This window comes from Drosophila suzukii, chromosome 3 (genome assembly GCF_043229965.1).
Source record: "Drosophila suzukii chromosome 3, CBGP_Dsuzu_IsoJpt1.0, whole genome shotgun sequence".
NCBI lineage: Eukaryota > Metazoa > Arthropoda > Insecta > Diptera > Drosophilidae > Drosophila > Drosophila suzukii.
The window spans coordinates 6,938,510-7,057,878 of NC_092082.1; the positions used below are offsets into that span (position 1 = coordinate 6,938,510).

The following is a 119,369-nucleotide window of genomic DNA, read 5'->3' on the forward strand; positions in this document are numbered from 1 at the left end:
TTCCAGAACTTTTAAGTGGCGGCTGCTTAGAAAAGTTCTGATTTGGATGACGTTTTAGCTGGTTTTGAAAATGGACCTTAATGTTAAATATGGTATGTTTGGTATATACTAAACGAACTATATCTTTAAGTTATAATGCGGTTGCTAAGCCATCCGATAACGTAAGAACTAGTAGCGATTTTGTGTTCTGGAAAATTGTTGAAAAAATGTAATAATGCTATTATTGCTTGGATAAAATTTTAAAAAACAACCAATGATAGTGTTATTACTCCAAACGAAAAACAGAATGATCAAGCTGCTTAAAGTTCTCTGTCATCACAATAAAAAATCTCGTCAGGCAGGATGGAGCCCCTGGGTGAAATGAAGTCACTGGTGGGAGCGTTGAGCATGATGCAAACTCTGGAGAGCCTTTTCCTGAATGCGGATCAGATGCAGGACTCGAATGACAACCTGGAGGAGCGGGTCCGCAGACTGGAGGTCCTCAAGTGGCAGATGAAGTGGTTCAACACCGAGCGTCTGCGCATCCTGCAGCAGTTGCGTCAGACATTGTTCCATCAGATATCAGTGGAGCAGCGAAATGCATTGGCTATGAGGCAAGGAATCGTGGAGCTGCATCAGGGATTAAGCAGACTCAACAATAGGATTAACACGATGTCCGAGGACTGCAACTGCCCCATATGCCTTTGTCCTTGGACCTCGCAGGGCAGTCATCGCGTGGTTTCGCTGCGATGCGGTCACCTTTTCGGGAGCAACTGTATAAGAAGGGCTATCCGAAGATCCCATAGGTGCCCCATCTGCAGGCGCAGGGCCCGATACTCCGATGTGCGCCGCATCTTCAGCCGACGTTTCTTTCCTTAGCTTTGGAAAAGTTAATGTTCTAGTTCATTTGGTTTCTATTATTTTATTCTTACTAAATTTAAAATTTAACGATTTTATTTTATCCAATAACTGCATTAAGGTTCCAGGATGAATAGTACACATAACAAGATGCATATACCATTGGTCAAGTTATTGTCAATCCACCTTTGACCAACCTTATTAGATGTTCTGCAAATTTGTGAAGCAAATGTTTGTCGTTTTATATTTTTTAGTAAACAAAAGCTTCAAAAGTATCTTTCCAAATGTTATATTGCTCCTTTAAGCATGGTTATAAAAAGGGTTATACAAACAATTTTTGGTTTTACCATTCAATACACTGCAACCGCAAATAACCTTATTAATTAAAAAGATGTTCAAAGGTAATTTGGTTGATTTCCAATAACTGCTGCGAACCGTTTCCCAATCGAATTAAAAACACTGTTTACATTTTTCAGTCTTTAACAATAAAATAAAGTTTTATTTTTGCATTTTCCGTTTGTGTTTGCCATTGGATGCTTCCATTATGTTTGTTTTATACACTTATAATTGTTCGCTTGCCGCTGGGCACTCGCTATGTTACACCGACTATCGATAATTGCTATAATTAATATGCATTTCCATCAGCTTAAATGCTACACAAATCTGGCTTGGACAATAATTTCACGTATTACTAGTGCCAATTTAAATCGAGAACTCAATTAAATGCGCTGAAAACAAATGCTCAACAGTTGGCCAAACTTCGCAGTGTGCCGCTTATTTCTTTCGGTGATTTTTGTGTGTGTGTCTACAAATATTTAAATGGCAGTTTCAACTCTTATTTAGTGGGGGTGAGGGAAAAATTTCCATAAAGTGGCAACAAAATTTGCGTGTTTTGTTTGTTTGTTTGTTTGTTCACTTAAGTGCTATGACTACAACGTCATTTAAAAATTGAATTAAAAATTATTCCATTACGCATTTAGAATTAATTAGTTCAACAAATATACAATTACAGTTAGAATTACAGTTACAGTTATAGTTATAATTATAATAATCGTATTTGCATTAAGTTTAGCACATGGAGGACATTTATTGCTACATAATACATTTATATAGTTTATGGTTTCCTTTTTTGTTTATACATAGATGAAGCATAGATGTGAGCACCGAACTGCAGTTGATTTGGGTATGGATTGCATACTCTATATGCATAATTACTGTGTATAAGTGAAAAATATTTCGTTCTGTGTGACTAAAGAATCAAATTTGAAGCCTGGCTAAGGTCTACTGCAGAACAGCCGATGCTCACATCCCTTAAATGCCTAACATTCATATCGTAATCATAATATCTATACGTTTGTTAATTGTAGGGCACATTTAAAGCTTTCAAAAAATCAAAACCTAACTTAAAAACGTTCGTCAATATATGAAGGATCGTAGGTGCTAGATGTTCGTATACCACGAAAGCAATTAAATCCTATAGAATACAACTCGACTTAGAGCTAGAGTCTCAACTTATACGCGTACTTTTGGTTCAACAAGCTTGCTTCCGTATCAACAAATATATAATTCAAATTCAAACAATAGCCTAGGGTCAACTTTTTATTTTCTCTTTTTTTCTCGGGATGAACTTTATACAAAGCCACTAAGAACTACGACTGCTTTATGGGGTTTCTTCATTCTTTTTGGGATTTGGGGACTGCCTATGTGCTAAACTCTAAGTAACTCTCGTTGGCCGCCTCCGGATCGGGGGTGAGGGGCGTGGACTTGGCCCCGCCCGCCGGACCCGTCTCATACTAGACGTACGCCTGCGCCCTGGTCCGAGGCTCCTTGCCCTGCAACCGCTCCACAAAGTTCCGCCAGCTGACCATCGTCTTGCTGGAGTACAGCCACACGCTGGAGGTCACCCCCACCAGCATTGAGCAGAGGTACTTGACCATAAATATCTGAAAGATCGGTCGGGCCTCCGGAGATCCCGGCGCCCTGGCCGCCGGACAAGGAATCGAGAAGGGCTTGCAGATGTCCCGGTGCCATTGGATCATCCACTCGTCAAAGTTGTAGTACTCGTAGAACAGGCAACCCAGTAAACCCACAGCGGGCAGTATGAAGAGCCCTGAGAAGAAACCGATTCGTAGCATCAAGCGCTCCAGCTTGTCTGTCCGCTTGCCGTCCGTCTTCATCACCGTCCGGATCCGGAAGAGCGATATAAATCCGGCCAACAGGAAGAGTGCTCCTATGGAGAGATATATGCAGAGGGGCAGGATCAGGAAGGCTCCCAGAGAGTGCGTGTCCAGCTGACCCACGAAACAAACGCCAGAAAGGATGTCGCCTGAAAATGAAAAAAGGAAATAGAACACTTTATTAGAATATAATAAGAGGAAACTAAAAGGTTATATTAAGTTGTAGGGGGACTCAAGGAAAAAATATATAAACTATATTTACTTATTATATTGTCATTAATATTATTATAACGTTGTATTATCAACAGAAGAATCAAAAAACTTCAAAAAATATTAAGAGATCCCAAAAAAGAGGTGGCAAATTCCCCACCAAACCACCATCATTTAAACTTTCTTTTTAGTTTATTTTCAGGTGAGCCCATCGACCTTTGAATCTTAAACAACATTTAATGTCAACAATTGCGAGGCGTATGCGTTGAAAATAACTGTTGATTGTGGACTGGGGGAAAGGGAAGAGCAGGAGATAAACAATGTTTAATTTTACCATTTCATGTACCTCTTTCGGGGTAAATATTTACCCAACGATAACCCCAAACGGCAGCGTCTATGGTCACCCCTTCCCACCATTTTAGTTCAAAGTCAATGCGCCGCTTGTTTAAACATTTTACGAGCGGTTAGGCTGCACCACCAACTCCACCAACTTCACCCGATCTCCCCCGCTCATTAGCGTTATTTATAAACATGTTACAATATACCCAGCTCACACCTGCCACGCCCCACCTCCCGATCACCCATACTCCTCATAATATACCCATCATTCATTCGGTGTGCCATATTTCCGCTCATAAATTATCGATTAGCCCCTCGTTGAAGCTTCTGCCTTTTCGCCTTTTTTCTTTTCCTTATAGGTGACATGTTAATTTCGGTTTTTTTCTGTGGAAACTTGTCGCGATTTTCCAAGCTGCTGCCCCAGGGAAATTTTCCACGCTTCGTTGGGTTGCAAATACTTTCAATTAATGCGATTCATTTCACTTTTGTTTTAGTTTTTTTATGAGTTGAGACTTGCACGTACGTATCCCAATAAGATTTTTAAAAGTTTTTTAAGAGAGAAGGATATATGCAAAATAAATAGTTGAATTTTAGTATCTTTAATGACTGAACAGTTTTAGTTATTTTTTGATAAAACTAAGACAAACTTTATATTTGTTTGCATCGTTAAGACTTTAAAATTTATTGAAATTTGTTTATTTTCCTTAATGTTTATTTTCCGTTAGAAGGAATCGTTTTCCAAGCCCCGAACATAATAATCCCGATTTAATGGGCCCGCCTATAACATAAATCCTTAACCCACCGATGGACTGACATTTATAGCTATTGAATTCGCATTCTCAACGCCAGATGGCGCCTTTACAAATCGCCAGCCTTTGAAGTTATCTACGAGTGGAAGCTTGAAATATAACTTTATACCATAAAAGTCATGTCATGCTGACAAGCCATGAGCCCGTACTTGCTAGAAAGAGAGGAAATAGCTGGAAAGAAAGAGAAGATTGGACTTGGGCAAATTAAGCGAGTAAAGAACCGGGAAAACGCCGATAAACGAATACAATAAATAACAGCAGGCAGTCTGCAACATCCTCCAAGGAAAAGAATTCACAGAGAAGAATTCTTTCTTTTCAACTGAAAATTTTAGGCGTATAAAAGAAACGAGCTATACCCACGTACACAGCTATTGAATATAAATCACAATTCTTGGTCTGGATATGATTCGCGATCTATATCCCGAATCGGACCCCGATACAGAATGCCACCTGCCGTTGGCCTCTTTCGTTTTCCACCAACTCAATCGCAGTTCCAGTTTCCCTTCCGATATGGATCTTAATTTATATCTGAGCCTGAGAATGGTTTGCGATCCGAATGAAACGAAATCAAATGAAATGCACTAACCAGGGAAACCGGACTTTCGGTCCCCGATCGAGTATTGATAAATGAAGAGCAGGGCCTGTGCAGAGAACCAGTTCTATTCGTGTCCTTATTGCTGAAAGTCGCACAGTGAGAAAATTATACAGAACTCGGTACTTAATATGGTACTTTTAGAGATGAAAATTAATTATATGTTTGGTATTTGCATTATAATAGTTATAAAAACATTACTCCTTTAATTAAGTGGTTATTCTTATGATAACATGTTCCAATAACAAAGATTTTTTCTCTCTGCATCGTTGAAAACCAGTTTTGTATTTTTTCACTTATTTCAGCTTCATTTTGGAAAATTGCAAGCGGCACAAGTTGCTGTGACAATTTCTGAGGTTCTGCAGTTGAGAGGCTGCCAGGAACTGAGAGATGCAGCAGCAACATCAGCCACAGCACAGCAGCAACATCCCAGCAGCAACAGCAACATCAGCAGCAGCAGCAGCAACAATGCATGTCAATTGTTTTGTATGGCATGAGGAATGCATGTTGCACTGAGAGAAACGAGTTCCTCGAGGGAAATGACGGGGAGTGAGGTGACTTTTTCAGCTGTCAGCCAGTCAGTCAGTGCCCCGGCTCCTTCGCCTCCATTTCCCTCTCTTGATGAAGTGCAGACAGCAGAATTCCATTTTTAGCCAATGCCACATTGCATTTGATTATGAAGAAGAAGCTGCATTTGTTTCCTTTGTTCTGCTTGGTAATACCATTTGGAATCGGGCCCATTGTCCAATCGCAAAGGTGTTAATCTGCTGGGCAAATAAAGGAATGCAGGCACTAACTCAAAGTTGCTCAGACAAACGAAACAAACCCCCCGCTTTGTTCGAGTAGGAGGTTAACCCCTTCTGTACTTGAAGAACTTCTCTGAAAAGGGGCTAAAAGAAATTCCCTATTTAAGTAAAAGGTTAAGTTAAGGAATTTTGTAAAAGCAACCACTGTAGAATTATATATTTTTAAATATTTTTTTCCTCTTTTTTTACTCCAGGTCAGTAGTGGGTTAAGCAAGGGGTTTGGGAAAGGAGGGGGATTGCTTTCAATCAGAGAGTGACTCTTTGTCGCTTGATTTTCTTGTATAGGTGACAATTCCACACATTTTTAGTGTTTGCTTTGGTGGGTTTACTTTGGAATTTAACAAATTCTGGGGACTGTTAAGTAAATGTTGATAAAGAAAGAATATAGGTACAAATAAAGCACTTTTAACTTAGCTAGAAATATAGAGAAATAATAAGTTTGCCCATGTTGATTGATTAGTTATCAAAGAATACGTTTCAGATCTTAAATGGAATATTTTTTAAATTTGTCAATTATTTTCAGGAAGGATTTAAAGCACCTGTATCTAAATCCATTAATTAATTAATTAATACCGTAATACCTTATCAGCAATGTCATTTAAGCTTAAGTCTTAATAATACAACTGCGATAACAGAGAACGAACAAGTCCCCACATATTAGGTTACGAATTATAAGGACCCTGTGCATATTCCCATCAGCTGCCCTCTTTCAGCTTTTTAGTTTCCGCTGTGAAGTCAATCTCATATGACATTTCACCTGCTCGCCAGTTCCTGTCGACGGGGAACCCCCTGGAACCCCTGTGCTTTTGTGGGGCAATATCTCTGCCTCATATCTATGTAAAACCCTTGTACACATGCTGATGATGAAACTGTCAACTGTCATTTAAAATTTTAATCGCATGTTCTTCGGCCCGTCCCTCTGGGCCCCTTTGTGTGTCTTTTTTTCACTCACTGCCGGCGATTATTGTCGCCAGCAAAAGACAGCAAAAACAACGAGAGTTGAAGATTTTTAATTACTCTGGCACCACAGCCCCTGTGGCCCCTTTGGCCCCCTTTGGACCCCGTTGCACCGACTGACAGTTGCTTATCGCGAAGCTTTATAAAAATAATATAGGGGACGGACGGAGCAGGCGTCATTGGGCTCTTTGCTTTCATTGCTTTTGCTCGGCTGCTCCATTTAGATAAATGACACATAAATTAAGCAATTTTCCTTTTATGCTACCCGCTACTCAGTGGCCAACTGCAAGGGCATGTCGGAAAACCCTAAAGGGAAACAATTTAGAAGTAGAATAATATCACATCTCATTCTGACATTTTTCACCATATTCTGAGGCTTACTTAACTAGAATTTCAATATTTGCCATTAAAATAGTTTAAGAATTGTAGATCCATTAATATAACAATTTTTATATTTTATTATATAATATAAGTGTTTTAATAGTATTACTATGTATTTTAAATGGAGAAACACTTTTTTGTTTTCTAACTAGATTAATTAATATTGAACCCTTGTATTTAATTCCAAATCTATGAGTTAATAGGTTCTTAAAAAATGTGTATTTCCTAAAAGAAATGTTTTGCTGTGTATATTATGAGTCAAAACAGTGTTATCTTTTTTAAGGTTTATAAAAAACGTTCTGGAAAAAAGGGAATATATTCTCAAAGAAATATTTTGCTGGGTACTTTCTGAATCACTACAGCGTTATCTTTTTTAACGTTTTTCTTTCGCATTTTGCTTTTCCCTTTGTTCATGAAATAATAATTATAAAACAATTGTCGAGCTGCTGATGTCGATTCAGCTCACTATCCCTATATATTTATATATATATCCCTTTCTTCAAACCCCTCAACCTCGTTATGATCGTTCGTTGGCAGTTTGTTCATTGTGAGCATTGACCCATCGGCAGAGGGGGTTCCAGGGGCTTAGAAAGGGGGGACAAAGCTGGGGCACATCTGTTTTAGTAACGAGAATTCTATCTCAATAAAAGTTTATTTGCTCTCTTAATGCGTTTTTTTTTTCTATCATTTTATGGACAATGCTTCTCAAGTGTTAGATAAACATTTTGACAACAGAGTCATAAAGTTTCCATGGGTAATAATGGCTGTGGGCGGGTGCCCATTGGGGAGTAAAAGAAAAGCTGTCAATTATGCAATTTGTATTCTTACTATGGCATTTAATTTAATAACTTTTATGGGGAAATTCAGATTCAGTAGTTGATTAATAAAGGCTGAAGTAAAGATAATATTAAATGTTAAATATTTATAAAAGTAATTTAAGTGTATATAATTTATATCTTAAATTTTTTTATACTTTTTCTTCACTTTCTTCACGTAATCGACATTAAGATCATATCGCCATGGACACATGCAAATTGCTCAATTACCTCTTGAGACATTTTAAGGCCTAAGAATAATCCCTTGCCAAAATTAAAGTTCAACAGCCTGTTGCACAAGTGCTAAAAAACCAAAGAAGACATAAAAAAGATACGTAACTAAGGCGCAGAAAAACGAAAAAGTAAGTAAAACCTGCGACACGCGACATTAAAAACGTGGCAGGCAATAAAAATTGAGGTCAACAGCAACGGCAGCTAATGAATAACAAAGAAAACGCTAACCGGGGAAAAACAAAAAAAAAGGCAGCAACTGGAACAAGGAGGAAAAAGAGTTGCCGTGTCGCATAATTTCGCATTGAAAATGTCAACAGCAAAACGTTGTTGTTGCTGGAAAAACAAGGCAGTGCGGAAAAGGGGAGCCACTCTTATCAAGATGCGCAATTAAATATGGAAATGTGCAACGGAGACGCGAAACACACAAAATGGAAAATGCAGGAAAATGCAGAGCAAAAAAAACTGCATCAACATAAAATCCGCACACGCGACAAGTGTCATTAGCAACCCACTGCCCCTAAAAAAAGGAAAAACATTATTTTTTTTTCAACAATTTAATGTCATTTTGGTTGGACATTTTATTTAGTAAAAGTTCATGAGGCAACCGCAGAGGTGGTGGTGCAAAAAAAATGCACAGAAAAAAAGAGAGTAAAAATTACAATTTTTGGTTTGAATTTATATTTGTTTAGTTTTAAATTTACGAACTATTTTAATTTAGATAATTTTTATGTATTTATTTTCTGTGTAAAAGGAAGGTCTCATTTGAGTTACATTAAGTGTCGTTTGTTGCTGTTTCACATTTATAGTTGCTGCAAATATTTGAAAATTAAACACCGAGGAGGGGGGACTGGTTGGACAAATGTTTGTCCCAAAATTCGTTGAGAATTTATATAACGTGTCGACATCGGCGACACCAACAACAACAACAACAACAGCGACAATTAGGAGCAACAACAGCTGGCGGCAACAACATTGGCCAAGGTTCAATTCGGTTCACACACTCAGACAAGGCAAACAATTTCAATTTGCATGTAGAGGAAGCCCCCAACATGAATACAAACTCACACACTGACACCAGTGGATGTCGAAAGTTCAAAGTTGTAAGCAAGTATGCTCGAAGTGGGGGTGGGAATTACTGTGGGACCTCCCTAAGTCGAAACTATGGCTTTCTGGAATTTTATTGACTATCCCAAACCTAAATTATGTTACATGCTTCTCTCATAAAATTATTCGTTCATTGTTCTAATCGTAATGAAATATTTGATTCAAAAGGCAAAGATGTATATTTTTATGAAGTCAAAGAAAATAAATGAAATTTATATTTACATTGTTATTATAAAAATATTTACATATAATATATACTGTTCGAGGGATTGGGGTATGGAATTCCCACTGTGGGTGTAAAGTGTTCTGAAGTGGACTAAGTTGTGCGCTGGTTTGTGTGGCATGCAACATATGGAATGTTGCTGATTATTGAATGAACATGTTTTGTTAGTTGAGTTTAGGATGGGGAATGCAGTGGTTCAAGTGGCGCAGAGACTTATAATTGCATACAGAACTGCTTTAGCTTTGGCTTCCCTTCAATCTGTCATCATTCGTTTCTTTATATTTTTAGCTTATACTAAAAAAAGGCACTTCACCTTTCGTTGTCCTCGGTTTTTGCATTCATCATGTTGCACTTAAGAGCAATGGGAAAAAAATCATATGAGTTTTCCCTTTTGTAGGGGCACTCTCCCTATTCCTGTGCTATATGAGTATCTTACTCAGCTTCAATGCCAAAAAGCCTGCTCAAGCATGCATAAACTTCCAGTGACAGCGGAGAAGTAAATGCAATGCACGGAGAAAACTAATAACAAGTACTATGGATAATAAAACTTATTACTATAAAAATGTACCTATATGTAAAATAAATGTTAATAAAACATTTAAAAAAAAATGTAAATTTGAAGTCTTTCTATGAAGGAAAATCGTTTAATAAACTTTTGTTTTAATATTCAACAATTTACCATACCTTTCACTTTTAGAATTAATCATCGGACCTCATGTCGTATGATTAATGTATTTTATTACTCATTTGAACTGCCTATGTGTAATGTTTTAATGTCCAAATCATAATAAAGCTTACTTTTTTATGAAACATATTTCCTCAATAAAACAATGCATGATCTAATTTAAATAAACGAACGTATGACCATTTTATGGCTTACATGGCGTATACTTTATTTCAGTTTTGTGTGCAAATCCCACACCTCTACCTTTCTCTTTCCCACTGACAGCGCTTTTCACCGCCATGGGCACACTGACACAAAATCTCACACACACTTGCCATATCATCTCATTCGTTTTATGTTTTCGCATTCCTTTAGTTCGCTTTCCTTTTTTCCCAGAATATTTAAATGAAAACGAGCTGGTTGGAAAGAGAGAGAGGAAGGATAGGGCTTAGAAAGAGACAGATAGCGCTAACCGCAGGCAGTGAGCTTGGGGCATATGCTTGACATTAAGTGTGGCGCCCTCTGCCGGCAGGCATTCGCATCCTCATAATGCGCTGAAGGTGGCAAAGTAATTAGTGAGCAGTCGAAAGAACTCTACTTGCCTCCCCATCCAGCTTAGCCCCTCTCTGTCTCTTTCTTCACTAATTGTTGACGTGGTCATGCACTCGGCATACACTCAAAAAAAATGTACATCATTTTAATTATTATAAAAAATATTACAAACAAAATGTTCCCTGCATATGTAATTTTCTGAAGAGGTATTATAGTTTTATATGTTTTAACTCATAATTAAACTGAGGAAACTATTTTTTAATAAAAGAAAAATTCGATTTTAAAAGGAAATGGTTTCCTTTCTCTGTACATTTTTAAGGGGTTAAGCGCAGCTTTTCATTCCCTTTTCAGGGTGTCTCTTCTGGAACCCCCTTTCTCCATTTTCCTGTCGCACGTGCTGCGGAAATGAGTTTTGTGTATTTCACTTTCCATTTTCCGCGACCCCCCCCCTCGTCTTCTTCTTCTACCCGATTCTACCTGAGCAATAAAAAAGGATTAAAATTTATGAAATTGCTTCGGTTTTTGGTATTTGTGGTCGGTCGAGAGGGGAAATGGAATTGGAACGTGCTTGTGGGTTAACTTTGGGTTAAGCCCAAGATGTGTGATCCATAAATAAGGGAATGGCTACCGGGAGAAGTGGAAGTCATTTGACATAAATCGTGATATATGGCGCATTTGTTATCAAGAGAAGTGCATGAAGAAGGTAGCGAAAGGAAATATTCTATTTATTCTTTTAGCTGAAACACCACAGTGAAGTAATGTTCAGTTAAAAAATGCTTTATTAATTGAAAAGCTCAGTTATTAAAATAAATTAAAATAGAGTTACTGGTGTATAGCTAAAAGGTGAAGCAAATAAAGAATAAAGAATCCAATTTATAATTGGAAAGCTCCTGGGACCGGAAACTGTTATCAGCCTCCTTTATTTGCAGATTGCTCCCTGGAATAACTCCTTAATATCCATTTAATTCCTTTTCCTTACCTCCTGCAACCAGATTTATTTTCTTTACTTTGCTTGGCATTTTAATTTTTAGCTTTCCATTTCCCCGGACAAGAAAATGGGGCAAAATAAATCTCCTCGCTCGTTTTCTTATTACTGGCCCACGTTCGCGTGCGGTTCCTGCGGCTGACCCATAAAACCCTTTTTCCACATCGCATCCTTAACCCTTTCGTGCCGACTGTCGCGTGCTGGCTGTGAGCTTCAGCTCAATTATCCAGCGACACGACCACGCATAAAAAATCAGGCAGCGCAAAAAGCAGCAGAAAAATGTTCATTAGGGGAAATTCCATTTAACGAAATTGTTTTGGGCTCGAGTTCCCTCAGCTGGAGGTACAAACACTTAACTCTCTCATTCAACTTGAGTGCTGAAAATGTTGAATGTGATTTTTTAGGTGTTGTCTTAGAGACGAGATTGTAACGATTATGGGTCGGTTGAGAGGAGTGATTCGAGGTACAAAAGAGACGGAAGAAAATGTTTGCAGATGAGATGGTCTTCGTTAACTTGGGTATACGAAATTTGGGAAAGTGAAAATATTTGAAGCTATCTCAATTTTGGGATTTATTATAATTATCAAGGTTATATAGATCTTAACTTTTGCTGTGTACCTAACCTTTTATCATCCATACCAATTTGTTTTAATATTTTTAAATTGACCATTAATTAGTAAAAAACTTTGCACTTCTAATCTTAATCTGCTTTTCTCATAAATCGCAAAGGGCTACAAAGAATGATGGTAGCAAGTTTAGGACCCCAAAGCAGACAACATATCTCTTGAGAAAAGCTTTATGTTAGCCACAGCAGTCAACACCAGCGGTGTCGAGACCCACGAGGAACCAAGCCATCTAGGTAAGCGGTGTCTTCCGCTTTTCACGACCCACTCTCTCCGGGAAACTGCTGGGAAACTTTTGCGGGAGTTTTCCCCAAGAGTTTTGCTTACATTTGCCGCCACATCCTGAGCTGGCCTTAGAACAAAAGGCGCCGAAATTACCGAAGTACGGCAAGGAAAGCGCAACCCAGGGCAGGCCCAAAGAAAAATATCAAGTATTATATAATATGTATTAACACTGGCAGAGGAGACGCATATGGAAAATAAATTAGAAAAGTTCCAGTTTGCTCTTGCCACTCGCAAAAGAGCAGACAAAAGTTTCGCCCATTCCACAGCAAATCTCTATAGGAAATTTATTAATATTTTATCAGGCTCCGAGGAACAAGAGCTCTTGTATACATTCAATTAAAAGTTGCTTGGGCAACATTTGTTTACCATTTAGTGTCCAAAAAACGAAGGGAAAATCAAAGTTTATGAAGGCGTCAGATGCGTAAACACAAATAGAAATAAATTCCAAAAAGAAAGGTCAAAGTACAAGCCACCAATTTGTTTCTTACTTTCGAAGTGTACAAAAAAAGTTCTATGGCTTTTGCATTTGTAATGAAATGGAGCAAAAAAAGAAAAGGTTTTGGTTATCAATTGCAGGAAATTTGTTTTGGCCGGAAGCCCGAAACTCTGATTGATAGCAAACAAATATTGGGTTATCCATTGTGGGCGATTTTTTCTTCTGGTTGTTTTCCTCGCATTATTTGAAATTAATCCTTTTTCCTGGATCCTAAAATTAAGGAATGTCTAATGAAGCAAATAATGATAAATTGTGTTGCTTAGGGTAGATATTTTTAAAACAATTTATATTTGGATGAACTCTCTTAAATTCATTAAATAAATATATCACTGTTCGATTGAGAATTAAACAAGCCATTCACAATTTTGCTTCCCCTTTTCAATTATTCGACAATTTGCAGCTTGATCTATTGCCCACTTATAACTTGTTCCCACTAACTAGTTCTCGCACTCTCTTGCTTAATTTATAAAGCGTTCTCACTCTTGAGTCTTGAGGGATGCGCAGCACAAATTATTAAGAAACATTCTAGCAAACTGCAGACAAAGTTGGCAACAAAAGGCAGCCCGCTTAATTATACACACCATTAATAACTAAAACCAATTTGTATGCTCTGCAAGGGCAACATGGTAAAAGGGGAGGGAAGTGGGGGTGGTGCACCTACGACTGCAACTCAGGAACAACCCAATGCACCCACCATCCACCCACACACATGAAATGCATGCCATATAGACCATAAATCAACGCACAAAGGGAACAATAACAAAGGGCGGGGAAACACGCAGCGACACATAAAGAAGAAGCACCAAAGGAGAAGCAGTGCAGGATAATGGGAAGAAGAAGCCAACGCAATTTGTACTGCGGGACTTCCCCAGGACCTCAATGGATGGTAACGGGAAGAAGAACAAGCAGTGTATTACACTGAGAGAATCGGGACATCGCACCTGTTGCAAATATCATTCATTAGATCCAAGGTAAATCATTAATATTGCTTTTATAGCTACATGAAACTAATAATACCTCTTATATAATATATAATAATTCCTTTATTTGAATTCCTTATTCTTTTTTTACAGAGAAAAACATTACAATAAAGATATAAAACTGAGCAACGAAGTAGGTTTTATTCAGAAAGAATTTTTAACTGAAATAGTTCTTTAAAAATACCAGAATTATTTTTAATATGCATGTGTGAACGGGCCTTCAGAAAATGATGTTGAACATTTTTAAGATCAAATCAAGAAGTGGGTAAGAAGTTTCAGCGCTTATATACATTTAAGTATGATATCAATGATATTCATTTTTTAATAATTTTTATCATGCAATCCAATTTTTGAAAATCGATGTGTAATAGTTAAGGGCATATATATTTTTTTTAAATTTTTATCATGCATTCCAATTTTTGGAAATCGTTTTCCTGTTTTATTTCAGTGTAATAGTTAAGAGCAGCACCATCAGTAAGCACAATAACTGCCGAACAACAATAACCGAGCGAAAAAGCCGTGTTGCAAATAAGCAATATTGATGAGTGCGACGCCCGCCAGGGGGCGCCAAGACAATGCCAAGGCGATTGTGGGGCAAAAACCAAGCGAAAGGCAAACAAAAGTCGGGACCAAAAAAGGCAACGAAATGCAAAATGTGCAACTAACGAGAAACTGCCACACGCACACACAAAAGCACTAAGACAAAGGTAAACAAAGTTCTTATGGAGAATGGTGGGGAACCTCTCCGTCTTCTAAGCTGCTTTTGTAGTAACTATAAACCGCCCCTCAGGGCAAAAGTTTCTCCTTCTTGACCGCCCACAGCCTCCGAAAAATCTCCTTGTTAGTTTAGGTTTTCCTCTTTTTTATAGTATTTTTGGGTCTTCCGCTTCTTGTTTCTCATTGTGGGCATCATTATAGGGTAGCAATCCGAAAATGGACAGTACAAAAAGGGGGAAATTCCGGAAAACGAAAGGGAAATGTGAGGAAAATCGCTCTAGTCGGGCAGCTGAGCTCATTAAGTTGAAGTGAAGCCGGGCTTAAGCGCAGCTAGCTCCCTCTCTCTTTTGCAAGCAGCATTCCGTCTCTTTCGCACTTGGGCACCCTCAAATGTTTTGAGGATTTCCTTTTCGCCTTCACGCTTTTGTGAGTTGTTCCTGTAACGTGTAATTAACATCTGAAGTGTTTGTTGTTCTGCTTTGTCTGAATGGTGGAAAGTGTTGGGGGGCAAGGGGGATGTGCCAAGAGGAAATTGTTGCCATTTGAAGGAGTTTTGAGTGCCGGGACGCTTTTCCTTTGACTGCCTTTCAAGGGGCTCCATGTTTGCAGTTCGCCACTTCAGGTTGAATATATTAGTTTTCCAAACTAAAGTTTTAACACAAAGTCTTCAAAGTTTATGGTAATTTCTTACTACGCTCAAATTAAAAATATAAACTTGGAAGTTGTTAAAAAGTACTGTAAGAATATATTAATATTATGATTATAATAAAAAAAATTTGTTTAAAATATTCTTAAAAATGATTTAAGATAAAGTAATATCAGTATTAAGGTAGTTTAATTTGTATTATTATATTTATAAAAAAATCTGTTTCCCAGAATATTTAAATTTTCTCTCTGCCTCTATATACTTTTTGAACTTTAACCCTCGGGCCAACTGCATTTAATTTATTTCGTTCTCTTCAATGGACTATCAAAACGCACTTAACACAATTGCCAGACACAAAAGTTCAAAGCTGTAAAACTAACTGAGGAACTTAGTGCCCCTTCCCTCTCACGTTTCCAACTTTTCCCCAGCATTTTTCATCTAGCTATTACCAACAGGTGTTTTTCCTCTCCCATTTCGTCGATAGTTTTGACACAAAAGTTTTTGGCTCATTTGCGTAAAAGTTAATAAGGGGTGAAAAGTCAGGATTGTAAGAACCTTGTAAGCTGCATAGTTTATTTTAAGGAGTAGAACTATCTTACAGAGAGAAAAGGTCCATCTTTCAAGGTTTTTAGCTATTTTTTTCCTTTTGTCAAATGATCCCAAAGATTATACAGTTTATAAATGATGTATTTTACACATTTTTACAATAAGATATGCAATAATTTCTTTGCGATAATAATATTTTCTCTCTGTGTTCTCAAGTTGATTATGCAATTTGTCTCGCTGTCAAAAGACGACTTCAGCCCGCATTGATGAGAGAGATAGTCGCTATATCACCGTCCTCTTGCGGCTTTTGCCCCACTCACAACCTCTTATGTTTGCTTCCCGATTGGCAACTGATTAATAATCGAAATGTCAACGCTGTCCCTCCGTTTGTCTGTCAGTTATAAAGTCACTTGACAGTTTAATCAATTTGTGTGTTTCGACTTTTGCAGCTGAAATCTCCATGCGGGTAGAAAATTAACTTAAGTGGCAGACAGAAAGGGGCGGCTGAAAAGGAGGATAAATAGAAAATTTATATAAAATGTTGACCAAACAAACAGTTTTGAAAAGTTTACCAAGCAAACAATAGAAATTGTCGGGCATTGTTAGTATGGCGAGATGAGCAAATCGCACAAAGGCATTCGACATAAGGAAGAGCATAACAGCTGTGCAGGGTCTGGAGATATATCCAACATAAGCTCCGTTCCCGAAAACCCCCTCTATTAGCTTTGTTTTTCCAACAAACAAACGACGTCGAGTGACGGCGGGTGGCAAGGAAAATAAACAAAAATTATGACAAACCAAAGCTAAGCGAAGGAGGGAAAAAATAATAAAATGCTCAAGAAAATAGCAAACCGCAGTTGAAAGCCTGGTATTTCTATTTGTGAGTGCACAGAAAATAATATTATTTTTAAGAATTTATTTTTAAGAATTAATCTTATAAGCGATTTAACATTAAGATAGCATCTTAAATAATATAATTTTAGTAAGCCAATGAAACTAAGGACCTATTAAAAGGTATAATATAATATCAAATAATGAATATAATTATTTTTTTCTGTGTCTGTGGAGTGGGTGGCCAACGACTAATAAACAGGCCGAATCAGGGGATACAAAAAAAATGGAAGGGGAAAAGTCAGCCCTCTGCATGCATTAGACATAAAAATTCCAAGACATAAAGCCAACTAACATGTAACCAGGTTAAGACCGAGGGTGACAAGGGAGCTGAGCTTTAAACACATAAATATGAAGACTTAATGTCTGCTGGGGGCAGGGTCTTAATAGGGGGAAATCGGGGGAGTAACTCTGTGTTGGCGTATGTGCCAACCGATAGCTTGTGATTTTATGCTTTCGGAATTAAAGCCGTTTACAGAGTGTTCCACAAACGTGCAAAACTGTCATAACAAGCTGTTAAAGTTAATGGTATAAAAAGTGCTTATATGGCTTTCCTTTGCTTTATACCGAACATTTTTAAGTCAACTAAATACTTTTATTAATTAATATACAAAAAACAAGGTCAACATTTTTTTAGCATAATACGAGTAGGTTATTTAAATTATGTATATGCAATTTGGTATTTCTTTATTTAAGTTGGATAGTGTACTTCTTGGATCGGATATTTAAAAGAATATCAGACTGAAATTGACATATTTTACACCAACTTATTATTCACATCGGTTTCCGTAATGTTGCATTTAACTGTCATAGACAGCTTTTCCCCAGAGGTAGTATCTGTCCGTCCAGATCAGCAAACCTCCCAAAACTCCGACCAAAGCCAAACAATTTTCCCATAGCCTGCTGTTATACACACTGTTATACATGGCCCATCAGCGTCCAGTGCAGATGCTACTTGAGTTACCAGCCTCCGAACCCTCCTCTCATCTTACCAGCTGATGACGTTGTCCTTGCATGCAAATTTCTTGGACTGCTGCTGTTTCCACAGTCCTGCCTTCGAGCCCTCTTCCCCAATGAAGTCGTAATGCCTTCTATGGGAGAAGTTATGACCCCTACCTGACTGCTGACAAACACACATTTATGGCTGAGCAGATGAGGTCAAAATATTAGCAAGGCCGATTTTTAACTATTTTTTATGCTCAACTACTATTAAAATATATAATCTGTAAGAATGTCTTATACACATTATATCGCAATCATCTTATAACAAATTATGTTGCTTTAAACAAGATATATTTGAGTATTTTTTTCTTAGAAATCGATTAAAAAGTATAAATTAGCAAAACACATCTGAAAGATTGACTAAGATTAAATGGATCTAACCATGTTAACATCTTTTGCAATGGCTAACAAATGCTTGTAGACTCACCTAATTTATTTTTATGCTAAATGATTTAAAGATATGTAACTCTGAGCAAATAAGTTAGGATTCGTGTTGTAGATTGCAGATATGTAAAACGTAATAAATAGTATACTATTTTATCTCCGAATGTAGTCACGTTAGTTTCATAGGAATATCTATGTTGGAATAGAACACTATAGAGCCGGGTTTTTTTTTTAATTAAACCAATATTTATTTTTAATATATTTGATAGACCATTTATAAGAATGCCTATAGATTTCATAAGATTATAGCCCAACTCTTCAGGAACATTATTTAGTGAGTGTGGTGCTACTATTTTGACCAGAGCTGTTTTCCTATTTGCCGAGGCACATCGTTGCATTCGTGAGACGCCCCCTCATCAATGGCCCGAACTCACCGAAAAATGTTACGTTTTGGCAGGCGGAAGTTGCCTGTTCGGGGGTTATGAGAGGGGTCTTCGAAGGGGGTTTTCCCGGGGAGGGGACAAACAGGACTGGAGTGCACACATGTAAAATGGCCAGCCCTGACTAAACATTCACATCAGACCCGGAGTCGCAGACAGAGTCAGACACATATGGCCAAAACAGCATGGGGAAAAAAGCACAGACAATAGATACAAGAGCGGGCTGGAAAGGGGGCGGGCATTGGATGGGAAAAGTCGGGTAACTCAGGGGGTATTACGGGGGTATAACTCAGTGAACAGCCGTTGACCATTGCCTGACATTTGAGCCATGTTGTCAACGTTCGTTCGTTTGTTGTAGCAGAAGTTGTTTGCTGTTGCTGCTTGCATCCATTATGGCTGTTTGCTGCTAACCCTCTGTGCCCCCAAAACCCCTTCATAGCCCCTTCTTAGCCCCCCCTCAACCCGCTCATGGCCGCCTTGGTTAGTTCGCTTTTTGCCAGTTTTGACTCGTTTCATTGGAAATTTTGTTGGGGCTTGTGTTTGAAGTTGCTGAGGCCCTCTCTTTCTCACCCCCGAAACTATATCCACGTATTACCTTTTCTTCGTGCTTCTATGCTATAATACCTCCTCATCATGACCACAATTTAGCATATGCTCGGCTCACTTAGTGGCCTGTAATGAGCTGCTACTCCTACTTGGGCTCATAACTTAGCAAGTAGTGCCCTCTCTTTCTGTGGCTCAAGTGCCATCTCTCTCTACTGCCGAGAAGTACATCAAATATGAGCAAAAATAGCAACAGCAGCTGGCTTGTTTGTTTTATCTTTCCACAAAATTAGTTACAGACGACAACGACGACGACGACGACATCACAAAACACTGTCCACTTCGAATGTTGTCCGTCATCTTCAAACAGCTGTCACCGAGTGCCTCTCTTTCTAGCCCCCATGTCTTTCACTCTTTCTGGCTGATTGGTGCTCTATATGGTTATGGCCTAATAGCCAACCTAATAAGTGCCCAAACATACTGGCCCTGGCCATGTTTTGGCCATTTCCCATGTGCCTCATTGGCAAATTATCAACTTGACCACACACAAAAGTGGAGAAAGGAAGATTATTGCGGCCTGCCAGTGACATCCATGTCGTTCTGTTCGACTGATACTGATACTGATGGAACGGAAATGAACCACTAGATTGCTTAGCTACCCTCGGCGGTCTTTAATTTTTTAATTAATTGCTTGTCACGTTCGTCCAGCCAAAAGAGAAATGGAGCGCGAAATGAAATGGAATGCGGCACCACAGAGAAAAAATATTTAATGATTTTCTAGAGCTTAGAAAATTGTAAGTATATAAAAAGGAAGGAATAATTAAATTTTTCGTCAAATTTTAAAAAAGCACATAAAGCAGTTCAATGATTAAAAGAGAAATTACCGCTTTCGACTTTAAGCAAGATGTTCTGAAGAATTCGCGGCGACAAAATTGTTCGAGAGACAATTTCAAGCTCATTCTAAAGCTTTTAAAATATTCAACACATTAGATTTTTATCTGAAGACTATTAAATTTACAAACGATTTTTCTTTGACTGTTTAAACTCGCTTTTTGTTGTGTCTGCATCAGCGAAAGGCGGTGGAAAAATAATTGTGGCCTCATCGCTGCACGTTGCTTAAAATAATAGTAATAAGTGGCGGCTAGTCTGCGGCTCTACCGCCCCTACTCCCCCAATTTTTTCCCCCAGCGACTGGGTCTCGAATGGAAACTAATAAAAAGTGCCCCAGCCAGACGACACTTCTGTTCGCAGAAAGGGGAAGTGGTAAAGGGAAGTTGAAGGCTGAGATATCCCATAACAATGGCAGCAGATTCGCTGGCCAGGAAGCCTCTGCAGTGGCAATAATTGTCATCATCATCATCTTCATCTTCTGGTCAGCGGCAAGTGGGCGGCTCTTTTCCAGATCCCCGGGCCACGCTTCAGATCCAACTGCAAGACGACAATCAAAGTCCATGACAGAACCGCAGAAAATAAAAGAAAAGAAAAGCAAAGTAAACTGAAAGCAAGTTAACCAGCGACATTTTTGAGATGCCGCAACGAAGGCAAAAGGCCCCAAGAACAAGCAACTAAATGGCAAATCGCTGGGACTTGCAGTTGGCTAAGAAGAACCCGGAGAGGCGCAAAAAGAATGACCAAACATGGGTAAAAGTGCCGGCCAGGGGCTGAGGCATCGGCATTGGGGGCTCGGTGTTCGTGTTAAGTGGAATGCGATTGACAATAGTTGTAAAACAACTTGGATAGCAGTTTGTCTTACTATTTGGATAACAGTGTTGCATGAAAGGTTGTAAAACCTCATACGTAATCGGTAATTAATAACTTGTTAGATAAACTAACTAATTAAAAAAGTGATCTAAGATTATATATATGACTTTACATTTTTATATAGATTAATGATTTATAATACAATGTGAAAATGCTTCATTAACTTAGTCCCCTTTTCAGAAGTAACCTTTTTTACTACGCCCTTGTTTAAGCTCCCCACTGGACTGCGCCCACAGTTTTCCAGTTGTCCAGTCCTCAGCGGTGTATTGTGGGCAATCAAAGCATTTGCAGAGCCCCAACTCCACGCGGATCCCAACCCGTCCCAATCCCATCCGATTCCCAATCCCATCCCGATTCCGATCCCAATTGCAAGTGTCGCTGGCCGAGGAGTCGAATGAAGCAACTGAAGCGACGAGATGACAACGGGCGATGCTGGAGGAGCTCAAGATGGATTCTGGGGAGTTGGGGCAGAAATAATGAGCTGTGTAACCCTTTTGGTCCAGAGAATGGGGGAAAAGGGCTCAGAAGCTAAGAGGCGGCAAAAGGAAAATTAATTAAGGCAAGGGGCCGAGCGATTGAGGCGTCGCACTCGACGCTGTCCACACTGACACGGAAAAAAATAGGGTCACACTACACCATTTGTTTTAATTTACATTACAGACTAATGCAGAAAACAAATAAGATTTTTTATGAAATAAAATTTTGCAATTAACTTTTTAGAAAGTAAAAAAATATTATTATTTTGTAATAAATTAAAAATCCTTTTCAAATGTTTAATTTTTTTCTCTGCACTTGAAACTGGTAGTCCAAGTTGATGGCGTTGTCGGGTGGGTTGTTTGATTTCTGCACGACCTTCGTTCGCTGGTATCGCGAGTCTCACATCTCAGGCTCCTTCAATCTCGGGCCTAATAAATCTTCAGCTCAATCTTGGTCCACGCCTCAGACTTCAGTCTTCTGGCCCCCACCTTATTTGCTCCTTAGTGGCTTCTGTTCTACTCTAATTTTTATGCATGACAAGGCCCACAAAAGTCTTTTGACCAAAACTGTACGGCCCACTTCAGGCCCCCAATATCCTTGGTCATCGAAATTCTCATTCTACTGCTCTCCAGCTTTTGTTGAATTTTTCATGCGTTGCTTTCAATCGACCGCCCTCTTATGGGGCGGCAAAGTTTTCATTAAAATTTGATTAAAAATAAATTATTGGTTATTAAAAATGATTAGTTTTGGCCAGATTGATGTTGTGGCCAGAACTTCCTCCATGGGGGAAATTGTTAAAGTAAATGGGCAGGGGACTTCGCTGTCCTCTAAATTCAGTCAGAAGCAATAATGAAACTGTTAATGTGCTTGCAAAATTAATGAAGCCTTGCGGAAGTTGGCAGCAAGTTGAGCAAGATAAGCGAGGGGCGTTTGATGTCATCTAGGGGAAAGATAGCCATAGAAAGCCAGACCCGAGTCCTTTGGTTATTCCACAAAGGTCCTCGGGGAGAGTGGGAGATAATTGAAAATTTTTTCGACCCTAATGCGACGGACAAGAAAGGTCGACCTAATTATGCATAACTTTTAAGTTTGACTGAAAGATTGCGGCTTTTGGGGAGAGAATTTTGTTGTTGAGTTTTCGACAGGAATCTCAAGAACACATTTTTAAAAATCCTTACATTTCAGTCTTAAATAATACACAATACGGCTTTAAAATGTCAACTTCCTTGAGGAAAACTCTTTTATAATATTTCTAAAAAATAACCACTGTAAAACCTCGAGCATGGTGACAATTGCAAAGTGCAGTTAATCAGCGAGCTTTTCCCGTTGTCAGGTGGGCCGGTTTACCTTTTGACAGGTTGACAGGTGGGCCAAAGTGAGCGTATAACAGTTACGGCTCCCTGACCACTCCGCCATCTTGGCCACGTCAAAAGCCAAACTCAAAAGCCAGCGCCGAATTGCACTTGAAATGGCCGCGTCAAAATGTCGCTCAAAAAAATGGGAAGGAGTTGGCTAGAGCGGGATATCTGCACCCCAGCGAAAGAGTGAGAAGGACAAGTGATAGACAACTGCAGATGCAGATGGAAAGATGGCAATACTGCAGATAAAGATAGATTCTATCACTGAGAGAAAGTACTTGCTTACATTTTTTGGTTAATACTTAAGAGTTTTATGAAAATTCCGAAAAAATCGGGAATAGAAAATCTTAAAAATTGTTATGACCTGTGTTTCAGAATCTTTTTTCCAATTCCTTTTTTCTGAGGTTTCAGTTTTTTATCCTAGTAATTTTTAGTGCACGGAATAGATGGCTTTGTAGATCGAAACGGAGCAAAACAAATGGAGCAAGCCAAGCCTGGGATTGGGCAATTTCTCACACACCAAAAAAAAATAGAAGGAACAGCTGGAAAATAAGGAAAGCGGCGAAACTTTGTACGCACAGCGTTGTACAAAGATTTGTTATCTCGGCAGTTGTATCTAAACGTTGCAGTTAACGGTACTCAGACACTCAGACGAAGCCACGCACCAACTACAAGTTGTTTTTGCAGTTTTTTGCAAGTGTTGCCAAAACATATTGGTGCAGAAAAACACTTTGCCAAAAAGCCAAAACGATGTCATACGCATATTTCTTCTTTGGCTGCAGTGCGAATCGTATCTAAATTTGCAAATCAGCAGCGGTCACAGGCATCCGACAGATGACTTCCCGAACCGGATCTTGAGAAGGGGTCCTTCGGATGGTCCTGCGGCATCGGAGAACCTACACATGTCCAACATGCACAGCATCAGTGTGAAAGGGAGGCAATCAAGGGCCCTCAACTCGCATCTTGCATCTGGCCATTAAAAATGATTTATATGCGGCAGCGCAAAAAATGATACGTATGCATATATATGGTATATCCAGTATTCATAAGCCGAGTTTAGTTTGTGCTGCTGCTTTATTGATGTTAATTTATGTATGTTTCACTTGGCTTTCTTGCCACGCATGTCTTTACAGCTCTCGAGAGCTGCAAAGTTGATTTACAGCTGCAGTTTGGGTTGGGTTGAGGTTGGGATTGGATTCGGATTCGGAATGGGTTGGGTTAGTCCCGGGTCTACGTAGATACTGAGTCTACCGTCTAGGTGGGTAGTCGCTTAATTGGTCGCCACCTAGCCACATGTTGCGCCATGTGTGCCACGGAGTTTCGATTTCAGTTTCGCCCCGGTAATGCGAAACGCACTTTCAAAATCACAAAAACAAATGCAACAAAAATATTTATGATTTATTTGAATGGGCGTCTTAATGGACGGCTTCGAAGGGGCCATAAATGGCCTATTGATAAAGTTGTGTGAATTATTTTCCATAATTTAGCCGAACAACTGCCTCAATTATTAATGGCTTTTATCTTAAAGTATCTTTATTGCTTTGTGCTCTGAATATAATTTGTATTTAATTCTCTAAAATTCTCTCTCGCCATATAAAAAACCTTTTGAAATTTATTATCTATCAAAATAGTAGATCTTTTAAGATTCTCATTAAGGAAGACTTGATTTATTAGTAAATAGGTTGCAAATCAAATTTATTACACATTTCTTATCAATTTAAAAATTTAAAACAAGTAAATAATGTACACTTGACAACACAACATAAATAAAATTCAAATTCGCTAAGTGATCCCATCGGCCAATTTATGTGTGTCCGAAACCATTCCAAAATGACTAATGGAGCCCCGAGATCATTTCAGATCTCTTCTGATCACCCAATGCAGCTCACACACAGAGTGGCCTTTTATTTTCTATACTCAATAATTTCTGTGGCACCACAGTGCTTATCTTTTATGTAAATTTATGAACCAGTCTGCGACCACTCAAAAAAGTTGACTGGCAATAATTATGATTTCTTCAAGTGTGCACAAGCAACTAAACATACAGCTTTTATATATGCGTTTATATAGTGTTGGATATGTTTGTTTTTTTTTGGTAGATATATATTTTACACAAGTCATGGCAAGATGTCTATTGACAGCCCAGCCACACAGAGACACTTGACGGGCAGCTCGAGTGGCTTTTTGAGAAACCAGTCTCGAGTGCGTTAGAATACCAGCTCAAGTGGGCTGTGAAGGAGTGGTGAAAATCAGGGGATACCAATGGAGGGATTTGGCCAGGGATCAGGAGGAGCTTCGGTCTTCAGCGGGGACATCGGTGGAGATTCCCATTGGCAAGCGCCGTACTTCAGATGCCGACGGTCTGCAAATGGAATGGAAACCCAAACCGAGACCGAGATTGAGGTTGCCCCAGAAGGCGGTGATGATACAAACACGCAGAAAAAATAGTGGTATAATCTATAGATACACTGGAAAATATTGAAAAATGGATTGGATAAGCAAAAATGGCTATTTAGCTACGTAAATCCTCGAAATTTAGCTATAAAATTCATTTCAAATTCAATATTCTTTTTAGAAGTAGACTTCATATTTTATCAACCTGCATTGAAAGGTAAACAGATTATCACTGTCTTTTATTCCTAGACTCATCTCCTATGGTTTTTTTCACAGTGAACTCCTCATTTAACCGGTTTCGCTTACAAGAAGGTCCGCCCGAGCTCCTTAAATATCTATGATTAAATTTATATAGTTATAGTGGCAGGGCCAGCGGCTATCCAGCAGAATCAAAGTAAAATTAACTTTATGGCATAATTGCAGGGGGAGCAGAATGGGCTTCTGCGAGCCCAATTGCACTTTAAACTAATTCATAAATCTGACCGGAGTCGAGACCTCAAGAGCAGAGCCTAATTGCCTCCATTTGTGGTCCCATGGGCCATGTGCGATGTCAAGTGAGTGCTGGCTGAGAGGAATTCGAGTGCAAATCGATGTTGGTAATCTGGCCAGTAAATGTATATACATATATAAATATTTAGTGCCCTCTTCTGGCTGTATTTGTGTGTTTATCGTGCCTAATTATGGCAAATTAGCCGGAGTAGGGCCATAAATCAATGCGGGTCTCTGGGGAAGAGTGGCTGCACTCACTCGTTTTGGGGACACAGGGGTCAATCAACGCTGAACTGATGGAATTTACATACCTGGAACGAGAAGAATGAGGAAATTATAGGGTTAGAGTTGGCTAAAATATGTATGCTTATAGATAATATAACTAAGAATATGCTATATTATATAGTACTACATTTGTAATTAATATTAAAAAATGTCTACGCTTCATTTCTTTGTCATTTCTAAGATTATATCTCAAAAAAATTTTGCCAGCATACGAAATATATATATTTTATTAATAAAAACTTTTCCTTCTTTGATTTATTTGCCCTTAAAAAACTTTAAGCTGGCTTTCCTGTTAATTTTTTATTCATTCCTTTTCCATACCACCACAATTTAATTTAAAACGCGAAAATCCCCCAATTTTCCTTGGTCACAAAAGTCCCCCACACTGCCAGGGGGGTTAAGCCGTTTATATTGGACAGCAGGGGTTAAAGTTGGGGAGAACAACAGCTTCTGAGGAAACAGAAACGAGAAATGCAGCGAGCCAAATTTGCTTGACATTTACAACTGGCCAAGTTGGCCAACTCGGATCGGGTATTTACTGCCTGATGTACTCACTCGACTCACCGCTGAGGAGCTGTGCCATTTTAAGTGTTTATAGGTATTTATTTTTATTGTTTTTATGCTTAACGATTTTTTAAGTGGAGTGCAGAAGGAACGTAAGCAGCAGCCGAACGAGACTTGTATGCAAAGTGCTCTGAACTCCAATTTCCCCCCCCCTGCCAACTTTTTCAACCCAACACTGTAAGCCTGAATTGTTGTACTTTTTGTTGTGTGTTGTTTTTCGGTTGGTTGGCATTTTTTTTGTGGCTCTTCTTGGTCGAGTTAACAAGGCGCAACAAGAAGGCGGCATAGTTAAAGCTGGGGGCCTCAGAGTCGCCAAGTCCCCAAAGTCAGGGGGCAATTTAAATGACCAAAAGCAGAACCAAAACTGAAAAGAATACGGCGCATTCCTTGCCGGGCAGCAGATTTATGTGTCCTTTGTTCTGGCGATTACAATGCTCTCGCGTAGCCGCAACAAATTTTCCCTTTCAATCGGCGCACCAACATCCCGGCAATATTTCAATTAATTCGTGGAAAACGCGCTCACAAAGAAATATCATTAATGGGGACTTTTGTTAGGGCTTGGCAGGCTGAGGGGAATGGAAGTGTAATGAGCTTCGATTTGGCCTAGGTTTTTGTAAAAATAATCACACAACTATGTACAAAAAATTAAAAATAAAATTTAAACTTAAACAATTTCTTATGCATTGTTGACGTTTCACATTTTATAGAACTTTATAGATTTTATTTTAACTTAAAAAAAATATTTCCACGGTATTTTGTAGTCCCATATTTTCTTAAATTACCTCGCGTCATGCTGATGTCTGTGCAATTTTCCCTCACATTAAGCACTTTCAATTCGATGTCATTGCATCTCTGGCCTTTAACTTTCACCTTCCCTCCTCCCCTGTATTCTTTTTTACCATCGTCCAGCCATTTTAATTAGTTGACGCATTTTTACTTTTTATTATTTCATGATTCATCTTAATTTATGAGAACCAAAAGAGCAACAGCAACAGAAAAGAATTGTAAATTATGCAAGTAAAGTTGCCAGCCAGGTGAAGCCCTGCGACTTTGCAGCTTAACTTTTATTTCCACCCAGAAGTGGCGAAAAAGTGACAAAAAAAAAAGTAACGTGAAAAGAAAATTATTTAATTATGTGTATAAAGTTCCACTTGTCATCCTGTCAGAGGCGTCGTGCTGTAATTTGACATTCGAAATTAATTATAACCGAAAAAAGGCGAGGCAGAAAATCTGCTCTTGAGGTTAAAGGTTGGCAAATTTGCCGGACCATAAGAAAAATGGAACGAAATTAAATTTCTCCATTAAACGGACTGATAATCTGCAAATAAAGACGAGGGTAGACATTTCTTTTGGTGCTGTCATGAAAGGTCCAGCTGATGACCCCTTGTTAACGCACTAATCTAGCAGATTTTTATTCTATTCCCTTTCGTCCTTTGCATATTTTCAGCTGGGGACAGTGGACATAAAAGCTTAAGGAATAATAAGGAGGGAGTGCAAAAAAATATATCCCATGTCAACATTAATTAGGGTACGGCATTATTCGCATCTAATGCCGGGCATTATTGTCCTGGGTCCAGATAAACATATGACTCCAAAATAGGTCAGTTTGGGTTCTAAGCATTTAAGATATTAGGCACTCGGAATATTTCTTGCAAGTGGAAGGGTAAAGGGTTTTGTTTTGCCAAATAACTTAGGCCAGGGATTTGTTTTGACAACATTTTTTTGGTAATTATCTGTTAAGTATGCCTATGATAAATTTGTTGCCATTAATTATGCAGCTTGCTTTCATAAGTTCTTAACACACTTTGTAAAAACCAGTTTAGGTATAATAGGCTTATGGCTGAAGTAAAGGAAAATATTTATATATTTATTTTGACAAAATTTTGCTTTAATTTAACTTTATCGAAATCCAATAGACTTTTTCACTTCACCTTGCAAATGAATATAACGAATGGAAACTTTGAGCCAAGTCTTATTTTTAGTCCCAAAAGTAAACATCTTAATAATAATAATGGAAAGACAATTTCTGCTCATTCAGCTTCTCCGAACTTATCGCCCCATTCTTACGGAGCCATTCATAATTTAAGCCGATTTGAAAACTGGCGCCAGTTAAGTCGACCGTGGGCGTATAGACGACACTGAGGGGGCGTGGCATTGGCTTGCATCACAGCTCACAAATACAATAGAGAAAAGATAAAGCGCTTTAGATGCGACAGCTTTTTTGCCCAACTGGACAGATGGAGATATGTATGTCTACACAAGAAAAAATATAGATCATTTTAACATTTAATTATTAGATTTATAAATTATATTTGTTGCTAAAATCACAGCAGATATGTTTTTTGAATAACTCTTAAAACTCTTAAACTTAAATTTAATAAAAATTATGCATGTTATTTAAGTGTCTATTGAAGAAGGGCAAGTGTATATGGAAGAAATATTATCCGCTTATTACATTTGAATGAATGTTTTGACAATATGGTGAAATGTGTTACTTTTTTTATACATAAAATAATCTGTTGGAGGAAAAGCCAAGTGATTAGGCAAAGAAGGAAGTTAACCATACTCGAGTGTGATTCCCATTCCCAGATGGTCCCGTTCCCATGGTGGAAGATATAACTTTTTGTTCACACATCGGCGAGATCGGAGAAGCGATGGTGGGGTATCTCCGGTGGCAGTCGGCTAAGTAACCATAAATAATGCCAAGAGCAACAATCGAAGCTGAAGCAGCTGAAACTAACCCAGACAATGGCAAGGCTTTTTTGGTCATTACCGTTGGCTGGCCCTCGCTTCTTCCCACTTTTCGCCAGCACTTTTCGCCTTTTGATATATGGCAAGGCATTGATTTTGCCTATATAAGAATATGCGATATAATGTCCAATTAAATTCTAAAAAAAAGAGCCAAATACAAGAAGCAAACATCGATGGCAGTTAGGACTACCAAACTGGGTCCCCTCATAAATTTATACAATTTTATGCCTCCTCCACTCTCGCGCACTCTGTCTGTTTTATTTATTTTATTGTATAAAAAAGGCGCTCGACTTCTGCATAAAACTTTTCGCCTCTTTGGCTTTATGGCTTCTCGGTTCTGCCTGCTTCTTTACTTTTTTTTGTTCATACTCCTCCCAAAAGCTGCTGCCTCTTTCCATGTATAGTATACCAATCGTCGAGGTTGAGGGCATAAATCTTGACTTAAGGCGCCATAGATCATTACACGGCTGCAACTAAATCGTATGGGAGGCCTGGACCTTGGCGAACCCAAAAATGTGGAGGGCTATGGTGTGGAGTTTTTCCTCTGTGCGCTGAAGCGGATTATTAAATATTAAACTTTATTTGAAACGGTCCTTTGGCAAAAGGTCAAATATGACAACGACCGACAAGAATTGGTCATTTTATGGTTGACTTTCAAAGGCAATTTAAAACTGACACGTGGTTTAATAAACTAAACCACTTTTAGAATGGCAGGAATTTAAGCTTCTTGCTTAGTTAGCTTAGTTATGGCACATAATAAAAAGTGTGAAGCAAATGTGTTTGCTGTAAGAGTTTCACAGTTTGATGTAAACAACACTATTTTATTATTAAATTTAATGGAAGTTTTTTCCGGGATCAAAGAAACTTTTCTAATATGCACACCCCGTCAGGAAGGAGTTATGCCAGCGCACATTTATGCATACATCATAGGTCCCACAAAAATCGTGTAAGCTTGTCAGCAAACTTTCCGCACCCACTGTTCACAAGCCTGCCCTCTCTCTTTCTTCACCGTTCGTGCTGTCCCTTTCGCTTTTGCATATTTCGTTCACCTCGGGCCAAGTCAAATATTCTCCTCGACTGCGACTACATCGAGGCAATTAAAAAGTTCTGCACAAGTTTAATCAACAAATTTCCCACACACTCCCATGAAAACTAAGTGAAAAAGCGCGTGCGTGGCCTTCTCCTTTTCGCCATCTGTCTCTTTCTTTTGACTGTCCTCTGTCTCTTTCATTTGGGTGTCATCCGTCTCGCTCTGTTCTCATGTTCGTGCATTTCATTTCACACATGGGCAATTTCGAGAGAGCAAAAGTTTAACAAGTTGATTGGCGGACTCAGAGGCGGAGGATATTGCTTGGCAACTTTGTGGCATACAACAACGTGGCCAACAAATTTACAATTCGTCAAAAGCCAATGTGAGCGGAAAAAAATGCCCGGAAATTGAGTTGAATTGGGAACATTCTCAGGTAGGGAAAAGACAGAATTTAAGATGTATTGAAGGCATCCTTAAAGTCAGAAACAAGAATAATACCAATTTTAAATCCTCTTTCTTTCTGTGCACCTAAGTTTAATTATTTTAATAAACTTCTGTTATTAGCATAATTTTAGCAGCATGTAAGAAGCTGAGGCGCAGAGAAAAGTGCTGGAAATTAATTTGCATCGGGCGCATGCGCAACTTGTCCGCAAAATCTTAATGTGGAGTGCTGTAGTTGCATGATATGACTCCTCCCTTTCTACTCCCCCAAAAAACCCCTGAGTTTCCATCTTGGCTTCCTCATTTGCCTGCTGCCGTAACGTTTTAATTAAACCCAGCCGTTAGTTGTTGTGGATTCTGTAGCACTCTGTCTCAAGTAGTCCTACCTCTTTCGGCCGCCTTCGTTCCGTCTCTTTCTGGCGGTATGAAAGAGCCTCTTAAATTGCAGGCGCAAATAAATTTGTTTTAAATATGTATGTTCGAGGAGTTCCAAGCGAACGTCCCGAGAGCTGTTCTCTTAGCCAAATGAGAAGTTTAATAGCTTGTAGCTTGTTTCTCGGTGTTCAGTAACTTGCTAAGATTACAGTTAGCGAGAAATCGAGGGACGGAAGCATTATAATTGCGCGGTAACCGTGATTTATGCCGTGACTAAATGGATATTTGTCCAGATTTTTTGAAAAATTATAACAACTAATTTTTAGTGTATGATGGTTTTGTATCAAGAAAATATAATATATTTTCATCTATTCTAGGGAACTTAAAAATCTCCACTTATGTCTTTGTGTGTCAAAATATAATTAGTTTTGTTAAACTTTGATTAAAGTTTATTCCCATTCCATGTACCTTTTACCTGCCACCTTTGGCAGTCCTTTGCAACTAACTAACTGCCTTTCCCACAACGTTTTTCCGCTGACTTTTTAAACTATTCCCACAAAATACCCCACCCCTCCCCAGTCTGAAAACACTTTGCCCAGGAAAAGTCGCAGTTTCCCGGAGCATCCCTGGATCCCTGGATCTTGGCCATGATGGGAGGCTTCTGGCCAGGGGCGTGGGGAGTGGGGGTGTTAATGCCAAATGCAGTGGCACCCGCAACTGAGCCGCTCTTTGGCCAGGTTGGCTGGCAGCTTTAGCCATCGGAGTTGCAGCTGCAGGCCACTCTGCCAAAGGCGGGAAAAGTTGGCTCAGACCAGGGGTGGGGTGTCGAGGGGGTCCCAAGTCCCCGGGCCAGGCCAAAACCGCTTGTCAATCGTGTGGCACGTTTCCCTGTTGCTGGCTGCTCAATAGAATTGCTGCATTATTTCTGCATCTCCCCTCTCGCCGGGCACGTTTTCTATTTTTCCACCATTTTTCCTCCTCTAGTTTTTTCCAGCCTTTTCCGCACAGAGTTCAAGATCGCTGGAAGTCGATAATGTCGCCCGATTCTTCGTGGTCTCCTCGCTAACAAGTCTCCGACTTGTTGCCGTTGTTGTTTCATTAAAAATGATTGATTGCCAATTAATTGAACTTTGCCGATATGTTAATTAACAGCCAATCGAATGCATTCAACTGTATTTGCTCAATTTTCGTTCATGATTTATTAATAAAGTTTGATTAAATCACAATACACTCTTTGACTTTACTTAATAAAGTGCAACATATTTGCATGGATTTCATTTTTCAGTTGGACTTTGACTTTTATTCAACCAATATTTGTGTACAAAAATTAAATTACATTTTTAAATTTCGTTTAAATATGAAAAAATTACATATTATTTATTATTAATTTGAAGCTGTTGAATCAAGTTTTAATTTCATGTTCCTGATATAATTCTTCACCAACAGCCAAAGACATACCCAAATTTTAGCCACCTACACTTCACACTTTTAATTAAAACATTTCACCCACCAGATAGAATAAAGTGTGTTATTTTCTCTACTTGAAAAGCTGAGTACCTCACAAAAGCAAAAAAGCACGGTTCGTATAAACAATTTCTTATGCAGTTTTCTCGGCAATCTTCTTCTTCATGCTCTTGCCGAAAACTTAAACATTTTTATGTGTGCCGAAAACTTTTCGGTAAAACTAAAAGTGCAAAAAATATTTTCACACGCGATAAACAAAGCGATGAGGATGAAGAAGGTGAGCGGGTTCGCAGAGCAAACAGAGCTGAGGTAAACCCGGCAAAATATCACGAGAGCAGCAGAAAATAAGCAGAGTATCAGCAGCAAAGTTCACTGAAAAAATAAGACTAAATACAATTTTAAAAAACCTTAAAAAAATTTCAAATTTGATACAGGTACGACCAGATCTTATGTCATTCCTTTAAAACACAAGGCTTCTGGGGGTAAGATGTAATAAGATATATTATAAGAGCGACCTAATATTTGTTAGATGACAATTTTAATGGTTTATATTTTTGTTTATTTTTACTATTAGTTTAAAATCTAATTATTTATCTGTTTTTCTATATATTTTAAATATTTTTTGGAACCTTAACTAAGTAAATGCCATAATTAAATATAGCAAAATATAGTATGTTCAAAATATTTTTTTTTTACTTGTAAAGTGTATAGTGGAGAAGGATTTAAATAATTCTAACCTTTTAAATAAAAACATAGTTTTCAGTGCATATAAAGCTGCGGAGTTTGGTTTACCTGGAGTGAACCTCAGACAAACATGTCGAAGTGGCCGAGCAACAACAATAACAAGGCGACAGTGCCAACAAATTGTGTCATGTCATGTAAAAGAGGTTTTTTTATAGTGCAGAAAGTTGGCTTTTATGTATAGATTTTGCTCAAGCGCGCCGTATTTCTTACGTCTTTTCACACTTTCCCGGCCCAAAGGCATTTCGAAGGGGGGTGGGAAAAAGTGTGAGGGGGGTGCTTAAAAAGAGCAAAGTAACAAAAAAGGTAACAACAAGAAAAACAACAAAAAATATGTAAACCAACACCTTTAAGTGGTTAACTGTATGAGTTACTTAGACACTTTTCTAGGTTGGTTATACTTGGGTGTAACTAAATTTCTAAGATGCCTGAGTTCCAACAAAGGTGTTTGTGTGTGTGTTTTGGGTTTGTGCGGCTTCGACTTGGAAATATGATATTATCTTTGAGTCGGACCGGCAAAATGTGGTCATAAGGTTAAGTTGCGATTGGAAAAGTAGGTAAATGGGAAAAAGAACAAAGGGAAAATCTGAAACAAGTACCATTAAAATAAGGCTACAAAGATATTTATTAAAGCTTACGAAAATAATGCAAAGGGACAGTTCACATTTTCTTAGGAACATTTTGTTTCTTAAAGGTTGATAGATAGTTCTCACTTTACCTAGAAAATATTCTGCTTCTGATAATTTTAGACTTAATTGATAGTTTAAGACATCAGCCAAGTTCATCAATTTTATACCATTTCTCAGACAATTTTCTTGTTTAGTCAAAACTGATCTTATTCCATCCACATCACGCAACTTCAAACGAACAATTAAGACTTCTAGGAGCTGTATGTGTATGCAAATTATGCCCTGAAACCAAATTAGTGGCAATGAGCTAATGAACACAAAGCACTTCAACTTCAAAGACACATCACAGACCGTCTGCCATTCATCTTCATCTTTCAGTTTCCAGAGCTGTCCGCGATCATTTCCATTTCGAATGTTCCGAGTTCTATGGATGAGTTCAGTGTTTAGCATTTCCTCATTTGCCCCTAAACAATTTCTAAGAAAAACTGAGACGATGGCGGCATATCAAAAAGGGCAGCGGACCAGACTAACTTGGCTCCTCCCATCCCCACCTCTCGGAATTTTTGCTCTCATTTGTTAATGTGGCTAAAACGTATTTTGCATGGTCTGGTGAGGATGGCAAATAGTCGGATGGATGGATAGATGAATGGACGGAGGTTGTGTCATCGCGCGTCTGGGATTTATTAGAATACAGTGGGCGTGCTAGACGTTTAAGCATTTATCTTAATAGAAATGGTAATTCATAGCGGAAGTGTAAGTAGAAAATAAATGTTGTACTTATGTAAATAATATGTAGTTTACTACATGAAATGTTTTTATTATAAGATATTTTAAAAAGGATCTATAAATATTCTAAAATTATAGATCCTCCAGTTCTTTTCTTTTTAAAAAAATATTTCTAATGTCTCTGCTGAATATCCTAATATTTATATCTTAAAGACCATTGCTCTCGTTTCCTTTATAAATCCCACTGTCCATCCCGATTCCTTTGATCTTTCTTAATGGACAGCAACGTTTGCATCTCATTCAAAGAAATCGTATGATCAGCAAGTAAGGAAAAAGTGCAAGTGAAAACGAATACGTAAACGATCAGAGATCGTTGGTGAGATTGAACATTCCGATTTAACGGAAGCCCCAGAGCACTTGGGTAATCAGTAGGCAGTTAACACAACAAGCCAATTAATTGAAAACAAATTGCCCATTAACTTGGCCAAAAACAAACGAAAATAAAACGCTCGTCAAGTGAAAAACGAGCGTGCGATCGGTAAACGAAACCAAAATCACTTGGTGATCGCTTCGATTACAGACCTGGTCATACTATATACAGATGTTCATAGTGGAGGGGGGATGTTATGAGTTCCACAAGACCGCTTGATCAAAAATCGGACCAACATCAAACGGACGGCCGCTTCAATGGCTTGATTAATGTGCCCCACATCAATCAGAGTGGATAAAAACCAGGGAGGGGGGTTTTCCTTCTACATAAACACACAAATCTTTCGCTGGGGCGGCGCCGCACAAACAGATAGAAAGAGACGGATATAGGCTGGTTAGAAAGAGACGACCACAGGGACACCCACACAATTTTGTTTGACTCGAAAAAGAGCCAACGGCTTTGTCAAAATAAATGAACAAACATAAATCGGCCAACACCAAAACAAACCACAAGCAACCTCAATGTTGTATTCAAAGGAAGTATCTCCCCAACTTTTTTTTTTGTACCAAAGTGACGACTGATCGAGTCAGCAACAGCACTAAAAAATAGGAAAAAATAGGCAAGAAAACAATGCAAAGACAAAGCCTTAAAGCCACGGAGTTGCTTAGTTTAAAGATCACGATCTTCCAAAGTCTATGGAACATTTGCCAAAATGAGCAAAAAGCTAAAGCCACGGCAACAACAAATCACGTTTGTGATCTTGACTTTAGACATCAGGCCTGGGCCAGAAAAGAGCACAGTGCAGAAAAAATAGAAACAAAAAAATAAAATAAGGCTAAGCGAAACCGAACCGGCAAATAGAGCCAAAGAAAAGTCATTTAAATGGCCTGGGGGTATAGCCAAAGTTGGAGTCTCCTTATTTCTAGAAAACCAATACAAAGAAATCTCGAGGGAAGCATTTGTTGGTCATGCAAGAGATGATCAGTGGTGGAGGTGAAATAGGGTTCAAGGGGGTTACTACTTTAAGAGAAAGTTAATTAAAATGAGAAGATTATTAAAAAAGAAGGAGGTCCTTAAAAATATTTTAAAAATATTAGGGTAAATTGAATTTCCTTTCATAACGAGGTGATGTTTTTAATACAAATTGTCAGCTTTGGCTTTCAAAATGAGTTCATATTATTAAAGAACAGTTCAATAGATCTTATATACAGGAAACAATATAAATATTTCGTAAGTTCTTAAAAACATCATTGTTTTTATAAATTGTTCCTAAAAGTTAAGAACGAATCTCCCTTTCTAAGATCTCCGCCTCTGAATTTAGGCCTAGACAAGTTCTACTTGTTTGGATTGGTTTTGTTTTCTTCGCCCCCCTCTGCTTTTTTGGGTTTGTTTGTTTGTTGGCTGCTCTTGTTGTTTTTGTGTTCTTTGTTTGTGGAACCTCGGCTACACATGCAAAGTGTTGTTTGTGTTGTTTCCTTTAAGTTGTAGTTGTAGTTGTTCTGGTTGTTGTAGTTGCTGATTGTCGGTTGTTGTAGTTTGTTGACTGTTGGAGCGATTTGAGCTACATGACAATGAGATATTGGGAACACTGCTCGCACAATGGCAATGAGTTCATTTGTGTTTTTTTTCCCTCTAAACTTTAAAGTAAAAACTTGATTCCGTGAACTTTTCAGTTGGCTCTGTAAGACTTCTTGGCTTGCCTTCCTTCAATTACTAATTTTCCTCAATTGTCTGATGGTTTATTGCCCTTTTGGATTCGTGCTTGAAATCATAATCTGAATTTCGTATTCAATTGAGTAATCAACTCCCCTTAATTAGACGCGGAATCTTAAGGGAGTTCCTCTTCCTGCCAGCCAAATAGAAAGAGGAAAATAATTTTCCAAACAAATGGCAAACAATCAATTGAAATGCCCAACCCACCACCACAACCAACTCAACGAAAAGAAGGAAAATGGCAACTCATCAATTTTCCACGTGTGATTTATTAACTAATTTGCCTCAACCGCATTTAAATGCGTTTTTCACACAGGCACGTACTACAGGCCAAAACTGAAGGGAGTTTTCCAGGCGTTGGCACGTGGAAATTCATTAGACAAAAATGCCTTTCATTTTCTTATTTTTCACATTATTAGCAGAGCGCTGAAAAGAGAGGCGGGTATTTCAACCTCTTGAGAAATATGCGAAAATCATGAGACGCAGGTAAGAGCCAGGAAAAGTGTTTAGGCATTAATTATTGGGCTCGGGGCTCTCAGGGAAATTCGCCGGGCTCGAAATAATGGATCGGGGAGTTGTTATATGCCAATGAATTATTTTCCAAATTGTTTCCTATAATTTACGGCATTTCCTTAATGAAAGTGCTTTCAACTTTTGCACGGAACATTAAAAGTAAAATCTGGGATAATGAAAAAAAGTTATGTATGTTAAGTGGTTTCAACTGTTTTCAATGTGTTGATTGGCACTTCACTTAATTTTAAGAATTTATGAATACCAATTTTTTACCATTTATATTGAAGTTTTGGTGTATTTATATTTGTACTCCACTTTTCCCCTCCATGTGCCAAAGTGCCTTCCACTTTGGCTAATTTTATTTTTATGGCTTTCATGCTCCCCGCATTTGCGTTTCACTGTTTTTCCCCTTATTTTTCTTGCAGTTTTCCTTTTGTTTTTGGCCAGACTCCACTTGCATGATTTATGGGGGGATTTCTTTGAATTTTTTTCGCCCTCTGCCTGCAGTTTCCTCACCCTTTGATCCCCTCGGCACCCAATGCTCTGCATTTGGCGTTAAAAATATTGCCAACTTGCCATAAATTTTATTGTATTTTGACAAGTAATAAAAATGCAAGCCACAAACCGAGAAAATATGGAAAAAATAAATAAAAAGCGAATCGAGAAAATGCATTTCGAGGGAGATAAGAAAAATATATAATGTGCTGGATGGGGTAAAAGCTGAATAATGGATGACGGGGTTTGGGGGCTAAAAGATAAACCATTTTGTAGCTAATTTGCATTTTATATGCCACAAGACCTCGTTGGGCTTTCGTAAGACTTTGACAAATCTCATTTTGGGTGATTCGTCTTCGATTTGTCTGTGTTGAAAGATTTATTAACGGAATGGCTTGGTTGGATAAAATATATTTCCCTTTTAGTTTCCATCTTCATTCAATACTAATCAGCATCATAAATTTTTCGTTTTTGGTCATTACCATTTGAAGTTATCACTCAATCAATTTTATTGAGACTCAACCCGTTTAAAAACAATCAAAAGTTAACTGGAAATTCGATTTCAAACTCAACTCAACTTGGCAACTTTGTGCTTAGTTTTTAATGTGTTTTTATCTTTTTATTTGTTTGGTTTCGTTTGGTCAGAAGTGGGGCATTAAAAGTCAGGCTTTGACTGTTAGCGATTTCCAGCCGAGTTTCGTAAAGTTTTATGGTCTTTGAGTAGAGTGGGTTGTATGATGGTTTTTTCAGGCTTCAGGCTTCCGATTTTATGTGGATCCCAAGGCAAGTTCTGTTTATGACATGAAGTAATTAGAGGAGCACAGATCCAAGAGGCTGATAATTTATTTTGTTTCGTTGCAGCACTGATTTTAAACTCTCATAAATAAGAGTCGGCCTTAAACGATACGTTTTTTCCTCTAAAGACCTGAGCTAAGCCGGCGTGATGCCATGACTTATGAGCTTTTCATCATCAACTCGCAAATACCTCTTTTCCAATTAAAGCCACAAAAAATCCATTTGCTTGTTTATACAAATAAACTTCCCATATCAACTCTTGCATAATCGACCATCCATTTTCCTCGCACAGCACAACACAAACACCGAAGCCGGGGAAAAGTTTTTCAATTTTCCTAGACAAAAATCGTATAACAACAAATCTGAACGCTGCGTGTAATTATCATAAAGCGGAATCTTGTAGCACCCATAACTTGTTGGGCAGTTTGGGGTCTCCTCGAGGGGGTGTAACGGAGTTTTCCTCCCGATTTTCCCCATTTGCCGGCTAACATAACGATGTAACTTTCAATTTGCGTAATTTTCAAAGTGACTGCGATGAAGCAGCATGGCCAACTGATCCCTCACCTAATGACTTCTGCCGTGTGAGTCTATGAGAAATTTTTGGCCAAAAGCCTCGAATCCGGTAGAAAAAAAAAACATGTAAGGGGCGCTTGTCTAGGGGGCGTGGCCTCGTCTCCGTGAGAACGTGTATGTGTGAGTGTGCTGAGGTGCACGCTTGTCATAAAATGCCGCTTATTATGTTGGCTATTAATTTTTACAGCCTGGACGCGACGGTCGGGATCCAATGGACTGTGGCCGACTCGGTTTTTTTGGTTAGACCTGGGGGTCTTGACTGGAGATTAGAGATGGTAGGCCAAGGAGTCATAAAAAGGAAACTGGCGAAAATTTGAATAGATGGGGGATATTATTGGTAATATATTTAAGCTGAATTTAATGAATAGAATATCATTGTTGGTTCTAATATAATATTGGTTGAACTACATTTTTAATTAGCATTATTGATATTATTATAAGTCATTTTCTTTGCCTATCATGTTGGATCTTTATTGAATTTAACAGCTCCTTGAAATCTTTTCTCACGTCACCAAATATATCTTAATTAACCCCAGATCTCAAGACCCATTAAGAGCATTATAAAGGCAATCCCTATTAGTTTTTCTACTTAAAGCTCACGCTACCATCGCTGAGAATAATGCGCCTAGAAGGCTCGAAGTCAAAGGAAACTTGTTGTTGGCGCTCCATGGCAATTTATGACAAGCAGGCGAAATGGGCAACGCTCTTTCCTTCTTGGCCTTCCGAGGTCTTGGTCTCTTGGCCAAGGCTTCCATATCGCGGCTTCTATCGCAGATGTACAAATTTATTTTTGCGTTTTCCCGAGGGGTGGGGGGCAGGGTATTTTTCAGGGGATATGGTTACGGCGAAGGAACCAGGGGTCCAGCCCATCATTAGTACTAACAAGCGACATTACGCGGCCTTAGTTTGGGACTAGTTTTTCGGAATGCGTACTCGATATGGAATGGCCTTTGTCTCTGCGTCGGGTATGTTTATTTAATGAGAATTTTTGGTTGGGAATTTTTATTACACCGCGTGGGAGGAGGAGAAAATGATGACCCCGTTGTCCTGCCGTACTTATCGTATTTTTGATTTTTCATGGGTTTATTAAATTATTCGTAGTAATCCTGCGAACTGAATTCCAGAAATTGCCTTTGATTGTTATGTGAATGGGCTTATGATTAGTACCCCCGTGTTGGCAGACGATGGGCATTGAGTACGGTAATGGGTTTATTCTACCGATTTGATTGCCGTCCATGAGAGCCTCTTTTTGTGGCTCTATGTTATTGGCTTGTACTCTTAGCTGGGTAAACTCATTAATGGACCATCAGGTCGAATTGGTGATCAGTGTCTGAACATTTCATTACTTACACTACTCATAACTCTAGTTTATGGTGTGGAACTGCCTTAAGTACATACCTGAAAGAAAAGGAAATTGGGAAATTAGTGTTTTGATTAACCAAGAAATGGTGGATGAGGAATGGGTTAATATTCATTTGGTGGGGGGTTTATTTGAGGTTAAATGTGTTGATTGAATAAGAAGTATTATGAAGATAATCAAGTAAATATGAATCCTAATTTTCTTACATAAATCCTATCAACTTATGGCGAAAATCCCTGTATACGCCCTTGTGACTCAAAAGTGTCACCGATTTTTCACTTTTACTTTGCCCGCTTGCATAACATTATGCATAATAGTATCAGATAGTATCTGACGAATGCCCCAGCATCTCTTTCCATTGTTTTCTTTCATCTTTCAACTCACCTTCTTCCCGGTAAAGTCAACACTTGGCTAACTATGTAAAGTAAACATTTTAATTACGGAAAAAAGCCGAAGCAACTTTGACTTGACTATTTTTTTCCTCGCCCACTTGCTGTTGTTTTTCCAACATTTTCAACTTTCGCGGCAAACTTGGGCCGACTTGCCATATAATTAAATACAAATAACAATTAAGATATACGAAGTTGCCGAGCGGCTCCATTTGCGGCTGAAACATGGATCAAGGCGGGCCATGGGCATAATTTAAGTTTTTTAATTAAAAGCAAGCAACTCGGTTTGAGGAATGGATTTTCCAGACGCGACATTTATGAATTGAGACGTTAATTGTCATCTACTCAATTTAAGGGGGAGGGGCACCCCACTCCCATGGCTGTCAATTGCCGACCTGTCCCATGAAATTGTCAAAAAACCGCTGATAGGCAGTCCACGAATAATTTTCATATTTAATTGACAGTCTTGGTCCGAAAAAACCTGAAGAGAGTGCTCGAGTGTCACCTACTGCTTCCAATTCCATTAGCGCAACTTGTCAGCAAAAAATGGTATAGAGCAAGGTATCTTATAAACAGATACAGGGGTATATAAAGTCAAGTTAATTGTTTTGCCAGGCTATAAATCTTTTATAAATCAAATAAAACCTAAATATTAAATTTATTGTTTTGCTATAGTTCGTTCTCCTAGTCATCTCTTAAACTATAAAACTGAAAGAAAGCCGGATCTATAAATATAATATATCTGTTCAAAATGTTTCTAATCCCAAAATCGGGCATATTTATTTTTTAATACTACCATTTTACTCCCTTTTTCATGCAAACTTGCAAATGATATAAGGGTATTAATCACTTTTCCTCAGATTTCCTGCATTTGCCTTTGGGGCGTTTTGGCGTCTGTCGCTTGACGTAATGGCAACATGTTTTACAACATTATTAGACAGGCCGAAATGGAAGCGGTTTTTTTTCGGTTTTCTGGCCGACAACTGGCAAATTTTAATTACCAATATTTTCCAGGTGTCGATACCCATACGACCCACGCCGGGGGCAGCATTTTACATTTTATGACAGGCCGTAACCCACAGACAAATATATACGGGCACTGGGAGACCCACTGTATATGGTAGCTGCTGTCTAATTAGCGTTTTGTGACAACCGCAGAAAAAATAAAAACACTTTGAAATGGTTTTGTAATTGGCAAACATTTTGTTTGACCCACCCGTTACGAATTCAAAGTTTCGCCTCCAAACCGAGCTGAAATTATATTTAATTTCATTTGTGTTTATCGGCTTAGCAAATTGTTTTTGTGGGTGGTCTGGTTCCGTGTTTGTGGTTCCAATTAATCTTCTTAATGGTTTAGAATTTCCCCAACTATACATTATTGGATATATTCTTGATTCGTTTGACTTTTTAATCAGATTAAATAGTATGTGTAGACAATGTTTCTTTGTGTTGGTCCTGTCAATCAAGATAAGATTAGGTGCTATTTTAATCTTTATCGAAGGGGCTGTTATTAACTAAGTGCGAAGTACCCTCAGTTTTCTATAAGTACATTAGATATCGATATTGACAAAGAAAATGACTCAGGCACTCAGGTATATACTGCTAAACTCTTGAAATATTGCATACACGGATCACTAAAAGAGTATAAGAACCTAGTCCAGGTATACTGATAATGATACTTTTTTAACGATTTTTTTTAAAACATTTTTTGTTAAGGTTTTAAATAGTGTATTTTAATGTTTTTTTTTTTATTTTAAGTATTTTGTATTTTTTTGATATAAGTTATAAATTAAATTCGGTAATAAATAAATATGTTCACAATCCTTCTTCCTTGTCTAGAGGATTGTCATTAGAGGTTTCTGACTTTAGAAGCCCTTTTCCAACACTGATCTACCAGTGATGATGATGGTGACCGTGAGGTGGACCATGATGATGGTCAAAGTGGCCGCCGTGGTGATGATGATGATGATCGTGGTGGGGCGGCGGAGGAGGTCCATAGTGATGGTGGTGGTGCGGCGGAGGTCCGTGGTGGTGCGGTGGTCCGTGGTGGTGGTGGTGGTGCATCGGCGGCGGAGGCGGCGGTGGGTGGTGGTGGTGATGATGGTGACCACCACCTCCCAAATTAAGTCCAAAGTGGATTCCGAACAGACGATCTTCGTGGTGTGGCGGCGGCATGTTGTAGGTACTTTTAAAATCCTTTCGAAACTGATATATTCCGTTCGAGAACTGCTCTCGTTGCTTATTGAATGCGAACTAATTTCCAATCCTCAGATATGACCAATTTATATACTATTTTTACTGGACTAGCTTGGCTCTTCAGATAGTATTGTTTTTTGCGGTATTATCTTATCGGAAGGGGTGTGTTTTCGACTGACTCACTGGGGATTCACTTCGATTTCCTTGCTAATGCTCAAATAGGGCTATAAAGATAGCCACATTTGTGTGCAATCTATACAATGAATTACTCATTCAATTCAAACTTTTGGGGTACTTTACTTTTTCCATTCATAGCCAATGCAATCACAGTAAAAGCGAAAATAAGAAAAATAAAAGTATTCCTGAGACACAATAAAAATTTGACATTGCAAAAAATATTGGAGATGCAAAAAGATGGCTGAAAAAGTAAAAAAAAAACTAAAAAAAAGAAGCCGCCGACAATAATTTCCGCCTTGTTTGCTAGACGTAGTTCCCAAAAAAAAAGGAAAAGTAAAGTGCCAAAGAAGAAAAGCGAGAAAAACCAACACGAAAGACACCCAAGAAAACCCCAGAGACAGTGCGAGCAAGAAGGCAGTAACCAGAGAGCTTTTGCATGGGGATTGGCTTGATGGTTTGGGGTCTGCATATCCACCGTTTCACCCATTCCAATATAAAAATTGCACAGTGAAAAACAAAAACATTCCGATATCGTTTCTTATCAAAATTGTTCATCGATAGTCGTTTCATTGTTTATTAATCTTATCTATGTCATGTAGAATGACTTATTTATTGGGGGTGAGGATTTTGCAAGAAATAGATATCAGTAGAATACATATATTATAGAGATTTCCTAATTTAATAAATTAGTTTAAGATTTCATCATATAATCAAATATTTCTGGTTGCTGAAGCTACATACTACTATTTTTTACGGATGATAGTTGTATTAAAATGTAACCCCTATGAAATACATCATGCATCTATATATCTGACCGCTGGTGTACATGACATAACTAATAGGTTATATCAATCACTCCGATAAGATAGAAAAAGTCAATAATATTTTTTAACAACAAGTTTCTGTTACGGTGATAATTTTTCTCAGTGCACCACACAACTCCACATGAAAGCGACTTTAGTGCGTGACAATAACTTTTGCCTTTGAGCCTTTTTAGTGGTATGGTAAGGATGCCTTCTGTGGGTGGTGGAATTAAGGGATGAGGGGTTGTGAGCTGCGGTACGGGTCTGATAAACTGCGTTAGAAGTTATAAAGCGATTAGAATGTGTCTGGAGTGCGTCTTGAGAGAAGGAGACAGGGAGAGAAATAGGGGAAAGAGACGGAAACAACTTTCTGCTGTATCAATTTAATGCTTATTTAAAGTGCGACCAGAGGTTTTACCCTCCTGCAGTTGGGGGAGTAAAAACGATATAGGAAATGAGTGAAAAAGAAGCTGGAAAGTGGGGGCAAGAAAAATGGATGGGGGCATTCCAGGTAATACATAAATTTGATTTTATGGAGTTGCTTTTCAGAGAACTTCTGCAAAAGTTTGATAATACATTTTATTAGCTTTGAAATCTTTTCGTGGAGATAAGAAAGGGAGCAAAGACAGTAAGGCAATTTAAAAAGAATATAAGAAAAACGAAAAACAAGAACGGATGTTTGCCAAAGTGAATAAAAGTTTGACAAAATAATTGGGAAAATTTGGACAATTTAATTCAATTTAGTTACGAAATCTTATCAAATAATTATAACTTTTTTTTGAACAACACAACTTAAGAACCTTTACTAGGTACAACCCAATAATATCAGAATGTATACGGTTCTTAAAAGTGTTTGATAATGTATTTTTTAAAGATGTCTATTATTACTGAAATGTATTCATCAAAATATTTATTTTAAAATTTTTATTACATAATTAAATTTTGTGAACAAATTTTTGTCATAAAAGATGAGAGCATCCCTTTAGAAAAATCACTTTAGTGGCACCGCCAGGAAAGCTTTTCCGACTAGCTCATCTGGCTCATTTTCCCCCGCTGGTTTTGTTTACACATCCAATGAAAATTCCACTTTCAGTCTGGCACGTTCGGGAGGTTCCCCCTGGAGAAGGGTTGGGGCCAACCCCTTTCCTATTGGCCCCCCTCCGCCGACGGCCACAATTATGGCCTTTAACCCCTTTGTCAACAACTTGAGTTTATTTGAGCTTTGTGCGCACATGCTGAGTCTGATTTTTGGCCGAGTCCGAAATGCCTTTGAGCATTGTCCCTCCGCATTTTCCCCACGACCCACGACCCACCGATTTTCACTCCCCACGTTCCTCGTCACATAATAATTTTATGTGCTTTTTGGCTGCTGCATTTTTGCATAGTCAGACCCTGAATTCGATGGACCAAAGGGGAAATTGGTGCGGTTGGATCCTGTGGAAGATTGCGACAAAAGCAGAAAATGTTCGAAAAAATAAACGTTGAAATTATTATGGTCTGTTGCATTTTTTATGGTTTCGCTTCATATATACATATATATTCTCTCGTCTGGGGTTGCTTTGGTTCCTTTTTACCACATCTGAGTCTGCAAACGGCATAGAAAATTTGCGATTTACGGGATTTGGCTGGCTTTGATTTTCTGGGGGATTTATTTGTTATGTCTGTTCGTGAGTCACACATGGAGATTCTAGTCAGGAGATACAGTCTTTATGGGATCCAGTTCAGCAAGAGATATTTTTGTTTAATGAGGACAGCAAGGTTTTTGAATTTCAGATGCAGGTAGAAATAATACATAGAAATAAGAATTTTTTTTTAGAAATTATTAAAATTCTATTATTTATTAAATCGTTATGGGACCTTTTAATCTTTAATAATTCTAATAAAATCGCCCCTTTCCCTGTTCTCTTTTTCGTTTCCTTGGAATCACAACACAACTCTGTGACAGCTCTGCCAATTAAGTTTTCAATTTCCGCAAGTCAACTTCAAAGACTCGGGGAAAGTCGAGCAACCACCGCTGAAACAAAGGACATGTCCTAGCCCTAGATTGTTCATCTGGCAACTTCCCATTTCTCATCCACATTTGTTGACATTTCATTATGCGAAACTCACCCTAAAGACGACATCAAAATTTTCGAGGGTGGTTGGAAATATTTGATTTTTGTTTTGCCTACGCACGTTATAAAAATAATAATAATATTTGGATTTGGGAGCGTGTGCATAATTTACGATAATTGCCTAGGATCGGTGACATTTTCAATTAATTCCGGGGGATATTCTTTCAGCAGTTGTCATGGATAAGCCACCCATAGATTTTATGGCTAATGCTGGTTTTATATTTAATAAAGCTTACAACATGATGTCGTAAACTCATGTCGTATTTTAATCCGTTGATAGTTATCGGTCATAAAAGTCTCATAACTTAAAGAGATTTTACGATCGAAGAGTTGAAATCTGTGGACCCCCAACCGGACATCCATATCATAAATGTGGGGAAACAGAAGTTGGAAAATCATTCCTTATTCTTAATTCATTTCCCCTTTGGCTCTCAAAATTTCCTTTGCTTTTTTCTAAAATTTTTTCTTTTATTGACTTTATGGACTTGTACACGGATGTGGCATTTCCGGCCAGGCGACTTCACCGCCAGCCACCCACAATCCTAAGCGCCAGAAAGGGGCCGTTGACCATAAAAGGGGCAGAATTCGCAACACAAAGTGGGACAGACCGGGGAATATAACAAAGGCCTTGGTTACAACAGTTTTTTTTAAGCGCCTTGGCCTGAGCTTGATGAGCTAATGAACTTTTATTTGCATTGTAACCCACATGAGGGGGTGTTTTCCAAAGGGGATTGGGGGCGATGGCGGTGGAAAATCCAGACAAGTGTGCCACAAGTCGATACAAGCCACACACACTCGTCCACGCCCATTTCAATTCATTCATTTAGCCCATAAAGTCTGATGCATCCGCAGCCAAAGAAACCCATACACAGAGGAAAATAATATGTACTTTACAATTTTCAAAAACTTAAAATTTCTGGTGTGGGTCAAATAAACTGCCCTTCTATATATTTAGCTACTAACATTGATACAATAATTTTCCCAAACTAATAAACCTGTTTAAAAAAACCTTAAAGAAAATTCTAGTAAGGAATACAATCTCTATATAATATATTTTTTAAACTATTTAGTTTCTTCCCTTATTTGTTTTCCTTTGCAATTTTGATTTCAAATAAAATTTATTTTTCAGTGTGGGAAAACGCACAGACAACCCAACTTTCCCCCCATTCTCCCAAGATCCAATCGATTTATGGGCATTTCCGGGTTGAAATCACTTAGAAGAGCTTGCTGGCGGGTTGGAGTGGGTGGTACCGCTTGTTAGTTCCTTTGTGTTTCGGTTTTATGTTTTTCCTTCCTTTCAAACATATCTAATGCATTCTGCGGCTCCCTTGAAAATATTTTTTGCACGAATTTGTAAGCTTTATAAAGTAAATATTGGAAAGGGAACTTGAGATTTTTAAGGGATGATATTTTCTAAGTTTGGGGTTACTTAGATATTTTCTTTGAATCTATTTGAGCGTGTGAGGCTTAGTCATCTTTTGGGTCCAGCAACTTGAATTGAGTTATTGTACTTCAAGTAATTGAAACTTAAGGGGAGGCCAACCATTTGATGTATAAATTGACCGATCGAAAGTCACCCTTAAGTAAATATTATCCCAGGGGGTAGACACTTTGGAAACAACTTAATCTGAAAACTGTTACTTTAATTCATTATTGTATCTATAATAAAAATATCTTTTAAGTGTTAATAGTCTAAAAAACTTATTTTTAAAAATTAAAGTGTTAATTCTTATATCTTAGATTTTAAAGGAATCCTTATAACCTGAAAGTGACTTCTCTTTGAACCGGAAATCAAAGTAATCTCTTTACAAACCCTTCACTTGCACCCGAATCACAATTACTTTTGATCCCTAACTCACCCATGCAAAACCCACTTTCATCTTCCGTGACCCATTTTCAATTAAGATTGTTTTACTCTTTTAATTTTTATTGCTATAATCAATTTGGTAACGGATTTTTTCTTCCGAATTTCATGCCACTTAATTAACCCTTGGTGGTCCACAGGCACGGGGCTAATTAACCCATTACCTTGCACCTGGCACATGAACAAACAAAAAAACTGCGAAAACTATTCAACGTGTCATGCTGGCTGTGGGAAAGAAAGAGATGGGTAGAGAGAGAGTGAGGGAGAGGGGCAATGATGGAGTGAGAAACTTTTGGGACTTTTTTTTTAGTTTCGGGGGCTGCCAAAAACATGTTAAAGGTGTTGGCCTAGAACAAAAGCAAAAAAAATAAGAGGAATATAAAAAACCAAAAATGTGGAAAACTTTTTTGAAGTTGTGCCAATAAATTGTGCGGGACCGCTGTGGGGTTAAGCGAAAGTTCTCTGCACTCGACAAGAAAACAAAAAAGCGTTCCTGAAAATACCCCAAAAAAATTATGAGTGAACGTAATTAAGAAAACTTTTGCTGGGGCACAATTGAAATCGTGTGAAATCAAAGGGGCTGGAAACGGAAATCTTTTTTTGCCCGCCAGCGATTTGAGCACTTTAACCCACGCCAACCAAACAAAAAAGGAAGAGCCCCAAATAAAAAACCCAGAAAAAGCAATTTACACGCCAAAAGAAATCTTCCTCTCGCTTATCAAATTAGACAAAAGGGAGAAATTCGGGGGAAAATCGTGGCGTTAACCCAGCAGGTCAAAGGTGTTGGCAAGCACCGCAGGAAGCATTTGAATTGCCCCCTGGCTGAGGGATATCCCATCGATATGGCGGCGTGCGAAACTTCGTGCCGAAAAGAGATTTTAATGACATCGACATCGGCTGCGCTTTATGGCAGCCGCAAAAGACAATTTCGCCCGCAAATTTCGTGTGGGCGTGTTTATTGTCGCTTTTCCCGCCCATTCAACCCTCCCTCACTCCCCCCAAAAAAAGGCAACTGGCAGGATATTAGAAATAAACAGACCAGCAGGATGCCACCCATGGGGTAGGATATTTTACTGGGTGTATATGGGGCATACGGCTGGTTTTTGTATCTACATCGCATCAATTTGCCGGAGGTAAAACAGTTTCAGACTTTCTTAACTGCAGCAGATCGATGAAAAGTCATCAACATTTTGGGGTGTTCCTGGGATACATAATCTTTAATTTAATGCTAACGCTATTGAAAATCAACTGATGTTGTTTATAGCTTTTTTTAGTATTGATTTTAATATCAATTTGAAAAAAATCTCACACAGTTTAGATTACCTTTTTTTTCATCTGTTATTTTTAACAGCCATTTTAATGGAAAAATGTAAAGCTTTAAATAGATTTCAGAAAATCAAAACATAGAAAAAGTAAATGAATGGAAATGATTTTCAATATATCTGTAACATCTGTTAAACAAAGAAATGTGTAAATAATGATATGAAAGGAAGAATATTCCCTTTTGTTCAATAGATTATTTTGCACAGTTTCCTGTTTAAATTTTCAACATTTTTTTTTTGTAGAACCACTTTATTTTTTTGCCGGCAGCTGCTTTTTGTAGATTCATTAACTTGGCCGTCTTCACACTTAGCCTGCTCATTTTGTACGGTTTCCATTGTTCCCTTCTGGTCATTGGCCCGCTTCACAGTTCTCTCTCTTTGCTTTTTCGCCCTCAGGCAACAAGATTCCTAACTTGTCTTTAATGTTTTTCGAATCATATTAATTTGAATTAATGAATTTAATTGCCGCAAATTAGTGGGCACGCGGGACCACCGGAGCCGACAAAAGCTTTATGACTTTATAATGATCAGAGCCGTTACGAGTTCTATATAATTATACGTAAAATTATTTCAAACTCTGGCCGCCAGGCCTGATACTTAAAGAATTATCTCGCTTATGGTTTTTGGGCAAACAATTTGCTGACCAATCATTTAATAGGAAAATCCATGAAAAAAAGTGTCAGACATGACAATCAAATTATGGCACAAAACGGAATAAAAACTCATAAAAATGACATTAGCCAAATGGAGCACGTACTGGCCCCCGCTAAGTTGAATGATGCCAAAAGCTTACATATATAAACAAAATATAAAAATGAAATCAAACAAATAATCTCCGAGTGTGGGTAAAAGAAACAGAAGCCGCACAGATGCGCATAGAAAAAAAAGTGAAACCTTGGCCTGCTGAATTGTTTGGCTTAAATGTCGCAATTGTCATACTCTATATTACACATATTTGTACCCATATACAAAGGTTTTCATATTTATCATTGCTTAGGCATAGCCAAAAAATCACATAATGCCTTTAAGTATTTTCTGATATTATAACAATGAGCACAATGAGTTTCCAATTCTTGATACCTTTTGTAATTTTTATAAACCCAATGGAGTTCTGTTTATTTATACATTTCCATCCTTAAAGAAAGATTATATAAAAAATATATTTTTATAGAAAAAGTATAAACATAAAAATACTTTCATAGGAATATTAAAATAAGAGATATGCGTTTTTCAGTAGAGGTTAAAGATTTACATTTACATTTTTGGTTGAACTACCTATAATAATTTTTTTAGTCTTAAATTTAAATACCTTCTGAAAGAATATATTTGTTGGGCAACTACCTTGCACCTTGCATAAGCTTTGGTAGGGTATTACATATTGCTCAAATTGTAAATGTAATCAAACGGATGCCAGAGAAAGGCTATCACCCCACCTGTCTCGCCTTTCCCGCGATTTCTGAGAGCTTTTGCCATGCCATTTCAGTAGCCATGACAACGAGCAGCAATAGCAAGTGAAGTTGAGGACCAGGCCCGATGCCGTTTGCCGTTTGGTTATGGCCAGGGTAATAGCAACTTGTAGTCGTGTTGCCAATGTAGCAACAACATCGCGGTATGGTATCTCAAACTGCGTATCAGTGGCTGTTGTTTCTGTTGTTTCTGCTGTTGCTACTGCGACTCACGCACACGTTTCACGCTTTTTGCCGTTGTCTTCATCGCGTCTGTGAACCCCATTTCTTGCCAAAACCCCCTTTTCCCCACCCCTGTTCGTTTCGGCCATTTTAGCTACCGGTTTTACGCGCCAAAGTCTCCATAACTTTTGCCACATGCCATTCAACGCACATTGTTCGTGTTGCTATGCTGCATGTTGCTGCTGTTGTCGATGTTGCTGCCGTTGGTGTTGCTGCTGTTGCTGTTGCTGTTGCTGCGGTCAACTGCATTGTGGCTTCTTCATATGGATTGACTTTCAATCATTTCAAGGGGTATATAATCTTGGGAGTTATCGGTTATAGACAGCCAACACGAATCAACATTTTGCATTTGTTTTCCCATTAATAAAGAGGAATTTTATAGACCGTGGGATAATCGCGTTATGCGTTTTTATGCGTTAAAACAAAAAACAATAGGGTTTTAGATTTTAATTTTTAATGTTTAATCAATTTCAATAAAATACCTAAAGAAAAAAAATCTTTTCTATACCTAAAAATAAAATTTGCATAATATTTATGAGCATAAATAAGGCCACTTAAGAAACTTTTTTCAAACTTAATGAAAACTGAATCTGCTTATAACTTTTTGAACCAAGATCACCCGTATTTGGTCCACAGGGTATCGGTCTTTTCAAAACTTGTGTTTAATTTATCGATTCCCAGTGTTTGTGGATTCTTTGCAGGCAAAGTTTTTGTCCCCAGAGCTGCATACTTGCCGTCTCAGTCGCATACTAAAGCGCCATCTCTTTCTACTTCTCAGAGTCTCCGCTCGTTTATGTGACTCGCATGCGAGAAAAGTGCTCCATTCCGTGAATCGACTTTAGCATTTCATTTGCCAGCCAGCTACTCACTCTAATTCTGCGCCGTTCATTTCATTTCATTTCTGTGTGGGTTATGTTCGGCACGATTGCCATGGAAACTGCAATGCCAAAGCGCATTATTTGATTATGCAGGGGGCACTGGGGAGGAGTGAAAGAGATGGGTGGGTGCAGAGAAGAAAGAGACGGGGGACGAGGGAGATAGGTCAAAGAGCAAGCCAACTTTTGTTCTATGATCCTTGAGTTCCGCCTGCACTTGCATAACATTTTCAGCTGACTTTCACGGACCACCTAACTGACCAAATGCATTTCAAAATGCATTTCCCCCCAGTGAAAGCATTACGTTCTTCCACTCTTACTCTAAAACCACTCTGTTTCATAAATCATTCATACGCCAGTATTTTTATGCCATTCGATAAGTGGCTCTCGATTGCTTACATTTCTTCAGAGGCTCCCTTTAAAAGGGCTACAGTGGGTGCTAATAGTATTACATTTTTATAAAATCTTATGTGGTATTAATAAAATAAATATATCCTTAAATTGCATTTATTTATACCCCATTTTATTACGAATGTTTACTTTTAAAAGCTGTTTTTCCAAAAAAAAATTCTATTTATTTTTATGTTTGTAACTTTGTCCTTAGAATTTTAAGGCTTTACCAAGCGTTTACCAATTTGAACATATTTTGTAGAACTCTTTTAAGATTCTTCTTCTTGTTATATCCAAAAATTATTTTTATCACATATTATTCCATGCAGTTCTTTTAGAATTTGGAATATCCACTGTACCCCAGTTCATCTCTGTTTGAAGCTCTCTCCCTAGTAAGCAAAAAAGCATCCCGCCTTGGATAAATTATGTTAATTTAGTTCTACCCCTCCAAAACCCCTACTCCACTCCACTTTGCTCTTTAATAACTTGACAAATGAAGAAAAGAAAAAGGCGAGCGGAGAAGTCTCCTCGACGGACTTACGACTGCCAGGCATATAATTTCGCAAAAGCGCAACAAATTGTTAATTTTCCTGTGCTCTGCGTCTCTTTCGGTTTCTGTTAATTTGCATATTTTCTTCGTTCTTTCGTTCGTTTTTTTAACGTTCTTATAAATGAAAAATAATTGTTGAGCGTGTCTACAAAATGGTAATAAATTCTAGACAAGTAAGGCAAATTGTTGCCTTTGGGTTGGTTTATTATTTAGGGGTATACTTAAGATTTTCGAGTGCCTAAAAGAATGGGCAACTTAATCTAAAAGCTATTTGTGGTGCTATATTATTATTGAGTTTTAAGTTTTATTTTAAAAACAAGCTTTAACTTTAAATGCATGTGCATATTTCTAGGCTTTGGGAATTTCTAAAAAATGTGTTGAAGTCCATATGTCTGTGGACCAAAAACCGAAATGCAGACCAATTTCGTTCGTTTAATATTCGGAGCACAAAGCAAATGGAATCCCTACGGAACTGGACATTTCCAGGTGGACAGGTACAGGTGATTCATAGGCCAACCCAGTACTCGCCCCCTGAATTCCTGTCTGTCTGAGAAGGGGAAATCCATCAAATGAGCTGCCAACGCGTTGTGGAGTCAATACAAATTGTTAACTTCCCCTTTTGGCCCCCACACTCTGGATCCAGCCTGCTATATTTACTTGGCCAGAAGTGTTTAAAGGGGAGTGCCACGGGGCGGAGGGATTTTCAGGGGGGTATATATCTCTCTGTGAGCATTATTCAATGTTTGCAACGAACGTGCGCAAATTACGGATTCAATGCACGTAGCCGGTGGCCAAAGCTTCCAAGCTTCCCGCGTCGAGAGTTTCAGACACTGTTTACCCAAAAGCAGTCGATGTTGGTATATTTTTGTTGTAGATGTCTACCGCCATCATCAACGCCCAAGCAACAACTGTCCTATCCTATCCCTCTTACTCCGGCGTACTCCGACTGACGACACATTAAAATAATGTGTTTTTAAATTTAACATTAATTGCCGTTGAATGGTTTCTGAATGGGCCTGCTGCACTGGAAGAAAACAAGAGGATTCAAAAGAAGAAAACTTACATTTTGCTAGCGTTTAAATACATTTAAAGCCGTTAAAAGGTAACTTTACTGGTTAAGTATCACTGAAATCAAGTAAGGGATAGATCTTCAGCCAAATCAAAGCCCTGTATAGACTCAAAATTTTTTTTTATCGATTTTTAAACATTTTAACATTATTTTTTCAGTGTATGAACCGGCTGCGCCTGTTCCTATCCATTTACTGTTATTTTCTTGGCGCAGCATCTCAAGGAGTGCCCCTTTACAACAACAGCGATTTTCGCTGGTCGCTTGTAGTGCATTAAGTCATCATTTTATTTTAATTTTTTTTTCGAAGACTTTTCCCATAAATCGTTTTCCCCTAGCCTGGGACTTTAATGTTTTTATATAAGATGCGATGAGGGGAAAATATGTTTTTTATGGCTTTTGGCATTTTGCATGCATTAGCGAGTGCCCCTCGAGTGTCTGTGTGCGCTTAGGCTAGAGTGAAAAATTTTGATTATATTTGTTAAGCAATTGAAAAATTGCTCATCGCTGGGAAATTGTTAGGAAGGGGAAGTCCGATGTGAAAATTGAGATTTAAAGAGATGAACGGTGAATGAAATGTACATTTGAAAAATGGGTTTGCATTTAATTTGAAGCTTAATCAACAGATTAATAAGAAAATCTCTATAGAGAAAGATGTATTTTTCTTGATTTCTAGAGTTTAAGGATATAAATAAACGCAATATTTAAAATATTTCAATAGCTATTCATTAATTTTCTAGTATTATATTACATCCAATGCATATAAGCAATCAATGTATGACCACTCTTAACTTACAGATGTTCATATAGTGAACGGATTAAATCTTCGGGTTTATTGACCTAGAAAATCCCTTCAATTGTGAACTGACATTTGCCAGTGCTGATTCGCAGCCCCGTTTACCACAATGCAGCTCTAATCCAGTGTTAAGCTGGCACCTAACCCCACTCACTCCCCCCAATTACGTAATCGGAGCATTAAGTAGACCCAGTTAATGCTGGGTCTATAAGTGCCCATCAACAGGGATGCTCTCCCTCCCACTCGACAGCCCCCCTCCAAATTGTCTATGACTTTCATTCGATTTGCCTAACAAGCCATAATCATGTGCTGCTGTATTTAATTACTACCGTCTGGTCATATTGGAAATTGTCGGGGTTATAGAAAGAGAGGCATAGCTGGCTGGATGAGAGAGACGGCAAACAGGAGCTTGGCCGGCAAACACAATTGAGTCATTAAGCCGCAATCTAATTAAGCCCAAAAATGTGAAATGAGCCCGAGAATGGGCCACAACGCAAAGGCCTCTAAGTTGGCTTAGAGGCAGCGCGTTAAGCGAATTAGTTTTGGTCTTGTTCTTTGACTCGGGGCCCCGAATAAAAAAAAAAAAACAGGGAACTCATCTGGAGTCCACAAATTTTTACGGCACTTTAACGTGACCGTTTTCAGGCTCTCCTCTTTTTTACCCTCCGCATTTTACATTTTGGTTGGTCGTCAAGATTTATTTCGTGTCTGCCCGCGACCACGTAGGTCATTAAATTGTTTAGAAATCGCGGACAGCCGTATTAGAAGCCTCCGAAAGTATCTCAGTATCCAGACCCAAATAACCACCGAGCCCAGCCCAAGACCCCATTCTCAAATGAACCACAAAATGACTGAGAGCCGGCGGCACACGCATACTTACAGTGGTTCGGAATTGTCAAGAATAGGGAAAAAAGAATAATAAAAAAATTCTTTTATAAAATTATCAACTTTTACCTTTGAAGGGTTTACTTGCTAAGATTTTTATAGTAAGAAGAACCCTAAAAATATTGTTAGAACTAAGATAGGATCAACAGTTTGACTTTCAAGATAAAATTAAAATTGAAAAACCAAAGAGTAAAATAATTTCTATAAATTGTTTAGTTTTCAAACATTAAGAATTAGGGCTTAGAAAAAATTTCTTTTAAGACCTATAGTAACTAAATAATTTTTTTTAAATAATATTTTTGAGCGTTTTTTTTTGCTTCCAATATTTTTGGAACTTTCCATATTACATAAGCCCACTGTTGCACCTTTTTAATCTTTAATTTTTTGTTGGTTTTCCTAAGTTCTTTGTAGCTCTTTCTGGCTGATAGCAACCAGTCCATAGCCACGAGAAATAGATACAGTTAATGCCGCAAATGATGTCTAATGACGGTTTCGTCTTACGCGTTGAAATTGCCCAAACCGCAACAGCGACGGTTGAGTTGGGTTTTGGCCGGAGTGTGTGATAGAAATTGATGTGGACTTTGGGAGATTAATGCGCCAACGGATCAAGGTCGCATTGGTGGCTAATCGATAATAATCCTGGCTGGATCTCAAGCCGACTTACCTTCAACTTTGGCCAGGGCCAGCACGGAGATGGTCTGGAGGGCGGGCACCGCCCAGGCGACCAGGTGGAATAAGTGCGACTTGTTCTCAATGGCCTCGTGGCCCCATTTGAGGCCGGCGGCCAAAAACCAGGCGAATGCCAGACACGACCACCACGCGAAGGCCGCCATGCAGCAGAAGTAGAGTGCCATGAATAAAACCGTGCAGGACGTGGTTTGCCGGTGGCCCTGTCGGGAAAGCAATGAAAATAAGGTCAATAAAATCACAATTAATTTAAGGCCAGACAGGGAGGGCGAAGTTTTCAATACCCTTGCTGGCAAGGTACATGAGGAAAAGTATATAATAAAAGTTAATATTAAATGTAAGTGCCTTTCTCTCATCCGAATGTTTAAAGTAGGTTTTAGTCCTAGTAAGGAGAAGGTAAAATGTATTAAAAATAATTTTAAAAATTAAGAATAAAAAAAATATTCGATTCGGAATTAAATCAATGTGTGTTGACGTGTTTTATTGAACGTAGAATTTAGGTATGAATTTTACAATAAACCTAAAATGTAATCATTTTTAGTTTTAAAATACTATTTTTAATGTTGGTTATGTCCATAGAAAGAATCATTTTTATGGTATATAATAATTGGCCTTTCAAAATCCTAAATAACCTGTATGTACTTTTTTTTAACAGAAGCATATGAAATGATTCGGTTTGTGAACATTAAAATTTGATACAAGTAAGAGCTGTTTGTAAGAAATGATTATTTCTCCATCTGTCCAGCTCCAGCAAATAAAAGTGACCTCTTCGGAGGCATTAAAAATGGGTGAGGACTGGTTTTCCAGGCAGAAGCAGAGGCACTGCAGAGGTGCTGCTGCTGGGTTGCATCTCACCTGGGTGATGGTGGACATCATCTGCAGGCGGCCGAGCTTGACGGGCGGCGGAAATGGTTCGCGGCACGACACGGAATCTCCAGCCCCCAAGCCCGCCACGTAGGCGCATCCAACCACCAGGTAGCAGACGGCCAGGAATACGATGGCCCTCTCCGGGTAACGAAAACGCGACGAGTCAATCAGGAAGGTGAGCACCTGCAACGAGTCACAGAACGGGGAGAATGGATATTAAATATAAATTTAGATTTAATTAGGTTCGCCTTAATTAACCCAAGAAATGCTTTGATGTTCCCTTAAAAATGCATTAGTGTTTATATGAGTGCGGGTATATTAAAGCAGTGGAGAACCTATTAGGGATCCTCTTCGCAGCGCCTTTTGGTCATTAGGCTCTACACATTAGCTGATTGTGATTGTTGTGCCATTTACTCCAAAAGCCGAGACCCATTTAATTCGCAAGGTTTCTTTCCCTTGGCCAGTTGGCCTTAATGAATATGGCTGAGATGTCCTTAATTGGAATTTTGCTTTTGGACCGAAAGCTAAGACAAATGCTAAATAAAGCTCAAGAACTTTAATCACTTTAAAATATTTTTTTCTGAGAAGGTGAAATGAATCCTGTCCTCTCCCTAATATTAAGAATGATTTAATGGTTAATTAAAAACAATCATATTTTTATTTGAATAATTTAGATTCAAAGATATCTGTTGTTGTTAAAGATATATTAATCGTTTCACGAATATTACTCATACGTAACGTTGTCCTTTGCAGATATTAATATAAATTGAAAGATATCAATGGCATCCAATTATCATCAATACTAACTCAATTGCCTTAATTGAGACCTTGAACATATTAACTCATATTACCAACAATTGCCAGTTTGGCTAACCAGCAACCAATCTAGGGTTTCTCTGAGACGGACAAAACTTCCGGTTTGGCAGAGGGCCAAATGGGAATGGATAGACAGAGATAAAACCCGAGATAAGGCCAACATAATGGTTGACAATTCCTCAAAGCTTTAAAAGCAATTACAATCCACCCAAAGACACACAGAGGGATACTGTTTTCCCTGCCCTTCCCCCAACCGCAAACTCACACATTAAACTTCGCCATCCTTCTCTAAATTTCTCTGTTGCCTGTCTGATTACGCGCCATTTAAATAAATTCATTATCATTCCCACTAAGCCAGGCCAAGGAGTCTTTTGTCTAAACCAGAAACCCCGAACCAGAAAACCCGACCGAACCCAAGCAAAGTCATTTAATTTGATCATTACAAAACTATCAGAGAGAAACAGTTAGCTGGAAGTCGAGTGTGTGTGTGTGTGGGTGTCCTCGTTCGCGTGTGTGTGTCCGTGTGAGTATCTGTGTGTGTGTGGGCCGTGTTTGCGTTTGAGTTTGAGTTGTTCGCATTGCATTAATGTGCCGAGTATTATTGTTGCCACGACGAGACCTCTGAATTATTCATAGATGCAGAACGCACTTCTCGGCTCTGAGTCGTGGCTAACATCAGTCTCCCTCACGAACCACATAGCTGCACTGGAAAAAAATATTCTAGATAATAGTCACCTGGTATTTCATAATTTAAATGTTTTTCCTTTAAAGCTTCAACCGTTTTGATAATATAAATAATATAAATATAATAAGCCCATAGAATGTACTATCATTAAATTCAATCAAAACATAGATAAATAATACTTAAATTTAAAAATATATGGATAGTCCCGTATATGTTTTTATTATTTTATTTCAAGAACACTATCGTATGATACGATTTTCGATATAATATCATCCAAGAGTCTAATATATGCATCTTTTCTACACCTTATTTATTTTTAAAGCCCATTTTTATCATCAGTGTTTTTCTTTTTCATAGGAAAATCTTTTTTAGCCCTGGCTCTCCTTGAAATTATAGTTCTCTTAGCCAGCTTACATCTAATTTCCACCTACGCATTGTCTTCGCTGCCCCACCCTATCTTTCCATCCTCATTTAAATGCAAAATATATTCGTGAGGGCGGTAAAGAGAAGAAAAGCGAATAGGAAGTGAGTCAGTTTGTAACTCCTTTTGTTGACAACGCTCCACTGCAGAAGAAACAAGCTGAGAAATTGAATTGAATTGTTTATTTATGCCAGAAACAACAAGAAAATGGGCGCTTTCCACCCCATCTCCTCCAGCTTCCCGTAGCAATTTGTTATTCCACGCATGATGGGTGAAAAAAGGGGGAACATTTCTGTAGGTGTGACTAGCTACAAATGAAACGAAATAAGCTGCAAATGTTGAAACATTTGGCAAGCACAGACTTCCCTTCCTGCGACACGCCCACAAATTATGCGTCATCGGGGGCGGAAGTTTTCCAAACTTGGCGAAAAACATGCAGCGTTTCTTTGGGAAACACCCACACGAAATTCGAAGGAAATTCGCATTGGAGAAGAGCTTAGTTTGAGTGGCACTCGTAGATGGAAATATTAGAGCTCTTCAAACATAGGATCTCGGCGAAAACTTTTCAGACTTTTCTAAGAACTCTTCAGGAAAATTTGTAATTATTTAGTGCTTTTAATAACCGTACTGATTTTCCTTTACGAAATGATTTAAATATCGTTATATCTGTGGCTTAATTACCCCATTTCCAATTCTATTAGCAACCAGACAAACAAAACCATTTTAAAAACCTCTCCAATTTGATATAATGCCAAAAACTCCAACTTTATATAACTTCTACCACAAAACCCCAGGTGACTTTTCCAGCAAAAAAACTTTTCTCAAACGCCTTTCCCATTTTCCATTTCCACCGTCTGCAGTTAAACTTCTTCCAAACATTTCCGTCAACCGGCTCGAAATAAATTATTTAACTCGAGCCACCGCGCCTTTCATGGTCAATGAAAAAAAAAGTAATTTCAATTTTTAGCGCTCATAAATTTCGTGGAGTCGGGTCATTAAAATCAGCCCAAAAACTAAAGTGGTCACACCCACCTAACCGCCCCAAAAAACCGCACCGCCCCCTCTTCTTCGCTGGAGTGTTGAAAACTAAAAGCCACAGAAAAGCTTTGAGAGCTCTGCCAGCGGTTGCCAGTTTTTGAATTTTGCATAAATTAGATTTAACTCACAACTAACAGACTGAAAAAAAAATTGTATAAATTTGCATAAGAAAACAACAACAATTGTTCGCTTTTTTTTCGGAGGGTTGATCGTCCATTAGAATAACTAACTATTAACATAAACATTTCAGTCAGGTTGGACAGAGATTGCGGCATAAATTTTACGGCAAATGTTTGCGCCGATTTTTAATATTTGCTGTTTTTGACATTCAATGTATTTTTTATGCATAACAATGATTAAATATTTGGTGCATATTTTATAACTATTAATAATAGAGAAAAATAAGTTGGATGAGCCAGCTGTCAAAACAAGCAACCGAAAAAAATGTGTCAGAAAATGAAAATGTGGGAAAGGGATCGGATTTGGGATGAGTTTTCGAATGCAGTCACCATGAGCTGTCATATTTGCTCATATCATCTCCAGGCACCAATCTCCAACCTCCAATCCCAACTATCGAAATATGCGCCTCACTGAACTTTTAGTTTCTGCCTCTTGATTTTCCCTCTTTTCGGGTTCTTCACCGAAGGTCTTGTAATTAAGAAAATGTCATCAAAGTCAACGACTAGACGATTATTTGCTCTTTCAGCAAACACACACTGTCATTTCCTCTTTTCGCTTTTCATTGGAAAACAAATGTCAAGAAAAAAGGCGGTTGGGGGGGGGGGGAAAGCTCACTCATTGTCTCATCTCATCTAATGCGCTTAATGAAAAAGGTGTTGATTGTTGACAGTTGACGTGACACACAGAATCCCCCCCATTACACATTTCCCATTTTCCCCACATAAGTTTCCCTTTGCTGAAATTCCACTGACAATTTTACCTGTCGCATGAACAAAAAGTTTTTGTGGCTGCAAAAATATTTGTTTTAGTTCGCGAAAATTGAAATAAAATGTGCTTGTTTATAATTTCGCTTGATACTTGAAATGAAAAGCCCCAAAGGTTTTCCCAGGTTAGCAAAAGTTGGACTGTCATAGCAAATTGGTTGGGGGAAAAAGTTGGGATTACTTTCCTTCAGTAACTTTGACTTGGCTTAAAGTTTATGTTCCTTAACTTACAGGTATTAAAAATTTTGTTATCTTGTATGAGAAATGGCCACAAATTCTCAGCCTTTTCATCACTTGGTTATTTAAAGTTACTTCTCAAACCAATTTGTCATCCACAAACATTGCCTTTTTAAATTTTTAAGTACAATATTTTTGTTACAATCTGTGACATTGCTTTTTCAATATTTTCCCTAACACATTTTCATCATTTCAATCAATTAGCTGAGCACTTTATTTATTAAATACCAAAAACTCTCCTGAATGTCACAACAAAATCCAGATAAATGTGAAGCCTTTCGAGCGCAAAGGCAAACATTCATCGGTGAGCACATATTTGTAGATATATATTTTTTACCATGCCCATCTAGACCGAAGGATCAACTGCAATTTTCTAATGCTCTGGTGTGTCACATTTTCTTTTTTGCTGAAGCCATTTTCATTGACATATTTCTGTGTCATTGCAGTTTTTTTCATCCCCACACACATGTGGAGTGAAAGAGAAAGTTTATTAAAATCAACAAACAAACAAACATAACCCACATTTCATGGGGAATTTATTGAGATGTATTGAGCACTATTCGCATCCGCACATAAACAGGGCAAAATGGCAAATGGAAAAGAGGAAGCGAAATAAAAAGCCATTCAAATATTTAATGTGTGTGCGCTAGAGGAAAAACATTTTCCAGGGTTCATAGAGGCTTATTTGGGTTAAGGTTTTAAAGCCAAACTTAAAAGGGAAAGAGCCCTTTGAAAACCAGTTTAAATATGATGTCTTATAGCCTTAAAGTATTTTATTATTTCTCAATAAATGTTTAGAATCTGCCCTTAATTAAAACAATCACTATAAATGACAGATACATTTTCCAGATATTTCACTCACCTTCTAGTTCAATTAAAAATAATCAGAAAATGCAATCAATTCCAGTTTAATGATTTTCATACATTGGAATCAATCAGAAAATTTTATAAAATAAACTGACGTAATGAAATGGGAAAATTTCCATCATCATCGTCATCATCATCGAGAAAATGTTGCACTCGACTAAATAACAAATCACAGAGGCAAAATTTGCATGAACTGAATCTGATGAATGCGTGGAAAATGCAAAATCCAACGAATGAAAATGAAAATGAGATGGAAAACACTCAGACAACATAATCATAATCGTAAAAAGTAAGTAGAATGAGCCAGCAAATGAAAGTCTTCTTCGTTGGCCCTGGAAAAACAATTTCGAAATTTGCATAGAATTTGTTGTGTGTTATTCTGCTGTTTTTATATGTTATGAGTTGCACTGATATGCCACGCCCACAAAAGGCGGGCGGGCAATATCTGGCACTGACAATGGGCGACAAATTATATGCAATGACAAAAATTTATCACACACACGGAGGGCAGAGAATCGGTGGAGGCAGCATGCAAAACATGTCGCCATGTGAGTGACAATGTTCCCAAGGGGTGAATTTTTACCCCCAAGGCCCCGAAACGCCCCTTCTATCCCAAAAAAAAGGTCCTTTATTTCTCTGCTGCTGATGGATGTAGCGCAACTTTATGATGGGTGTGTGTGTTCCAGTCAGTCAGGACCTCTCCAGTTTTGATAGATGTGCTTTTTCGGGTCCTCCACTCTATTCTATCTCCCCCGTTTGATTGCTTGGGAATTATAAGCATGGTTATCTTATTCATTTTTTTGTAGCTCCTGTTGATTAGTGCCTGTCATGTGCTCGGTCCAGAGCACCTAAATTGATTTTTTATTCAAATTTTGTCTGTTTTTTCACTTGATGGATATGAGCCAAAGTAAACAAAGCGTACAAAAAAAGGCGAACACATTTTTCGTTGGGGAGAAAATGCCTGACTAACAAGTTGATTTCCATATGTGAAAGTGATGGAGCCAATGGAGTGAGACATTGGCGGAGAACATCCCTCACAGGACCTCTCACATGATGAATAGTTCCAGGGAGATGAGATAATTAGGCAAGTCAATTGATTGATTTATGATGATGGGATTCGATTGAGTAAAGCGGGATAAACGGTGTCGGAAATAAATGTAAGTGCTGAAACTTCAATCAAATCGATGGGCATAAAAACTGCCGTACAAAATAATTTCAGTACAGGTCGTATATTTTATATTTTATCTTTTATAGAGTCTCACAGATTTGATTCATTTTATTTACTCACACCTTGACTGCAAACATCCATAAATAATCTGTAGGCCATCTATTTCTCCCTCCCTTATTTTCGTCATATTTGTTATGCCCCTTACCAACAAACCTGTGACCTTTAACTTTTTAAGTTCGTTTCCATTTCTACTTCCTCGGTAGCCACATTCCCAATTTGATTTCTGGCACACAGCATCGCAAGGATTACAATGCAAGAACTATTTCCAATATTAGTTCAGGGCTCATCCATCCTGAAGGCATTCGAATACAGTCGAATCAAAGGGAGCACAGGACATGGCATGCCCAGGACATTCCGAAATATCAAAGGGCAATTCTAATAATATTTGAAATTTACTTTTGTTCTGCCATTTGTGCATCCCCACACCCCCCAAAGCCGCATTCACACATGCCACATGCCAAGGCGAACTGTGGAGCTTTCTTATCCCTTTATTCCTCTATATATATCCTATAACCTTCACATCCCTACTCCATCATAGGTATCCTGCTTGCCAAGAACGCCTTGGGGGTTTTTATAGCGAATGGCTTGTGCATATGTTTTGCCAAGTTTATTGAAAAATATGCGCTGACAGGTAATATGTCAATGCGTGGGATTTGCTAAAGTGCCAATGCCTTCGTCCTGGCATCCTACAGTGCTCTTCTCTCCCCAGAATAATGGACTTGCTGAAGGAGCAGGATTCACCCGTGAAAGATGTTTACTTTCAGCTGTAAGGAAAATATGGCAGCACTCAGACAGTCAAGGATAAGTAAATGTGGGAATGTTATGTTTTCTTACCCTCCAAGGAACCTTTTCTTCTCTAAACCTTAATCATAAAGCAACAAGTTGATATTACTGGGACAAATCTGCTTCTTATTATATATGGGTGTATCCAATAATTTAATTTACTTAAAAATTACATAAATGGGGAAGTAAACACTTACCGTAAACAAGCAGCTGGCAACGCAGACCGCTGCCCAGGATCCAACCCAATATCGCAGAACAGTTCTTTCTCTTTCCGGGAAGAACATCGCATGACATGGGGCTCCGCAGTCATGAAGATCCTGCAATTGAATAATAACAGTGGCGAATAAGTGAATTGTGAATGGATCCATGGGGAAAAGTCAGGGGAAAGCCCTCAAAGAAGGAAAATCATTTGCAGGCAGCGATTAATTAATATGGCTTAAATTAAATGTGCCCAAATTGGATTGAGCGTTGTAATTAAAGGGGATTATGGGAGGCGGCTTATATAAAGCGAACACAAATTAATGGAAGAACTTATGTATTGTAAGCTTAAGTTTCAGAGGTATTGATAAATGATTGATTAAATGGCTTATCAATAAAGGCGCAATTCAAACAGGCACAAGGTCCTTGTTACTTACTTCATAAAATGCTTCAGAACAATAAATAGATTCAAACCTTTAACAACAATAAAATGCTTCCATAAACAAATAAATTCCATTATAAATGGGTAATAATTCGTAGAACAACTCCAAATTAGCATAAAATTGGAAGCACAATTTTGAAAATATGCCTTAAGGGTGACACAATCTCGCAGGACAACCCTCGAATACGAAAAATCTCATCGGGCTGACAACTCTGCACATCCAAAGTCCAAGCTCCGGACTCAAACAATAACTGCAGTTTAATGAGATTTCCCTGTAGAGAAAGCCGAACTTCATCCGAAACCCAACTCAACCTTGAACTCTAAGAAGCGGAGGCGAATTCAACCCCCGCAGAAACAATTGCATTACGAAGTGCGGCAACAATGCAAACGCACACAAAGTCGGGACAGTAGGACCTCGTTAAAATGGATGTATCTTGCATTCAATTTTAAAAAGCTGAAGATTTTCGACATCTTTTAAAAATTTGTTTCTAATGTTTAAATAAATAATGTTAAATAAATATAATATATAGAGAAGTAGGGAGATACTTTAGTTTGCGAATAACAATGTGCAGTATAGGTTTGTTTAAAAATTAATATTAATATTTGTATTACCGATTATATTTGTATTATCAGCAGTAAGCTAGCCCTACTGTACCCAAAAGCAGACAGTCCGAGGCAATTCCCCAGTTCGGTATTCACTCTGTGGTTCTGTGAGCGGGACAAATGGAGTGGAGTTTGGAGTTCTGGCGCATTGTAAACCACAAGAGATTTGAATTTTAGATAGCATAACACGCACGCACATAGCACACTCAAACAAAACCTCGAGGGCGTTTCAAAATAAAGGAAGGGCGGTGGAGTTGTACGAAAAATATTGTTGCATGGCTTCGCCACAAAGAGTCTCTCAAAGTGAGCTCAAAAAACAGCTTGGAGATAAAGGAGAGACCTGGACTGAAGGAAGACTTTTTGTAACCCCTTCTTGCATCGAAAACAAAAAAGATACACTTATAAACGAGTTTTCTAATAATGTTTTCCAAAAATGTAACAAAACAATGTAAGTAATTTCTATAAAATATGTTATTATTTTTGACTGTATTTAAAAGGTTTGTCTAAGCCCAAAAGTTTTCCAAAAGGGATATTGCATGAGTAACTAATGACAGAACATGTCTCTCTCAAAAAACATTTGTATTATTATGGACTAAAAAAATATATTAAAATAAAATAAATAACTCAAAGATTTTTTCCAGTGCAAGACCCTTTGGACCATAGAAATCCAGAGAGATCCGGGGACCAAAGCCTCGCTGCAGTCGTCTGATTCTCTGTCAAAGAGCAAACTCCCCCCGAAAGTGTTGACTGCCCTGTCGCAGCGACTTGTCTCTGTCTGTGCTTTATTTCAAATTCCCATTAAAAATTTAAAATCCTCCCCTGAACACAGCAGCCCCTGCCTTTTCAACGTTTTTGGCAATCATCGTTAGGTTAGCAGCGCAAATTGCGTTTTTCTGGTTGGCTTTTGGGGAGAGTTTTTGGCGGGGAATCGATGCTGGCGATAAGCAAGTGCAGACAGAAAGAGATGGAACGCCCTGAACTGTTGACTGGGGCAATATTTACGCATATTTGGGGCGCATAAGGAAACGGATCCACAACAATAACATAAAGCAGCAGTTCCGAGGGTTCTTGAGCAAATGGAGAATCTCCTCTAAATTGCCTGTAGTTAGGTGGCCCGGCCACATTTATCTGAAATTATTCTTCAAGCTCTTAAGCCAGCTTTAAGCCAGAAAAGCGCTGAAAATTTAAATTTTAATGAACTAATTTTGAGGGACTCGAATTGGCCAGCATCAGAAAATGAGGCCTATTTTGGGGGCTGGATAAAGCTGAGATGGCAAATGGAATTAGATTATACATTCCCATTTTTGGTCAAGTATAATGTTCCGTGTTTTTGAGTTTATTCAAGATATTAATTTAAATCTAACGAGCTTTAAGATTCTATATTGTAGCTGATAGAAAAACTATTCTGACCAGAGAAATATAATTAAATTGTTACTCTTATCTTTCCATCTTTTCCATATCACCATAACATTTATTAGGCTCGTTCCACTTAACATTTTATATCTTGGCTCGATCTCAAATCGCTTCCTGTGGTACTGGTCAAAAGATCTGACCAGCGATCCATCGATCTATCTTTATTACCGAACCAAAATCAAACAGACTGCCTCTTCTATGGGTAATTGTAGCCCCCACCTCCCCACTTTTACCTTTAAGAATAAAATGCCCCCAAAGCAGTCGGCAACAACAACTACTAGTTGCAACACTGACCACAACAAAAGGAGTCGAGAGACTTGCATTGTTAGTCCCTTTTATACATACATATATTTTTTGGTCTGGATCCCAGACCGGGGTCCCATTGTCTTGCGATTTTTATGAGGCATGTATAAATAATTGCGCCCAAAGGCCGCCGACATAAGTTTTCATGCCGGCCGCGAGAGCATCCGACCATCAGCAGCAGCTAAAAGCTGGGGAAACAGTAAAAACAAGAACCGGACAGCGACTAAACTGCCCTGCAAGAGTCACTATAGTGGCTATAGTCCACCTTATCCGCCTACCTCCTCCTTGAATTCCACATCTCGCCTGGTACAGAGAAAATAAAATCAGCCCAAGGTGCTTTACATGATTTGATTTGATTAATATAAAAATATATATTATTTTTCACTATATCACTAAATACCAAGATATTTAAATTTTATGATATAGAAACTTTATAAGACCCTGAAAAATTTCTTAGATATTGTTTAAAATAGGCAGAAATAGCAATCTTTTTTTCTAAAATTTGTTTTTAAAATATTTTCTAGAAGTTTAACCTTTTTTTTCATTGTGTAGTCGAAAAGTGGCAACTACAAGACCGAAACAATATAGAAAATTTCGTTTTAGTTGTATTCTTTTCGCCAGAAGGCACAAATAAACCACTACAAAAAAGAGGTGGGCAAGGAATAAAGAATGGCCAAGGGTTTCGGTGTGGAGAAGAACCAGAGCCATAAACCAAGTTTTGCCAACATTTAAGGAGTTTTTAATTTATTATAGATAAATTTTATGCCGTCGCGAGTTATGAGAGGCCAAAGGGTAGGAGGGGGACGAGTTTAGACAGAGCTAAGGGAATCCTTCCAGCTGGCCCTCGCATCGTGTTTTAGTTGGGGGCGTGTTGATGATGATGGTGGAAGCTGCAAATTATTACGACTCCAAGAGATGAGACAACAGAAACCCAGGCAAAGTCTTGTGATGGGTACAGTGGGTTCAGAAATGGGTTGAAAATGTGCTGCATTAGTTTTGAACTATGTTTATAACAAAGGGTAATAAAAAAGACTGGAAAATAGCAGAAAATCGTTATCAGAATTATGATTAAACTATGTATTAACAATATAACCTCTGTTGTAGCACAATTAGGGATATATAGTGTATATATACTTCACAATATTTTGGGATTTGTTATATACATATGCTTAGGCCTTAAATAATACCCTACAGAAACTTCTAATTACTTTGTAGTTTTCACCCTCATATCACATCCCTCCCACTACATTATTGAGAACTATTCCAATTCCACTGTGCGCCTAGAGCTGCAAAACTTTTTCGAACGTACTTCAGATCAGGGTTTGAATCCAGACATCCTCCTCCCCCGACATCAGTCCCCTTTTAGGACTTTTCAGACAACCCTCGGACAGCGTTAATGATGATTCTGGCCATATAGACGGCATGTGTTTGCTTGTGCTCCCTTTTTTGGGGGTGTTGCTGACGTTGTTAAAGTCAAAATAGACAGAGCAACAGACAGCAGGAAAGAGAGCAAGCAGGCAGCAAAATGAGACGGAGAGTTCGAATATCCTGGGGGTTGATTCAGGACGGATTCGAACATGAAGATATAGGCAGGACGATGGTGTCCCCGAGGACCGGCTGTCAACTCTTCGTCCTGCTCCTTGCTGTTTTTCTTCGTTCAGGCCAAAACAAGCTGAAAAACCCTAAGCACAGACAGACAAGAACAACAATTTGAATTCAATAAGGAAGCGGCAAAAAAGAAGAAGCCAAGCAAATTTCCACTCAGGTCAAGAGTTCAAATGGTCAGAAATACCCAGAATTATAATAAAGAAGAGTCAAAGAGTCAGACACGAACTTCACCGAAAATAAAAAAGAGAATCACACATTTTCCTTTGCTGACCACAGAACACAAAAGAAGCCGACTGAAAAAAATGGCTGCTCATAATTTATTAATATTATTGGTTGGGGGTCAGCCAACTTGGCCCCCATAAAATTCCCCAAAACCCCCTCACAAATTACACATGTCGACACTTTATTAAAAGCCGGGAGAAGGAAAAAAAAGGGTTTTAAGGACTTTGATTCGATATTGGAGGATTTTCAGCTACTCTTTGTTATTTTTTTTCCATTCAGGGTTTTGCGGTCTGCCAAAAAAATGAAACCGATCCGGAGGCTATAAAATGTCGACCCGTCCATATGTTGGTTGCGTTATGGAAAGAGGAAGAACCGGAGGTTTTAGGAACCGGAGGCCCAACAACTTTTGGCGCGATATCCCCTTTTTTTTTTAGTTGTTGGGTTAACGCCTCCCTTTTTGTTGTTGCTGGAGGAGCTGCGCTTAACCCTTTCAGGCCCAAAATAAGGGCACAAAGAGACAAACAGAAATTGCTGTTAAGGTCCACACTTGACTACATGCAAATAATGCCCAAAGCGAAAGCACAAAAGAGAAACCCAAGTAAAAGGAGGTGTGGACTGGACGGGCTGAAGGACGAACGAGGTGGGTTAAATGGCATCGGCATCGGCATCTCCTTTAACCCTCTGGCTGACTGCGTCCTCCCCTTGATTAAAGCCCATGTAATTTTAATGGATATTTATAATGAGCATCTGTTTTAAATTTTTACGTATTTTTCCCTCTTCCAGTTTTCCCGCCTGAAAAGGTGACACAGCACAAGGTCCAAGGCCTGGGGATATGTGAATTGTTGTCGGGTCATTTTTAGGAGCCGGAGTTGGGTTAAGGTACGCGAAGAACGAAAAAAAACAACATCACATGCAAGGTGTTAAGCTGGGGGAATTTTTTTTATGTTGCTTCGCTCATATGAATATAATATTTATAAAGGACCACAGGTGGTAGTCCCTCCAAAGTCCCTCTTCCTCTTTTAGAACCCACGTAATTAGCTTTTGAAAACAGGGTTCTGCATATGAATTAAGGTGAGTGGCTGCCCGCCATACTTTTTACACTAATTGCTTAAAATATTCATCATATCATTATTATGTATTAAAGGCTGTCATTGCTTGAAAAAGTAAGTGGTGCAAATTATGGTTTATGACTGTTATTTATGGTCATTCTTTTCTAGATCGGATCACTTTAAAATTGTTCTCGTAACTACCCAGTAATATGTCAATATTATAGGAATTACTTGTTAGGACTACATATATATATTTTGTAGGAACTTTGATTCATTCGAAACACATTTTTGTTTACTACTTCTTAAATTATACATTTTTTTTTTAATATTATGAGTTCCTAACCTAACATATCTTATATTCTAGTTTTAGTTATATGTTGCGGAACTATTAAAATCTTATCATATCTTAGATCAAAAACCTTATTATCTTCAAAATATACATCTATCATTGGCTTGTATTATTGGTATTTACACCTAAACATTTTGACAAACATACCATCTATCTTATTAATCCCGATTCGCTGCAGGCAACGACATATTTAGCCCCGTTATCATCTGCGATAAACAATTCCAGTCAAGTTTCCTTCCCCCTCGAGCATACAAATCCCAGTTAATGTCAACTAAATGCTTACAACTTAAAACCAACTTAAACCCGAGTTAAAGCTTTTCCCACACAAAACTTTTACGCATATACACAGATATCCGACACCCCCGATTTGAGTATATAGTATAGCAAATATTTATCGGCCATGCACATCACGTAGTTCCGAGTGGAGTGAAGAGTATGGGAAAGCGGATTGCTGCCGGGAAATGGAGAGGGGGTGACAACGTGACACTGACACTCATTGACCAGCTGACGGCCTCGAATACACGTTAAACATGCTAACCGATATATAGTGGTATGTGGGGAATGGGGGCGGCAGGGGGCGATAGGGGGCGTGGCCGATCTCCAGTCACATCATTCAGCATCATGGGGCATTAAGTCAAATGCAAATTGAAGCATTTGTTGGGGAAACAGTTGCAAACATGCTGCCGGGAATGTTTAAGCTCGTCGGAAAATGCGGAAAAGTTTGCTGTGGCGTAAGTGTTCTCAAGAATCTAGCTGGTGAGAACAGAAAAATTGTTTTAACATCAATCTCCATTTCTTTCTACCTTTCATACTTAATAACAAAAAAAGATTTACCAACAAATGGTTAAATTAAAACATTATTTATAGGATTGAGATAATATCAGAAAAATCTTTGATGTACTAAAATCTATATTTCTAGGACTACTATAACCCCTGGAAGTTTTAAATTTGGGAGCTTCAGATAGACTAAAACCCGATTAAAAAATTCCTAAGTGCTTTAAAACCTTTCCAATAATTTCCAAAAATTTTTAGGTAACTGTTGCTGCGAAAATTGAAGTGGGACGAGCAGGTGCAGCCTGAAAGAGATAGATACAAGTGGGAAGCAACAGAGAGGGACAGGGAGAACATTCCCACTTTCTACCCAAACCTGTACCTGGCCACGTATCCCCGTCTCTATCTCTTCTCCACTTGCTATCTCTTTCTTGACATTGACATGCAGACAGCAGAAAACGCAGCAAAATTTTTGGTTTGACATTTTGGCAGCCGTTTCAGCCGCTTCTTTCTAATTGCACAAGGGGAAAAGTGAGGGGAAGACTCCGGTAAAACATTGGGGAGAAAGAGTGGTGTGGGGCACATCTTTGCATGCTGTCTCGACACGCTTCAGTTCGGCTTTCCCCCCATTTTGCACAACCGTTTTCCTTTCTCGACTTCTGCATAATTTGACATATTAATTTTTAGTTGGCTGTCAAGCCTCTGAATGACAACAACTAATGAGCAGAGCGGGCAGAAAGTAGACCCATTGACTTTTCCCAACTCCCACTTTTCATGGTCTTGCTAAAGACCTCCTCTTAAACATTTTCCCCCCTGTTGAGCTGACTTTTTGTTCTCTAACCAATTGCACCGTCTCAGTTGGTGGCATTTCCCTGGCTTTCAACCTACACAGAAAAAAGTTTTAAAATCAATAAGGTCAGAAAAAAATGTTTAAAAAATTTGTAATTAAATAATTTTGACCAAGATGATTTGGTATTTTCTGTACATCATGATAAAACGTATCAGCAATATTTTGCTCTAATATTATTTCATAAAAACACTCTTTCTCGCTTCTTTTAGTGTACATATAATACTATATTTAAGCGACTTCATCGGGTATTCTGTTTTGTCTTCGTTTTTCTGGCTTTGAGCCTCGACGGTCGGAGCATAATTTAATAAATTTATGAAATTTAATAGAGAGGAACGTGTTTGCTGGCCACAAATTTGTGGTCGCTCTGCTCTTGAAATTTATATGCCTCCGATATCCCAGGGAGATTGGGAGGGGTGGTAGTATGGGACCCAGTGTTAAAGTGGGCGTGACTGGTGCTTATTGAGGGGAGAGATGGGTTGACTATCATGATGTTACTTACGACAAGACTTGGAAATATTTCACACAATTTGTCCATGAAATTGTGAAACATTTATCACAGTTTTCTGATTATTTATTCAAACGTTTCGGCTTTTATCTAATCTTCAACGGAATTTATCAAACGAGCTCAGGCTCTTGTGTTTTCAAAAGACTAATTAAAAGACTATTTCTTGCAAGAAAAACCAATTTCATCTTGTAAAATTTAAAGACTACGCAAAAGACTTACAAAATGTTTAAATGGTTGTTTAAATCTAATCACACCTTTCCGGATGCTGCACCTTGCTGTAAAACCATTTTATTTTCCATACGTTTTTAAGAACTCCTCCCCCGTATAGATTTCCATCTGTGACAAATCCCCAGCTTAACTACGATCATTAACCATATATCAAAGATGACTGTAAATAGTCCGCCGCACAACGCAGAAAGTCGCAGCAATAAAGTGAGATGCCCAATGAGCTTTGTCAGATTCAAACTACCAAAACGGTAATTTGGTTTCATGGAGTGTCGCCTATAAGCCCATAACAGCCAACGGTCCATTTGAAGTCCCATCCCCACTGGCACACACCACACCTAAACCCCACAACTAGCCCCCTGCTCCTATCTTTGGTTACACGCAATAAGAACAAAATCATGGTTAGTATGAATACACGGAGAAAAATACTTGTAGTCCCCTTATCAGCATAGAAAAATGGTAGAAAATATAAGAAAACTATGGAAATATTGGTCAAATCTGATCTATCAATTTATTGGCTACACAAACTATGAAAGTTAATTATTTACAAATAATTTCTCCTTGGAATTTCAAGGATTACTAGTTCTAACCTCATGAAATTTTTTTAGAACCTTTCAAATATTTCCAAAATTGATAATTTAGTTGATATTGGATTTTTCGCAGTGCAGTAAAAATCAACATAGAACACACAAAATATTACAACAATTTGCATAAAGCCTGTTACTGTTACGATTTCGAGACGACGGCGATTCCAACAGCGATGGGATGGCGATGGCGTCTGCGGCATGCAACATCCGAGATACAGATACGCCACAAGCCACGCGGCTAACGGCGAAAAGTGTGCGCTGGACGCTCCTGAAGTACATGCACGTACATCAAAGATGGAATGGAGATGGGAATGGGGATGGTGTTGTATGTATACTGTGGATACGATGGGATGGGATGGGATCGGGTCGAGATGCCAGGCTACACGTACAGTTAGACGAAGGCGTTCGCAGAGCCGGTTTCCCTCGCTCCTGGACACCGGACTATACCATTATAATTACAAGAACAACAAGTTATGGCAGGTGCCAGGGATCCATGAAAACCGAACCAGCGTAAAGTGAACAAAGACCGACTCAGCCTGTCAGCCGTAGATTTAATGCTGGAAATTATATATCATTTTAATAATAACGCATCAAATTACATCAACGAAATACTCGTGCCGAGACATAACGTCTAGGAAATGAAAGATCAAACTGTGATTGGAGCTTCTTCAGGTGGGCAGGTAAAATCATTGCTTTATGTGCGATTTCAGCGAAAAGGGAGAGAACATTAATGGAATTGTTGTCATTGCTCAAAGCGAATCAAAGTGGCGTATTTTCTCAGCCATATATTTACTGATTCTATTACTTCCTTAATTATTTGAAAGATGAATGAGAGGTTTTATTTAGCTAGATGCGAGTCTAAATGGGGTGCCAGAGGCGGGAAATCGGAGGTATGGATTGGTAGCTTGAGTTTTAATTTCACAGATCCAAAGCCAATTTAAGTTTTTAATGAATACTAAAGCGGCGTATCGAATTACTTTAACTTATCATTAAAAGTAGTAATAATTATCTTTTTCGAAATTCCATGCTAAATGTCAAAAAAAACCTTTGCTTTTATGATGTGTTACTTTAATACTTTTGTAATATTATTTAAATCTGTGCTTTTCCACCAAAACTGAATTGACTGCGTCACCTGTTTTTTCCAAGTTCCCCCTTTTTCCTTTCTATTCATCACTTTAACCCCTTAGCTGAGGGGAAAAATACCTTGTAAAGCATTCTTTCCCCTTGCCAATTTCGTTTTGACTTTATTCAATTTCAATACGTTTATTTAGAGCTTCGTGTTCTGTGATTGGTAAAAACAATCAATCAACATGGCTTGGTGGCTCCCTGCAGCCACCGTTTTTAAGGCTAGATAACTTTCAGTTATCATATCACGTACAAATTGAGAATACTGAATGCCTCGCTTCCTCCCTGCGCGCTGCGAACTGTCAGATACAAAACCTTCGCACTCGAAACGCGAATGCCAGGCACTTGTGCACATCTCATCGACTGACATCGATCCCATCGATGCTAGCTGCATAATCTCTGCTCTCCAGCTGAAAATCCCCATACCATCCTCATCATTCCAGACCCGATAAACCGAAACCACTTGATGTTGGCTGCTCTAAGCCGAGTGCGCATTAACTAAAAGCCGCCACTATCGACAGAGGAGGAGCGAAATAAAAAACATTTACTGAAAACTATTTGCAACAATTTTTCACAGTCAGCTGCCATAATTTTTCACACAAAACCCCCAGCCAGATGAACAGGGTCCGGTGCCTTTTTTGCTTTTATTTTAACACTTTAAACGATGACGTTTAGACGGAGTAGGAAGGGGTTTGAGGATTGAGGATACCGATGGGTTATTGTGGATCCGTGGATGCAGCGGTGTATTTCCATTTCTCGGTACGCTGGCCAACACTTTGTAATCAACCATGGAGTGAGGGGCTTTGACTTTGCACACTACAAAAATATTTTCAATTGCTAGATTACTTTTTGCAAAACAAAAAAAAGTGCAAATATAAATTGTGACCAGATGTTACCAAAAAATTTTCATATATATTTCTTATTTTCTAAATATATTTGAATATATTTTGTTTAAAATCTATTTTTTTCTGTTCTGGCATTGCATTATATTGTCAAAAATTGTAGTATGCGTGTAAATTGATTATTTAAAATGGAGAATGGGTAAAAAAATACAACAAATATAACATATTCGAATTTGCATAGCAAACAAGTGCTTTTTATAACTTTTATTTTACAAACAATTTAGAATTTGTTATCTTAAAATGGACAGATGTAGGCATTAACAGTTGAGGTTTTTTTTTAAGTGTACGCCTCAGCATTTTACTGCAGATGCCTCGCTTGGATACAGATACAGATATACACCACAATTTATCTCACAGTTTGCAGTCTAAACAAAACCGACTGGCCCGTGGGGAAGTTTTTAGCTGCTCAGCGGCAGGCTCATCGGAATCATCGGACTCATCTCTCCTGCCGGACCATTTGCCATGTCCGCATCCGCATTGTCCAGTTTCCCCAGCCTTTTTCCCCTTTTCCCCAGACTCTCTAACCCAGCGACAGCGATAAATGTTTCAGCATTGCGAACGCAAACTACGAAACTCCGGGAAATATACAAATGATTTCGTATTTATTTCAACCGTGTTCGCAACGATGACAGCCCAGCAGAATTCTCTGGATCAAGAGGGTCCTCCGCTCTCTAGCTCCCTACCAATTTTCCCGTCGCCCTGCTCGCTTTTGCAAATTTCTGGTGAGGTTAGTCTAATTATCTATGCGGGTTTGCTAGGCTCCACCATGGGAACATAGGTCTCCATGGTAGGAAAGGCCGTAATTGATGGGCCTAAGGGCAAACCACTGATGTACGATATGTTATGCGTTCTCTTGTCAGATCCCTGGAACTGAATTAGCATTGACTTCGAATTTTGTTGAGTTTCCGGACTAGCTAATCACTATTTGACTATTCAGAAGCAACCTAACATGACAAGAAGCCAATTTCTCGATAATGTAAACAACATACTAATATGCAAAAAATAAAAAATGTTTATTTAAAAAATTAAAAAGAGATCATTTGGATGATATTTTATATTTTATTATATTTTTTCTCACCTTTACAATATTATATACAAACCGATTGATAAACTTTTCCCCATCCCTGGCACTTTCCACTCAAACTTTCCCACACTCACGCTTTAAGCCCAATTTTCCATTTAATTGCCAACTCTGTGAGTACCTTGAACAGTTTAAGCCGATTCAATTTAGTGAATGCAATCCGGAGTTAATGCGAAATGCTTTGATTAATTTTCGGACTCGATATAATCGCATTGGTAATACGACTACCATGGAAAAGTTGTTTGTACAAAAGTTCTCCATTTTTTTCCCGCGATACCACCGGACAATGACTGCGGCTCCCATGGCGAGGGCTCCAAACTAAGATAAAGCCGACGACTTTTTTTGTAGCATTTATTTTCATTTATTACAAGAGTGTTTTTTACACGGCGAGCTGGGTGGGGAAAAAGGAAAAATAAAGTAAAACATGACACACAATCGGTCATTGATTTCGCGCATTCCTTGGTGACCCAAACCATTGCAGAATTTCTTTTGTGCCTGCTGATAAATGATTTCAATATTTATTTATATATATATATAAAAAGGGAACAAAATCGCGTCAAAAGCCTGTCAGTCTCATTAATTTCCGCTTGAACAGCAGCAACAACAGCGAATGAAAAGAAAAAAATACAAAAAAATCGAGATAGCTGACCAACATTCAAATGCTTTGTGTGGCTCCTCGGATATTCAATTGCTGGAAAATGCTTTGCGTCCGTGGAAAACTATCTGCTAATGAAGGCCCAACCTGCCGTTCGGACAGGAAGCGCTTTTCAGCCCTGCTCCTGATCCAGGAAATGCTGTTGGCCAGCGGAGAGCGGGGCTCGGAATGGGTTCCTGGGGAAGTGATTCAGCATTTGGCATTGAATCCATTGTGAATGCCACTCGCGGGCCACATTTATCAGTCATCGCTGGCGGGGCTTAAAGGTTCTGCTTTTCAATAAGATAGAGTACTGATAGACGACGAATAAATTGGACTGAAAATAATGTTGAGCCTGAGACAAGGACCTTAACTTGGTCTGTCGAGTGTTTGAACAAATCAGAATCTGGTTGGGAGTTTGATTAATTGTCCCATCACTCTTTTGAATAAATCAAATTTAAACGAAGCTGAGGCTACAAGATGGTAACAGAGTATAGGAAATGATATGCTGATATAAAAATGCACTATCTAAAATGTTTACTAGCAATTTTACCATAAAAATTGGAAGATTTTTTATTTATTAAATTCCGTTTTAGTTTTAAATACTTATTTATGTCCTTAAAGAACATTTTATAAGAAGTTCCAAGTTAGGGTGTATTTTTCAGTGCAGAAAAGTATCATATAACCCCAGACCCATTTGTTTTTCACTTCTCCACTCGAGACATTAGTTCTCCTTGGTTCCCTTTTCTATGCTATCTTCTCTAGTCCCCTCAAATTGCCTCAAATTAAAGGCAGCTTACCCTCGACGCGACCCATGACTGAAAACTTTAAGCCATTTGTCAACACATGGGATCGTGGGCGAAAGGGGCGTGGCAGATGGAGCATGCAAAAATGCGTTGCCCAACGCACCTATAACCGAAAGAGTGAACGGAGAAAGCGGGGGAATGGTGGGTGGGAAAAAAGACCAGGAGAAGAATGGATGAACGGATGGCTGCTCCAAAAATGGCACCAGAAATACCGATACCGAGACCCAAAAACACACACCCCCCCCTTGGAAGCACTAACTCAACCCGAAATCCCATTCATTCCCCGTAGACCGACGACCACAGGAAAATTTATAGGCAATAGCTAAAAACAACATCGCTTCACTTGAGCGTGAACAGTGCCAGCCAAAAGTACGACACACACAAAATGGCAGGGAGAAAAACTTCAATTCGGTTCTTTTTCGATGAGGTTCGGGTTCTCTACATCTCTGAATATAAAAGTCAATGGTTCGCATAACAAAGCACAGGAAAATAAAATAACGAGACACGGAATTTTGTTTGTTTTGTGGATATTCCGTTCCATGAAAACTAAATTAAGCCATCCCAGCGAAAAAAAGGAATACTGCAAAAATTAGAAGAGACGGAAATGTTTTTTGCGAATTCCACCAAAAATTCACGGAACTAGAACCGCGCATCACCTGCCACAATGCCTAAACAAAAATACAAAAAATAGGGGCGCGGAAGTTTCGACAAAGAATGAACAAAATGTTTGTTTCAAACTTGTTCAACCGAAGACAATCCCAAACAAATGAAAAAACCTTTGCCATCTGACAGTATGCACATTTGGAGAAAGCCAAAGTTTTCATAAGTCGAAGTGAATTTCTGTTTTTGGTAATTGCTAACGAAAATAAAAATAACGATAGTGCGTCTGGCTCATTGCAGATAATGGAAACCAAAACTTTTGCCGCAGGGTCCACTCTCAAAAACACCTGACAGGGGTTAAGTTTAAGGACCTACAGGTAAGACTCTATAAAACTTTTTATTAGGATTCCAAATAACAGAGTGCGACACTCGGCTTGGCGAATTATTTGCGTATTTATGGTTGACCCTTTTTCGGGTTCCAATCTCCACTCGACTTAGGTCCAAAACACCCCTCTGGGGAAAACTTTTTAGCCAATTGGCTTTGGGCGAAAGTTTTTGACAGTTCTGATTCCGAGGGCTTGGTGCTCTGAATTACGGGTTGAATGAGTGTGTCTCACATAGATTTGAAAATGATTTCGTTACTCACACTGGATGACTGCTAAAGTTTTGAGTTCTGGATGGGTTGACTTACCTAAAATAAAAAGAAGAAATTTGTAAGTTTTTTTTCTCGTAAACATGATTATTATAGATATTAAATTTAGTTCATGGGGAGTAAAAAATAAAAAACTTTAAAGTTTTACAAATAACTACTTGGTCCTGCACGTAAATACTTTCAACATGGCCGGTGAAATACTAAAAATAACTATCCTCCGACATTGGTCTCTCCTTGAAAAGCCTTAAAACTTTTTACGATTATGCAATCAAGTGAAGCTCTGGGCTCATCAAAATTCCGTACACCTTGAGCAAGGGATACAATCACTCAAAAAGATTCCTGATTTCGTTTTGATGGCTTTTAATCAGCTTAAAAATTAGTAGCCATAAAAAGTGCTTACTCTTCTCCTCTGGGAGAAGTGTTCCTACATCAGTGGCAGGATTATTATGCTTAATGATGTACAACATAAAAATCCTTTTTTTACGATATGCAAAAGCATTTTGATAATTTGCTTTAAATAATAAACAAGAGGAGAGGAATTCTCCTCGCAGTCCGTGAGAGTCATCACAGGATGCAGGCAGCCATAAAAAGTTTGAGCGTGCCGTAAAAAACACTTAAAGGTGGTGAATCAGAGGCGTCGGGGAGAAGGGGCGAAAGCCCTAATGGGTTGCTTAAGAACACGTTGCCACTTTGCCGGGGAGATGAGAAAAATCATTTTCATGTAAATTGACACGTTTCATTATGAAGATGGATCTGAGCAGTAGAAGTAGTAGTGGTGGGCATACATATCTGCTGGTGAACGAAGCAGGGCCCCACGTTGGGCGCCATATACCAACAGGGCTGAGATGATGAGCTGCAGCACCAAGAGCTGCGTGTGGCTGTCATTGCCAGGGTGAAAACCCACCGGCGGGAGAAAATCTGAGAAGGGCAGAGCCACGTATCATCATGGCGCACATTGTGGTCGAGCTTGCCGGTTGCGAAACATGATATGATATGTGGTAAATAAACTACCCGACACCAAGTTCACAGTGTTCTGGTTTTATTTTTGTGGAGTACTGCGGGCTTAAGGCAGCAACAATTGGCCGGTAAATCCCCTTTGATTCTGAAACAGGAAGCAGCTCAGCACGATAAGTTTTAAGTTTCCACATAATTAAGGGGTTCTCGATTTGTATTTATTCGTTTTAAGAAGGTGTTGAATGGGGTGCTAAGTGGACTTACAAATGAGGCTGCTTCCATAAAATTGGCAATAATAAATGTTGCCTAAAACTACAGATTATATATTTGAAAGTAGTTTAACGATGTTGTTCATTAAGAGATTTATATAAAATTATGTGATTCCATAATTTAATGGACAAATTTATACAGGAAATTAATAAACAGAATTCATTAAAAGTCCCTATTTAATTATCTCATTATGGCTTAAGCAACCTATCACTTTCTTACAACTTTTGGAGTTATAAATCAATTTTTACGGTTTCACATGGAAAACATTAAAAGCTAAAGCGCAAAAGAATGTACCTGATTTTATATGGCAATTTTATGTTTTCGCTAACCAGGGGCATCCAGAATTTCAGCACGATTTTTAGAGCTCTCAAAGTTACGATCTGTTAACCAACTGACTTTCCTCTGCGGATCGCGAAACCTATCCTATCATTAGCATTTTAACCAGCTCATTCAGCCAGACCGCCCCACAATCCAGATGACCGGCAATTGTGGCGAAGCATTCTCGGAGCTTTCACTCAAGCCTTAACCCACTGCTGGTGCCAGGGGGCACAGAGTGGACACTCCAATCGGGTCGACTGTAATTTTGTACTCATGCTTATATCTGCGAACTGAATCACTTATTCAGCATGGAGGGGCAGACTGAACGTGAGTTCGTTTCCCGGACATCTGTTTTTCTTATGCTCACCTATTTACAACCGCTTTAACCTAATTTCATTAGGGGGTTGCTCCAGGGGGTTTAGTTTTGTTTCTCCACGAACCACCAACTCAATTAAGCCGGAGATAAAAAATCAAATGGACCACTATGCTGGCAGCAGACCTCAACACTCTCATTTGCAGTTGAATGTGAAATGTGAAATGTTAGCGGAGAATTGAAAGCTGCAATGTGGACCTGGTGGCCACTCATCGTCACCAAGCATGTCAAGTGTTTTTGGCCCCAGTCCCCCCTCTTGAGTACGTATGTATGTGTTCCCCCTACTCCTGTCTACATAAAAATCCAATTTTCGTAATTAAAAAAAATAAAAGCCATGCAATCCAGCTGCCTTGGGGGCATTTGCAGGGCCCAGAGTCCGAGTCTCATCTCATTAGAGCACTTCCCTTAGTGTCTGCAGCCTGCCTCATCATGTCCCTGCCCTTTCCATTTAACGGTGGCATAAACACTTGAGACCAACGAAAATATATACACTGGGAAAAGCATTATCAAAACTAAAGAAAACCAAAAAGAAAAAACTCAGAGGAACTATAGTTACACAAATATTCCAATAACTTTAACAACTTTTATTCAAAAATATGATTTTTTATTCAATAATCCCATTTTTTTAGTGTAAAATTACCAAAACTGAAACTGGAAATTTAGTTTTCAAACCATTGAAGAGCAAAAAAAACTGAAAAGAATGCAAAATAAATAAAAAAAGAATAAAGAAAGAGACAGCGTGAAAGAGATGAAAAATAAAAAATTACCAAGAGGGCAGCACTGAATTGAACATTTATTCTATTCCCCGCTGGCTCTCATCGTGTGTATGAAGCACTTGAAACCAGCATATCATCGTTGCCCATAGACAAAGGTCGGGGCAAGTGAAAGAGACGGGGAATAGTGAGCGGAACAGGGCAAGAAAGAGACAAAGAGATGTGGGGGGAAAGAGACGGAAGGTCGGCCATCAGTGTCCAGGAATCGTTAAAACGCTTAGCACGTTTTTAATTATGCCAGCGGATGGAATACAACGGGTTTGTAAAGGGGGCCCAAAGGGGCGGATAGACTGTGGGCGTGTCTTGGGGGCTGGTGCCCTTTATTTTCGGGACTACGCTTCAAGGGGCAGACTGCGATTTCCACTTAACTCCAGTCTGCTTTCCCATTGTCTGGCCATTCGTCAAATGCAAATTGCAGTTTTGTCGACAGGAAACTACAGAAATTGTATGTAAATTTGGACAGACAATGAAAAAATAGATCGAGAAAAGGTGAATGGACATTTTACTGTTTTTGCCTTGATTTACAAATAGCCTTCATTCCTTAAAATATATCTTAAAGCACAATAAAAGCGCTTTGATTTTTATAATCCTTGAACAACATACAGATTTTCTTTTTATTCAGTAGTCCACCCCTTAAGCTTCATAAAATCATTTTAAATCTACTAGATAATGTTTTGTTTTTAAGCTATTATTCATAGTTATTTTTGTAAAATCTGTCGATAAATTGCCCTGTTAAAACTCTTAAAATGGCAACCCATCCCTCTTAAACTCTAAGCTACTTTAAAACTCAGTCATTTTGCTGGCCATAAGCTTTGGAAACAAACAATAAAGAATAGACAAATATTTAGCAGCGGACAAGGGGGGAAAAATGCAAAAAAAAAAATAATTTAGCAAACACAAAAACTGCTGCAGGATATGAAAACTAAAAATAAAATCCAGACAAACTCGTTGGCCTGGCCTGAATATCTCTCTGTAAATTGTCCTGGGGCGATAAACTGAACAGCAAAAAACTGTTGATAAAATAAAAACATTTTGGATAAATTGAAAATGGAGAAAAAACGCAGGCTATTTTTCTGTTTTCGTATGGCAATTATTGAGTTGGCTTAGAATTTGCAATTTTGGCGAGGAGTTCAACATGTTGCACAGTCTGTGATTTGCTGTTGCAAGTTGCCAGTTGCCTGTTGCCTGTTGCTTTCTTGGCTGCCGCCCCAAACTGCCCGCTGGCAATTTTCACAGTTTGTCAAGAGACTGTGGAAAATGGCCGGTGCCAGGGAGAAAAAGTGCAGCTAAATTCGCCTTCTTTCCTCCCCAGACATCACTCAAATGTCCAACTGCAGCAACTGTGGGTGCATCTCTCACCTCCTTTCGGCCGCTTTCCTGTTCGACTTGTTTGGCTGTTGTTTTTTCCACTGTCTGGGCCTAGAAACTCTGGTCTATTGACAGTAGCCATAATTTGTTTGTCTAGCTTAACGTGGCCAGGATGCGGTGAAGGGGTTGGGTCTTCGCCGAAGTCGAGTGGCAATTGCCAACTCCGCTGATGGCTTAAATATTAGATGTTGTTTTTTTAGTTGCCGTTTGCTGTGTGGGTTTTTTTCTTTTTGCATTTACTTGGCCTGTTTGGGCCACAAAAACTGTTGACAGTTATAAATGATGGGGTTGGCTCTCCAGTGGGTCCACTGGCTCATAGGAAGTGGCTATCGGAGGAGTGGACTAGTGACTGCCAGTCAGGCCCCCAAGTGAGTACTTAAGTGTACCTAATCTGGGTGTCAGGCGGTGGAAAACTGTACCGCGGAAGTATAAATTTAAAAAATTCGGCAACTTAAAAAAGGAACTATATACAAATAAAGCTGGAACTTAAATCCACATTTCTTTACTATTTAATTTAAAACAAATTCTCGGAAATGATCTTTGATTTTCCTTATTTGGCTCCAGAATGCTAACCCAAGACTGCACTTCTAGATTCCATAACTTCAGTTGTTGGATCCCGATTTTGACGTGGGATACCTCTATGAGTTTGTGGTTAAATTCTCTAATACTTTACCTAAAAATATAACTGTTGGACGAGGGTTCAATTTTTGACTCGTTTTCATGTTCGATTTTTACGAATTCGCAATGGCTTCCAGAATGGGACCCCAAAATTGGACTTCTAGACTCCATAACTTGAGTTGTTGTAGTCTGATTTTGACGTGGGATACCTCTTTGAGTTTGTGGTTAAATTCTCTAATACTTTACATTAAAATATAACTGTTGAACGAGGGTTCAATTTTTGACCCATTTTCATGTTCAATTTTTTTGAATTTGTAATGGCTTTCAGAATGGGACCCCAAAACTGGACTTCTAGATTTCATAACTTCATTCGTTGTAGTCCGATTTTGACGTGGGATACCTTTTTGAGTTTGTGGTAAAATTCTCTAATACTTTACATTAAAATATAACTGTTGAACGAGGGTTCAAATTTTGACCCATTTTCATGTTCGATTTTTTTGAATTTGTAATGGCTTTCAGAATGGGACCCCAAAACTGGACTTCTAGATTTCATAACTCGAGTCGTTGTAGTCCGATTTTGACGTGGGATACCTCTTTGAGTTTGTGGTTAAATTCTCTAATACTTTACATTAAAATATAACTGTTGAACGAGGGTTCAAGTTTTGACCCATTTTCATGTTCGATTTTTTTGAATTTGTAATGGCTTTCAGAATGGGACCCCAAAACTGGACTTCTAGATTTCATAACTCGAGTCGTTGTAGTCCGATTTTGACGTGGGATACCTCTTTGAGTTTGTGGTTAAATTCTCTAATACTTTACATTAAAATATAACTGTTGAACGAGGGTTCAAATTTTGACCCATTTTCATGTTCGATTTTTTCGAATTGCAATGGTTTTCAGAATGGGACCCCAAAATTGGACTTCTAGACTCCATAACTTGAGTTTTTGTAGTCCGATTTAAACGTGGGATACCTCTAAGAGTTTGTGGCTAAATTCTCTAATATTCTACATTCAAATAGTTTTTTTAAGAGATGGTCAAAACTTTGGCCTATTTTCATGTAGGATTTTCCGTATTTCTAATGGCTTTCAGAATGGGACCCCAAAACTTGACTTCTAGATTCCATAACTTGAGTTATTGTAGTCCGATTTGAACGTGGGATAACTCTATGAGTTTGTGGCTTAATTCTCTAATAATCTGCGTTCAAATTGTTCTTTTAACAGAGGGTCCAAATTGTACCTTATTTTCATGTCTGATTTTTTCCGTATTTCCAATGGCTTCCAGATACCATAACATGAGTTATTGGAACCCGATTTTGATGTGGGATACCTTTTTGAGTTTGTCGTCGAATATTCTTATATTTTATCCTCAAATTTTTATTTTAAAAGCGAGTCATATTTTAAGATGCTACATATATGTTTATACTTTTTTAAATGGTTGTTAGTAAACACTTTTTAGAATAATGTTTTTTTCAAGTTTTATACTTCAACGCGGAATGCGTATCCCAAAGCTCTGCGGTACCCAAATTGGCGAGTCATTAAAATATACCCAACTGCTGCAAAGGCCTCACCATAACTTTAAGCTATTATTTCGTAACAATAAAATAATACGGCACCGGAATAAAAGTGCCTAAACACCTAAAATTAAGTGTGCCTGCCGAGCCTAAAAGCAATTTTCAACCATCAGGAGCCATTAAAGCGGCAATTTGCATTCATTTCGCCTTCAAAGCGGATACCCATATTTTGAGCCATGCCATTATAACGGCACATAAATGTGCTAAATAACTGCTAGAGTTGTAATTCGATATCGCAAAAATCGAAATCATGGCATTTAACCCATATTAGCCGTGGCAAATTGATTTGGTGGCCAGACCGCCCCCTTCACCGCCCACTTGTGACACACCAAAAACAGTGAGCTTTTATCGTTTATCGTTTTATCGCCGAGCAAATTTCCTTTCAAGATAAACCCACAGACGGGGGCAATGGCCATAAATTACGCACTAAAAGTTACACTTACAAGCCAATGCCCAAGATAAATGTGCTCAGATCGATCTATCGGCATCAGATAGCCATCGATTGGGTTCGAGTCTCGGGGCTTTCACTCTATAAATAATATAATCGATGCAAGGCATATTGGTAATCGAGGCAAGGCTATCGCAACAATTTAATCGCCAACTTTAATTGTAAATCTTTTCGCACAAAAAAGTGGCACACCATATAGTGGACCCCCAGCTATTAATGGCTCGATTCGGTTTGGTTTGCTTTTGGCCCGGCATTATAATAATGCTCTGGTAATAGTTCGATGGCCATAGGCGTTATACCAGCCAGACATATAAGGACCTCGGCACCCTGACATGGCCAGCAATTTTCACTCGATGCATTGACAGGTGGCCAACATGCAATGCTGGTTATGCATAAACCCAAGGAGCTGCAGTTGCAGTTGCAGTTGGCCAGGTGGGGAAAACCCAGGTGTGTACAGAGGGGATAGCTATATGTATATATGGCCCAAGCTGACCACAAAAATATATGTCGAGTCCGCAACGGATGTTGGAAAAAAATCAGCATTCTGCTTGATTGTTTGCTCACCTGCTATGCAAGCAAAAGGGAAATAAGTGAATGTGTGCTAGGTAGTCAGAGCTAAGGTTCTAGAACATTGAGAGATTTTACGAAGGAAAGGCAATTTTTAACTCCAGATGTGCCTTCATAAACACCCTAACAGCAGGGAAAATTCAAGGTAAACTTCTTGCACGTCATTGTGGTTTTTGTAATATCTGCCTATTATTACTATTTAAAAGGACTTCACTTCGGAAAGTAAAGGAGTAAAATTAAATTCTCGAAAATTCGTTAGGCAGATGGTTTAATTTTGGTATATTTAAATTCGGTAAACATTAGTTTTGCAATATTATACTCAAGTTTGGAAATCCTACGAAATCTATGTATGGTTGCCTAAATTATGTTCTAACTAGACTTACCGAAAACAGCAAGTAGCTCCTCAAAATAAGATATTTTTAATAATTATACCTTCATTATCAGACTAATTATCAATTATTCTTACATCAAAGTAGATAATCATTAAGTAGATAATCACTCAAAGAGCCCCAATACCGAACTTTCCCACCACGCAACCTGAAGAGCCAGTCAAAAGACCCTTGAAAGCTGTCATGCGGGCTAGATTTTTTTTTATCACACCGCACTTTAAGTATTTTTAAACCATAGGCGGGACACTCAGCCCGAATCTCTGAGTCCCCAGATCCAGAGTCAGATGCTGAGGCTGCAACTTCAACCTGAATCTGCAGGTGCTCTGATTGTGTTTGCTTGTCCGGCATGCGTGCTGCAGATGATCTGCCGGGGGACTGTCCCCAGTCCCTCTGCCAATCTCCCTCGAAGTGAATACAGAGATTTTAATTAAATTAAACTTTACTTTGAGACACGTGTCAGACGGACAGACCGGCATCTCGTGCTATCGACATCTCTCGATGGGCTGGGCCGTAAGATTTTTACGACACTTTTTTTTGCGTATGCTGTTGCCATTCTTTGCCTGCTCGTGTTATTCAATTAAAGCTGGGACTCTGCTTCGGTTTTAATTGCATGAAAAATGTTTTTTTTTCTTTTCTAGTTCTATGCAAAAACGAAGAGGCCTCTAATTGATTGCCAGAGATTGGGTTTTTGAGGCCTATGTGGCTGCGAATATTTCAATTGGTTTGCCTTGCCAAGGCAAACAACTAGTTCGAGTTTGCAGTGAGAAAAATTGAATTTGAGTTGGTTTATATTGGATACAATAGTCACATTTTATTAATTTTAAGGAAAAACAAAATGCAATAAATTTAAGCTTTAATTTTTACATTATTTTATTATAATGTCAAAGTGTATATATGATATAAAAAATAAAATACAATAAGGTTTACCTTTAATCTCCTTATAATATAGTGATTTAAAATCCACCTCCACGGAAACCCCGGACTTTCCCTAACTTATCAACCTACTTTTTCCCCCTCTAAACCTGACCCACATCATAATTCTTCCTCAAGTTTCATTTGGCACATAAATAACCTTTCCGCATTTCATGGGGCTGCCAAAACATTTGACTTGTTCACCCACTCCTGAAAAAGCGAATCTATCGTGTTTCAGGGTATTTTATCCGACAAAAACATGCACAAATGGGGGATACGTAGCCCAAGCTCCAAACTCGTAAACCCAACACAATTTGGTCACGATTTAGGCGACGCACACGCCAAAAATTCATCAACATGCAAAGCTCTATTTTCTCCTGCTGCCACACAGCCAATCAACCAATTTGCCTGATAAGAAGCGTTTAGCTAAAAACATGCGCCAAATTACACCGAATTTCTCACTGTAATGTGTACAACTTCCCCAACTCCGTATCCCCAAAAACCTCTGGCAAAATGGGAACTAGTTTTTATGGCTCCGACATAAATCAAAAGAGACCTTCCCATGCCGTTCGGAACAATCGAAGTTTTGTGACGCGTCACGCAAATCTCGATAGCAACGCACATACCACCCATCAAAATGAAGGCAGAAACACAAAAAAAAAACAATTTCCACTTGTCAAAAAAGGAAAATTTCATTTGACGTAATGTCAGAGAGGGGAAATGGACCTCCCCTCTGCCACCAGAAAAATAAGGAAAGCGGGAAATTATCTACCAAACGCAATTCGACTCTGCCGTAAACATAAATCCAGGCGAATCACAAATCATTGCTAGCAATGCGATTCGTCATGAGTCGGAAATCAGGATGAATTCCCATTCCGACTGTCTCATTGTAATTAACGCGACAATCAAATTTCGGCCGCCAAATGTCGCATGATTGATCCGAACATCAGTCAGATGATGGCCAATGACCAAGGGCCAAACTGCCACAATTTCGGCCTTTTTCACTGGGCCAACTAGACTCTTGGCTTTGGCTCCCAGTTGGCCAACACGCAGCATCAAAATTATCTTCTGTTTCGTTATAGCCATCATCAATTCGATTCATCTTCACTCTATTGGGTCAGGACTGTTATCATTTGGGTTATCTTAGATCTTGATATATGTATTACCATCTATGTGGTCTTATAATATTTTATTATAATTATCCATTAAGGCAATACTACATATTTATATAAGACTATATAAGATTATAAAGAAATGCTTTTAAAAATTCACTAGTCCTTTAGTAAACGAATACTTTATATATAAAGAAGTACCTTATAACAAAAATAGATCTAAATGCTCTTTTAAATTATTAATATTGAGATCGCAATGATCATCTCCCCCGTCTTCCCATTAGTCTTATGATCTTATACCAACAGACCTTCGACCATATGGCTGTATCTTTTAGAGGGCCTTAACCGATTGCTCCACATATGCACGCTCCATAAGTCCGAGATGATTTACAGTTATGACAATTTTAAGTTGGTTCATTAGTGGCACACACAGATGCCCAACGTGGGCTGGCCTGTGTGCGTGCCTGAATGTCTGTGTTATGATTGAAGATGATTACGAATGTCTTGTTATGGCTGCGGAATGGAAAACCCCGATCGTTATCCATCCGCAGTCGTTTCCCAGCCGTCAGCTGCTCATCTGGATCTCCACTCACAGTTCCGTGGTGTGTCTACACTTTAATTAATAGCCACTGTCAGCATTTTTGAGTTAGGCATCCGCCAAGATACCCCTTGCTCCCCCACAGATTTGAGTTGCATTTAAGTAGCTTCATTATGGCCATAACTGCAGAGCTAAATTATATCTAACTAATGGTTGTTTGCGTAGTTTTCCGGGGGTTGGGGGCGGGTTCTAACGTTAATTGAATGATTTTTGCTTGCTTAAGATTCCAGAATCGTTTTACTTTTTTCCCCCGACATGCCAGCCATATGTTGCCAAGAACTTTCTCTATTTGGTAGTGGCAAGTTTTTCACACAGGCATGTTGAGGAGCTCGAAAAAAGCAGAGAATTTCAGATTATTATCTTTAATCGCGTGTTGATGGGGGTTTTGATATGTGGCTTGGCTTTAATGTTACTAAATTAATACGAATAAAATGTTATTATTTATCTATTGATCGTAATTGGTTGGGTATTACAGGTATAATCATATCATTATATTACCAACTGTAAATATAAACATTTTTAAAAACAAAGATAGAATTGTTATTTTCCTTTAATTATATAATGTTCAAGGTCTGTCCATCATAAGATCAAAGATTTAACCACGCAAGCTGTGATCTTAATTTTTATTACAAAGCCTTTTTTATATTTCCTGACTTAGGCAATCACCTCTTTATTGGCACATTTCTTAAAATATATTCCAGGCATTTTTTAGGGGATTACGACAGGACATTATCTTTATGTCTTTGCCAACGGCAGATCCTTCTTAATGAGTCCCACTTTGATCATCCGAAACCCAGCTGCTGCTGCAGGCATACTATTCAAATACGATGCTCCGTAAACCTTTAACAACTTTGCTTTTTCCTCCTTGCCATATATGTTTACCATATACCATATGCCTGGTTTCCATATAATCCAGATTCTACCCACATGCAGACTGGTCGGTTTTGTGTGGCTGCTTCTCCTTTCTTCACTCGGTTGGAGCATAAAATTTATGATTTGCCTTTTCGGTTTGCCCGTTTTACTTTTTGTCCCCAACAAAAAAAAAAAACTCGTTTTCAGCCTTTCCATTTGTGGACTTTGTGCGCCTGCGTGGCTTCCTTTTTTTGCCCATTTCAGTTCAGTTTTTAATTAAGTCTTGTGTCGGGTATGCGAGGTGTTAACTGAGTTCCAACCGACGAAGCCAATTTGTAGCTCCAAGGAGTTCCATTTTCAATCTAAAATATTGAAGTTTATTGGCCTGCGGATAGGGGGACGGGTTTTGGGGTCCACTTAGTATGTCAGTCAGCCATCTTTGGGGGGACCCAAATATTTCAGTTTATTTGCAAAGAAGTTATGGCCCCTTCGTTTCACTTTTGTTTGCCATTGTCTGGCCCAAACAGACAATGGGCATTATAAATTCATCAGACAGACACGCTGGCTTACATGCGAGGAGCCCGATTCCTGCATAATGTATATGGATCTGAAGCTGGGGGCATCTGAAGTATCTGTAAGATGCCTTTTGCCATCGCAAAATGGCGCAGCGTTTCACAGAACAATGCAAAACAGCAAAACAGACAGCAAACAACAGGAGCATAGTAAAAAAAAAATAGTAAGGAAGAGGACTCCGTCTGAGGTTGACATTTGTGTTCGGTTCGCCTTTGTTTTTAATTGTGTCAAATTTTGTATGGCCCAAAGGGGGTGGTCTTTTCGCAAAGTGGAGCACTGCGGTGCACGTAGGTGCAAATGAAAGCCACTTCATTGAAAGAATCCTGTGGCAAGAGCCCGACAAAAAGATGTGAATGGCACCGATGTAGGTTCGGTTTGAGGGCCTTACCTCTGTGCTCGGTTTTGCGGGGGCTTAGTTCAGAGCACGGGGCGTCAGTTCTCTCTGATTAAAAGGGACAAACAATATGGGCGAATATGTGTTTCAGTTTCATGCTCTAGTTCATCCAACAAAAGCGGGAATCGCTCGAAGGGAAACGGAAAAGTTTTGCGAAATTGAAAAGCAAATACAGGTTTTTTCGGTGGTAGTGGTAAACCTTCTATTCACATTTAGATAGAGATTGTTCACCCAAAAGGGTTCTCATTAAGCATAAAATATATGCCAGATACTTTTCGGATGATAGTTAATTTTAGCCTAAAAACGTTTCCATTTATCAGTAAAATTTATTTGTTATTTTAATTTACCATAAAAAACAATTCGAGATCCTAAACCAATAATGCACCAATAATCCAATAGATTAAAATACTGCACACAAATCAAGAAATATTTCTTAACTTATCACCATAAACTAAAAGTATTGATTTGCTGAAAATTCTAACTATTCTTAAATTTCTATCAAAATAAACCAGAACTATTTCGTTAATTTGAAATATTTGCATAGATACATCAACCCCAACACTTTTGGTGTAAATTGCTTAGATATATTTTGTGTCGCATTTACAAAACAGCCAACACAAAATACCCGACTAGTTTTAGTATACTAAATGTAAAATAAAATCACAAAAAAACCGAAAAAGGTGACAACTGAATTGTGAATTGCATTTTTGGGGTGCGGTTAGCCAGAGTTATTAAAGCAAATGGTAAATGGCCTGTGCTGGCCGCCAAATGGACTGTCATTAAACGGCTGGCTGGCAGTAATTAAATATTTAAACATATTTAACTGGCCCGCTGTCAGGCAAAAGTCAAAGCCAAGCATTAGCATTTCGTTAACAATTCCATGAAAATACAAACATATATATTTCGAAAACAAAATGAACTTCTGTGGGCGGCTCAAAGTTGTGTCATAAAAATCGGTGCTCGGGGGGGATTGTTGTCAATCTACGAACTGTGTAACTCCAGCCCAAAAGCGTTTTCTGTGTGGGTTCTCAAGTGGATGAATGAAAATATTTTTAGTTTCTTGGTAAATATTTTATTTTTGAGCTTTTACTTTCGTTCTTGATTGTCACTTGGTTTGGCTGGATTTTGCCATGTCATCGGATACAGTTACGATGTCCTGCAGGACATTGCCTGGCGTTAGACAAAACGATTTTGCTGTCCTTATCGCCTTGGTCCAGGCAGGCCAACAAAAGGTTGAGGGGCCCAGAAAAGAGTGTGGGGATAAATTGTTTTCCCATTTCTCTGGTCATTTTTATGGATTTACAGAGACACGCTAGATTTTACCCCCCAGCCCTGTATCCTGTATCATTGTTTGTCTGTGCTTAAGTAGCCGGAAGTAGATTTTTCCCCTCCCCGGGAAATTAATTGAGTTGAAAACGCTTTTGTTGCAATTTCCCCACGCTTGGTTGGGGTAAAATGAGATCCGTGTAAAAATAAATAAATAATCGTCGCCAGCTTAACAGTTATTGGTTATAAATTGAACAGCTCGAGCGTGAAATATAAAGTGGATTATAGTTTTAATGGAGAGAAACAGAAATGGCAAAAACAACAAAAGCCTCTGCCATAGTTTGGTATATATGTTAAGGTCCAATTCGAGGGATAAATTGCACAGATAACTAAAGGAAATACAAGTAGGTTGGGTGGGAAATCCAGGCAGAGATTATCTCTGGGCTTAACCATGAGTTGTTTCTGATGAGCTGCCGATGATGATGATAACTGGCAGGGAATAAAAGAGGTCCAGACAATAAAATAATGTTGGGTAGTTTAGGGATTAGCTAGTGTCTGACATGATATAAACGGTTAAGGACTTATAGCTCTAGTACCTTATCTTATATGGCCTATAAAAATTCTCAATATCAAGAAGAAAATTTGTTCTTGAAGTCGACAATGGGCAACATATTTGTATACTACTCCGTTAATAGTTTTTTAGAAATACTATTTCATTTCCTTAACTCTTTTAAAATATTATTTACTTCAGCTGCTTACGGTTCTACATTTTCCCAACGCAACATCCCTAGTATTTGTCAAATATCCTACACAACTTCCCATCTACTTCCGGCCATCATTATCCCTTTTCCGTAGCAAATTCCACGGATACGTAAACCATTAGATGACGTCAAAACCTTTTCAGAGCAAACAGATTACCGAGGGGCAATGCCCGATTGATGGCTACATGTGTAGACAACTGGGCAACCAGATACCCTCCACCCTTCGCCCACTTTAACCCACAATGCCAGAGTCCCGATTGCCGAACACCATCTAACCCATGGCAGCCAGAAATAAATTAATCAAAGAGCGCGAAAGGACAACAGTTTAGTTTGTGGATAGGAGGGAAGGATTTCAGTTTGGTTGTTTAGGAAATCGTAAATCCATTAAAAGCCTCATTTAGAACGCTTTTGACGCATTTAGAGGGGGGAAAAGTGAGGATAGAAACAGTCCGATTTGGGGATTATTTGTAGGCCCCAAATTGAATCATCCGGTGAGGAGGGCCCCCGGCCAGGACTTTTAATTGTGGACGAATCCGTAATTGATTGTGCCCTCTTATGACTGCCGGCTTTCCACTCAGTTTCCTCTCTGACGGCAACCAGATTTTCCTGACCCGCACTACTGCCTTTGCATAATGGATTCGGGGCAAGAAAAGGCCAAGAAAAAGGGCTGTGAAAAGCGAGCAAAGGGTTTTCATGACCTACGGGGCCTTCGCCTATGATTATTTCAGCACAGACTGAGAGAATTTCCAACTAATTCCATTCAGCATTTCTCACTCTAACTCATCGGGACGTATTTTGCTTTTTGGTTTGGGTAATTGATTTGCGAAATTGCATATTTTGTATGCCTGATTTTTGTTTGTACAAGTTTCAACAAGAGTGACTGGTTAATTTAGTCAAAAACGGTCTGATTGACAGGCCAATCGAGAAAATGGAATGACGAAAAAAGGAAAATTGAGAAATTAGCCCAAGATGAATGGAATTAATATTTAATATTTGGCTTACAGGCAAACAATTAGGAGTTGCCTTCGGATAATTAAAATCATTTAAAGGTGTCAAGGCATAATGTTATTTTAGGGATAAGAGATATGATTGCTTAATACAATATAAATATTGTTTTTACTTAAACAAAGCGAAACTAATTTGAGGAGGTGGTAAGATAAATTATAGATATTTAAATACATTAGAATACCGAAATATATTCACAGTTTAGCAATAATTATTTTTATAACTTTATATAACACATATAAAAAATAAATAAAGACCTAGTGGTTCCCTTGTTACTGCGGGTCTCTTCAACAAAAGCCGCCTTAACTTTTATCTTTAGAGCCCTTGTAAAACGTGTGTAAATACCTTTTATTTCTAATAGGGCTTTTATTTGTTTATATGGTCGGATCATTATCTATCCAATAAGCATTAATTCACGCTCTCACACGGCGCGATTATCATTAGCAGACACAGGGACCTATCTGGCTCATAAAGCACGGCAAACAGGGCCCAAACACACAGAGATACGTTTGCAGATACAGATGTATTTGCAGATACTCTTACAGACAATCGTGATGTGGGCCAAATGCAATCCAGGCAAACAAGCTGCTAAATTTCGCACGCAGCTCTCAAAAGGCATTTAAGCACGGGGTCTCGAAACTCCGGCTAAACCAAAGATGCTGACAACCATGATGATTCGGGGATGGCAAGAAGGAAGGCCAAGAGCAACTGATGACACACAGCCAGGGAAAAACGAGACCAATCAAGAAAAAGCGAGAGAAAGGAAAAAACGCAAAGGAATCGCAATGCTAAAGTAGCTAAAAGATACACATGTATCCGCCAGATACCCAGACACTGAGGGAAGTGTGAATTATCCTGCCTCAAAGTATTTAATACGCTTTACACATGGCAGCAGACAAACAACAGAGTGTCGGCTAAAAATAGCTTACGAAAAAAAATCTCAGGCAAAAACATTGGAAACACATAGATGATCACCATCACTCATCCAAAACAAACACAAAATAAATCGTGGAAAATCAGTCACTTGAGGGACTTAAGACCCCGAAACAAAAAGCTGCTGAGGGAAACGGGTGGAAAATTAATTAAAGAACGTGAAAATGCAACAGGCGGAACCCCGGTTCAAGTTATTAAACATTCCTGGGTTCTTGTTACGTTTTCTTTCTTTTCGGGATATTTTTAAGCAGGCATTACAAATTACACAACTCCGAAAAGAACTGGTTTACCTTTCCTCAGCCGAAGCCAAAGAGACGATCTACCTGACGTTGTTAACCATCTTTTGAGAGCTATGGGCAGGTAGAATGCGGGTTCGTCGGACCCCTCTCTTTTACTTTTTTTTCTCCTTGCCCGTCAAGGACCTCCTGCTGTTTTCCCTGGTGGTTGAAAATTGTTTTCTTGGCGCAACAGGATATGCATTTTTTCCCTACACTTCTACTCTGCTCTACAAATTGAGTCTGGAGTTCAAATGAAGACATAAAAAATCCGTTGACCTACATGGGGCCAAACAAAAATGTATGGCGTATATAAACTTCCAGGAACAATCGAAATTTTAACTAAAGTCTTTTGGAAAGAGGGCGTAATAACGAAAACGTACACTCATAGTTGCTTAGTTTTGCCAGTCTTTAATAACATAGAGTTGGTAGAACCCGACGGTCTTCTCAATGGAAAGGAAGAATTCCGACGGACAACATTTGGTTATCTTCTTCCCATAAAAAGTTCTATAATATATTTCCTATACTTACTATTTAATTAAAAGTTACTTTTTACAATATATCACCCTATGACCTCCCATTACGCTTATCCTTTATTTTTCAAGCGTTTTATTATAATATTGTAATCTGAAAACTCACCTTTCCGCCTACTTTCAGTTCGTAGCCCATGCCCAGCGGGGTTTTTAGTTGCACGGGGCATACGAATCCGATGTTGCGGTGGGGACTTTCCACGCCCGTTTGGTGTTTCCTGGTGGTGACCTTGGCCACACTCCTTGTGGGCGTGGCCGCCGTGGAGGCCGAGGAGGTGGTATTCTCCGCCACGCACAAATGCTCCCCGCCATGGACGGGAAACTTGGAGCACTCGAGATTTTCCGGCCAGTTGAAATTGTAGGTTTTCATCAACTTTTCACACACTCTGGCCGATTCGCACAGAGATCGACAGGGCGGTATGGGTATCTCCAAAATTGTGCAGACCGGAACATAGAGTGAGCAGAGGAACAACTGGAGATCATCGCTACATCCGATCTTCACGAGCGGAGCGAACTGATGGACCTCCAGACCCGCTTCTTCCTGCTTCGTATGGCCAATAAGGTTCGGCATAATGGTCATGTTATAGGGTATGTTCTTGCAGATCGAAATGGTGATGGGTTCGCAGCGGTTGTGGTGGGGTAGTCCATCCAATTCGGTTCCCGAACTTGGCATTAATCCACCACCACTGCGATAGTAGGGGCTGGCATCCAGGGGACTTTGATCGTAACGCTGGACACCTTGTATCAAGGTGGGTAAAATAAACAGGATCTGACGCCACATTTTGGAATTTTTCGGTATCGCTCTTTATCTCTGTCAAAGAACTTTTGGGGTATTTATTTCGATTTTGTTTAAGACTTTTAAAACACACACATGTTGCTTTACTTCTTGCACTCACTTGTACACCATGAAATATTTATCCAATTTATTTTTTTCGGCTTAGAAACTACACACCCACAAAACACTTAACACCTTTTAAATATTTGCCGGCGGCAAATATTTAGCTTGGCCTTATAAGCAAATAATAAATATTTCTCTCAATTTTATTTGCGTTTGCTTTTGCTCTTTATCTTGTTTGAACTTATTTTCCTATTTGCAAACTATTATTACGGTTTCGGTTTTGACTTTGCTGGTGGCGAAATATTATTTTGTCAAATTATACGTTTTGGTGGTCTTAAGACCTTGTTTACGTTGGGTTTTTGATGTTATGTGGCTTTTATCTGGCAAAGTACCGACTTTGCTTGGACTTTATTCTTTTTTATCTTTCTGTTTGAGGCAATTATACCGTAAGTGCAAATTATTTTTGCCTCCCCCGATTTCAGCACTTTCCTTTCTTTCTCTTTAACACTTGTTCGAAAAACGCGCAAAAATAACCGTACACCCGGAGTTGGAAACCACTTCTTTTGCACGGGGTTTACGTCAAAAGTCGAAAACGGAGCCGGAGTTCGAGACGAAATTAGTCCGCGAGCACATCCGCATGGCAGGGCATACGCTGACAATCTGAGGAACCGAGGCACTGAGAAAGATATGGACTGGTCGACAGCGAGTCCAAAACACAGGGGTCTTTCGAAGCCGCTCTCTCTCTCTCGCTCCCTCGCTGAATATGCGCTCTCTCGCTCCGTGGGTCTATTCAGCTATATGTTCCATGGGATAGCACTGGGGGCGACCTTGAATTTGACACTCTCGGTGGGTGAGAGAGAGTGCTGGAGAGAGTAGAGTGAAAGACAGGGCTGTTATGCCATTTGTTTGGATGCTGTCCCACTCGCACTCTGTCTCTTCTCAATTTCTTGGCCTCCTGTTGATTAGCCGACAGAAAAAGAAACATCAACAGACGACTAAAAGCGGCTGGAGAATATTAATTAGAATTTAATATGATTATGGTATTGATAGGGATTATAGAAAATTAGGGGCGGAAGTGGGGCTTAAATGTATGCTTATTTTTGACGGTCAGGAAGAAGGGGTACCATAAACTATGGTTCATTTTCGCGCAAACGTTGGTATTTCGAAAAAAAAAGAATGACTAACTGAATACTGGTACAAAGTGTACTAAACATAATCCCATATCCTGAACATCTTAGAAATGTATTTATTAAATTAAAAAAATATATTTCTGAGGTGATGCACGATTATAATCGCATCAAAAAATATTTTAATATTTTTTACTTTGGTTATTAATTTCATAGTTCTTAAAATGTCATAACTCCATGACGTTTGGGTCATCGCACCTTTTTATATTTTTTATCAATCCATCGATGTCCGTTACGTTTTCCATTGTTCTAACGCCTTGGATTTTCTTCAGCTATCGCAAGTGCCGTTAGAAGACATTAGCCCTGGAATAGACCTATGATTACTCTTCCCCCCTTCTTTCTCCTTGGAAATACATATTTGCACGCGTTAATTTCCTCGATTTTCTGCGACAATTTTTATCGCCGACAATTTCTCTGCGCACTTGCATCCATCATTTATCTTTATCTAAGTTTTTTTGTCGTTGGTTTTATTTGCTTGGTTTTTGCTCGGCAGTTAATTAAGTCATTAACTTGCGTTTAATCTGCGCTTTAGCATGAGTTAAGAGAACTTATGCCTGGAATTTCTCTAATGACCCCTTGGTGGCTCGAGAAAGGGGGTTTTCGGGGGGGTTGAGCATCTGCTGCCAGTCAATAAACTTGTTATATTGACAATAATGATGACATTAGAGGAGTCTTCCAGTCTTTGTCTTTGTCACCTGTAGAACCCTTTTCTCCGATCAGGCTCTCTCTCTCTCTCCCTCTCTCTCCATCTCCACTTAACATAACTCTTTTGGCAGCACATAACTGGCTTCTCTCACTCTCTTCTGCTCTCTCTCTGGTAAACAAGTGTTACCGGTTTAGCCGGCAATAACGTTCATTCTATGCTCTTTTCCTCAGCTCTCTTCTTGGCTTGGCCTTATGCTCTGCCCCACCACCACCCCCCGGTTTTTGCCTGTTCTTCGCTTCTACACTTCGTCGGCTTGTTTAATAAAAAGCGCCAAAGTTGAGCCGCATAAAAAGGCTCTTTCTTCGCCGTCCCTCAATTCTCCTCCGCCATCCCCACTAGATACACTTTAAGAAATTTTGCATAAATTAAATTAGTAATTTATGTCTAAAGAGTGGAAAGAAGATAAATTCGGAGGAAGAATGCTAAGAACGGCGTTCAATTTTCCCTGCAGTGATTTAACCCTAGTACTTTCCAAGCAGTTTATTTTTTGTTTACCTTTGTAAATTGTAAGTTATATTTAACCACAAATATATTTTATTGTTATAAATTAATCCAGGGGAAAAAGCCAAAAATACATACAAGTTAGTCAAACTACTCACTCCATATTATTTGAATGGACAAGTGGATCTTCTAAAATTTTTAACTAAACACCTCAACATCTATATGTAAAATGTAAGCCCAAAATTAAATATATTATTTTAAACGTACATAGATTATTATAATTAATTAATAAATAATGAAACAATCATCAATAAGACAAGACATCTACATTTTTTTATTTTTTAATATTTAATTTTTTATTCCATTGATATTTCTTCTATTATTTTTCTGAAATTCTTAAGTAAACTTTTTATTGTTTTAAAAAATGTCGGCATTTTTTTTCAGTGCATATATGTCTTGGCTTCTGGCTCCATTGTTGTTGTTCAGTTGGTTTCCGTTGCCGCTTGTTGTTGGTATTGCTGCTGTTTTGCAGTTGCCGCTCATTTTATGTTTACAAGTGAACGAACTTTGACGTTTTACTCTCTCTCTCTCTGTCTGTCGCTATCTCTCCTGCTCCCACTCCTTTGTTGGAAAGTGATTCTGTTGTTGTTGTTCTTCTGGCGTGTCTGTTTTTGGAATATGTAATTTAATGTAATTAAAATGGAATAAAGGCTAAAAATAACACCCCGAATGCAGATAAACTTCATTAGATAAGCGAAAGTAAAATTGAATTAGCCTTTTCCTCTTTCTCAGGTTTTTAGGGAATAATTGTTTTTAATGACAGTTAATAAGGGGTTTGTAAGGCCTATGCTATTAATGAAGGTAACTACTGGTGAAATGATACATTAATTGAAATAAATTGAATTTTTACATTTATAAAACGCTTTTTAGAAAAGAATTCTTCATATATTCATTCTTCTTTTCAAAGAATGTCCACATACAATTTTTCTAATAAAAGATAAGTTTATTTAAATTGTATAACAAGATATAACAATGAATCCATAATATATGTATGTATGTATTTTAACAAATCCATTCAATACAAAAAAACCCCTTTTTATCCTGAGGCCAGATTTTTAATGCTTTATTGTGGTTAATTTGGGATTACGATAGGGTTTTCCACGCTGATTTCCCTCTCCAATTAGACTGATTAGAGTGGTTCTTGTTTCCCCTTCTTGTGAAACTCCTCAAGCCTGTGATTATAGAGACCTCTGCGCCAACGAAAAAGGAAACCCAACTCATTTGTAGCCAACAAAATACAAGGGATAAACAAATCAATCCGCACAAGTTCAGTCATGTCTTGCATGGAAAGCCAAAAAATAAACAACCCCCCCGATCCACATGTGGGCTAATGCAAAAGGGACTTGGCCCTAAGCCATAAAAAGGGTTTTCAGTTACTTACATAGAAAAATACAAGTATTTACTTTTCGTTTGACCCTCCAGAAACCCACACCCCCTTCGAGTTGAGTGGGCGTCTCAAGTCACATTAGTGCAAACCCCACTCTTAACCCCAGAAAGGTCACGTGGCAGGCGAAAACTTTCACCAAGAGTCACACACAGAAACCTAAGTGAAATGTCAACTTTTAACAGAGAGCCCACAAATAGTGATGGAAAATTTCTAGTTACATTACGTACCTCTTTTCCAAGGTATGTTTCCATTTAAAAACTCATTCAATATGGTTAAGGTTCGTCTTATAACTCTATCTATAAAAAATATATTATAAATATTTTCTACAATACAAACAAAAAGATAGAAAGAAGATACATTTCATATTTTAAATACGAAAATAATATTCAAATTAGTTAATTTATAGATTTCTTAAAATTAAGATTAAAGTATTCAGCTGAAATGTTGGTTCCATTTTGAACTTTTACTAATTTGTTATTTTGCTTTAGCTAAAATAAATACTTCCTTTCCATCACTGACCTCTAACGACCAAAGCCACCCATAGACCACCCCTTTTAGGAGCTCACTTCCCTCTAATTAGATGTAAAAGCCCTTAGAAAAGCCCCTCAAGTGTATCTCTTGATTAAAAGTTTACAGTATTTGGTTTGGTTTTTGTACTCGGATTTTTACAGATCATTTGTTGCCATTTGGGCAATCACAAAAGCCTCCGGTGGAATTCATCAACTGCCCCACCACGGTTTTCCTCCTTTTTTCCAGCCGCATCCAGACTTTTCTCATAAATAAAACATTTATTTACTTAAAAACAGCCAGCGGCCAAAAGCTCAATTAAATTTTTTGAAAAATTGCCAGCGTAGACTGGCCTGGAAAAAGGGCAAAGGTGGGGTAAATGAAGGTTTGGACTTGGTACTGGGCATTGGTCAAGCATCGTTTGCTGCAATCAATCAAAGGGAAAAACGGAATCTCATTAAGTTGGCCGTTTGGGTGCAATGCCCCCACCAACTGTTGCATGATATGGGTGGATTTGTGGAGGCTTAAAAGTTTGAAAAGAAAATAAACCGAAAAAATATGTTATTTTGAAAAATTGGAATTTCTGCTGAGTGTAGCTTATCACTCTTATGCCTTATAAAAAATTATTTATAAATGTAAGAATAATAATGTAAGAATAAATATATATCTCTGTATATTTTAAAGGAATATTTGTTAAATTTACTAAGTACAACTTTAGTTTTCCTTGAATATTTCCCTAGACAATCGCTTTTAATGCTATCCCCAAACTATCAATAAACACTTCCTGCCACATTTGATTTGCTTGGCATGAATTATAGCGCAATTCTTATGGGCGGATGCCCACCTCAAAGCCTTCGAAGTAGATTCCATCGCTCCACCATCTTTATGACCTCTCCGACCGCGCGCATAATTAATTGTACACCCCGCCCACCGACCGACGCCCACTTACCGCCGCCCCCCCGGAGGCTAAAGGTCAGGAATACCGGAGTTCGCTGCGGTTCTATTTGGTTAAGGCTGCCCCTTGACTGCCTCGGCGGCTTGGGGTCGGGCTTTGGCTTTTGGGCTGCGGAAATTTGCAATTCGCTGGGGGCAGGCAATGCAATATCGCCCGTTTTCCCGTTCTCCCCCCGAGGGGGGAAATCTGGCAAACCAGCATACGCTGCGTATGCGTGATAAATGTGCCCGGTGTAGGCGGAGCAATTGCTGCACTCAACGGATTCTAGGTGCAACTTTTTAGAAGTAACCTATTTTATACAAAAGTGAAGAAAGTTTTTGCATATTCACCAATTAATGTTTTCCATGATAGTTTGTCTTATAATGAAATTTAAAATGTATCATTTGTTTGGTACATACCTAAGCTTACTTTCAATAAATCTATCTTTAATTTATATCATATTAAATTCGAGAATTTTATTTTTAAGCAAAGTTATTATACTTAAAATATATCAATCTTAATTTGGGCACTTTACTTTTAAGCAAAGTAAATATAAAGGGTGGAAAATTTCTATAATGATCCATTGAAAACGACTACAAGTTATAGGTACAACATTTTAAAAATATTATAAAGGAATCGTTATAAATTCCGTTTAATGTACTTAAAATCCAAGAAAGTATTAAATAACCTTTTATTTTATAATATCAACATTTATAGTTATAAATTATTTGCTTTCGGCTGCTGCTTTTCTTAGAGTGTAGAAGAAAGAGCTGCGGAAATGTGTGTGCGGTTCCCACCTACGCGTGCTCTCCTCCAACGTAGAACCTACGGTCAGGGGCGGCGGAGAAAATCGGGGAAGAGGGGCCTTGGTTCTGGCCTAGGGCGTTATTTATGCGATTTGGCTTACGACTTTTGCCGGCATTTCATGGGGAATGGCATGGAGGGACGAGCGGGCTAGTTGCGGCAAAGATTTGATCAACTTTTGCTGTGGGAGTCAAAGATTTTTCGCTTGTTGTTCGTCGGCCCATTTTCAACTTTGAACTGCATTTGATTTACATGCAAGGCGAGGGCATCCTCGATGATTTTTGGGTAGGGTGGCAAGCAACATGGAAACAGAGGTACCGAAGGGGCCATATGACAGGTCAAATGGAGTGGAGTGGCGAGTGGAGTTGGGAACGGAGTTGGAGGCTGTGCAAAGTTGTCGACAAGCTGGTTAATTGGGCGTTACAGAATTTTCGGTTGGTTTGGTACTGGCTTGGTCTGGTCGGAGTTCAAATGGTTTCAGTTCTGTAGGAGCAACTGAATGGTGGGATATATGTTCCTTCTTACTACTCCACATCTGCAGTTTTCCTTAATTAAACACATTGTTGTGTGAATTATGTGTGGAAGAGAAAATTCCTTGTAACTTCAGCGTTTCTTTAAAGGCTTCAGAAACTTTGAGAGCTGAAAAATCTTTAGTTTCCCGATTTAGTTAGTAGATTACCCCCATCACCTCCATTAATCCAACTAGGCCTAAGCCCTCCACAGGGACACTAAAATACTTTCCCTATTTTAGATGCACTCTGAATAAATTTGATTAACATTCCCTTGAGCAATTAACACAACTGACCCAAGTTGATCCTCCAACTGGACCCGAAAAACCCAAATGCCTGACCCGAACCTGAGCTGAGCCACTTCAATTAGATTAAACTCATTTGCCTCGTAAACAGAAACTGCCCTTAGTTCTCCTCCTATTTTTTTATGGCCCTCTGTTGAGAATTTGCCACACGACTAATTTATGGCCGAGAGAGATTCGTTGTTGTGATGCATTGGCCACCTCGAATAAGGGGGAAAAAGCCACAGCTGATGTCTGGCGAAAAAATCGTGGGGTAAAAATTAAAACTTTCATTGTAAAGCGGAAGCCGGGCCGACAAGCCCTTCCTCCAAAAATGAAAAAAAACCCCTCTTAAGCCTCCGGCAAGTTGCAACAAATTAAATATGGCGGCGGCAACATATCGTCTGGAAAAATGGCAGACCAAAACACAAACTACCAACAGAAGCCGGCCAAAAAAGCCAGGAACTTTTGCTAAAGGGTCAGGACGTGTGCTGACTGCGAAATTAACGCCACCTGATGGCCGAAACGTGTGGAAAGAGGCAAACAAAAGGGTCGAACCTTGGCCAAGGGTTGCGTTGCGCATACGCCACGTGGCCCTGGAAAACATCAAACGGCGACTCGAGAAATGCGGTGGGGAACTCCCACTGAATTCAAGGTAGAGGCTTTGCTAAACGGAAGCAGTCATCCTCATAAAGAGGGAAAAACAGTTCAGGTCAAATTGGAGGTCAGACAAGGGAATACTCTTCTTTCGGAGGGATTTAAAGTGTGTAGATTAACGCTGCGGCCAAAATAAAAATACAAATATAGTATAATTTTCTTAGCTTAACTAGCAGGTCTGTATGAGAAATAAAAGATGCTTTTTCTAAATTATAAATTTAATAAAATATATAAAATGACATTTTTCGACTTCAATAAAATCAGAACGAACGTGTTATTAATAAATTATTTTGGTGTTATATATAAAGTAAACCAGTTCAAAGTATTCGTTTTAGTTTTTTTTCCCCTTTTCCAGTTATAAAACGTCTCATTCCAGCAGACTGAACCATTTTTCATTCATAACTGCACTAACATATTAAAAAAAACAATCTTTGTATAAATGGCCTGCAGCCCCCATTAATTATAAAATAATAATCATAAATACTAGGCATACCTAAGTCACCCCCAAATAAAAAAATACTAAAGAAGACATTATTTTTTTGTCCGGAAGGACAAGAACCTTAGGTATTCCCAAAGGACTCTGGGTAGTCCCTGCCCAGGTTAGGGCATAATCATAACAAGCTCAAATATTTCTGGGGTATCCCTGCCACATGAGACGCGTTTTGGGTTCGTTTTTCGCTTTTCCCGTCTGGCTTTGGCGTCTGGCAACTTTCGCTGATGGGGCTGCCGTGGGTTAAGGGGTGCAAAGAAGTAAAAAGATTGAGGTGAGTTAAGGGGCGATGCAAAACAGCCGCAGACACACGCACACAGGCATAAACACACTTCCGCATCCGCCGGAAAGTTTCCTTATGTGTATGTGGCGAAAATACCTAAACATAATCGAGGGGTGAAAGAAGGTGCAAAGGATGGGTGTAAAAGAAGCAGTGGAGGAAGCGATGTTCCGGCATTTTCTGCCTACACTGGAAACAACGGAGCTGGGAATTACGAAAATATTTTAATTTTAAATACACACCAAGAACTTACTAACTAAATAAATATCATAGGAACCCTCTGACATCACTCATGTTGGGATTTTCTAATTAGTTCTCTGACTTTTCAAGACTTCTTTAATATATTCCTATACTCTTGAATAAATATTTTCAAAAACTTTAAAAACTTGTGAACGGCAAAATATTTATATTAAATTTTTATTTAATTAATAAAATAGGTTTATGAAACAATTTTGATTAAAAATCTTTAAGGCCAACTTAAATTCTTTTTAATGTATACTTCTCTATTATATGCTTAAAAAATATTGATTTTTGCTTAAAGTTTCCCGTGTGCGGGCTTTAACTCAAAAACTCAGGGGGGTGGAGCAGGGGCGTGACTTGGCTATCTAGGAATTTGTTGCGTAATTAAAAGCGCAACAGGGAGATTGCGGCGTCAGCCGAGGGGGCTGATATATGGCGGATAGGTAGCCATAACATTTGGAGCAGAAAATTAAATAAATTTGCATGTCAAATGCGCATTAAGGGCAGCGCGGGAAAAGGAATTTTCCCCCTGCCGATTTCCCCACCTTCTTCCTTTCTTTTTTACCCATTTTAATTGTTGTACCTTTTCCTGATTGTGACAACGGGCAAAAAAGGATTTGCCACAGGACGAGACATGCAAGCCAAAAAAAAAAGCAGGAGAAATGCCAGAAAGCGGAGTGAAAACAAAGAAATATGCAAACGAGCTATACCCCCAAAAAACCACCCAACAATCTCTGGAGGAACAACCAAAAACAACAAACAAATGTCAACAGAGACTGAGCTGGAAAAAATTGTACAATTTTTTTGTTGTGCGCAAATTAAATTAAAATGTTAAGTCAAGAGGGATGGGCGAAGAGGCGAGTGCAATTTTGTTGCTAATGATTTTGGCTTGTTTGGGGATTTTCAGTTTTCGCCAACGCAACAGCAAACAGACAACTGAAAACAAAACCAAAATGTAGCCGAAAAATACAAAATTCTAAAGAAATGTTAAGCCGGCAGGGGAAATGTATTCCCAGCCACTTCCAACCCATCAGCCCACCGCAAAAACCACATTTAAAGTAAACAATGCAATTTTCCCTCGACTAAATTAGTTTGGTGGAGCGGGAAAGGCGTAAGGAAATTGCCGCAGAACTACTGGCGAATTTGTCCAAAAGTGAGCATTAATTGGCCACGAAAAAGTTTGTAGAAAGAAAGAGGAAAATAAAAAAAAGATAACAACGTTTTCCATTTATCTGGTTAATCACTTAGTGGTTTAAATATTCATCAACTGTATTAATGTCTGCTTAAAAAATGCTTAAATTAGGTCAATTATCCGTCAAATAAGAATTAAACTATAATGGTTTCAGTTAAAAACCAATCATTCCAGAAGTGTTTTAAATTAAGTCCCGATACATTTTCTATTTAAAATGAAAATTGGTTTGCCATCCAAAATTTCTTCACTATGATTATCCGAAAGAGTTCATAATCTCAATTGATTGCCATTTCACAACTGACAATTGCCCATAAAAAATAAGTAGGTGAGCTCAGCTATTAACCAACCATAAATCAGTCATTGAAAATGAATTACATTTAATTGCACATAAATATTCCCTATTGGCCCCAAATTGACTTGTCGATGTGAAAATAAAAACAATAACAGAACAAACCGTAACAAAAAGCATGAATAAACAATATTTAATAATAAACAAAGCTGCAAAAAATACACGCACATGACAAATAAAATAACGAAATACATATGTTAATACGCTGGCCATCAATCAAACCAATCCAATTCCAACTCAAAGGGTAACGAAACGAGTGCAAATATCTGTGAGCGAAAAAAATATGCAAAGTATTTTTATGCGGAAAGTATTTTTGTATATTTTGCAAACATTATAAATCAATAAACGTGGAAATAAAAGCTCAATGGATGGCTACGTAAAATCATGCAGGATATTCCCGCAGTAGCAGGGAAAATGGTAAACAAAATTTGATGAAGGGCAAAATGGTGAATCACAAAGCTTGAGTTTGAACAAATATTTATGAGCCAGAAAATTGAGTTTTTCCCTTGGTAAAAAAATAACTACTTGGCACTTGCCCCCTTTTTTCTTTTCGGCTGCTTGAGGGACAATAAAAAGCCCATTCCATATTGAGCCATTGACATGGCCATGTGTCTGCTGCCATGTTGCATTGATAGACTCCAAGGTTCTCATGTTCTGGTGGCCCAATTTAATGTGCCATCAATTTTTACCCCCTCTGGCCACCACTGTCTACTGATGCCTATCACGTCAAGGACCTCGGGCAGGCTGTAAAAAAAAGGAGGCAAACCAAAGAGACGGCTGCTCCTTACAATGCTCCAAGGAGCCCTTCCTCCGCGTCACCTAAAATGCCATCAGCAAAATTGGAAAAATTCTCCCATATATGTATATAATATATATAAACAGGCTGAGAATACGACAACTTCGATTGCGACTGCGATTCTTGGCTATAACTAGCAGTGACATCTCGTCCCCCCCGCAGGATCCAATGTTCCGGGGAGTGAGGATATCGAGAGGAGGCTGTTGGAATCGAGGATATAAAGGCCTTATCTCCGTCTGCATTTGCAAATAAAACTGTGTGCGTGCTAGTCAGGTTAGATGAGAAGTTAAGGAATGCTCCGTTCAGGATCTGAATGCCCAGAGCACAATTGCTGATGAGCATAATAAAAACCAGGCCAAGGTAATGCTTATTGGATAATATATAGGCTAGTCAACCCAGCTGGGCTAGCAAATACTTTCTATGTTTGGAAAATCGTTTAAATAGCCAATATAGCTCGAAGGCAATATTCACTTGTTTTACTTTATTTATCGAGCTCAGAAACCACACAGAAATAAATTTTGTTACTTAAGCTTAATATTCAAAGAATAGAAAAAATGAATTCTAACATAAAAAATTATACGTCCAATTTGTAGTGATACCTAACCCACTATTTTAAAAAATCTAATCAGATTAATTAAATTACCAACTAAACTCAGTTTTATTTTTGGACTCGGTAATGATGGTTTTTAATCTATTTATTCAGAAATGAATTTCGTAATACTGTGAAACTTTTTAAGTGATGTTGAACTCATAGTTGTGAAGAGCTACTCTAATATTTCATTTCAAAATATCCAACTAATCGAAAAAAAGAATTCTCCTCTGAGTAGAAAGTCTAGTTTTAGAATGTCAAAGGAGTACAACCTGAAAGCAAATTAAGATATAGTCACCCCTTAACGGACTTCCTTTGAGCATTTCCCCAAAGGTTCGTCACCCTCAACCCTCCGAAATTCCCCTATCAACTTACACATGGTTGAAACGCAAAGTAACTCGACAAACAGGAACTATCTGAGAGTCAACAAATTCCCGGCTAGATATGGCACTACACTCCCTTGGTAATCTACTTTAAGTGTGAAAGACAACCCCACTTCTCAACCCCCAAGTGACAAATTCTTTTTACACCGTGCGTGCCAATGGCCTCAGGCTAAATAAAAGACATTGCCTCAAGTTGAGCATTTGCCGCTTTTTAGGCCTGACTACTTTGTCACCGAAGCAACCCCCATACCAACCCATTCCGACCCACGCCGAAATACACACTAAATGCACATAAAAAACCAAGACTTTCTCCATGGCTTTCACCCAAAATTCCCTTTCGGCCTGCAACTCAACCAATTTGCGATAAAAATAAAACATATTGCTCAATAGACAACAACCAGGAGAAGGCCAAAATGTGACTTTGGGGCAGGGGGGAGATCGCAAGGCATTGCTGAGCGACTGGGGATTTCCCAATGTGCCACACGTCGTATACGCGATGCGGACGAGCTGGCGGCAAAGGGCGGGAAAAACTTTCACAGTTGCAGTTGTCACGTGCGGCATTTGCTACCTAAACATTTTCAGTCGACTCGATTTGTATTTTCCGTTTTTCCACCCTATTTTCTTATGTATTTTCCTTGGTTTTGTAAAGGTTGTGGAACAGGAAGGGGCTTCGTGACTTTGCTGCCACAATTTCGCTTTTAGCCTACATATAGAGTAATTTCTCCTTTTCTAAAATGGATTAAATATAATATATAATAAACACAATTACTATACAATTACTTTTTGATATAGTTACAATAAAATATCATTAAACCTTATTGGATAATGAGAGAAGAATAATTTAACTTAAGATTGAGGCAACTTATTTTTAAAGGTTTCATAACATATCTAATATATTATTTTCTTATATCAAATTTTATGAAGTATTTTAAGGGACTTAAAACCCAAATTTAAAGAAGATTAATTTCCTTGCAGATAAATCCTTAAATTGCCTCATGTATCTCGTGTTTTTAGATCCATGTAAGCAAAAGTTTTCCGAAAAGTAAAATTTGTACCTCCTGAATGGATGGCTAAAAGTTTTCAGCAATGGGGCATGCATTTGCTGCAAGGAGATGTTTTTTTTCGGAGGAGGGAAGGTGCATTAAATTTCATACAAAACACGAATGCATCTGCATGGGGATTACATTTCATTTATCGATTGATTTGAGAGGCATTGCCAAAGTTGGCCCATAAACTTTTGTCTGCGTCAGGTGAGTTCCTAGTTAAATCATTCGATTGCATTTGCATTTGTGTTGCTAGTTGCAGTTGCAACTTTGCTGCTTTCAATCTATTTTCGTATTAGACTGGCAATTTGATGCGCAAATCGGGTAATTCAATAAGCCCCAAAGTTCTTTGCGATATCAGGACGAGGAAACGATGTGGACGATACTATAGTTACATTTGTGAGACAACTCACTACACAATTTGATTTCTGTGCTTTTTTTTCCCCGGTAAACGCTTGGAATTTGCAATTCATTTCCATCCTTTCATTGGCTTTCCACAGGCTCAGGAAAATTCCCGGCTGAGCGTGAATAATTCATCTAGCATGAGTTATAGGCACAGCTTGAGACTGATGCTAAAATATTAGTGGGGCACATTCAGGTAGCTTCTGCCATAATCACTCAAAAGCATTAAACATGATATATGACATCCATCCAGTTAGGAACCCAATCCCCCTACCCCTTTGTTAACCCAACTCCACATTTTCTAGTGTCCTTGGGCATCATAAATTTTGTTCGGTGGCTGACATATGATACATATAATATGTAAGTGTTTTGGGGAGTATCTTCCTCGTTATTGGGGTACCTCAGCAGTAGTTTTGGTTAAGCTAGAACATAAATTGTCATCCTCTAAAGCCATGAATATCCCAACTGGAATAAAAAACTGTTTTAAAATATTTCAACAAAATTAAAAATATTTACTGTTTGTACTTGTACTTGAATTTAAATACTTCAAAACTTAAATCTATAGTATACATATAATGATGCATTACTTATTTTTTCGAATATATACTAAAAACTTTAAGCATTTTAAATCAGAATTATAAAATCTTATGCCATGACTTTCAAAAATGTTATTATCCCAGCAAATTGTGTTTGATTTCCATAATTTGCCAGCCAGCTGTTGTTTTTCGTTGCAAAACCAATCAACGAGAAGTTTATCCATAAAAATCCCTCAAATATAACCCTAAAAGGAGCCACTTGTAACCCTTTTTTCTCTGCTTTTATCCTGGACCTCAGCACACCAATTTATGGCTGAAAGCTGCCAACAAGCTAGAAGAAAAGAGGACCGATGTACGAGGAACAGTGGCAGCCATATGTTCCAAATTGACCACAGGATCATAAATTTTGGGATTTAACATGTGAGGCTGCATTCTAGAGAGCTGACCACTGACCAGCCAACGAATATAAATTTATATATATATATGGAAAATATGGAAAAATTCTAGATTGAGGGCAGCTCAAAGCAACATCGACTGCTACTTCAAGTTCTGCGTGCATAAAACATGAATTAAGGTAATGAAAATTTATTGACTACCCGCTCTCAGCGTGCTCATAAAACTTACAAGGTCATTAAGAATGCATGGCTAGGGAAGGTTGGCTTGGGGTTTCACTTCTATATATATTTTTCAACCCGACCCTCCGAAACATCATTTTAATCTGAGCAATAAAAATGTAAAAAAATAAAGAAAATATTTATATATATATATATATTCCGCTGCATTTTCACACCATTTTGTGCAGAACTTAAAAAAACAATTTTCGACGATATTCTTGTATGCTTTTTTTGGGAACAATTTTTCATGCTCGCCGCTATGGAAAATCGTTTTCCAATCACGTAAACACAGCTGGAATTTTATTGCTGCGTGTTTTATTAAAAAAGCGAAAAGGAAAAACAGAAGAAGAAGCTCTCGGGGAGGCGAAAAGGGAGATCCCGAAATCGTTGGACGCATTTTCGCAGAGCGTTGTAATAATAAAAGTTTTTCGCGAGGGAGGAAAATGTGGAAAGCCACCGCAGGACAGGGACCGAAATCTGGTACCAAGCGAGTGCAGTCTACAGATGCACAGAGATATGTGTGCATATATCCTTTCGGGTTTTCGTGGGGCCTCTGGGGCAGACCATATAAATCAACCCAAAACGCACACACTTATTTGCCGCTCTGCGGCACTATGAAGTCCCGAGTTGCTCTCTTTTTTTTTTTGAGTCAGAGCCCTCTGGTTTAGGGTATTACGGTTCGGTTTGTTGTGCCAGCTGGAGGTCCTTCAAGCCTTTTATGTGCATGTAGATTATGGGATTGCCGGAAAAAGGTAATTGCTGGTGTTATTCACAAAGGGTATAGTGAAACTAGTTTGGAATTCATATAGAAAGTTTATTTATCTGGTAAAAAATATGTACAAATTTGAATACCCATACTAAAAACTGTGTAATGAATATATTTATGATATTGTTTTAATAAATATTATATTAAAAAATAAAAAAACCTTGGGCTTTTTTAGTAAACAACAATATTTTAGTAGGTTTTAATTGCTTAGTTTTCCAAAAAGTATAAAAGATTTGCAAATTATATTTATCGATTTTTTAAACTGAGTTTTTCCTTAACTCTTAAAAACGCATTCCAAGGTTTTTTAATACCTCTTTTTACAGCAGATGTTTAAAGGAACGCGTTAACTATAAATTCTCGAGCATCAATAAAATCAAGTACCCAATATTCTGTACGCTCATGCTTTTGTCTGCTTCTGATTTTAATTGCTTTCCTGGATTTTTACACCTCACAAAGAGCATTCAATCGTCTCCAACACAGAGAACCCATTGTCTTACATTTTTATTATCTTTTTTCCTCAGTTTTTACTGATTGTATTTTCGGTGAGGGAGGAGGAGTGGCAGCTGTTGCTACTTTCGCTGGTGCATGTTGCCTTGAATCCCTCGCTGGATAGCGAAACAGTTTCCCCAGTTTTTTCGCCCGCTACCCTTGCATTTATTTATCATATTCTTGCTTTTGTTTCAGAGGGCGGTACTGGGCCAACGGGTCGCATGATGAATGCAGTGGGCATTAGAGGAAGGAGCGTGCGGTCCGTGGCAGTGACCAGGGAATTTATTTGTTTTGTACTTATGGTGTCATAAAATTGTTTTAAGGCCAACTTAAATAAAAATACAGAATGCTGAGAACAGAGAAAGGCAAAAGACCGAAGCAAGTGGCGGAAAAAATTCAGCAAAAAAGAACAACGGCGAGGGAACGAGGCTAAAATCAAATGGTCATTGGGGAAAAAAGCGGGAAAAGTGCAAGGAAAATGCATGGCATGTCGTTTGCTACTTATTTTCTAAATTGAAAATACTTTGCGTTATAATTTTTCAATTTAAGCGTCTTCAGGGGAAACGGAATGGAAAATGGGTACAGAATTCAGATGTGAAAATCACTTGGGTAAGAAAAGCAGACACTTTTTAAGCTGATTGAACGTAAAAGAATTGTTAACCATTAAGATCGCTAGCATAGTAGCATAAAATGGTAAAACAGTTCGTTCTTAAGCTGTACGAAATTAAAAAAAAAAATGAGAAAAGCGTAAAAAACGATTGTTTTTTACTTAAATGTAAATCCATTTTTTCAGCCCTAAAAAATCAGTGTTTTGCCTGGAATAATGCTAATAAAGGTCAGAATGTAGAATGTCATACTTCGTTGAGCTCGTAGTTTAATTTCCAATCATTTGCCAATTTTCGCAAAAAAAAAATTGCGAAAATTGGTCAAAAAATTAATTTTCCTCAAAGTGATGAGGATCGTTAGCATATGCTGTAAGCTGCTCAAAACAGTCGGTCTTTTTGCTGTACGCCTTGAATTGGCTAAACTACGATTAAAAAACCTCAAAAAAATAAGTATTTTTTCCTAAAATATGATTCTCGTTTTTTCCGCCCTTAAAAACCAGTATTTTGGCTGGCAAAATGCTAATACTAGTGAGAATGTAGAATGTCATACCTCGTTGAGCTCGTAGTTTAATTTTCAATCTTTTGGCATTTAAATCTGGAACACTTAAATTTTTGCCAATTTTCGCAAAAAAAAGGTGACGTAACCCCTTAAAAAAATGCGAAAATTGGTCAAAAAATTAATTTTTCTTAAAGTGATGAGGATCGTTAGCAAATGTTGATAGCTGCTCAAAACAGTCGGTCTTTTAGCTGTACGCCTTGAATTGGCTAAACTACGATTAAAAAACCTCAAAAAAATAAGTATTTTTTCCTAAAATATGATTCTCGTTTTTTCCGCCCTTAAAAACCAGTATTTTGGCTGGCAAAATGCTAATACTAGTGAGAATGTAGAATGTCATACCTCGTTGAGCTCGTAGTTTAATTTTCAATCTTTTGGCATTTAAATCTGGAACACTTAAATTTTTGCCAGTTTTCGCAAAAAAGGATGATGTAACCCCTTTTAAAAATGCGAAAATGGGTCAAAAAAATTATTTTCCTTAAAGGGATGATTCGGTATTTTAGCTGTACGCCTTGAATTGGCTAAACTACTTTTAAAAAACCACAAAAAAATAAGTATTTTTTTCTAAAATATGAGTCTTATTTTTTCCGCCCTTAAAAACCAGTGTTTTGGCTGGCAAAATTCCAATAAAGGTCAGAGTGTAGAATGTCATACCTCGTTGAGCTCGTAGTTTAATTTCCAATCTTTTGGCATTTAAGTCTGGAACACTTAAATTTTTGCCAATTTTCTCAAAAAAAGGTGATGTAACCCCTTATAAAAAATGCGAAAATTGGTCAAAAAAATTATTTTCCTTAAAGTGATGAGGATCGTTAGCAAATGTTGAAAGCTGCTCAAAACAGTCGGTCTTTTAGCTATACGCCTTGAATAGGCTAAACTACGTTTAAAAAACCACAAAAAAATAGGTTTTTTTTTACTAAAATATGAATCCCATTTTTTCCGCCCTTAAAAACCAGTGTTTTGGCTGGCAAAATGCCAATAATGGTCAGAATGTAGAGTGTCATACCTCGTTGAGCTCGTAGCTTAATTTCCAATCTTTTGGCATTTAAATCTAGAACACTTTAATTTTTGCCAATTTTCGCAAAAAAGGATGATGTAACCCCTTTTAAAAATGCGAAAATTGGTCAAAAAATAAATTTTTCTTAAAGTGATGAGGATCGTTAGGAAATGTTGAAAGCTGCTCAAAACAGTCGGTCTTTTAGCTGTACGTCTTGAATTGGCTAAACTACGATTAAAAAACTGAAAAAAAAGTAGTTAGTAGTAGGTGAGTGCGAGGATCGTTATACCTCATTGCTTCATTTCCAATCATTTTGCATTCAAGCTTGAAAATTGTAGGTCCTAGCCAATCTTTGAATAAGAATGTAAGGAATGCAAAATGCAAGCAATTAACGAAAAAAATGTTTCTTAATTATTAAAATAATTTAGCAAGTCTAAATGAAATTCTTGTTAAATGAATTTTGACTTACTACTATTTTAATTTGTCATTTATTAATGGAATAATTTAACCATATTTAAAGCGCATGTTAATTAGTTAATCCCAACATTTTATGTGGCGTATATGTCATGCATTTACCATGATTTAATTTAGCTCATGAAATCATGAACAAAATATATATAAGCAACCTAGTTTTACATAATCTGCAATTGACAGTTAAGTTATTCAATCTAATTGCCTTCTTTATAAATTCTAATTAATTTAATTTATTATGTTTTTTTACCTTCTCATGGATTAGAGAATGTTTTATTTAATAAACATATTTTTTCTTCTTTATACGTTTTTAGTATATGCGTACATTTAACCCTGACTTTGTTTAGCTGCTTACTTCTTTTCAATTCCTTGTACTTTTCACATCGACACAAGACCCTTGCCAAGATATTCATAGCCATTACCCATAACCCACCTGAAACCACTTTGACTAAGGACCTACCATTTTGCTCTCTTCCTCCATTATATTTATATTACACAGGAAGTGGGGAGAAAATTCTTTTTGAATTCCTGCCCTTGGGCTGCATTAGATATTTCGCTAAGCTGCATAAATGAAATGTTTGCAAGTGCTTAGCAATGCAAATTCGCGGGCCCTCAGGTGTGGACGTTGGTCCAAGATCCGGGGAAAATAGATGGCAACTCTCCTCGGGCCCCACACAAATTATCTAATTAAAGCAGAATGAAATTCCTTGCCACTGTCAGCAGCTGGGGCTTAGGCCAGGCTTTAAGCATTCTATGCAAATAATCCACAAAGGAAAAGTTACAAATTCTGCACCACCACCGTGGGTTCACGGGGGGGTACAAATTATGCAAAGGACCAACTTTCTGTTGCAGCTATCTGAAAACGCCACTAAGCAGCTTTAAGTGTCTGTCAATGTCATATTTTTTGCGAAGCTTACAGCAATTTTTTGGTGCTTCATACTTGTACTAGCTGATAAGCTTAAAACAAATGCAAAGACCCAAAAAGAGGAGACAAAAATAACATGGAACGTGAAAAAGGGAAAAAAACTTGGGGTAGGTTGAATATCGCATACGCTATGAGGAAAAATATGGATTCCAGGACGTTTTAAAACTCTATGATTTTATTTCATAAAAATATAATATTTCTAAAGGTTGATTCTTTGAAAATTAAAACGTTTACAATAAAAAATCTGTGGTACATAAATACTGAAACTTTAATATTCAGTTTGGATTACCATCTGATAAAGATCAACAACGTAAAATATAATATATAATATATATAGAAAAACTATTAACAAAAATTTCGATATTTTACAATCGTTATCAGGGATTAAGAGTCAAAGCCTACACTCTACCTATTCCAAAAAAAATTAAAACGTTCCAAATAAAAAGTTTTATTTCAAACACGAGGGTAAAGAGGAAGTTTCAACAGAAGGATACTTTTTTATCGTAGTTCCTCCCTTTCCCGTTGATTTCTGTCGGACCTCCTTCATAATTAAGTAATCTCCCCGACTATGCAGCTCACCTTAAGCTGCCAACTGGGAGAACCATTTCGAATCGCAGGGGTCTGAAGACTGGAGAACGGAGACTTGGGGACTGGGACAACTGGTTTCCACACCATAACGGAGCTTTTAGACAACCTGGCAGCATGAATGAGCTGACTAACCGAAAAACGAATAAAAAAAAATTAAATTTAAGGCAAATTTTTCACTGAGGCTGGCAGAGAATAAGAACCAGGGTCTAGCGACTCCAACGGTAGCCGGAGTCCGCACTGCAGGCATCCCAATCACAATCAGTGAGTATGCGATGCAGAACAGACAAATATACACTGAAAAAATTTGAGAATCAGAAATATAAAAATATTAAGAAAATGTATGCTAACAAAGACGACATCCTTACATTTTACTTTATTAGAAAGAAGTCTTTAGATTTTTTTAATCAAAGGAAATTACAGTTTTTGTATGGTAACATGTTGAAATATATTGTAGAATACTATTATTCTACTTGCATTATTTCATTTTTTAAAATGTTATATAAGCTTAACATTTATTGGCTGCTTTCTTTTTTTATGTGTACACGAGAGGACCCAACTGAGCATATCTTATTACCTCTGCAGAGAGAAGTGAGGGAATTATATTACCAAGTAGCCAAGGCAACTTTAACTGCCTCTCGCTTTGACTTTGACACATGTTATGAAATTTGAATAGATCACCACGAGCATTACGGCCCGAATGGCGTCAAGAGGTGAGAGGAGCACATCATGATGCAGCAGAAACCTGTAAGTTTACAACTTGATTTCTTTTTGGAAAATATATCCCGTGAGTTCTCCGAGAAGAACATCTGTACAATAAGTTAACATGAATTGAGTGCCAGTTAAATAAAGCCATTTGCTTGTATAAAAGATTGGAGGGGGGAATTACGGAAAGTGGGAATAGATTGAAAATTTGAATTGAAAACCTGAGGGGAGGCAAAACGCTTTGATAAGTATAAGAGATTCTATAAGAAAGCCAAATGTAAAGATCTACAAGGAAATTTTATGGCAAGTCATCTGGAAATTGGGATGTAGTACTCAGAACATTACAAGTGATCCGAAACTAATTTAAAATATAGAGAACAAAAGGTAATAGAGTCACGGATACATGTTGCTCGTGATATAGTTATGTATGATTTATTACGTGCCTAATTTTATGATGAATTAAAGTTAATTTAAATCGGAAAAAATGTTTTTTTGTGAATAGAAGTGTTTGGGTTTTTGGGATACCTATTATTTATTAAGTGTCAAGAGTTAAGACAAAAATTTAAGAACCCTAAAAAATGTTGTAAAACTTTGCCAAGTATGCAAAGTGCCATTAAATGTCCATCAGATTTGGCCCCACCCATCGCTTAAATCCATGCAAAACCTGCAGCTTGGTGCTTCTCTCCATTTAAAAAATCGCACCTCAGTTAGGTACATTCAACCTGAACTCCACTCAGGTCCATCAGAAGGACAGTGACCGTCAGTGCACCTGGGGGCAACATTATCTAATCAGCTGGGGCTAAGGCTATTGCAGAGACTTGCACTTAACCCATTAGCCGCAATTGCCACAGACTCGGCGACTAGGTGCAACGAAAGATGGAAAAAGGTTAAGACCGTAAGCCGAGAGCTCTGTGAGCGAGTCAATAATTTTCATAACTGCCGCTTAATTGAGACATTAGCCATAATTGGCCTAAGTAAGTGCAATACAAGCGACAAAAGCAGCCACATCCATTTAAGCGCAGTGGAGTGTTAAGGCAGCGATACAAAACAAAACAGGAACGAAATCGGAAAAGAGGACATTGCCTTTAACATAGTTAAGTTTTCCTATTGTACACTCAGAAAAAACAGGAACTTAAGAGTGCTTTTGTGTCCAATAAAAGAAAATGGGTACTTAAAAAAATAGATACACAGTACCCTAACTGATTTGTCCCAAACTAATTGAAAAAATTATTTCTTTTTATTTATACTATTTTTCACAGACACCAGATAAAATGCTGTTTTAAAAATATATAATCCTAGTATTTAGAGATAAAATTTTTGTACTGTACAGGGGTGTTTGAACCCCAACATACAGGGTGCTTCTGCTCGCCTGGGCGTGAAATTGGCAGAGGGGTGAAATCAAAGCCAAGTGGCCAAGTGTGTGGCAGGCAAAATGTGTCAATAAATTATTTCAGCCAGGCTTTCGCTCAGGTGTTAAATTGTCTCCCTGCCAAGAAGGGGTTAAGGCTATATCCAACCACCTAGGACCTCTATACTTCGATGATTTGTCAGCGCACGTGTTGCACATGTCAACTGCGTAAATATGCGGGAAATTGGCCAGCAGTAAAAGGAAAGCGCCCAAGACAGGAGAAAGTCGAGACCCTCGCACAGTCGTCGAACCATGAAATTTTCTACAACACTTGGCGACATTTCCCTCCGTTTTCCTCCCAAATTCCCGTAGTCCAATCAGTTCCTCTTTGGCACACTTGGCGTATGAGTGATTTATTACCTCTGACTCCTCTTGACCATCGCCTGAATCGAATTCAAATAATAAAGTTGAAATTAGTTGCGGTCCGAAATGGAAATGGCCAAATTGGAATTGCAATAGTTTTATGGCAAAAAACGCACAAAAACAAAGCGAGAGGAAACAATAAAATTGATGAATCGCATAATACGGGTAAGGTTGTGGACTTTATGGGGGGAAAACATTCTGT

At 38.4% G+C, this 119,369-nt stretch overlaps 3 protein-coding genes across 3 annotated transcripts; 1 reads left to right on the plus strand and 2 right to left on the minus strand.

Moving 5' to 3' along the window:
* The first annotated feature begins 296 nt into the window (after positions 1-296).
* LOC108012740 (E3 ubiquitin-protein ligase rnf8-A) lies at positions 297-983 on the plus strand. The gene has a single exon (XM_017078173.4). The coding sequence runs from the start codon at positions 343-345 to the stop codon at positions 856-858; it is 516 nt and encodes a 171-aa protein (XP_016933662.3). The 5' UTR covers positions 297-342; the 3' UTR covers positions 859-983.
* An 822-nt stretch (positions 984-1,805) lies between these two features.
* fz (frizzled class receptor) lies at positions 1,806-97,583 on the minus strand. Its single transcript, XM_017079370.4, has 5 exons — positions 96,185-97,583; positions 64,488-64,607; positions 57,260-57,454; positions 56,382-56,607; positions 1,806-3,163 (listed from the first exon to the last, which is right to left on the minus strand). Exons 1-5 carry the CDS (start codon positions 96,854-96,856, stop codon positions 2,631-2,633), a joined length of 1,746 nt encoding a protein of 581 aa, XP_016934859.1. The 5' UTR covers positions 96,857-97,583; the 3' UTR covers positions 1,806-2,630.
* Positions 42,696-43,257, minus strand: LOC108013489 (histidine-rich glycoprotein). The gene has a single exon (XM_017079371.4). The coding sequence runs from the start codon at positions 43,164-43,166 to the stop codon at positions 42,882-42,884; it is 285 nt and encodes a 94-aa protein (XP_016934860.3). The 5' UTR covers positions 43,167-43,257; the 3' UTR covers positions 42,696-42,881.
* Positions 97,584-119,369: the final 21,786 nt, after the last annotated feature.

Bases quoted from the DNA above. Each gene is read 5' to 3' on its own strand.
- LOC108012740 (XM_017078173.4), top strand. From the start codon at position 343: ATGGAGCCCCTGGGTGAAATGAAGTCACTGGTGGGAGCGTTGAGCATG.
- fz (XM_017079370.4), bottom strand. From the start codon at position 96,856: ATGTGGCGTCAGATCCTGTTTATTTTACCCACCTTGATACAAGGTGTC. The intron at 56,608-57,259 runs GTGAGATGCAAC...CTTTCCCGACAG, and splicing joins TGATGTCCACCATCACCCAG to GGCCACCGGCAAACCACGTC. The intron at 3,164-56,381 runs GTAAGTCGGCTT...TTTCATTTTCAG, and splicing joins GGCCCTGGCCAAAGTTGAAG to GCGACATCCTTTCTGGCGTT.
- LOC108013489 (XM_017079371.4), bottom strand. From the start codon at position 43,166: ATGCCGCCGCCACACCACGAAGATCGTCTGTTCGGAATCCACTTTGGA.